Source organism: Agelaius phoeniceus, chromosome 3 (genome assembly GCF_051311805.1).
Source record: "Agelaius phoeniceus isolate bAgePho1 chromosome 3, bAgePho1.hap1, whole genome shotgun sequence".
NCBI lineage: Eukaryota > Metazoa > Chordata > Aves > Passeriformes > Icteridae > Agelaius > Agelaius phoeniceus.
This window is the reverse complement of record NC_135267.1, coordinates 58,718,837-58,863,015: the sequence shown is the minus strand read 5'-3', so window position 1 is coordinate 58,863,015 and position 144,179 is coordinate 58,718,837. Positions and strand designations below refer to the sequence as shown.

At 43.2% G+C, this 144,179-nt stretch overlaps 2 protein-coding genes across 3 annotated transcripts in view; one reads left to right on the top strand and one right to left on the bottom strand.

Moving 5' to 3' along the window:
• The window catches only part of GINM1 (glycosylated integral membrane protein 1), an 18,860-nt gene extending 9,169 nt beyond the window's left edge, over nucleotides 1-9,691 (bottom strand). The window contains exons 1-3 of the mRNA XM_054630733.2: nucleotides 9,505-9,691; nucleotides 834-893; nucleotides 561-657 (exon numbers count right to left, since the gene is read on the bottom strand). Coding sequence (XP_054486708.1) covers nucleotides 561-657; nucleotides 834-893; nucleotides 9,505-9,609 — 262 coding nt within the window. The 5' untranslated portion in view covers nucleotides 9,610-9,691. The remainder of the gene's footprint in view (nucleotides 1-560; nucleotides 658-833; nucleotides 894-9,504) is intronic.
• A 21,506-nt stretch (nucleotides 9,692-31,197) lies between these two features.
• FNDC1 (fibronectin type III domain containing 1) lies at nucleotides 31,198-94,456 on the top strand. 2 transcript variants are annotated; one of them, XM_054630728.2, is made up of 20 exons: nucleotides 31,198-31,304; nucleotides 54,443-54,652; nucleotides 55,010-55,108; nucleotides 56,924-57,038; nucleotides 58,159-58,346; nucleotides 59,003-59,110; nucleotides 61,292-61,480; nucleotides 62,256-64,628; nucleotides 66,358-66,479; nucleotides 68,233-68,344; nucleotides 69,336-69,725; nucleotides 74,435-74,500; nucleotides 76,385-76,549; nucleotides 78,511-78,741; nucleotides 79,127-79,235; nucleotides 86,893-86,972; nucleotides 88,657-88,686; nucleotides 90,367-90,528; nucleotides 91,217-91,339; nucleotides 92,758-94,456. In XM_054630728.2, the coding sequence occupies exons 2-20, from the start codon at nucleotides 54,451-54,453 to the stop codon at nucleotides 92,871-92,873; spliced, it is 4,980 nt and encodes a 1,659-aa protein (XP_054486703.2). In that variant the 5' UTR covers nucleotides 31,198-31,304; nucleotides 54,443-54,450; the 3' UTR covers nucleotides 92,874-94,456. The 2 variants fall into 2 exon arrangements, with proteins under 2 accessions (XP_054486703.2, XP_077031473.1); XM_077175358.1 differs by lacking the exon at nucleotides 31,198-31,304 and adding an exon at nucleotides 31,456-31,643.
• The last annotated feature ends 49,723 nt before the right edge of the window (nucleotides 94,457-144,179 follow it).

Genomic DNA, 144,179 nt, shown 5'->3' with positions numbered 1-144,179 from the left:
AATCTAGCATTGAATCAGTGGAAAAACAGCAGGTTCAAGACAATTTGAAGTCATTGACTACTGCAGTCATTAAAGTTCAGTATTTGTGCTATAATATCCTATCCAGCAGCAACTTGTTTGTCCAATAGACCAGAAGTGATATCCTTAAATGATCTTCCTAACAACAATTCATACTTTTGTTATTGAATCTCCTTCTGGATATATGCCAACCAACTTAGGGACACAGCCATTAGCAGGGTGGAGTTGCATCCTTCTGTTTACATTGTCTAGCTTGTAGTGCAAAACATGCTTTTGAAAAGATGGGCAGGGTCTGGATTTCAGATTAGACCATTTACACACAAGCCTGTTAATGTGACTTGAGATGAAGGCGGTAAGATTTTTTTGATCCATTTTAATACCAAAATTGTTCTACCTTGGGAAATGTTTTGTTTCCACAATGATCTGGTTTACAAAATACAGAACACATAGCCATTGTAAGCTTTGGTTACTAGACAACAGGGAAGTCAAATACCCCGGGGGGGAAGGAAAATTAAAAAAAAAAAAGAAAAGAGAATACTCACATATTATTGTTTGGCATGTTATGTGGGCAACCCCGCTTTTCATAGGAAAGTCATTTAGATATACCTGTCCATTAACATAGGTGATGTTAAAAAGAACCTGAAAGAAAGACAGCCAGAATGAGTGTATGTTTCCTGCCCCTGTGCTGCAATCCTGCTCTCAGAGGAACACACTCCATACTGACTGATGTCAGAATAAAGGACATAGTTGCAGCTGCTGCAGACTTTGTTTTGCTGCATATTAATTCACTGAATAAATAGAAAAACCGGACAAACCTGTACTTTGTGGAGTTCTCCACTGGTGTTCAGCATCATAACACCAACCCTAATTGCTTCCTGGAAAAAACCAAACAGAAGAGATGTAAGTTTGAGAAAACACATGAACCATTGCAACTTTCTTGTACTGTCCTGGCAGAATGACTTCTTACTAACGCCAGAGCGCATTCCCAGGCTTTCTATCCAGCAGGCAGAAGGAAAAGAAATATGCTTTCTTGTTTCATGTAAGGAACAGTCTGTTTTTTTCACACCTCTTTTTAGTAAAGAGTATTGATGAGAAAGAATGACATCTGCATTCCCCTATGTATAGTTTGTGGGTTTTTGTAATAAAGATAGTAATATTAATCACTTGTTTCACACGGATATAATGGGAGTCTCTCATATGAGCTGAAAAATAATAGACCACAAAAGGTAAAAATCAGATTCTCTGTAAATGTTTTTTAAGCACTTCAGTTAGTCTTCAAAGTGAAGTTAGTCTATACTAAAGAACGTTCAGTTTTGTCAGCAGAAATTCTTCTTTCTTTGGTTATGATTCCCAAATTATGACACATGGGACACCTCAAACTCACAGAAAAGGGAGATTTGCTTCTTTATTCAACCCCTAATTGCTGTAATTTATTGAATCACTCATTCTGTCTTATTTCTCCCTAGTAATTTCAGGGGCTGCTTTGCAAATGAGACCTTAAGTGTCCCAGGTCTGTCCCTGAAAAAAACTACATACAAAAATCAAATCTTGTACATAGCCAAAAGTAATGACTGCCATACTGCCTTCCTCAGACACCTCTTAAAAATAATGTTAAGCTCCATATTTGGCCTGTGGAAGCCTTAAATCATTACAACTTCATTTCATTAACACCTGGATATGGCACTTAGTGCTATGCTCTAGATAGCTGGGTGGTGGTCAGTCAAAGCCTGGACTTGATCTTAGAGGTCTTTTCCAATCCAAATGATTCGGTGATTCTGAGGAGCCATTTTCCTCTGGAAAACATCTCCACACCTTCAGCATCTTCTTTAGCTCTGTAGTTGAGTCATTACTTCACAACCAACAGTTAAAAAGTGAGTCATGTCTCAATAAAAAGTTGAACATGCTCAGAATTTAAAATAAATAAAAATGTAAATACACAATAAGACTTTTCATTTTGTATTTTTACACAACACTAGATTTTCAGCCAGAAAATATGTGAAATATACAATACCTAACATAATACAGCCCAGTTCAGGAACAGAAAACTCTGAAGTGTGACAAGAATGTCAAAAAGTCATTGAAACAATAGGTGTTAATTACCATATCCAAGGAGCCAGAACTGTCAAAAACTGAAAAACAACCTCCAAGTCTGATTCAGATGGAATCTGGCATCATGAGAAGAATGGTTTCAAACCTAGCACAGGTAACTTTTTGGTTCAAAGTGACTTGGAAGTACTTCAGACCCATTTGGCATATCAGTAGGAAAACTCTCTGGCCACTGAGACCAAAGTGAAATCTCTTCCTCAGTGCCCCTTCTATGAAACAGGTTTTTATATTGGCTTTTCTTCAAAACTTAAATCCTAGCTATTCAAAGGAAATTAAAATTACCAAATTAGTCAGACAAGTGAACTCTGTAACTGAAAATATAAACTGGATTAACAGTATAAACACAGGATATATTCTATCCTGTCTTCCTGTAATTTCCTCAAACCACTCATTTCCTTTTCATATTTTAAGAATTGTGTATATTAATAATAACATAAAAATCCACCAAACTTTTAGATCTTTTAGCTCTTAGCATTCAGAACTCTTTTACACTCTCAAACTGTTAAACAGATTACCAAAACTTTGTTCCTAGGTTTTTCTGTTTTCTGGGAATTCAAAGGGCACAGAAGATGGATTTTACTGGCAGTCTTAACAGTCCCTCATTTTTTAAGCCAGGAATTACATCTGAGGTTTTTTTACACAGAAAGTATTTCACAATCTTTTTTCAACATCTACAAAGAGACTCACTGAGATTACAAGAAAAAAGGAAATGACTGATGAAAAATAGGAAAATCCCCTCCTTTTTTTTTTCTTTTTAATCAAATGCTTTATTTGAAAGTGAAGGCATGAAGGAAGCTGATATGCTCAACAATTGACTGTTAAATGTACAAAGTTAGCTATACATACAATGATTAATTTCCTTCAAAACAGCTGTCAGCTCTGTTGACACAGTATCCACAAGCACTGTTATGAATCCTGGAACATACTTAAAACTTGCACTTGAAGAACACATTACATGTTTAAGAAATGAAATATTTCAGTGGATCACTTCTGTGCTGTCAAAGGTTCAAAAAACAGATTGCAAGGTCCAGACAAATAAGACAGTTTAACCACTTGCTGCCTCTGCCACTGAAAAAGAGTGCAGATCTCTCCTGCACTCCCTTCTCTCATCCATCCCAAGTCAGAGAGGTAATTTAGCTCATTAAATTGGCACAAAAACTTTCCCTTTTTTGTCAGACCGTTTTTCTGTCAGTTGAACAAGCAAGGAAGAGCTGGACAAGCACAAGAGATCCAAGAACACAGCTGGGAAGAATGAGCTGGGCTCCTTGTTCTGATGCAGACAGATTGTCAGACTGCCTCTGCTGTGTGATCTGTCTGTCCTTGCAGCATTTCCTTGGGAGACATCTGTCCTCACCACCATCTCAGGTGATGGTGATGCACCTCCTTAATGGTACAGATTCATAAAGCTCCTCAGTAACTCAGAGCAACGATCAGCATTCCCCTACAGCAGCTGCATCATGACCCTTGCAATTTTTTGTGTTCACACACAACAGAGAACTCATGCTGTTGCTATTACTGGGACTAGTCTGTTCACATCCAGATCCAACAAATTCTACTGAGATCTTCCCATATTCTGTACATGCATTCTACTCAGTTCTCATCTGCTCTCATTTTGCAATTTATGAACAGGTTGTTCATTACTCCTCTTGTCTTCCCACAGAAAACAGCAGTGTTCCAGCTCAGTCTCACCCTTCCTTAAGGGTGGGTTTCACACTGCTGTCTTCCCATGCCTTCCCACTGGGGTCTCCTGCAGCACCACACTCAAAACGCAATGGGTCCTGCTGTGGCAAATCTTCCTGACCCTACACATACCCCATAACAAAACCTACAGGATGGCAAAAACAACAAGATGCATGCCAACTGCAATGAAAAGCTGGGCAGGAGTGCTGGGGAAAGGAAGCAGCAGCTCACAGGAGAGCAGAGCACCATCCCAGCTAAGCCACTTTCACCCACAGCAGGGAAGAAGGGATGCACAGCACTGCCCCTGTGTTCACAGGCCTGATTGGTACCCCTTCAATATCTGCATGTTGATAAGTGCTCAAGAGCCATACATTCTTTATGCCTCCTAAAGGGGAGGGAAACAGATGTGGCCAACAGCTCTTGTACCAGTCTTTCAGGATGAAATGCCTGGTCTGACAAGCCACACTTGCTAGAAAGTGCTCCAGTGATAATTCAAATCCCCATCTTTCCAGTCCTAGGGCTGAAGACACACACACTTAGAGAACATCCTTTAAGTTCAACAGAGGAATTTTTTTTATGTTACCATAATAAAATTCACAGCCTGAGGGTGGAGGGGAAGAAAGTGTTTTATAGTGCTTTGTAGATATGTCTTGTGGTTATGTACTTCAGCAAATAACCCCACATCCCTTATTTTGTAAAAGCATAGTAAGCCAATCCTGCAGTAACAAAGCCACTGAAAGCAGAACACGGGAACTCTGCAGTAGTTCCATACTACTGCACAGTCAATTTCTGGAGAAGCCTCAACTGTGAGTGTAAAACTTGGCTGTATAACTTACAATACACTTTTCAGTATTAACATGCAAGTATCGTGCAAGTTTCAGACAGGCCTGTAATTTAAAAGGTTCTGAATTCACTGGAATATTTGAAAAAGCAGTGCTTTGACAGAGCCAGAATGAAATTATAACCCCAAGAAGCAATTCAAGTCCCTAAGAACTGGGATGTGCTTTCAGCTTACCACTGACCCCATTTCATACTTTGCAGCCCCTTGTCCCCTCCTGTGCTGGTAAATGCCTTCACACAAAACTCCAATGTGCACAAAAAATGGCCCTATCATTCTTAATGCTCTTTTAGGATGTAAATGTCTCTCCTGATTTTTCCTATGATTTCTCATCCCTGTTTTAGCACTCCAGCAGTGATATTTACAGTGGTAATGGCCACAGAACCTGCAAAGAGGACAGCAAATGTAAGTCATTCTGTTCTAGGACAGCTAAGCAGCAGCACTAAGTGTGATGGCACAGGTTACAGTGAACTAGTGAATTTCTCTGAACTTGGATCTGCAGAGGTAAGCAGATAGTGATCATTTTCTGTTCCTTTTCTCTTTCACTGTGTGCTACAACAGAATCCAGGACTGTTAACTGGGGCAGTATAATCGCAGTAGCAGCAGAAGAACAAAAAGGGGGAAAGATGTCAGCAAAGAATATAAAGCATCTGGCATAAGTTAAAAAGGAATATTCATTAATTCTCAAAGACTAACACCACACAAATCTACAGAAAACATTTCACCTAATATTGCTTTGTAAAAAAATGCCGCAAAAGAAAAAGCTGATGGGTCCAATCACGTAGGAACTTCAAACAGATCTGATTATCTGATTAAAGAATCGTGGAAAAAATTTATCCACAGGCAGTGAACACCTGATGGGGTGCACAGTACAGTTTCTCCCAGTACAGGGTAAGTGCTCAGTGCTACCCAGCTGCATCAGTCACACAAAGCCCATCAAGATTCTGCTGCTAGCAGCCGGCCCACTTGAAGCACAGCTGTTCTCCATTGAGGCTCTCCAAACAAGGCTCTTTCTGCTCCAAGGTCTGTGGGAAGCCAAGTGGGCAGCCCTGGGAACAGATGGCAAATGCCTTACAAGATGGCCAGCTGTACAGAGACTTGAAAGGCAGACAATCCCCTCACAGCCTTTACACAGGCACTGCTGATATCCTGTTTGCAACTGAAAAATGTCAGGTTGTCAAACAGGTAAAAAATAGACAAAACCAATAACCTGTTTCTAAATTTGAGAAGAGATTATGGGAAAAGAAGTGTCTGAATAGACAAACAAAACTACCATACAAGCTCATACCACTTGAGTCCTGGCACTCACATGGACAACTGGCTCCAAACAGAGTAACTATATATTGCAATCCAGGGCTCCACGATCCATGCTTCACATAATTCTTTTGCAAGAATCAAAACAGAACTAAGTTGTAGAGTCTTAACTGCAATCAGGCATAACTGAATTGAGAAGTAACCATGGTAAAAGCTTGACATGACAAGATAGAATTTCACAAGTTTGCAGGATGATAATTTGTCCCTCACATTTTAGAAAACTTTTGTACAAAATTTTCTCCATTAAGATTTGGCATTATTAAACTGCATGACAGTATTTAGGGTAAGATAACTACATTCAGTATTTTCTTAACTAGCTAAAGCTAAACTTTTTAAATATAATAATCTGACATGATGCTTTTGCTTTACTTTGCTTTTCTGAACAAGCACACTTACTTTAATTCCTTCCTTGTTTTACAATGACTCTCACTATAACATGGTTTATCCTTCCCTTTCCCCTATGTGTGTTACCAGAATTAATTGCCTTTGTATCTTCTCTATTAAACCAATTCATACTATGATATTTTATCATGAGTTTTAAAGGTGTATACTCAGTCTTACATCACGGAGACACAGTTGCAGCATACTGCTTTTATTTAATCAAATATACATTGGAAGATGATGTCAGCTCTTTCAGGCCCAAAATTCACATGTGCCAGACTGCTAATAGAGAAACTGACATGAAGTGATGGAAGAAACATTCCAGCACATTGCTATTAACAAGTTTCTTCTTTGATTAAAATACACTGTACTCACTGCATCAAATGGTTGATGCAGTGAAGATTATTTCCTGCTGTTCTGAAACGACCCATCCACACAGAGGTTTCTTGCAGGCAACAAATAATATAAAAACATTTTTTTTCCAGGCAACTGAACTAAACTAAAAAGAAAAAAAAATCTGGTAAGCAAATATGTTATTTAGAAAGAACTCTGCTAGCCTAAATTATCAAGAGGTAAACAGAATAAGCAAATAACATGGTGTTAGCACTGCTTTCAGCCAGTTCCTATCAGCACATTAAAAAAATACTCTAAAGCACAAACCTTATTCCTGACCTTGCACCAGAAGCATTACTTTAATGTGAAAGTCAGTTGTCTTATTGCATCATGCCCTTTTAATTTTTTTAAAGAAAAAAAACCCCACAAAACAACAACCCTCCAATTTTGTCTAAAATCAATTTTTAGTCCAGTTTTGCATATCCAAATTTTATGAGAACTAAAAACCAGAACAGACATGCTAATGTTAAAAAAAGAGTCCAGATTTCAAAACAGCTTTTTTAAGAAATTACAAGTATTGCACAACAGTTGAGGCGTTCACATTCCAAAAGAGCTGAACAAAAGCATTTCAGCCTTACAAAATGCTATTCCAGTGTCTCAAGGTTATTCCTCAGTCTTTCCACTATGGTTCTTGTAACACCACTGCCATCAGCACAGAGGTAAACTTTGACACCAGTTTTAATCTCCACATGGAAGAGTTAACAAAATGTGAAGCTGTTAGTAGAGTGCAGCCAGTGGGCTCACAGAGCTGTAAAGCACAGTTGTGGTGCCCAGCCAAAGCAAAGCTGACCATGTTGATGCTGCCTGCTCCCAACCAGTCTGCAGTTCCAGGCCATCCTGAGGAAACACCACAGTTAATCTGACCCTATAGCCCACTGTCACTGAGATCATAGCTTGTGAAGGTAACTTGACAGCATGGCATTCCCACTCCTCCTATTCCCACTGCCCAGGCACTTCTGTTCCTAACAGGCCACCAAAAAACAGCTCAGTGTAAAAAAACATTGATTCTTCTACTCAAAACTTCCTCCAGACACACTGTTCCTTCTGCATCAAAACTGGTCCTGTATGTACAAAACTAAATAGCACAGGAGAAAACACAGATTTTTATTTTGCTAAGTTAAACATTTAAAAAGAAAAAACCACTAAAGTAAAGATTTATGTGTCGCTTTTTGACTCTTAGAGAAATTTTCTGCATGTACTTGGGCCACCAGACCCATATAAAGCTAAGAGTGCAGACACTAGCAAATCATGAGCTCACAAGACCACTTGAGCAGTACGGCACAAATGGACAAACTGAACCCCACTAACAGCACAGCTGTGCCCATAAGGCACTACAGTTCCTAAGTCAAGCCCCACTCACACTCCAAAACATACCTGTTCTATCTCTGACCCCAAAACATCTCTGTTCTATCTCTGACCCCGAGCTGCCTCACGTGGCACTGCCCCAGCACCCCTGTGCCCTGCTCATGCTTTCACATCCAAAGACAGCAGACACAAATGTGCCTCCCTGTCCTTTAAAACTGCCAGCAGTGACAAAGAACTTTAATGCTACCAAGCTGTAGTTTCAGTGTGGAAGTGTAACAGTTTCTGGGTAGAAGGTGAGCAAGAGCACAAGTCTGCATTACATTGTCACTTCATGAGCCTTCTGGCAAATTCAAGCCAGCACTCCCTTTCTCAGAGGGACAGGCAAAGTACCCAAATACTGAGTTCCCTCTGCTCTCTTTAACACACTTCACTCCAGGCATTCAGGCACTTTTGTAGGAGTCTGAAGATCTAGATCCCCGTTTTGAAATCAGAGCTAAGGATGTCTCTCTTCAGAAGTTCATAAAGAGAAGCAGGAACCAGGAAGTAAGGCCAGGAATGAATCCTGCTTCGCAACACAGGATGTGCCAGCTCAGGGCCTCTGCCAGGCTTTTTGTAAATGTTTTACTTTAATTACACCAATAAATAAGTAACTCTGGAGGGGAAAAAGGCATAATAAATTTGGTCAGGTAACTGGTCAGTAACTGGTCAGGTAATTGATCAGTAACTTCACATTGGCTAGACAAGTTGACTACAAACCCCTCACAACTCTTCCCTCTGTGATCTTACACCTTGGGTTCACAATTATACCAATTTTAGAGGATGTATCTGACCATGATTCAAGCTCAGGCAGAAGTACCCAGCACTTCTGTAATTCTAGAGGTCAGATCTCACCTGGTGCTGTGGCAAATCTTTTTATCCCCACTGTAAAGTTCTCCTAAGTAGTACCCAACATATTCCTTCCACTCTTTAAAAAGCCACCAAATTAAAAACTGATGTCACGAAGATACAGCATAGATATTGGAATAGAAAAACAAACAACACAATGCCCTGTATGTTTACAGATATACACCAATACATCAAACAGATATCCACCCCTTCTCTTGGTTCGAATCACGAGTAGGCTAGGCTCAAGTGTGGACCTAATGCAGCGCGTACTTCTACGGCACTGAACCACGGAGATGTAGGCAGACAAGCCTGAAAACACAGTATAAACACATCTACATTGCACAGAAGTAACCACCTTCCCCTCAGACCTGTCAGGTACCGCACATCGAATCCTATACGGACGAACCAGCAAAGGGAGAGGGGAAGCCCTGTCTGCCCGTGGCAGGGTCCGGCTCACCCCGTGAGGGAGCGGGGCACGGGCCGGGGCAGGAGCAGGAACAGGAGCAGGGAGAGGGACAGTGGCAGGGGCAGGGAGAGGGACAGGGAAAGTGGCAGTGGCAGGGCAGGGCTGGCCCCGGCGGTACCTGTCCCAGCGGCGCGGCCGGGCCCAGCAGAGCGGCGGCCAGAGGCGGCAGCAGCAGCGACAGTGGCAGCAGCAGCAGCTCCCGACGTCCCAGTGCCGCCTCCATCTTGCGACCCGGGAATTAAAAGCAAGTGAAACATCAACAGGCGGGGCTGGGAGGAAGCGGGGGAGGCGGCGGGAGGGGGCCGGCCCTGCCCCGGCCCTGCCCCTGTCACTGCCCTGCCCCTGTCACTGTCCCTGCCCCTGTCCCTGGCCTGGCAGCGCCGCCGCCGGGAGATCCCAAGTTCGGCGTTGCGGAATAAGGCGCGAGTACGGAGCTGCGCCTGCAGGAGCCCGTCACTCTTAATAGGCGAACGCAGCCTTTGAAAGCACGAAGGGAGGTACCCGTGTAGACAGTGTTAAGAATTGCAGCTGTTTGTGAAATGTGGCGAGGCTCCCGTGAGGTGCCTGCTGTTGTCAGCTGCTCTGCGTGGGGAGGGTTGTGGGGCCGGAGCAATACCGGGCTGAGCCCGCAGCGCCACGCTGCAGGAAAGGGCTCTGGAAAGCAAAAGCAGGCAGAGTACTCCAGGAGGGGCAGAGTCATTGGAAAGGAAGAAAGCACAAGATAAAGTTCTCAAGAGCTAGAGATCATCGTCCTAAAGAAGAGGAAGCAGAGGGAAACTTAGTAGTGGCAGTCAAAACCATGGAAGTCTCTTCACCAAAGGTGAAGAAAAGCTGGACCACCAAGTTCTCAGTGGATTTGAAGATAACAAGTGTTTTATTTGCAACAAGAAGGATTGCCATTACCTATTAGCAAAAAATGGTAAGCGTGGCAAATATATGAACACCTTGTCTAGGGAGGTTTTAATACTGCCATAAATTAGCTGTCCTGTTGAAGCAATCTTTAGCCTGATTTTATATTGCTCTATGACTCCCTATTGGTTGATAATGAACATGAATCATAAAACCCACAGAAACTTCTTATTTTGTATGCAGTTTGCATTCATGAGACACTGATACAAACATCTGGCACAAGGAACAAGGTGTTGGGAAATGAGGCCTAAGAGACTCGTATATTGTGAAGTATGTTTCACACACTTCCACGAAACCCTCAAATATGTAATCCCTAAGCACATTTATCATCAGCAGTTCCTACTGTTTTAGAGATCACAAAAAACCAGAGCTGACTAATTGCCTTTGTAATATCCACAGACAGCAGTAACAGAAGAAGGGAAAAAACGGACATTTTAATTTCCACCACCTCTCTTCACCATCACCTGGTTTGCCTAATTTCTCGCTTACTTATCCTCAATATTTTTTTTTTAATCTGTTGTGTTTGTTAACCTGAAAGCAATAGGTAAAGGATCTGTTCACTGTGCAGCCTCATAAGGCAGAGAACTAAGAGGTAAGTGAGCTCCCCAGCAGGGCGGGCGTTCTGCTGCCTCTCCTGACAGCTGCAGGAGCATGTCAGAATGCAGCTCTTGTCAGTACTTGCAGTCATTTGCATGTGCTGGTGGGAGGAAGTTAAAATCACCGAAATTCCTAACTATGAGTTGCATTCTCTAGAACTCAGAGTGGGGGTTCCTCCCAGCAGGAGAATAGTACAGTGTTTTTAGTAATAGATTCAGTACCTCGAGTGTTTACAAAATGTACCAGAGGCATAATAATTAATGTTATCAGGGTATGTTAAAATGAAGAGAAGCAAAGATCCCTGATCTGCAGAGTTTATAGATTCAGCAAAATTCAAGCTGGGTTCTGAGCTGACCTTGAGGAGTTTAGCATCTCACTGAAATGGAATAGCAGATGAATGCCTGTTCATTTTTGACTATGTCTGCTTGCAAGTTTCCTGGTAAACTACCTATCAAGTAGTGCTTTCCTTCTGTTTCTGTTCCTATCATTCTTTCCTTTTTCTTTCCATCTTTTCCACCCTCTTTTCTTCAATCCCCTCTCTTCCTCTTTTTTTATTCTCCTGGAACTTAACTAAAAGTTCAAAAATTATGGACTAACAGTGCTTTCAAGTATTTCTGTTTTCTTCAAATTTCAAAGCTTTCATTAGTCTCACAGCATAACAGATGTCACAACAGTTTTATTTAATCTAAATCATTAAATTCCTTGCAATAACTGAATAACTTATGATCAGTTTCACAGGTGAACTGTCCTTGGTGAAGGTGGAGCTGCTCAGTGCTAGGAAAAGCTGGGAGCATAACAGGGCTTTCCCTTTGGGCTCAGCTTTGAGACTCTTAGGCTCCTCCAGTCTGCCAGTGAACAAGTCCTGCCATTTTATTAGAATATGAATTGTTATGAATTTATTATTAGAATATGTAACATTTTTGAGTATATGTTATTGAGAATGACTGCTTGAGCTGCTGTGTGCCAGAAGTGGTATATTTAATTGGGTTTTAAGTTGGAAGTGATGTCTTTGACCTTTCTAAGTAATTGTGGAAAGCCTTTTTTTCTTTGAACCTTCATTGCAGGCATGGGTTATTAGGAGAATAAGAAGCCAGAAGCCAGTGTAAAGAAGAAGGAAATTAGGATTTAGTTTCTTTTATGACTAAAAAGAGTGAGAGAAGCCTGCTCTTAGTTAGTAGTATGTTTTCTTACCGAAGTGCAAAGTAAGAGTACTTAGACTAGCAAGTAAATAGTTAAATTTCAGGCAGCACAGGCTTGCATGAGACTGATGTACCATTTACATCCCTCCTAAAGTTTCAGAATAATAAATGTAATGTGTGCTATAGTGCTTTCTTCTGTCAATAACTGCCATATGGATGGCTTAAAACCAGCCTTGAATCAATTCTGGATTGACATACAGTCTGGGAATAAGCTCACAAGAACAATACAACACTGCCAACCACTCGATGACAGCACAAACAGCTCTGAGAACTAGCACAATGTGGAGGCAGAACACAATGCCCTGCAGTGCAGATCTTGGCCCCAGGACCAGCCCACTATATCTCCAGGACCATCCTGCAGCAGAATAGCATGGAAAAATTAATTCCCTGCTTGGCAGTTTATAAAGGTGCTATTAGATCTGCTGTTACTTTTACTGCTACTTAAAGAGGAGATCCTGCTCTCACCAATCTACACGCAGCTATGCACTCTCAGCTCCTGCTCCCCCTTTCCCCTTTGCTGGTTCCATTTTACCATACAGTGGGTCAGTTCAGGTCACTGATCTGGCAGAAAACAAATTCAGCAATAAAAAAAAAGAGAAATAATTCTACAGCAGATTAGTGACTTGGACGAACTCATTATGTGATGAGTACCAGAGCATGATCTGGAAAGAAGTGAAGACAGTGGCCTGAAGCAGAAGTTCTCTGTGCTGGGGAGCAGGATCCCTTATTTTGAAGGCAACAAACCTGCTTAGATGAGTTCAGCTGTAACACATAAGCCCAAGAACACACTACAGCATATGCACTAGAAGAAGGGAATAAATTCTGTTTGCTTGTCTGTCCTTTCAGAGGTGCTCACACTACTACAGGTCATGTTGTGACCATGAACTCACAGTAAATATTGGGACTGTTATTAATTTTGAAACCCTCTAATTAATATCTGTGAGGTAGACTGGGTAAAATAAGCACAGAGCCCCTCAGTGTGCACCACGTTCAAAAGCTGAGTGATCCACATCAAAATGTGTACTCTCCCATAGGAGGTTGCTCCTGGGGTGGTGTGGGTGTGTGTGTTTCATTTTCCATATTCCCTTCAGGACAGGCTCCCTGGCAGCCTACTCCCAGCATTGTCCACCAAATCAGATTCATTACCTGATGTGCAACAAACCTATAGTTACACACTCAAAGGGGGTGCCCTATCTTAATTGATAAAAGGTATGTCCTGCCTTGGAGATGGAGAGCAACTCTGAAAAAGGTGTGTCCTATTAAAAACATTTTAGTATTGTAAGTAAGCATCATCTGTTTTACTTGAAGAGTGGCCAGTTTAGGACAAGGCAGTCTCATAAAAAGCAGTTATTCATTGTATTCTAGTGCATATGATCCTGAATGGAGAATGGGCTCATCCACATCACCATCATCACCATCTCCTTCCACAGGAGTACAAATCCTCTTGGATGCTATCAAAGGCAGGGAATAGGATAAAATCCTTTCCTTCTCTGTGAATCAGTCCAGTGGCAGTCTCCTGCACTGTAGCTGTGACACTGCAGCTGATTTCTTTTCAACTAGTGGGATTGAATTTTTTTTCTTTGTGTTCTCATGGAATGCATCTGAACATTTCCAGGCATATCTATGTAGAGAAGATGCATATTTGGAAAGGAGATTTAATATGAAAATAGATGTCAGCAACTAAATTTTATTTTTTTTGTATTTTACAAACTAACTGTTGTGATACAGAGCACAATAAGCAGTTAATGCTCATTGTCTGTAAACAGGACTAATACTTTGTTTTTGACTTCATATGATTATTGCGAAGCTGCAATCATATGAAGTCGAAACAATAAGTGAAATAGTGAAGCAATAAGTGAAAAGAATATTGAGTTCCTAAATGCAGACTTTTGTTAATTACTTAATTTTCTGTGACAATCAGCACAAAATAATAATAATCATGTAGAATAATTGTCTTGCAAAAAGCATATGAAATGTGAACTGAGGTGCTCTGGATGCTCCAAAGGAAAAAAAAATGGAGGACATAAGTAGTTTGGGAATTAAGGTCAAGTTTCTCTGCATGGGAATTGATTGTTTCTCCTTGTTCTGACCTCATCACTCCTGCTGCACCAAATCTGTTCAGAGTCACAGAGCAGCCAGGTATTGCTCACCTCGCTGTGACCTGTGCAATCAAAAGCTGCCTTTTTGGTGCAACAGAAAACAGCTCTTACAGTAGCACACACTACTGAGGCCAGAGCTTATGTTGGGAAATTCAGCTTTCTCTCACCTCCTGTCAGTCTTTACCTTTTTGTTTGAATATTGTCTGCTCCTGAGTGTTCTCATTTCCTAACTGCTGGGAGCATGAGTCTCCATAGAGCAAGGTACTTAGCAGTAGACATGGTTAGAAACTTTTTAGATGGAAGTCAGAGGGAGGTTTGTGTTTACTTATTTAGGACTCCTGTGGTCTTAGCAGAATGTGACAGCAGTCCTAGGAACAGAAAATCACTATGACTCTGGCAGTCTCCTGAGAAATGGGAAATGCAGGGTAGTGCCTGCTTTCCAGATTCCAACAAGAATCCTAATGGGAATCTACTAGGAAAAGAGATCATGTTGCAGAAGTCCCAGTGGTGTGGTAGCAGTGCCAGTGCTGCTCAGGCTCTGCAGAGCCCTGTTTGGAGGCACCAGGTGCGCTGTCAGTGTTGTCTGGTTGTGCCTTTGGGGTGTGTATGTGCAGAGCACTGGGAGCCTGAGTACTGGGAGATGGACACTAGGGACTAGTGTCTGGGGTTTGGTGCTCATAAAACAAACACTGACAGAGACAGACCAGAAAGAATAAGAAAAGCATTATGGACTAAAACAAGAGTCTTTATTTCAGTGCAGAACAGAGAAATGGAAGTTACTTTGCTTTGAATGAAAGTACCAAAACAAAAAAATGAAGCAGATAAAATACATTTGTGTAGTACTAGGAATCCTTGGATATCAAAGCAGTGAAAAATTATAGCTGTTATGCTGCAGCATTCAAATAAATATTTATATATCTTTAAACTAATGCACTACTACCTTGATTTATGTTATATCACTGGTAACTTAGTTTCCAGCAGTATAAGATACTACCACTGAAAATGCTGTCTTAGCCATCAGTCTTTTAGCCAGTGATTTCTTTGTGTTTAAAATGCATTGGTACAGAGGTAACATTCTGTACCAAGCCAGCTCTCCAATACCCCAGCAAAATCAGTCTCTCATTTTGTTTTTTTTTTTCCTTCCAAAAGAATGAGTTTGATCCATTTTGTTAATTACATTGACCTTTGGTTATGTATAGTAATACTATGAATAGTGGGCCCAGTTCACAATCAAGTAGCATGAATTCCTAGTAAGGTAATGAGAAGGTATTGTTTAAAGCAAAAAAAAAAAGATTGCTACACTGTCATCCTGCAGTACCAAACACAATGGCTGCTCAGGATTAGGCTTTTTCAATTACAGCACTGTTTTTTAGCTTGAATCAGGACAGGTAATTTGTTTTCCTATTAGATGTAGATGATTTACATCTTCAGAGGTACCAAAGCAGACTGACATAGTGGTTTGCAGCAGAGTCAATAGCCCCATTTACTGATTCAGGGATGCTTTTCTAATAAATAAGCATTAATTACACAGGTATTGCTGTGAACCAAGCCCATTATCCAAAGGAAGCACATTTCTTGCCTAATTAAAAGTCTTTACATAGGAATATGTTTTTATAATGGATTTGAATAGCTGCTGTGCAAGTTATTAAAATCATATGCCTTCCTGCTCGCACTTTGTACCAACACAAAAAAAATTAATAAACTTGCAGTAAAATGTAGCACCATTTAGAAAATAATGTGTAAAAAAAAGGTAGGTATTTCCTAGCACTGTGCTGGGACATCTTGCTTCCTTTGGTGGGAAGGAAGATAAAGGTGTAAGTAATGGAATGGCTTCCCTCTCTTGCAAGTGTTCAAAGAAAATAAACAGGTGCATTTGGTGGAAAATGTGGTCTTTTTTTGCATTCATAGTCTTCTCCCAAACTGTAGTGGATAAAAACTGTGTAAGACTTCTGTTCTGCTATAAGTTATGTGTTTGGCTGCTTTTTCAAGGCAAAGTGTCAATGAGTGTCTCCTTAGATCATGTTGAAAAGGAACATCTTTAATAAAGTGCTTGTGCAGTATGTATGCATGTGTCATGATTTTCAAGCAGCCTTTCCAGAGCAGCGTTTCCAGTGGCTGCAGCTGTTAATGCTGCTGAGCTGTCCTTTGCTCTTGATCTGGAAGTGGCAAGCTTTAGCCACAGCACAAGCTCCAAGCTCCCCCCTGTGGCACCACAAATTTTATTGTGCAAGGAACACACTTTGCTTTGAGGAATTTGTAAGCAAGAGCTCTGAACTTTGAGAAATACTTGAGCCTGTTCTGGAATGATTTGGATACAGCTCATCCTCCTGAGCAGACCTCTGCATCAGGGCAGGTGAGCCCAGGGGTTTGCTTGTGTAGCTGGGTCTAGCTTAAGTTCTTTTGAGTAGAGGTGAGATGACAGACTGGGGAAGCATGAGTGAAGGAGGATGTGTGCCACATCGTTATTTTATTGTATTTTCTTTTTAAACAGTGAAGTCTTGTAGACCTTCAAGCCTAAATTTGATTTTCTCTGCCATGATTGAATCCACTGGATTTGTGTTTAGTTTCCACACAAAAGTGATAACAAAACCAGGTCACTCGTCTTTCACAGCCTTTCTCCTGTTATAAATATTCTAAATAGTGCACTTTGTGCTCAGCTATATCTAAGAGAAAAGTAATTTACTAGCCCAAAATAGACACTCACCTGATCATCACTACGTGCTGCCTTCTCCCAGTAAAAGGGGAGCAGTTCTTGGGCTGAGAGATGGCAGTCATCCTGTGTGAAGAGAAGTGTGTTTCATTTGATGTTTTCTTTTGCTGGATGAGGGTAGCACAGGGTGCAATACATTTCATGTTCTGTTTCACAGCACCTTCTCTTGACAGCAGTGGATGTGGAACTTTGAAAGTCAGATTACGGACAGAAGTAAAATGTAATCATCCAATCTATGGTCTTCCTAAGCAAGATGTGGTGGCCATCTGTTTCCATTTGTACTGACAGATCTTTATGCCTCATTCCACATGGAAAGTAGACTTGACTATTATAGATCATTAGAGCATTTCCCTTAAAGAGAGGAATTTGCAGTTTCTCTTCAATAGGACTAATAGATGAAAGTATTACCATATTCTTATAATCCTTATTCTTGGTATTGGTGAGTGACTTTAAAATTTCTGAAACAATGATGTTAGGTGACTTTACAATAAGAGAACAGGATCTTGCTGTTTTTCCTTTCTGGCTCTTTCTTCCAACATCTCTCACTGGGGTTATTCAGGAACATTTCTCATCTCTAGTTCCATCAGGACTAGAATAGTGTCTTGTTAAGTTTGAGCTGCTAGGTATTGAAGACTTTGAAAAATTGTGCCAAAAGAAGCTGGAACTCTCTTCCATCTTTATTTATGGCCATACATAAATTACAGGTTGTGTTTTTGTAGCTTGCCTTATTTCAGAGACACTTCACTGTGGTTAACAGTAGTTGCTGTAGTTTAGATGGGAAAAAAATATTGATGTGATTTTGGCTTGATGTGGTATCTCTAGATGAGCTTTTAAAATCCGTGCCTGAGGTTCTTCAGTAACTTTAAGAGATTTCAGAAATAGATGCTTTGTCCTCTTGGTTAGCACAAGTTAGTGAGAAGCCTCTCTTCAGAGGGTGCTTTTAAACTGAAAAGCACCTTCTTGGGCCATCACCCTGTTTCTTCCTGTTCTCTCACACCTTCCTAGAGTCATCCCATGATTCAGCCTGTGGTTATGATCAGACTGGTTTTGATTTATGTGTGCTCACTGCCACTACTGAGAAGAGAGAAAACTGCTTAAAATATAAAGTCTATTTTATAGCATGACAGTTTATATCAAGTGAAGAAAATGGAATCCAACATGATAAAACTACTTGATGCCTTTTAAAACTATTTTTTTCGACACTTTGTTGAAGATCAGTGGATTCTCCTGAAGAATCAGGCATTTTTGTATTTTAGTAGTATTGTCTTGAAAACTCCTGTTTTTACTTGGAGCGCTGTCTCTCCCTGCACTTTAGGTATTCACCAGAAGGTGGGGCTTAAGGTATTGCCATTGAGCTAGAACTGAAGAATTTCACAAAATCCTTTGGATTGGAGAGTTTGGAATGTGTATTATCTCCTCCCTGTTTTGCAGAGGAAATCCTGGATCAGTATGACAGCTCCTCAAGCCATAGCACCTCACACTCAGGAATCTTAGTGGTCCCAGACTGTCTGGTACCAGCACAATCTAATTAAGCCAAAATATCATCACCTAAGACACATCAAAGAACAGAATCATTGTACAAAAAATGAGGACCATTGTGTCCCCACAGATGCTAGTGATGTTCTTTGGATTACTGGGAAACTAATGATTGGGAGAGAGAGGAATGTTTGCCTCGTGTTTCTGCCCTAGTCCCAGCAGGCACTGCTGTTACAGAGTGATAGAACAGTTTGGGTTCAAAGGGTCCTCAGAGATCACCCAGGTCCAGCTCCTGGGTCATAGGCATGGACACCTTCCACTAGACCAGGCTGCTCAAAGCCCTGTCCAACCTGGCCTTGACTTGTGTTCCCGTGGGCCAGAAGCTGCTCAGCTTGATTCCTGTGTGGGGGTTTGCCATGCTGGGCCCCACACATCTCTTGGCAATCTTAGGCTCGTGCAAGCTTCCAGGGAAGACTCTCTCTGGCACCCAAACCACTGCTGCCTTGATGTGGAGTTAACTTGTCAGCTGCAATCATTGCACTGCAGTAGCAGGAAGCCTTTTGGACAGCAGTGACCCAAACCCCACAGTACATCGGGGAGATGTGTCTCAGATGTTGAACCTGAATCAATTCTCTGTGAGGCTGTGACAGAGCAGCAGGGGTACATAAGGGTGTCTTCGGTGACATGTGTTACCAGGATGCTGCACACCAATGGGCTGCATGGAAAAGAGCAGTCTCATGGCTTTCTGCTTATATACACAAATTAAATCCAGTCTGGATCATGCTAGGTCATGTTTAGTAAATAACTGGAAGCTGGATAGATTTGTCTAGCTGCTTTATGCATGTACTCAAGATTAAGACTTCATAGTGAACAGTACTAAAAACATAGCATCTCCCTCAGCTCTAGTTTGGGAGAAAGGATAGCTGCCTTCTCTGTATGAGGCAGGGAGTGTTTGACTCAGAGCAACCCTTGGTCATGCTCTTTCTGGGTTAGAAAGATACAGTTGGGGTCCAGTTATCTTTGGTGGAAGTTCATGTAGATCATTTTCCTAGACGATGTGGATGGGATGAGATTTTAAGCCTTGCCCTTACGTGAGCTTTCTTCTGAAACTGTTTGACCTGAGTACCTGCTCTCTGTAGCAGCAACTCATGTCACAGTGCCAGAAATGTCTTTTTTGGGTGAAACCAAAGTTTCACCTAGATCCTGTCTTTAGGAATGGCTAAAGGCTGATGCCTAGGGAAGAGGAGAAGAATAGAGCAAATGCACAGCAATTGTTCCCTATAGTACTTCTCTGATCAGCAATGATTTCCAGCTGATGGACTCATTGAACTAGAGATGATGCCTTTATGTTCAATTGCCCCTTTTAGAGACTTGGAACAATTCTAGTGGGCAGTTTTCCCAGACCTTGTTAGTCCTAAGGCAAATTTTCCACCACCTCAGCTGAGAAGCTGTAATGGACCCATTGGAAATCACTTCAGTGTTGAATGTAACAGATTCCCTTGGTTAGTCATCTAGGTGCTGAGAACACTGATTAGTGAAGATTCAGTTCCTTCAATTTTACACCATTCCAATGAATGATGCAAAATCATTTGCTCAAGACAGCAAAACCCGTGAAGGGTGGCAAAAATTTTGACCTATTCAACTGCAATGAGTGGTTCAGTGTCCTCATGAAAATGAAAAATAATTTTCTCCCTATTTTATTTCAAAACAATAGACTTATCTCTGTTTCAATTACATGTCCTTTTTGAACAGTGAGGATAAGTTCTGCTGTGTATTCAAAACATCAGTCTCTTTCCTATCCTGAAAAACAATCAATAGGCTCAAAGCACATTGGCACCTAGCAGAAGCTAACCACAGCTAAGAGTGAGGTTAACAAGGCCAACCCACTTGCTCAGGAAGTTTTTGAGACAAATCTGAAACAGAGTGTTCCTGTCTAGAAACAAAGAATAAATTGAGTGTTTTTCTTAGCTCTTAAAATGCATTTAAATGCCAGCATTCCCATGGGGAAAATTGGTTTCTGAAAAGAATTTGCATCAAAATTATCTTTGTACCCACTTCTTTAGAAAAAGAGTTAATTGCCATTTATTTTCATAATCACTGTGCCAAGTATTCCAACTATGAGGGAATACTGAATTTTGCATCTGACTTGCAGCAGCAGATTTGCTCAGCCAGCCTTGTCTCCCAGAAAACTGATGGCTGTTCCCCTTGCAGGGCAGCTTGGATGGAGTGCTGCAGCTTTTACTCTGAGGCAGACCTGCTACAGACCTTGTTTGTTTTGGGGCTGCCAGAGTACAACAGGGGTGGTCTGGTTCTTCCAGGTTTCATGCATCAGGAGAAAAGAGATTAACCCTGCCAAGAAGTGCAGGCAGAAAAAGGACAGACATACAAGAGCAAGGCACCAAAGGCTGCTGAGAAATGACCGTGATGTGGTAGGGGTTTTTCAAAGGCCTGTGGAGGTAATCTAGATTACCTGGAAGTAAAAATGGCAAGGGAATTAGTTACATTTCATCTCTGTCTGCAAGAACAGGTGTTCTTGTTCGAAGTGAAGATGACCTGGTTGATACCATTAAGCAATTTTCATGAGTTCCACTGGATTTTTGAGTTTTCCATGGTAGACACATCATGATACTGTTCTCTTTTCCAAGCTGGGGCTGGAAGAAGGAAGGACAGAAGGAAGAGGAACCATTCTTCTAAGGGTCAGAAATGAGAGACTTGGGTACCTTTTTTAAGAGATTAGTCTTGAGCAGACTTCAGAGCAATTTGTGACTTGCAGAAAATCTACACAGGAGAAAGGCAACATCAAGGCTGAAGGATGACAGAGGCTGAGAATAGTCACCTAGGGAAGGTCTGAAAGGTAAAAAGAGAAGCCTTTGATGAGGTATAGCCAGTGAGTGCTAGGAAGCAAGAGGACAAAAATAGAATTAAGAAAATGATTGGGAGTAATGCTCTGAAGGGAGTAGGTGCAAGAGAGGACAAAACTGGAAAGGAGAAGGGCTGTGAAAGGATGTGAGAAGAAATGACAGATTTTAGGGAGGCTGAGGAAGGTAAGAAAGATGAGACATAGAAATAGTCATCCAGAGGTCAGCATAAGTGAAAGATGATATAGAAACAGTCATCCAGAGGTCAGCATAAGTGAAAGATGATATGCAAGAAAAAGGTGGAAGGGACTTAGAGGAATCTGGTATTGACCAGTCAAACACAGAGGGTAGTGCTAAAGCAGACCAGTGAGGGGGCAGTCCATGGCAAAGGTGAAATCCATTCCAGTGGATTAATTTCTGTATGAAACATAGACCATAGCTGCAGGGCAAATCAATGAAATAAAGAAGCCAGGTAATCATCAGATGGGCACCAGTGTGGAGGTGAGAGTTAGTGAGGCTGTGGTTAAAAGGTAATGACCTCCAAAAGTTATGGCACAGCAGCATCAGGATGAGACATGTAGAGAAGTTGGATGAATTGGTGATGATGGGAAGATGGTGAGAAAGTGTTGGAATTATGGATAATGAGAAGAAAAGCCCAGCAAACTTTGCGCTTTTTATTCCTGGAGTAGTTAATTGGTAAGAAAGATGTGAGAAAGAAAAGGAAGAAGTACAGTGGCCACAAGAATGAAAAAAAAATGGTGAGATGCTATTTGAGGATAAGGAGGGAAAAGTTAATAAAAAGGGAAGAAATATGGTTAGGGAAAGGAAAACTGAGGGAAAACAAAACAATAGTCCTGGAGAGGACAGGGCAGCACCTGCAGTTGGAAAAGACCTTTTGAAAATGCTACTTGGACTCCAGGGTTCTTAAAATTCTAAACAGAAAGGTGTTGTCATCTTATTGCAGGGGTTCCATGTTGTTGTCCCCTATCACAAAAGTTTCATACCTCCTTGGTGGTTTCTCATGGGCATCTCCTCCAAGCACTGATTGATTCTTTCTTCACAAAGCAGCCAACTGACCCCAAGTCCCATCTCAACCAGCCACCCCACTCTTTTATAGCACTCTTCTTCTCATTGGTTACAGCTGTGGCCTGGTAAAGTCAGGCCTATTCCTAATCTTTGATAATTGGCCCAGCTGCAACTCCTTAGGGGGTAAGATTACTTTCTACACTATCTTTATTTTCTTATATTCTATCCCCCCCCACAGAAGGGGAGGAAAATGCAGATCCCTTTGACTCAGAGGTGACTCTGGCAGCTGCACTGGGCTCAAACCACTACTAGTTTTTCCTGTGACAGGCTGAGTTCCTTCTCCCTTTGTGGTACCTGAATCCCAACAGTCCATAATCCACAGTCCCATGCCACATGTCTCAAATAAAAGTACCTTGTCCCTGAAGTAGAGAGAGAACTTAATCAATGCAAATCTTAATCATAGAACACCCTGAAGCACACAAATACCCCAGAAGAGTTTTGCCCTCTGCTGTGTTTCCAAACTGGTTCTTCAAATATGCAGAGCCTGCATGCATTGAAAAAACTTTCTTCTGAGACAACAGCAAGAGAGCTGAACCCCTCACACATGGTGGCGTCATGTTCAACAGAGCCTCCCCTGTACCTGGGGCACAGCTGCCTTGTGTTGGTAGTGCCTTCCAGCCCCATTGGGCAGCCCCAGGTGTGCCCAGGGGCAATTCTGCCCTCCGAGCTGCCCCTGTGAGATCAGCCAGGCAACACTGGGCCACTCTGGGGGCATCCATCTCAGGGAAACCTTCAGGTGACAAGTCCTAAGAGCCAAATGTCAACAGTGCCTGCCGCTGAGCTTCTCAGGAGCAGGAGCACCAGCTCTTGTAGGATGGCAGGGCAGCACATGGATCTGGCCTTCCTCATGGCTCTGGTGACAGGAAGACCATTCAGGAAGAAATCAGGCACAACCCTTCAATGTTTTGAGGATCTGCTTGTGCAATGGCAGCATTGTTTCCAGTTACCAGGCTGACATGAAGATTTAGGCATGGAGCTGCTCAGCAGGAGGGCCCTTTCTGAAAAAGAAGAGGAAGCACAAACATCTCAGTGCTGCTGGAGACTTGCTTGGAGCATGTGAGGAACCTGTGGGGCTTTGGCTAATTCCTGTATGCAAAATGAGCAGGAGGGAGGATGCCTTGGCCAGGATTCCCCTCTAAAGATAGCCTTAAATAGTCTGCTCTGTGCACGGGCCAGAGAATTTAATAGGTCTGAGTGATAGCTTAGGCTCATCAAGCAGCATTTTGTAAAGCTCTTTGAGAAACCCTGACTTGAAAATATATATAACATTGGGGGGATGGTGAATGATATTTTGGGGATGATTTCTTGACCTCAGTAAGTTAATTTATTCTTCTTTTCTCTTTAACTAATGAAAAATCAAGTCTGTTCCACACTTTTTCAATTATCTGTTTAAGATCTGCAACCACAAATATTTTGAGTCTACGCAAGTCACCCTAAAGGTTGAAAATCCTTTATCTTTCTTCCAAATATCAGTAGATACACCCACAGTTAATTTCAGGTCTTAAATACCACAGAAGCAAAGTCACCTCATTCTGCAGATCACTGTCTGCACTTTACCATATTGCCAGGGTACTGTTACTGAGGGATAATGTGACCTCAGCAATGTGACTGACAGTAAATTCATAGGGTCATGCTGTGTAGCAGCTGGAAGAATTAGTCTTGACTAGTGAGATGCCTCTCTGCCTTGTAGCTGTCAAAATCAAACACTAGTTTGAAATTCATTGCACTGGGTGCCTGCCAGAAAATGCAGTGCAATGCAGTTTATTTGAATTTCAAGTATCCTGAGTAGGGCTGAAGCTGGAGTAAACAATATCCCTAAAAAAACACTGTGAGAGCAAAGCAGTTTGTAGTCATTAAGGAAACAGTTGCTGTGATCAATCCTAATTCTTTTCTTGCCAAACAGAGCCATAACAATAGCCTTCTCTTTTAACAGAAGGATCTCAGAGAACAAATATCCTCTTCTGCTGTAAAATTACAGTTGTCTTCTCACTCTTAAGTTTCCAGGATCATGAGTTTCATGGAGGTGCCAATTAGGAATAGGCTGTCACTCGCTCCTAGTGGTGGGGAAAGGGGGGTGTTAGGGCAAACAAGCTTGGACAACTTTGTAAATCAGTGGAGTTTATAAGGGCCCAGCAGATATTTATTGGTTGGGAGATGAATCCTCTGAGGCTCTCAAATTCACAAAGAACATCCTCTCAGAATCCTGTGACTGCCAACCTTGGTGAGAGCTCTTTCCTCACAGGACCAGAGCTCCCCATCTATGTCTCTGTCTCCATTCCAGTCACCTTCCCTGGTCCAGCAGCACATGAGTGTCCCTGCAATCACTGCTCTGAGCTGCTGGCCATGGTCTCATCAGACAAAGAGGAGCAGTAAGGATAACCCCTCCTGGACTGTGTCCTTCAAGCTCCTAGTTTCTGTCAGAGTAGCTGACTGCTGTAGGAGTTAAGGAAAGGAAGGTGAAAACGGAGGTCTGGAAGTCCTAAACTCTTCATCACATAGACAGGCTGTGCTGCAGGGCCTGTCCATGCAGCTCAGATGGCCTCTACCCCTGGAGTTGTCACAAAAATCTGCTTATTTTAGCAAAATGGCAAAAGTCAGGGTTTTGTGTAGAGCCTCAGACTCATCAAGTCTCTACTAGAAGCTGTTTTTTTCCTTATGTCTCAAAGATAAGGAATCTGCAATGTGGGGGGTACAAGCACCATGCAGGGAGGGCAGTTTAGAATCCCTCCATGTGCCTTTCCAGTTCAGTGCTCTTCCTCTGTGGAGGGCTCAGTACAGAGGGATGAGGCATTTTTCCTGTTTTAGAAGCAGCCACAATCATGTTTTATTTGGAAGAACCCACAGTAAGAAAGGCCAAACTGACACACCTTTTATTAGACCGCTGCTTGCCATGATTAAGCTTTCAGGACTCAACACTTCATTGTGCTGACTGAGCTTTAGCAGCTGAGATGGCCTTGAACCTGGACAGACAGTGCTGCATCTCTGGTGGCACCCATCATCAAAGCCTGTGTCAATCAGTCTCTCTCCTGACAGTTCCCAGGGTGTGAACACTGATGTCCAGGCATCACACTGGCAGAGATCCTGTACCACTGGGGATTGCATGCTTCAGGCAGTCAACAGCACCCAGGTTTGACATGCTGCTGGACTTGGGTTTTGTGACACCAGGCAGGAACACAGGGAACTTGTTCATGAGGCTTTAAATACAAATTTTGCAAAGACTTTCATAAGTAGCACTTATATTCTGCTATTTTAATGCTGACTAGTTGCAGTGTTGAAAGGTGTTTGGCAAGGCGGCAATGGCTCAGTTATATCAACTCAGTCTCACCAAGAGATGAGGAATAGGGGATCATGACATGGCATTATTACATTCACTGTTCTGACAAAACCGGATGGTAGATTAACACAGCTCTCTCCATAGGCATAAACACTCAAAGGAAAATATTAATTTATTCCAGAAGCTGAAGCAGTTTAATGGAGAGGTGCAGCATTACTGCCACTCTTTATTGTGGTATGTGACAAGGGGTGGGAGAATTACAGGTGTGGCTTCTGAGAGAAGCTGCTAGAAGCTTCCCCATGTCTGATAGAGCCAATGCCAGCCAGCTTGGGAACAGATCTGCCAGTGGTCAAGGTTGAACCCATGAGTGACAGTGCCAGCACCTCTGGGATGACGTATTTAAGAAGGGGAAAAAATTGCACAACAGCAACTTCAGCCAGAGAGATGAGAATGTATGAGAGAAACAGCTCTGCAGGCACCCACCTCAGTGAAGGGGCAGAAGTACCTGAGCAGGGATTCCCCTGAAGGTCCTGGTGAAGACCCCTTGGGAAGTACACACTGGAGCAGGCTCCTGAAAGAAACTGTGGCCTCATGGGGAGAGAGAGAAGCCCACAGTGGAGCAGGTTTGCTGGCAGGACTTGTGACCCAGCCCCAGAACACTGGAGTAGTCTGTTCCTCAAGGACTGTATCCTGTGGAGGGGACCCACACTGGAGCAATTCATGCAGCCTGTGGGAAGAACTCACACTGGAGAAGTTAATGGAAGAATGTCTCCAGGGGGGAGACCCTACATTGGAGCAGAGGAGGAGTGTGAGGAGTCCTTTTAAAAAAGAAGGAGCAGCAGAAATAACATGCTAACTGACCACAGCCTCATTCCCTGTGTCCCTGGGCTGCAGTGGGAGAGGAGGTAGAGAAAATCTGAGTAAAGTAAGCTGGTGAAGGAGAGAGGGGTAGGGGGAAGGTGTTTTGGTTTTATTTCTCATTACCCTACTCTGATTTGATTTGTAATAAACGAATTAATTTTCCCAAGTCAAGCCCATTTGCCCATGACTGTTACTGTTGAGTGATGTCCCTGCTCTCACCTCAACCCATGAACCTTTTGCTATATTTTCTCTCCCCTGTTCAGCTGAGGAGGGGAGTGATAGAGTGCATCTAGTGGGCACCTGGCATCCAGGTGGAGCTGCTAAAATGGAGCTTAACAGAAGTAGTGTGGGGCACTTTGTCCATAGAAGTCATAACATCAGAGAATCATTTCATTTAGAAAAGACCCTTAAAACCATTGAGTTCCACCAGTGATGATCTTAACACTGAACACTGACATTGCTATAGAAGAACAGCATGGAAAATACATGTTTTCAGACATAACACAAGAAACAAGTCATGCCAGCTCTACAGCTGCCTAAAAAACTTTAGTTACTTCTTGTTTGTTTGCAGCATTCTTTAATGACATAATCTCCTCTTCTTTAGTTTTTGTTTCAATGAGTCTACCAGATGGGCATACAAGAATTCTGATTCCACTGACTCTCATCTGGCATTTTCATTTAACTTAAGCAGGTTTTCATTTTCTTCTGGCAGTTTTTTTTTTTTTTTTTTTTTTTGAATCTCTACCTAGAAGCTGGATTGGGTAAATACCCCACATATCTTCAAGAACACATGCCTAAACCATTTTGTTATTATAAAACCAGAAATCTGTATTTTGGTTTAACTGGGAGGGTTAACAAAACATATAAATGTAAACAATTAACAAATACATTAAAGAAACTATTTCCAGGCAAATAAACCAGTACAAAAAGCAAAATTCAGCAAATTATTGGCTACTTATGACTTGCCCATAACAAGTATATCTTCTATGCTGTCTTCTTTTTTAAAAATGAGCATTTTTTACATGATGCAGCTATTTGTGCTTCTACCAATCTATAGCTCACACTAAAATAGGCAACTTGCAAGGAAAAGGAGTGGTTACCAGGTGCACGTAGTTTTACATTGCTGGAAGGTATTTCCTGTCTCTCTTTCAGTCTCTTCTCTCCATTAGTGGCCTTCAACAGAATTGTACACTTAAATAATTGCATGATTAACATGCTTTAAACTGTTTCTGTTCATTTTGGAGTAAAATAGACACTTAGATTTATGCATGTCCATATTCCTAGCATTTTGTGCAGGTTTAGTGTTAAAGCAGATGCAAAACATTTACAAAAGAAGGGTCTCAGATCCTTTAAACAAAATTGTGTGGAATGGTGGTTGCAATTAGAGTAAGTGGTCAGAAACTTCTTGGCAGTGTTTAATGTGGCGTTCCTCCTTTCTCATGCATAAATAAAGCAAATGTCACTGGAATTTAGTAAAAGGCTGCTATATTTTCACTTGGATCTGAAACTGTGATTGCAGATGGAGTAGAAGACACTTCACAGCATATGTGGCTTTAGCTGCTGGGTGCTGAGCCATGCCTGTGTTGTAGCCCATGCTGCCATACCTGGGCTGATGCTGGGGCTGAATCCTGCTTGCTGGTATCCAAGTGAGCTGCAGCCAGTGCTGTAGAGAATTACAGAGGAGAGAAACTCTCTGTACAGAGCCCTTGAAATTGCTTATAAGTATCTGACAATTTGGCTCACTAAAATTCTTCCTTTCTATGTCTCTGCCTGCCTGTGTCTTCCATTTGTAAACCTGCCCCTACAAACCATCTGGAGTACCATTTTTATCTCACAGCCTGCAGCTATCTTTCCTTTGCATCACTGACAAACATTCTTGAAGTCAAGAATCAGTAAGTTTGTTCACGAAAGGCAAAAAGCTGTTCCATTAGCTGGAATAAATATAAAAGAGCTCCACAGAAAATGAAAGGAGGTGAGGCAAGAAGCTCTGCTGGACTGTGCCAGCTGAAGACCTGCTTCAATGGGTTTTCTAGAAATCCTGAAAACAAACTGCTGGTGCATTGCATCTTCTCTGCTCAGGATTTTCCAGCATATAGTGATTATTTGTCTGGCCTCATATGGCTTCAAGAGAAGCACTTGCATAAACAAGACAGAAAGAATCAGCAATCCCAAATATCCCTTGTCTTGGTTTAAACTATAATTTAATCTTAAATGTTACATTAATATCAGCTGGGCTAATTACAGAAAATTAATTTCCTGCAAAGAAACAAATTTTACATTGCCATAGGAACAAGTCCATACTCATTGCAGTATGGTATCTTGGTTGTTTCCTGAGTAATCCACATTCTCCATGGAATTCTGTCTTTTAAATGAAAAACCTCCAAGACTGCACAGCCTATACACGTGAGCATAGTGGATAGTTTCATCCAGACAGGTGGCTGCACCCTGAATATTCAGCCCTCTGTCTCTCCTGGATGCACTTGCATAGAGCAAGCAATGAAGAAACAACTGAGGAAAGTAAAACCCCTTCCAGATTTGTGTACTCTGCAAAGATTCACCCTTTTCAATGTACCTATATACCCTTTTTCCGCCAGTTAGTAAGTGCCATGGTTTTTCCCTTTTCAGAGCTGTGATTTAAAAAGCAGCAAGTGGGCTTGAGCCTACTGAGTAATATCATGCTTCCATGGGGATCCTTCTGCCCCCCATGACCAGCTGGGGTGAGAGGGGCTGTATGGGTGCTGGAGGGGCGTGCTGAGTCCGTTCCTCCTGCCTTGCCAGGTACCACTTTCTCTTAGGGCAAGCTCAGACATCCTTTTCAGGGAGTACTGGCAGAGTCACATTGTTCTGCTAACTACATCCACTGAAATTCCCAAATGCCCCCCATGTACAATGACACCTTCCTCACACAGAACAGCTCTTGCTGCAGATAGCAGGCAGGATTTGGATTTTTGTGATGCTGAGATCCCTGACTCTAATAGATACTCTTTACCCAGGTTTACTTCCTAAACATTTTGACCTTAATATCCAGATCTTTCAGTGTGGTTGTTTTTGCGTTTTTCCCTAGCTGTCATGCTTTGCTAGTGAAGTGTACTTTCTCTCAGACACAGCTGGTGTCCTATATGAGAATTGCATGTCTTTAACCAGCCAGTGTTCAAGTCAGTCTTTGATTCATAATCCAGAAAAGGCCTTTCAAAGCTGCACTTTGGGGTTCCATTCCTCATGATTTGATGGATACTATTGCACTGGGAACCGCATCCATGAGAATGCCACTTAGGAAGGAGAGAAGCAAAGCTGAAAGGGGATAGTGAAGCTGTGATGCTCAAGCAGGAGGGGTACAGTGTTCAGAGCAACGAGGGGTACAGTGACCAGTGATGTCTGGTGTGATGCAAAGCCAGGAGGCTGCAATGGACAGCAATCTACTAAAAATGTGGTATTACAGATGTGCCTTAACTCGAGCTTCCCGAAACCCTGCATCTAGAGACTCCTTCTGTTTGCTATGCTGTTTGGTTTTTAAAAGCCCCTCCCAGGGTGTAGCAGTCAAATTCTCGGAGGAAATATTCCAGGAGTGGTGAAAGACATCCTTCTGGAGATGCCCACAACTCAGGACCCAGTGTGGCTTCCTGCTTCAGTTCTGGACTACAGTCCCTACCTTGTGCAGGCTTCCTTACAGAGAGCAGTGATCACCTTGCAATGAAACAAAACCCAGGTGTGGTTCTGCAGGAGGCTGCCCCATACCCACTATTGGTTAAGCAGCTGCCAGGTTTGGCTCCCTATGTCCCAAAGAGCTCTCCAACACCATCCCACTGTAACATCACAGGGAATGTAGCTACATTGAATGTAGCTACACCTACAGTGTTCTGCTGTGAACACACATTCAGCTCATCAGTTAACACTGTCTGCACCTCACTTTGGATGCTTCAAACTATGAAAATGCACATATGTAACATTCAGGTCACGAAGGATACTGTGTTTTCACTGATACCACTGAAGATGTGGCCAGTATGTCCCTGTGGGCTGTGGGGGCAGCTTGGCCAGGAGGGCCAGAGTGGTGAGTAGGGCTAGAGTCCCAGAAGCAGGTGTGTCCAGCAACAGAGATGTAACCTGAGATTTTGGAGCCACTCTGTGCCAGTCCTCCATGCCATGGAGCTGTGTGGCAGCATGCCAAAGCCAGTGTCTGGGCAGAAGCAGGTGTGGAGCCAGACTCCTGTGCAAATCCTGCCCCTGTTATTTGCCTTCCTTTGATTTGTACTTTTGTTTGTTTAGTCTGTTTCTTTGTTGTTTTGTTGGTTTTTTTTTAAATAAAATATGGTGTTTATTTTTTCTAGTATCTTTCTCTTCATAGCAGGCAAGAACTTTTATGCTCATTTAGTTTTGCTTTGGTTTTATTTTTGCTTAGTTTCCACAGCAGGGGACCCATTATTAATTGTTACAGAAATATCCCTCAGCAATGCAGCAAAAAGTAGATGGGGGATGTGGGCTGGAGGATTGCAGGAAGAGCCAGACAAGTCGGACTGCAAAGTGCCTTGCAGATCTAACAGTGCATCCTCCAATGCAAGGCTACTGAAGCAAAAACCCCAGCCCCATACGGGGTGGAAGTTAAGAAAGAACAAAAGATGATGAGAAGAAGGAAAGACAATCCGATAAAGAAAGTTCTGTATAGGGATCCCTGTGCCCACGCAGGACTGAACACCCACCCCAGCTGGGAGGGCACAGTGCCACTAGGGGAGAAGACAGAAGGCAGCACGAGGGTGCGGGTAACACGCGTGGGCCAGCTGAAATTCCCCTGGGTGTCGAGGGGCAGGCACGGAGTTCGTCGTCTCCTTGGGGAGATGCTTCCCGAAGGAGCCAGGTGCGCTCTCGCCAAGGCAGGGGATGCTGCGGGCGCTGGCCGCCGGGGCAGGCGGGCCGGGCGCCGGGCGGGCCGGGGCCGGAGGGGCGGGGGGCAGTCTCCCGCCTCCGCGGGGCCGCCCCGCCGGCTGCAGTGTCCCGGCAGCCCGGGAGGAGGAGACGGCGGGGCGCGCAGGCAGCAGCGGGGCAGCCCCGCCGAGACGATCGCCGGGCGGGCGGCAGCTCCGCGCCCCGCCGCTCCCGCCGCCCGCGCCCCGCGCCCCCGGCCCCATGGCGGGGCCCGCCGCGCCCTGGGCCGCCCTGCTGCTCCTGGCCGCCCTGCTGCCCGCCGCCCTGCCAGGTACGCGGGAGCTGCCGCCCCACGCCCGTCGCTGCCCGGCGGGGAGGTGCCGCGGGGCGGGGGGCTCGGGGGCGACACGGTGCTGGGGGATGCCCCGCGGCGCCGCTCTCTGCCCCCGCCCGGCTCGGGGACAAGCGCCGCGGGCACACCCCGGCCGAGGCGGCCGCCTCCCTGTCCCGGCACAGGCACCTGCCGCTGCCCTCGGTGTGTGCGGGCCCCTCGGCCGGTGCCCCCGAGCGGGGAGGGGGAGATGCAGAGCCGGGCAAGCCTCGGCACCGAGGGTCACCCGGCGCTCGGAGAGCGGCCGGGACCCTCCGTGGGTTAGCCCGCTGCGGCTCTGCCGCGTTTCGGGCAGCTCCGGAGCGCCGGGCTGCAGCCCACAAGGACGCTCGTTCCAGACGGGAACAGATGGCACCGGAGGGTGACAGCCTCCCGCTTGCCTTCAGCCCGTGGATGCCTTTTTCCCTATGGAACCTCGTGCTGGTTCCACCGTCCCGTCTGGGCTCCGCTGAGGAGCCCCTCTCGCGCGGTTAGCGGCGCTGACACCGGCAGCCCAGCGCTGCATCTCCCCGGGAAGCCAGGAGAGATCTCTCTTCTCCTCTCTTCGTTCCCGCCGTCGGAGTCCCGTGGATCGAACCCCGTATCAGCCTGGGCAAGGCTGGCGCTGCTGTCAGAGCTCCCCGGGCCCGCAGGCTCAGGTTTAAGCTGCTCTGGAGGTGGCAGAGGTTGTGGGAGGCAGTGGCAGATGTGCCCTGTCCTTTCCCTTGTGGAAGCAGTGAGCGATCGCTGCAGCCCCCGCGGCGCTTTTTGCACCGCAGACAACGCTGAACCGAATCTCCTCAGCTTGTGGCCACAAGGTGTGCATCAGAGCACGGCTAAAGACAGGGTATAGACAGGCATGCAAAGGCATTTCAGCGCCAGAATGTATCGTTGGGGTTACAGTAGCCAGGGTGGCAGCACAGGGACACTTGCCCCCAGGCTCCGGATGTGGTGGCTGTCCCATCTCCAGCCCCGTGCTGTAGTCGCAGAGGAGCCAGCCGAGGACGATAGCATCCTCTCCAACTCTCCTGCAGCTCTGGGCTGTGCGGCAGAGCCTGGGACTTCATGTCACCCGTGGCTCCTGGTGAGTTTTAGTGTGCAGCTAAACATCCGGAAAGGAATGATCTGCTTAGCCTGGAGCTGTAGTCTCTCTGCAGCTTGCTGTGCCCGTCCGGGTTAAGCTTGGGATCACACTCCTGGAAGCGGTTTTATAATAGTGCTCCCTTGTGGCAGTGGTAAATGGAGGGGAACTGGATCGCTGGGGCTGCCTGCTGGAAAGAGAGAGGAGGAGGGAAGGGAGCAGGGGAGTTTTTGTTCTGCTAGTTAGGGAAACATCGTGAGAAATGTCATAGCCTCTGAGGAAAAGTGTTAGCTGTTGAGTGCATGCAGGGTCTTGCTTCCCTGACTGTGTAATGTCTAAAGCAATCCTTGGAGATTCTGATACTTCACTAAAAATTTTGCATGTAATATCCATCTAGTCTTTCCTTGTTTGCAGTCCCACACCAATGTGGTGTAAAAATTGGGCCAATTTCTGAACAAACCCAAATGTGTTGGCATAGTGCTGCACAGAGCTCTTCGTGCTTCCCAGCTATGGAACTCTGGAGCACACCAAAACCTGCTGGAGTGGGAATACTGAGCTGTTAACCCCAGTGTGGCTGGAGTGACTGGATGTGGGCTGCATGTGTACTCCCTGTCCGTGTTGATGTGCTGGCCACTTTGAGTGGACACCACTTTCCTTCTCTAGTCTAGAGAGTAGTTTATAAGGTACAAACACAGTTTGTAAGCTATAAACACAGGCTGTGTCATGAGCAAGTGCAGTCTTAGACAAGAGGGCTGGTGGGTTCTGGAGTTCTTTCTCAGGGGGTAAAAGCCATTGCTGAGCATTTTTGCTGCCCTTGGTCCTGCTTTCTCACATTCTAGCTGTGTTTGAAATTGTCCTGCTGACCACCTTTGCTGGATGTGCTTTGTCTAGGGGATCTGTCCCAAACCCATTCTGCACTTTGGAGCCTTTGTCCAAGTACCATGTCTGTGAGACAGGGAGGCTGCCTTGGCTCAGCAGACAGGCTCCAATGAAGTGAAAAAGCCCTTCAATTTCTGTCTGTGGAAAGAAAAAAGGGTTTTTCCCCAGTAAGGGTCTGGCATTGGGCTGGTGCTGTCATTGACTGTGTTCTGTTTATCAAAATAGAAAATCAGTGTGGGGCCTGTGCCCAGGATTGTTGTGGCAGACCCCGGGCCAAGAAAGCGTAAGAGAAGGGTGTTGTGCTGGAGCCAGCTCAGGGGGCAGATCCCATTTGTGTATTGCCAAGAGAGATCTGCTGCCAGATCCCATGTGTGGAAGAATGGATACTGACTACAGAAAACAGTAGTCACCCACCCACCTTATTAGCTTAGAAAAACAGTATTCAGGAACCACCTGCGGCCAGCGGGAGAAATTTGGGAGAGACATTAAGAGGAGGCCATGTTCAGAGCAAGAGCCTTTCTGACAGCAGCACTAACTCTCATTTTCCTCCCTTGTCTAGACTGTCTGACACAAACAGAGAAAGCAGAAGAGTCTCCAAGGGAATTTTCCACTTCATTTAGCTCTAAGGAATGTATCTTCTCAGTTATTTAGGACAGTGCTGTAATGGTCTTAACTGTATAGCTCTGTACCAGCCTCTGGGTGTGTCAGATGTATGAAAGCTCCTGTGCTGTCCAAGTCTGTGATTCCAGCTCTTCAGAGTGCACATGGACTGATTTTGGCTGGACATGTGGTTAAGATGCTTGCAGAAGCTGATCTATACAAAAAGAAATTAGAAGGGGGGGCTGAGTCAATGATGCAGCAAGACAAAGATACGCCAGCAGGGGGAATGGGATCTTGTGTCTATGATCCAGTGTCTTGAGTGAGCATTCAATTGCACAAAAATATAGCTCAGACACATTCAGTGATCATACTTCCTGTGCAGGACACTGAAAAGTGACTTCTAAGTTCTCAAGATAACTTAGGTTGGACTTTATATCTGCTTCACATTGTATGCAGCTGTCTGCAGGTGAGCTGTTGTCTTCACATGAAGGAAGCATAGCAGTATTTCCACCAGGTGCAGCTTCTGGTTCATGTCCAGGACCCATGGTTTCTCTAGCTGGGAGTTATGTAACATATCTCCGTCTGTCATTGAGGAAGTGCTCAGGAATGTGGCTAAGTTGGCATTGGGATGTGCTGGCACCAGGCATTAGGTCTCTTAAATTTATGCTGTTGCAGTTCAAGTATAATCAGGACTGGAACCTCTTCCTAACCAAAGACCTCTAGATTGAACCTGTGTTTAGTAGCTTGGGTGTGATCCCAAATAAGCAAAAAACTGCAGCCAAATCAACACTTTTTTTCCCCCCTTAGTTTTGAAGTGTCAGGATCTGATTATCGTGTTTAACTTGGGTTACCTGTCTTCATAAATTAGTATTCCTTTACTCCCTCTTCACTTGTCCAAGTGAACCATGGCTAGGTGCATGCATGTATCATGGGAACATTTACCTTTTGTTGTGCTTTCTGCTGGGAAGGAGGAGATGACATGGATGAAAGGCAAGTCACCCACAGACTGCTAATGCACTAAGCAGGAGAATTGGTCACTTCCCCAGAGGAAATGGAATGGGCATTGATGTGCCTTCCTCTTGGGAAGCCCATGCTGCTATTTTCTCCCCCAAGCTGTAGGCATACCACACTTTTGTGCAGCCTTGAGGAGGTTCTCCCAACCCTGCAGACTCTGTACTGATCCTTCAGGCAGGTGCCAGCACTCCCTGTTATCTTTTTCTACCCCTGAAATTGCCACGTGTCATTTCTCTTTTACAGCTCCCCAAAGCAGCAACAGTTTCACTGGTGTGCTGCACTGTGGGATTGTTTTTATTCCTTTGAATGCACATGAAATTTAATTCACTTGCAACTATGAGTGTTTTCATTATTCCCCAAGATGAGAAAGATGGCTTCATCTCTGCAGCCAGTGCCCCTGCCCAGCATGAGAGGGAGGGATGAACTGCTGGGTTGTGAGGCAGTGGAATTCAGAGGAGAGCAGCAGATTCTGAAACTGAGGATATCCTTTCCCTCTGTAAAAACCCAAGTGCTTTGCTTCCATGTGGGTTGAGAACTTGCATTTTGGCTATGTTTGCACTAACCTCATAGCCTCTGAGGAGTGGTATGTCTTACATTTCCAGTTCAGTAGAGGAGTGATGGGTGTCTTGAAGATATGTGAGGTTGCCTGAAAGATCCTTTGTTGTGCATGACCCAACAGAAAACCTTTGAAATAGTGTTAGCATTTTCTTATATGTGTTTGCTATACTGCTGCTTATTCTGCTGCACTGTTGGCTGCAAAACCTACAGTCTGTGCTGAATGTTCACAAACTGAAGTGCCAAAATAAGCACTGCCAAGATCAAGACAGTGGCTTGAATTGCACAAGATTTAAAGAAAACCAAGAACTGCTGAGATCTTCTGCTTTGCTGTCTGTTCTCTGGGTCTCGGGACACACGTTTCTTAATTTCCTCCACACCCTGGATGTCTAGGGATTTAGAGGATGGTGTGGATTAGTCCTGTGTCTCCACTGCTTGACTCTTACCAAAGAGGCATTTAGACCAGCAGGATTTTGCACTACCCTTGTACCTGGCTAGACTGACTATGCACACTCTGATCCCAACTCTCACATTTATTCTTACTTGAGGCACTTACTTTTGCCTGCAGCACCTCTGTAGTTGGATTCATTTCCTTTGGGGGTGTACAAGCACCTGGAAAGTGTCTGCTTTCCCTGGTTCCTCTTTAAACTTTAGACAAGCTTGTAATGAAAAATAACTTTTTCCACAGTGTACCACATGGTTGAGTGCTTAACTGCTGTACCAATAGCAGAGTTAACAAGAGCAACATCAAACAGTGTTTACACAGCATCCCCTTCATTGCCTGCTCTTGATTTGCTTGGGGAGATGAAAGCCTGTGCTGACAGCTCATGTGCTTCTGGTCCCCAGCAAGACCTGTGCAGGCTGCTGAGCTCCCTCTGCCTCCTCTCTGCTGGATGGGACCTGGTACCCACTTCTCTCCAGACCACTTTTCCTGTGTCCTGCCCTCCTAAGGCACATGGCTGCTGGGTCATGTAGCTCTGGAAATGGCAAATTCTCCTCCCCAGTTCCCCAGAGCTGCTGTCTGGGATGTCATATAAGGTCTTTTCTCCTACTCAGAGTTTCTGCAAATGACTGTTTAAACTTCAGCATGTTTTGTACTGTTCACAGCAATTTCAGGATGGTTAAAATCTCTCTGGGTTAAACTGTATATTTCTCAAGCAGCAGTCACTGTACCTCACTCTCATTGAACTTGTAACCTCTGGCCCACTGTTTGCTCTTCATAAATGACATCTGTGCAGTGGGACACAGAAGCTTTTCCCACGCGGCAGGTTGGGTTGTGTACCCTGGCTTTGCCACATCTCTGTGCTATGGTTAGAGCTGAGCACTCTTCAGTGCCTCTGAAATCAGCCTGCATGTGTCTCTATTTTGGTATAGGTGCTTGCATTTGGCAGGTCTGTATTTAAAGCAAATAGTCTTAAGGAGTAGAGAAGCAAGGAAAAGTGGAAGAAAGACCCAAGACATGTAGAAATTGTGTGCTCTAAACAGAGACCTTTTCCAAAACAAAGAGAAATTGTTAATTACATCAAATTTAATACTGAAATCCAGTGGTAAGGAAGGCAGTCCAAGCTTCTCCTCATCCTGGAAGAACACATAAAATGTACATCCAAATTTAACTATGTACACATTAAAAAGTGGTCTGGAGAAGTGTGCATTTTAAATCAACCCTCTTCAGTGAGTAACTCAGTCATCAAATCAGCTCTTCATTAAACAGAGTAAATTACTCTTTGAGGACTGTGGAGTGTGTTCATATTTCACAGTTCCAGTGCAGCTATTCCACTATTACATAGTTATTAAGTCCTCTTGGGCATCCTGCAATGATCCTGGTTCCAGCAAATCTTTCCGACTGTTGTATTCTTCCTGTGCTAAACTGATTATTTTTCCATTGGAGGAGTTGGTTGTTCTTAATATATACATTTGCTGTAAAATAAGAGGCCACTCTTCAAATGGTTATTTGTCATGTTTACTGTAGAGTTGACTGGAATATTTTGGCTGAAACTTTTTTTTGGGAAAAAGTTCAGGACTGCTGGAGCTGGAATGTTAGTGTTTCCTCATCTCTAAAAAAAAAAGACAGAAATAAGAGAAATTGAATGGTCAACATAATTTGTTTTGGTATTCTGTTATGAAATGCTTAATCCCTTCTTTCAGAGTGGTGTCCTTGGAAGGATGTACAGAAGGGCTTAGCTGGTATTGGGGAAAAACTACTGAGTGTGCTTTAAAAATCCCACAATGGAAAGCAGCAAATGTAACAGGCAAAACATGCTGCCATGCATGAACTGTGGTACCAGAGAACAGCCTAAGCCCTGCCACCTGCCTGGCCAGCCCTCTCAGAGCCCCTGGATGCTCCTGATGCTGAGGGAGGGGAGGGTGGGAGCAGCACCCCATTCCCAACCCTACCACCCATCCAGGTTTCATGTTTTCAGCCTCAGGAAGACAGTGTTTAATTTTGTCTTTGCTGCTGAGATCTTGGGGCAGGTCTGAGAGCACTGCAGGACACAGGCTGTAGCCAGATGGATGGAGAGTTGGATTTAGATGCTGTAACTCCTGCTGGGTAATGTCTTGCTTCATGTGGCAGCCCCATGGAAGCACCTAACAGCATCAGAATCTGCCCCTGCATGAGTAACTGAGCTGCACTTTTGCACAGTCTGCATGTCTTTCCCTTTGGTCACCTTTTGAAGCCATGCCAAGTTGGGTGACATAATTGTGTGGTCTTTAGCCCGGGATGTGTTACAGATGGCCTCAGCTCAGGCTCCAAGAGGCTGCAGCAGCCTGAGGCTCACAGCAATCCGGTGACTTTGGCCCAGGGCTCGCTGCACTCTGCAGGAGTGGCTGCTCTGGGTTATGTGTTTGCAGCCCTGCTGGCTGCATCAGCTGAGCTTTGTGTCCCAGCTGCGCATCGGTCTCATGTTTCTGGTCTCCCAAAGCAGAGGTGCTAAAAACAATTTAAAACCAAATGGCAGTGATGGAAATGCTCCATTTGGCTTTGCTGGTCTGAGACTTCAGGCTGATTTCAGGTTGCATGTATTTTTAATATATGTATTTGATAAGTGCCTAAGGTTGTGTTACTGGGGAGGTGGGTTGGGATCACAAGGCCTGGTTTCATTCGAAAGTCTGAGACAGACTTTGAAAGTGACATCTCACCTTTCCCGAGCTCCACTGGCCCTGTTTTAAAAACGAGTTGAATGCTTTTTCCATGCTGTGCTGTACTGTGCTGAAGAACTGCCCAAGCTAAGATGCTACTCTCTTCTACTTAAAATTTTCCAAACAAGAAGTAATGACTGATGTCTTGTGAATTGCCCAGTTGCCCCAAGCTGAATGTATGCAGAAGCAAAATTGCTGTCTGTACAAAGAAACAAAGTCAAAAGAAAATGAAATTAACCAGAGAAGCTCTTCTGTGATAGCAATAGTATTAAAAACCTAGAAAGTCTAAACCTTAAACAGCACTATTAGCAAGCCAAATTTCCATGCTAGATGTGTACAGTGATATATTATTTTGTTTGTAATGTGGTGATTGCTCTGCCAGGGCGCTGAGCTCCTTTTCTTCACTCGTAATGACTACTGTAAGTCAAGCCAGTCCTCCAAGAGCCTGAGTACATGCTTAAATGGCAGTCAGGGGACTCAATGCTCAGTGAGCATATACATGTTTTCATGAAAGCCCTTCCCAGTCAGGTCAGAGCTGCTGGGTTTCAGCTGCTGAGCACAAATTTATTACCACAAGATGTCTCAGACCATATGTGCTCCTCATCTGCCCTCCCAGCAAGTCAGCCCCCAGTGCAGGGTGTGCCATGCCACTAGGAAGTGCTGATTGCTGAGGGCCAGACACCTCTGCAAACACACTTCCTTTCCTCTGCAAAAACACCTGTTTAAATTACCCTCAGGGAGGGATGATGAGTGGTATGAGACATTGTGGGATTCTGGTTGTGTTTGGTATCACATGGGGCTGGAAACCTGCAGCTGATGATGTGACATGAGAATAGGAACGAGTGTGAAACCTTGGAGGGATGGAAACTGATTTCAAACTGCTACTTAAGTGAAATTAAAAGAGAAATGGCTTTGAACTCGCTAAAATCTTTCCTTGTGGTGGTGACATGCCATCTGTCCCATGTTATGCTAGCACAGGGTAGTCACAGGCAGCATGGTGTGGGCACAGTGGTAGTGTGTCTGGGAGAGGATGGTGTCCACATTCCCACTGGGAGTGGAGGGAAGGAACCATCCATGTATGTGTCAACAGAGGGAAGGGAGAAAGAAATACAAGAAAAAACAAGTTTGGTTTTTTTTTTTCCTAACACCAGCAGGGAGAGAGGAAGGATTCAGCCCAGTGGAGAGAGCTGAAGTGAGAGCTCAGATAACTGATGGTCCTCAGGGTCTGGTGGGTGTAAGCATCAGAGTATCTGATGAATTAGTGTGGATGTTTCTGAAAGAAGGTGGTATGTTTGAAGATGGGAGAGTGATTTTTAGCGTATTCCTACTGTTCAACCTGTTGCTTTCCTTTGGGAGAAGCAAGATTTTTCTTAGGACTGGACACTTACAGAACAAGCTGCTAGTAATTGTAGTGAGGGTGGCAGAAGCAGACCCTATGAATCCAAACATAAGAGCCTCATAAAATTAGACATAGAGTTTGCAAGATTTTTGGCAATATGAAATGAACCATTTGACTTTTTCAGCAGTTGGACCTTTTGCAAATATATTTTTTTCTCTGCTTGTGCTGTATAAATATTTTTTAAAACCCACAAACTTTTGTTATGCTTGCAAGTAGTCCCCATAAAAACCAAGAAGGCAAATAGTGAAACTTCAAAATGCTTGTAGGAGCTTTTGAGTAATTTGGGGCTTCTTTGTATGGAAGGTAATCACTGTGTTTCAGGAAGCTTTGCAGCTTCAGCAAAATGTTTGTGCTACTGAATGGTAGCAGATGGCCAACCCACAAAAGGTTAGCAAGTTGCTTAAGTTACTTGTAAAATAGTGCAAATTTCCTTGCCTTGCTCTTAGCAGCCAGCCTTGGTTTGAGGGATCCAAGCTTGGACCTTGTGTCTGCTGTTGCTGCAGGGCTGCTTCCCCAGCAGTGGCCACACAGAACACCCAGGTTCAGGCTGCCCATAACCCTGTTGGGTAACCTGTCCTTGCCATGCAGATCCAGTCAAAGCCCTGTGACAGCAGAGATTACCACTGCCACAGAAGTAAGAGCTGCCTTTCATCAGAAGCTCAGGTTTGAAGAGAGAGGGAATTATTGTTCATCACCACATCATTATAGGTCACCAGCATTGGTGGTGGGTGGGTCAGAGCTCACAGGCAAAGCAGGCAGTGCTGGGCAGGTGTTTTGGTGTTAGAAAGCTTCATTCCTCTGAACTGCACTAGTGCCAGCTTGGTGTCACAGGTCACCTCGCAGCAGTCACAGTGGGCTGATCAATACACCCTTCCACTGCATCCTTCCTTCCAAATCTCCTACTTTGGGTGCTCAAACACCAAGCATGAATAGCATAAAATAGGGGTCCATGTACATTGGGACATAGCTCTAGCAGCCTGCTAGCTATGTCATGTTAAAGACTTCCTGAGACTTACTCTCCTATTTTTGCAGAGGCTTTGTTAACAGGAAGGATTGATTTTCTTCTTACCCAGAGGCTCCTCTTGCTGTACATCCTACTGGTCAGGGATATTCTGTGCCATGGGAGGAGAAGCTGCAAATCTTGAACCTCAACATTGGAGACCAAATCAATGTAGATACGTGAATTTTCAGTTCTAAATATCCCCGGGCTAACCCAAGAAAGATGGCATAGATTCTCTTTTACAAACCTGCAGAGCTGTCAGTGTATCTTTCTTATATGTTCAGATGCTTTTCAAGGTTATTAATTGGGTAAAATCTTTGCCAGCTGTCCCTGTACTTAACAAATTTGTTAAGCTGTACTTAACAAATCATGATGAGGTGAATCCAAGGGGCTGCTGCCGTGTGTCTCAGTTGTGTCTGCTCAGCTATGATAGAACTGCTTAGAACTTGTGAAACAGCCCAGGGCTTTGCATGAAGACATTGTTTTGAATATGACTGCAGAAAGTTGCTCTTTGGAAAAGAAATCAAATAAGGAAGTAATTTATCAGTAATGAAGATCTGTGCCTATCTGAGCCCAACCTAATACAGAGCTCCAAAGAATAGCAATCATACTATTCTGTGCATTTCCCTGGCATGCACTTTATCTGGGATCTATGAGTTTTGCACTTTGGGAGCCTTGGGGGTGTGCCACCAGCTTCCCTTTTAGGGTAGAAAACTATATGTGTACTTGTTGAAAGAACTTCTGCAATAAATAATGTGGAATAAAGTTAGTTAGGAGAATCAGAGCAGCTAATACTTCAAGATGTGAACCGTGAACCATTTCATATTAGAGATTGATAAATAATATTTTAGTGGTTTTTATTTACATTTTCAATTAAGAGGAAGCAGCAAAGGCCACTTTATTTTAAGATTTATGTTTTCCAGTCTCTGTAAAGAACCTTAAATTCTGACTGCTGCTAATGAAAGAGCAGGCACTAATGTTGAGCCTGAGTTTTATTCTTAGCAAACCTGCACCATGGGAAACTAACTTTTCTGATTTATAAAAGGCTTTGAAATGTGAAATAAAAATGAAGAGTTTTAAATTTTATTTTCCTTCAATGCATGATGAAGCTCGAATTCCTACTCTGACTTTGTGAGTCTGAGGCATTTTTGGCAGTTTCGAATGGAAAGTTGAACATGCACTTCAACTAGAGATGGAATGGAAAGACTTTACATAAACATATGAATCTCCAGTAGATTAAAAAATCTGTGCTATTTCACTGGGTAAGGGAACAAATTTATCTATATTTGAAGTGGTTTTGGAGAGAAGTGTAAAACTTCAACTGTCCCAAATGTAAGTAGGATGCTTGAGGATGATTTGGTGACATCTCTGGTATGCATAAAGGAATGAACTAAATGCAGAGCCACAGCATCCAGGCTGCCAACGCTTTGGATTCAAAACCAATCTTCATTTCAGAGGTATCCTACTGATCATCTTTTTCCTTTTTTTTTTTTTTTTTTGTATAAGTGAAAATCAGTTAAATCAGTTTTCTGAAATTTTCACAATCCTAGATTTCTGAATAACAGTTGAAGCCATGAGGTTTTTTACTAGCTGTGGCTTGGTTAACACTTGTTGCTGTGTCCACAAATGACTGATGTAATCCATTTGCTGAGTGTTAAAGTGGCTAAAATTAACAGGTTTTTCAGGGGACGTGAAGGTGACTAAGAGTTGTCACTTTCCTCCCACAGCCTGTCACAAACCAATACAGAGTAGGCTGTAGGCTACCATATGTCTCCTGCTTTGAGGATGGGCCATGAAACATCCCAGCAACCAATAGTTGGGAGAAATTTGGAAGGAAATTGGGTGTTTGGGTAGAAGTATTTAATTGAAAATAAAATTCACAGATAAAGTGAATAATATGAACAAAGCATGTGAAGCTTTGTGCTTTATGGATGTTGGTAACCACTGCCTGATGAGGTTGGAATGAAAGCTGGTGCAGAAAGAGAGCTGTGCTTCCTCCTGTGACTTCCCCTAAGCCTAGTCCATATCCTCCATCAGGATAATTACATACAATGTTTTCTTCAGCCTTTGAGCAAGCAGGGCCTCATTCCTCACTTGAGTGCTTCTATACATGCCACTGGTTTTAATGAGATTGCATGGATGTGAAAGGAGAGCAGATTTAGGTTCATAAGAAATGATCCAGGTGCACAGCACAAAGATGCTGCCATGGTTTAGTTAGCCTCCTAATGAGCAGTGCAATTTTAATAGGTGTGTTTTCCTTTCTGGAGATCTATGACCATAGCTGTGGGGAGCAGGACAGAGCCTGGCTCACAGAAGCGCATGCTCTGGCTCTGACTTGTGTCCCCTGCCAACCCACTTCAAAGCTGCCTGCCTCAGGCTGCGGGCACAGGGGGAGGGAACAGTGGTGGAGGGGATGCCTGACAGCCTAGAAACAATACTCTCTTTTTTTACTACCTCACCTGTGGGCATCCTTTGAAATCCAGCTAGAGGGAAATAAGAGGGAAATTGTCTCATCTGCAAGCCTGTGTGGGGGTGACGATAAATGTCCTGGGGAAGCTGCAGTGCAGTAACTCACACACTCAGGGCCCATGTCCAGTCTGGGCAGAGCAGCATCGTGCAAGCTCCATGCTGGTGTCAGTGCTGGAGAGAAGGGCATTTGTGGGCTTGTAATCCTGTCATCCTTCCCATCTAGCCATACCTGTGTGGCCATCAGTTGTGGTTGGAGTTTCACCTTCAACTTAAAGAAAGCTCTGCATATATTTCCTCATGTGGAAATGAAACATCTCCTTGGTGGCAGCTTCACAGAATGTGAGAAATCCACTGAGACTAAGTCAGTCTGAGCAAATATTCTGTCTTATTCCAGGTTTTCATGAATGAATGAGAGTGTTGCTGCTCATCATGGGTGATGCAGCTGAAATCCTGCCTGGGTTCCAAGTGGCACTTGAAGTATCCCCACGCCTCTGACAGCCTTTGAAATGTTTGAGGGACAAGCAGTGGACTGGGGTAGTGGTGAGCAAAAGGAAGCCCTGCACTCCAGGAACTTGCATGGAAGATGCTGTTAAACTCATGAGTTTGCCCCTGGCACCAGTGACAGATGGATGCATGAGTGCCCTTGCAGTGCCCCCAGGAGCCATGGAGCTGCTCAGGGGGATCCTGCTGCCTTGGAATCTCTCAGGGATTTCTTCTCCTACCTTCTCCTGCAGTCAGAGAGAGCAATATGAGCTGTGCTTAAAACCCACTTCTCCCCACTAAGGAGAGTGTTGCCACTCGTGGTACCAATGGGCTTCTTTAACACTGATTAAGCTGTTTCCAGGGCCAGTGCTGTTGATGGCCCTAGCCTTTGTAGAGGTGGCTGTGAGGACAGTGTGAGGATGGTGCATGTGTGCAGTTGGAAGTCAGGGATGTCCCAGGGAAGATGTGGCTTCCAAGTATTCAGGACCATGTTGTGGGTTTCTCTTCTGTGCTGTCCACTTCTCTTCAATGAACAGCGTGTTTTCAATACCTTCTTCAACAACATAAATACACATTAAAACATAGTATGAGTCAAGTGTCCCTAATTTTAAAGAGGAAACTCACCAAAATTATAGGTCTTGTTAGCATTGTGGCAATGTTTTGTTTGCTCTTAACTTTCTTGACATGGTTTTGATGTATTGTGTGCTTCATCTTAGACTGTTAGAAACAAAGAAGTTACCACAGTTTATAGTAAATGAAGAACATGAATATGAAAACAACAACAAAGTGTAGGTAAAAGCAATGTGGTGACTACAGTCATAAACATGGTGTGGAAAGACACAGACTTTAAGGGGGGTGTTTTATTCTAACAATGTCTTGCCATGGCATGAGTTGCTTGGTGTAGGTTAATGTTCTAATTTTCTCAGGCAGGTTTCCTTCCTGAACTTCTGATAGAGCTAGAGGACAGCCTGTACAAGGATTATCTGTGGGAAAACAAGCTCTGTTCTAACTTTATCCTGTGCTTTTGTCATGTTTGTGATTGCAGTCAGATTAAATTCAGACTGTACCATTTGAAGCAGCCTCAGGCTCTGATTTATCTCAGAAACAGGGCTTAAGATGTTGTAAGTTGATATTTGTGCTATTTATACAACTAAACGTCCAATGAAGCCAAGAGATGAGAGTTTCTTGCACACTAGGAAGAATCTGAGTGTCACAGGAGCTGCTATTGGAGACAGCCAGGAGTCTCGTGAGGCAGTGTGGTGTCAGCACTGGGAAACCTCAGGTGCATTTCACTGGAGAAGCATTAATATTCCCTTTATCCTGCAGATGAGGAGTTGAAGGAGTGCATATGGAATCATTTGGGATCAGTGGCTTTATCAGATCCATTGACACCTCAAGTTTTTCCTCTTTGTTGATTTAAAAGAAATAGGTGAGATTTGCTATAAATTTCTTTTTCTGTAAATCAGTGAGTCTCCCTTCTTGCAAATCAAATTTGACAGGCTTGATGAAGCAGAGGTTTCCACTGAAGCCAGGGAGCTTCGGGTCAAACTGGAGTACCACAGGCATCCAGTCCCTCCTTACAGTCTTCCATTTTTAAGTTTAGGAAAGGTTAGACTTGAAATCAACAAACAAAGATTGAAAGGATACCTGTATTAACATTTGAAACTTAGTCAAATAGTATAGATCTGATTTTTATTTGTTATTAAAAACTAAAAGGCCGTAAGCCTAATTCTGCTGATGGTACCACCTAATCCTCAGACTGTTTTCTGGACTCTCAAGGAATAGCTGGAGTCAGAATTATGACTCTGTCCTGCATAGGAAGAAAAGTCCTTATGTTGTCAGTCATTTTGGCAGTACCTCTGGGTGATATGGTTAAGCCATGTAAAAGAAAACAATCCACCAGAAACAAAATTATTTTCACCAGATGAAGAACTTCAAAGACTTCAAATGTAAGCAAGCTAATATTATCAGGACCTTGAAAGATGCACTGATGAGAATCCAAAAGAAAAATAGACTAATATCACTGTGAATTGGTATTAGACAGCCAGGTGGAGGAAATGTATCTAGACAAAGGGATAGTTTGAGTGATAGGTTTATAAGCCACCTTTCAGTGCTGGTTTTGAAATAGTTGGTTTTAAAAACTCTTCCAAAATGGGTCTGCCAAATGTTCAACTTTTTCCGTATTTTACTTATTAGGGAATTGGGAATAATTATAGTTTTTATGACATACAAAGTACATTCTTCATAAATGCTGCTCCCTTTTCTGTTAGCGATTGAGGATTTTATTTTAGAAGGGTCACACCCCTACATGCTGTTCCTGATTTACAGGGTATGCTATATCCATCCATATCCATCTCACTGCCTGATGTTTGGAAGCTTTCAGGAGGCCTGCTGCTGGGGTAGCTTTCATGTTTTGCACTCCCAGAAGTGGCTGCTGAGCTGAGCAGTGGGCTGTATTTCTCCAAGAGCTGAAACAGTGGCCTGATGTAAACCATGTGTTTTGGAGCCCAGGCCATGCACATTAGTGTGGGTGGCAACAAGGATCCCCAGGGCCAGAGCTGTGCAGCCAGGAGAGCTTGAAAACCACCTGCTCAGTTCTTCTGGACTGTCAGGGGTTTCTGTCCTCTCATTGGACCTAAAGGAGCAATGACTTGGTGCCTCTACCTCTGGAGCAGGGGTAGATTTCAAAATAAGTTGGAGACAAAGTGTGCTACCAAGGCTTCATCTGGGAGCTAGGAAGGTTTAAGCTGTGAGAGCAGTGAAGAGCTTTGAATGCAGTCTTGAGTTGAAGAACTCAAATGCATGTGGTGAGGAATATATTTAAGTGCTCATGAGACTGATATCATTCTCCAGGTGACAATTACAAGTGAAAAATGTATGCTATAGTGGCACAGATATGTAAAATAAAGCAAGGGGGCTGTTTTTAAGGCATAGCTGTCCACAGCATCTCTTGAGAAGAATGTTGAAAGAGAAAGAGGGAAAATGCAAGTTTTAGAATTATAACAGTGGGGTTCTGGGAGCTGTATGGCTCAGAATGGATGGCTTTTGCTGTTGCAGCTCCGGGCCCAGTTGGAGGAACTGTTTCCATACGTTTTTGTTGCTTGATTAGTGCATGCAGCAAAGCACAGCTAACTGAGTCTCAGTTCTCCCTTGCCAAGTGCCATGATTTTACCCCCTTGTCATGCTGGCTGAAGATACTATCCATGCCTTTGTAGTTGTCATTTTAGAGGGAACCTCGGTGGGCCCTAATCCATCCCTGCATTTCTCTATGGCAAACCCTTGCCCAGCTATATGCTGTGGATGGTTGCACTGATACAAATGATGCTTTTCTGTCACCTGTGATGCCTGTTCAAGCCAACCAGTCACACCTGCAAGGCAGCAGGGTTAGAAGGCAGCTCTGTCCTCATGGTGACTGGCAAGAGGAGGAGGTCCTGCCAAGGAATGTGCACAACCACATACCTGTTGTCCATACCTCACATGTGGTTGCAGTGACTCTGCACTTCATCTTTCTGGTGCTGGAGTTCTTTATAGTGCCCATACCTGCCAGGTGAGCAGCATGGTCACTGATAATGTGCATTTTAAAGGTTTTGGCTGTATAAATAGGCTAGCAGATGTAGATGAGCGACTTCATGCTTAGGGCAAGATACCAAGGGTGCAGTCTTCAGGGAGAGCAGACAATTATAGCCCAATAAGTTAATGGAAAGAATCCCTCAACTCAGCCTGTGGATGAAGCCAGGAATGATGAGGGCAACCCTCTACCTTTGCCAGCTGGTTTCACCTGCTCTGTCCTCTCAAGGAACCCCCTAAGCTGTTGTCACTCCAGTACTGCCTTTCCTCCAACTCAGTGAACAGGCAGGTGTTAGACAACACGCTGAATGGGTACTGCAGACCAGGGCCATGGCTGTAGTGTGCTCTGACAGCCTTTGTGAAGTTCCTGGGGGTCTTTGCACAGTGGTTTGATCACTGGAGAAGCCCAGATGTGAGGTATCCAAAACTAGTGGGTGTGAGAGACAGACATGGCCCAGCCTCAGAGGCTTCCCATCAAAGGTCACTGATGCAGAAGGAAGCCTGTGCATTGATGTCAGTGGGAGAACGTGAAGCCTTTGATAACTCCCTGTTGGTTTTTCCTAAGTCGCAATACACGTGTTAATCGTGTAGGATTACATTCCTGAGTTTGAAAGGTGCCCTGGTCCACTGTGCTTAGCATTCAGAGGGCTCTTCAAAGGGAGCGCTGGAAACTTCTGTTGATGCTGTCAATTTAAAGAATGTCCTCTGGATGCCAGGTAACTCCTCTACAGATGTATAATGAATCGCTTTCCTTAAATCGGACATTACCGCTGGATACTGGTCCTCTGCCCGAAACTCCTGACCGGAGCCCAGTGAATTATGGCACAGATTCCATTGTGCTTTGCAGGAACTAAAGCGTTCCAGTCCCTGCTTTCTGCGCCAAGCAGAAGTGTGTGGAAATGTGCTAAACTATTTTTTCTTTTTTTTTTCTTCAAGAAACAAAGGACTTTTATGTCACCTCTACTGCTTTAACTGAGTAACTTATTTCCAGGAGGAGATCTGAGGTTGAGTGTATAAATTAATGGCATTACAAGAGTTGATCAGCCCACACAGGGAAAATTTAACAGTGCATTTTAAAATGCTAGGGGACCCACCGACCCAGTAAGCCTCAGGGTGGATTTGTTTTTCCGTTGCAGTCCTACTTTCTCTTAGGTCATATACTTAGGCTTTTACACGTGTTAACTGCTGCAGTACTCTGAAGATCCCCACTAGAGCTCGTATTCTGCTCTGTGCCAGGGCAGATCTGAGGGAAATCACTGATCCCAGAGTCTTGTGCATTTAGAGCAGTCAGCACATCGCAGTTCGGAGGGCCACATCAGCACTGTTTGAGCTGGCTCACCCACTGCAGGAAATATCTTTGCAGAGTGAACTCTTCTTGGGATGGCCCCAGTCCAGCCCTCATTGAAGCTGGTGAATTGCTCACATTTTCTTAACTGAGCTTGGGTCAACTTAAAAAAAAAACCCATCAACTTTAAAAAAATCCAGTAACACTTAGACAAAGTGACATAGGACATTAATTTTTGGGTGGAAAACAACTATCTTCCTGTGGTATTGTGTTTGTCCTCTTTCTTCTTTTCTGCTGATGTGGCTTGGGGGTAGCTGTATGGTGACAGGTAACAGTCAGACTATGTGAGGGTGAGGAGGAGAGCAGCCACCCCTGTGTGGATTGCTGGATGAGAAAAGTGAGATGTTTTCTTTCCCCTTTGCTTTTCAGTCATGGTGAAAGGACGTTTTTCTTTTCCTGGTTATGAATAATCAGCAGAGGTTGAAAGCCTTAAGTTGCACAAAGGACTCCAAAGCTTAGATGCCTGGCTTTGCTGGTGAAGCTCTGCTTTCACCTTGTCAAATACACTCTGTTTCATAATCTATTTCAAATTGGGTGAAAAAACAAGATGGTGTATCTGAATTGCCCCAACCCTTAAAGCCAATACACAAAGTGGTTTACCTATTGGAAGATAGGATGTGGAAATCAGCACCTGCTGGTGGCATGAAGAAGAAAGAAGTGATCATGTTGCAAAGTATTTTTGAAAACAATAAATTTTTTCCTGGTGAAGGTCTGGCCATGATGCAGCCAGTACATGAACACTGCCACATGGATGTGGGGGTTTGCTCTCTGACTTCCCAGGTGCTTTCTGCAGAGCTGGCATTCCTCAGTCTTTCTGCACCCCTGGGCAGGATCCTGTCTTGGTTCCATGAGCTGACCAAGAAGGGCACCTGTAGAGTTGCCTTAGGATGTGTTTGCCATGTGTGCCCTGAACTTGAGTGTCACGGCTCAAGCAGTTGCATTTAGGAGTGTCCAATACAATAGGTTTTATGAATATGAATGTTTTACACCTCAAAAATGGAATTAAATTTAGAATTGCCAGCTAAGGAATTGAAATATAATGTGTCTTTTCCCCCCTGTTCTTTAATTAACTATAATTTTTTGCTACAAGTACAGCTGACATCTTGGAGGTAGGGCTTGGATGCTTATGGAAATGTATATTATACAGAGTGTTGTTTTCCACAGAAATGGCCACAGAGATCTAGGAACTGCATCTAGCTGAAGTACTTTTCTAGTCCTGATGGTGGTTTTGAGTGGAAAAGCACAGGGTGTCTGTAAACTGAGTTGCTCAGCTCTGAAATTGGGTTGCAGATTGCCAGTGGTGCAAGGTTCTTACCTCAAAGGACAATTAGTTGAGCTTAGGGAGCAGTTAAAGACTTCTTAAGACAGGAATCTGCTTTTTGAGAAGGATAAATGAACTGAGCAGTTCTTTTCTTCTGAACTGCTCTTCTGAGCAGTACTTTTTCTTTAACTTTTCATACTGTTTTGTCTGGTAAAGCAGTAGTAGTCTCAAGTACAGGGTTCAGAATCAGTAAGTCTCATTTTATGCTTAGAACTTAATTTAAAATAATAATAAAAACTAAAACACCACATTTCCCCTAAAAGAACTGCAAAAATCCTGCCGGTTTGCTGTTGCAATGCAGATTCTGATGATTTTTGGTCAAGTTGTCCATTGCAAAATTTCATTTACCAGCTACCATTTTTGGTCTTTTCTGATGACTTTGTTATCTCTTAGCAGATACAATTTCTGCCTTTCTGTTGCTTTGGCCATGGCTGGGCCACTGTACTCAGTCTCCCAGACTTCTGCCTGAAGTGAAAAGAGAGATTCATAGTTCCTTATAAACTATATGTATGTTGTCTACTGGCTGTGCCAAGTGTTATCTCTGCAGCAGAACACATTTTATAGGTCCAGTTTTCCAGTCCTGAAGTTATGGTGCACAAAGTGTAGAAAAGTTTTTGTTGACTGTGGAAGGCAAAAGGAAAAATCTGTACCTAGACTTGTGGTGGTAAATTGAAGTGCCTGATTTTTTGTGACCTCAAATTTCAATGACTTTTTGTACCTTAATAGGTTTGAGTTGTCTGGTATGTTTTCCCCTGCAGTTATAGATTGGTTGCTAGGGGTCAGTACTTCCCTTTTCTTCTGGAACTATTTTGTGTTTTCCTTTGCTAGATAATTGATGAGACCCTCTGAAGAATCTGTATGATTTGGCAAGTGCAAGCTGCCTCCTTGTGTGGTTGCTCAGAGGATGTTTTACCCTCAGCTTAGACCTTGTGCTTTGGGCTTACATAATTTGTAAAATGCTTTCCTACAGTACAGAGACATTTTGGCAATACTAGTGGACATTTCATTGTGAGAAGTCAGTCTCAAGGCTTTAATCAGCCCCGAATTTTTTAGGGCCAAGATACTGTACACAGATTCCTGCAGTTCTAAGTAATGTTGGATTTCTAGACTGAAGAGAGTGAAAGGGAGTGACACTTTCTCCTTTTCAAGACTATAAGAAAGCATTTTATTTTAATGTAATTGCAGGTTGATCTTTAGATGAGTTCTGAAGGTGATTACCAGTTGATTTAGTTTGACTAGAGTGGAAGTTCAGAGAGCTGTTAAATCAGTTTTGGAACAAAAGAGAAAATGCTTGCAGGGGTAAATAATGGGCAGATGAGGAAGACTCAACCTTAAGTTCAGTCAAGTACTTGGTAGCTAATTCTTTTAAGGCTGTTTAAGACTATTGTTCCTGGGGAGTTCAGTATCCCCACAGGAAGGGGCATCATTGGGAGATGAATGACTTAAATTATGCATGGGATTTATTACTTCCTCTTCCCATCCCTTCTCTTGTGAGTTTAGCTTGTTTAGGACAGTTCTGATTTTTTTGGTGGGATTTTTGTTGTTGGTGGTGGTGATTCTGAGGGATTTTTTTGAACAAGAATAAGCCTGGCCAGGAGGATAAAACCCTGGTTTTTAGGATACAATGAGTTTCTCTTGTTGCTTACTGTCTACAGTCCCAGGGTTATCCTTCTTGTGGAAATTCAGATTTTTTTTCCCAGAGCTAAGATGAGATCAGGAGACCAGGACAAGGGGATGCTGAGGTTCAGGGGCTGTGACTGCAGAAGACAGTGACTCTGTTGGGGAATTAAGGAGTGTGAAATGTCCTCCTGACTGGGAAGTGCCAACCCTTTGGCATGGCTAAACCTTGTGGGACAGCAACTTGGTGGGTACTTCTGTGGGGAGGTGTAAACTCAGCTTCATCTTCCCCTGTGTGGCTGAGGTCAGGGCCTTCAGCCTTATCCCAGACCAGGGATGGCTCCTGGGCTGTGGTAAGCTCCTGCTGTTACTCTTCATTTTTAATGAGAAGTCCCTTTCTTGTAAATCCTGGAACAGACTTCACACAAAAACACTGTGAAATTTTGATGGATCAGCAGTTATCAGCATTGACAATTTAACCATTGCTGATAACTCTATCTTGGGTGCCTTCAGACTCCTGCTGGTCAAACTGTGATGAGAAATGATAAAAAGAAACTGGAACTAACTAGTGAAATGGGAACAATGGTAGTAGAGTGTGGTACTACCATGAGGAAAGTAATTGAATCCTTGGAAAGCCACGGTTTTAAAATCTCAGCTGATCCCCTGCATTCAGCCTTAGGGTCGGTACAATTCTCTTTGCCTAAAACCACATTTGTTTCAGATTGAATACTTTCCATATGTCTTTCTGGCTGGGCTAGTTCCTTTTGTATCCTTCATCCCTTGCAACTCTCTATTTTAATTGCAGATGAAAGCTGCAGCTTTGACTGGGGAAGCAGAGCTGTTGGGCTGCAGTGTTCTTCCCAGAACATACAGGGCTGCTGAGAGAAAACCAGCACAGTGTGCTTCCACTGCAGCCTGTAAAAACTTCAGGCACCTGGGAGAGTGTGGCTGGTTGAGGGGAGATGTTATTTCCCTCAGCCAGGGCTGGGATGCTCAGGAGAAATGTTGAGATCTGGGGATGTGGTGGCTACCAATGGCACATGGGCTCCAGTGAGAGCCTAAGGGAATGGGGCTGGCTCAATCTGACAAACAGGAGGATAGGGAAACATATCTCAGCAGCCCGCTGCTCCTTGATGGGAGCCTGCAAAAAGTCACTTCTTGGTGGGAGCAAGGCACATGTAGCCCTGTAATGCTGGGCAGCAGCTGCAGGTAGCTGTTTGGGAGGTTTGGGTTGGACATGAGGAAAATGTATGAGAAATAGCAAGGCAGCAGGACCAGAAAAGGGATCATACCCCTGCACTTGGACTGGTGATACTCAGCTACTTTGAGTTCTGTGTCCAGTTTTGGGCCACTCACTACAAAAAAGTCATTGAGGTGCTGGGGGAAGTCCAGAGAATGGCAGTAAGGCTGGGAAAGCTCTGGAGCACAGGTCTTATAAAGGAATGTTGTGGGAGCTGGAGTTGTTAAGAATAGGTGAGAAAAGGTCTCAGGGGAGACCTTGTTAATCTCTACAATTGCTTGAAAGGAAGTTGTAACATGGTGGGAGTCAATCTCTTCTCCCAAGTTGCAAGTGACAGAACAAGAGGAAATGGTCTCAAGTTGCCCAAAAGGAGGTTTAGATTGGATACTAGGAAATTTTTTTTCACTAGAAGAGCTGTTAAGCCTTGAACCTGTGTGACTTCTTAAAAGACTTGTCAGCAAATGTTAAAAAATACCCAACTTGCATGAGATACCTTTTACAGTGCTCAAGGGATCATATAATGAGAGTTTGGGAAGTGAGGAATGAAGGCATGTGCAGAACAGATATTTTAGAGAACAGAACAATTAGAGGTGGGTTTAGGAGAAAAGAACCTGCTTTTAATAGTAAAACTGCTCTGTGCTTCATTTTACACTGAACTTTAGCTCTTCCCAAAAAATAATGTACCAGTGTGCCTGAAGTGGGGAAAGGGGGTTTAAAAAAGAAAAAAGGAAAAGATTTAAAAGGAAAGCTACAAGACATCCCCAGTTTCTGGCAGGAGTCCTTGTATTACGATATGTTTTCACTTTCAAGGTCTTGCACCAGTCTGTCTGAAGGGCCTGGGAAAAGGCACTGTTGAGTATTGTACATCCCACTTGGAAAGCTTGTTGTGACTCCAATTTGGTTTTATAGAAACAATTAAAAAGCTGTAAAATTATGCCCTTTGTTCTGATCTTCATAGATGTGCTTCCAACAAACATATGTGGAGTGCCAATATCATGTGCTCCATAGTAACTATCATGGGGTTTGTGTGTGTGTTTGCTTATTTTGTGAAGAGAGAGGCATGCCAAGCAGACCTCTGAGAGTGCGAGCCCAGTCTCCAGACAGCAAGTTACCTTTTCGGTGGAGACCCCCTTATGGAGCAGGCTTCAGGGGTCCACACAGCAGATCCCAAGGCTATCCCCGTGGATATGGAGAGAGCAACCGAAGGATGAGCTATGCTCCGATGCTGCAAGAGCGACAAAACCAGGAAGCAAGAAAACTGGGTGAGTGAAATTTCCCTGAGAGCACCTGGCTTAGCTAGCACACTGCTGTAGTCCCCTGCAGCTGCTAGGTGAGCACATATCATGTGCTGTCCTAGGTATCAAAAACCCTTCTTCCTCTGTGTCTTTGCAGAGTGAGGGTATTATGTAGAGAATTGTGTAGAAATTGTAGGAGAACTCAATGCTATGTTAAAGAGACACCATATGCAAGTTTGTCATATTAACACCTGAAGGAAAGGGTGGAGAGAAGAGCCATAGCTCAGATTCTGCTTGCATGTGGTGAGACCACTCTGAAATCCATTCTTTCTTATAAATGAAAAAGGTTACAGGAAACCTTCTGTTTTTTCCCTGCATGCACAGCCTCTGAATCAGTTCATGTGGTTTCACTACCATCAAGGAGCTCACAAGGAAGGAGCCAACCTGTCTATAGGTCATCTTTAACTAAAAGAAAAGTCACAGGTATGTTTCTTTCACATCCACTGTCAATGAGTGGAGACAATTGGATGCAAAGAGATAGGTTTGAGATTTTTACACGGAAAGTCTTTTGATGCTAGAGCTACTATGTTTTTCTCTTTGTGGTAAAGAGCTTGATGGATATCTCTAATTCTCTAATTCAAGCAGGATTAATAAAATAATACAATTTTGTAACACAGTGGGTTGAGTTTCTGAGGTCCTGTTTTTTTTTTTTTCTTTAATCTTCTCCTCTCTATCTACCGACAAATGTTATGCGTTGCAGTAACTGCATGAGAAGACTTGATTAAATCAAAGCCAGGCCCCCCAAAATGATATGCCTTCTTTCTCTCAGATCTATAACCCCTTTTTTGAAGGGTTGATTACCAGAACCATCAACCCAGCAAAAGTTTTCACTTACCTTGGAAAGAAGTGATTGCATGCTGCTGCCACGGTTAAAAAGGATGACTGAGATTCTGAGTCATCTCCATGCCAGTGTGCTTTTTCACCCCCTCACACTGTGATGTGAATGGCATGGGAATGGCAAAGTGTTTAGGAGGTTTTGATGGTGATAAACACCTATGCCAGAACTGAGAATTGTGGTTGAACTGTATTGAAATCCCATCTCACACCTTTTCCTTTCTCATGCTCACTTTCTTTCTTCAGGTGCTCCCATTGCAAAACTTTGTCAATAGGCCCCCTAAGCTATTTGTGGGTAGTAGATGGGTCCTCTTGGCCATTTTGTATGGTAGCTGTTTGGCATGGAAAACCTGGAACTGTCTGAAAACCCTGTGCATTAAAACCTGTTTGGAAGAGGGGGAATGTGCCTCCCTGCTGCCTGCCATTTCTGCAGGCAGTGCTGGGTTTTGGGCTAATGCCCTTCTCTTGCTGAAGAGAAGAGCAATCTCTCCCTGAATTTCAGTCATATATGAGTAAGATCCCTAGAGACTGAGATCATCCTCCAGAGTTTACTGGCTCCTTTCCTTTCCTGAGACATTGATATTTTTTCCGATGTTTCTTGTCTATAAAACTCTGTCTGGAAGGTCATGCCTTGTACATTCTGTGCCTTTGGGAGACTTGGAAATAGTTGTCATTACACTAGTAAGGAAAAGTAATAAATCTCTCATTAGCCAGTAGATAGACTAGACTAAAACAACTTTGATGGACAGATAGAAAAGGGAACCTCATCAAAATTAAATACCTCAAAATATCAAATTAGTTTCACTTAATTTTAAAATTTTGTAAATTATTTGCAAAAGGTACTCTGATATGTCAAAACAGCCCACTTCAACGATTTTTTTCTTTTTTTTCTTGTATACCATAAAAAAATTAAAGCTGAATTCAAACAATCTGTTTGAAGCACTCAAAACCATAAAATATACATTAATTCTCCCTTGTGAAAAAATTTTTGAGGAATGTTTTATTTTATTGCCCTTCAAAATGAAACCTGATTTTAAAATCTTAGAATTTTCTTTAAGACAAAATTTCTGCTCTCCAGGTACCTCTCGCAGTGCATTTGCCAGAGATAGTGAATATCAGTGTGTTAATAAAACATTAGCTGTGAGTAACAGTTTGGAGACGAGTAGAATATTGAAGGACTGTCAAATGTATTAGTACTGTGGCCTTGCAGGCACACAGCTAACAAAAGAAATTATCTTTCCATGAAATACCATCAGTAATCAATGTAATTAGTTTTCTACTCCCACCTGTATCTCTAAATCAACTGTGCTGAGTGAATATTATGGTGTCAGTTGAAGACATTTGCTGTTTTTAAAGAGAACTCCAGTGTTGTTAATGATATGCTGTTCTGTTTTGCCTTTTCAGAGGAGGAAGAGGTGGAGGTGGCACAAGACATAACTGTTCGAGTTATGTCCTCTCAGTCTGTGCTTGTTACTTGGACAGACCCACTGTATGAAAAGAGGAAGGCTGCAGCAAATAGGTACTTAGCCCTGGGTTTTTAAATGGGTACTGAAGGGGAACTGCTGCCAAAGCTCTACTGAATGCTTTTGCATTCATTTAATTGCTGTTGGTTATGAGAAAAATTTAGCTTGCCTCCTAGTGCCCTGCTCATTAGCATTTAGAGACCTGTGTGAGTGTTGTACTACAGGGGTTTACATCTCTTCTGAAATGTTGCCAGCACCAGCTCTGGTATTTATTTGGCTGTTCCAGTCTTGGTGTATCACCACAGCCAGCAAATCCCCAAAGATGCATGGGCAAAGGAGTGGGGGACAGGGCACAGCCCACAGAGGTGAGGTGTTGGGTTGAGTTGTCAAAACAGACTACAGCTTTGAGATGACCATGCTGTGGGTGGAGTGGGAAAGACACATTCTGCAGTGGGAAAGACACCCATCATTGCACCCTGCATCCTCTGACCCTCCAGAAACCCCTTGCAGCTGATGCTGAGCAGGCTGGGGCTCCTGTGAGTGAGACCTTGGCTTGTGGCAGCATGCTGTAGCAGTTGGAGACCAAAACAAACAAGGAAATGGGCTGGAAACTGCCAAAGATCTGAAAGCACTAGATTGTGTTGCTCGGCCTGGGAACACTGAAGAACTGTGCAAACTGGGGCTGAAGTGCCCTGAGAGTCACAGCAGGAAAACTAGCAATTTTAGATGTTCTCTATTTCTTTGTGGAAGCAGTTATCAAGGCAGACAGGTGGGAACTGAGCTACTGGTGCTGCTCTGGGAGCAAGGGCCTGCCAGCAATCCAGCCATGCTCATAGCCATGGGGCAGTGAAATAGTGGTGTGGAACCACCCAGCATGCCTGGCTCAGTTCAGGAAATCCTGCAGCTTTCCCCCAGGGAAAAGGATGTTTTGAATAAGTATCTTGAAAGAGCCATCTTGGAGAATCCATCCTTTGGGGTGAAAGCAATCACACTCCATTAGAGAAAGGAAAAAAACATGCAGGGCTTTGTGGTTGGTACTTTGTTGTTTGCACTTTGGTAGGTTCCTCCCTAAGCCCCAGCAGGCTCTTGAGGGCAAAGCATCCCTGTCCCACTCTGGTTCTGCTATTGCTGGGCTCCCACATGCTCACTTTCCTTTTCCTGTGTTTCTGGTGCCAGGCAGTACAATGTTCGCTATCGGGAAAAGGGGGAATCGGCGAGGTGGGATTACAAACAGGTGCCCAACCGGCGGGCACTGGTGGAGAACCTGCTGCCAGACACTATGTACGAGTTTGCCATCCAGATCTTGGAGGGAGAAAAGGAAGGCAAATGGAGCGTGTCCGTTTACCAGCGGACCCCAGAGGCAGGTATGCATTCAGAGGGTCCTTGGGCTAACACAAGGCATAGGGTTTGAGCTGTGGAACAGGGCTGACTTGAGGGAAAGCCAGAACGAGACAAGCGATTGCTTGGGGCAGCAGAGGGTTGAGAGTGTGGGAAAGGCCTCAGTGCTGCTGCCTGCATCCCTGTGGTAGTGAAGCACACCAGGAGAGCATACTCAGCTGCTCTTGTGGTACAAGGAGAACAAGGGGAGGCAGCGCAGGTATTTTTGTGGGATGGTTCACCACCTTGGATCCCTGCAGCTAGATGTGCCCCTTCCTTTTAAGAAGAGCAACCTGGCTTCCATTCCTCTTTGTGGACCGCAAATTTAAATCCTCCCTTCACCATGGAGAAGCTGTCATGCCCCTTTGGTACAGGGAAATGCTCCATAGCAAACAAATTACTGTGTCATTCCGGCTAAGCCACAAAAGCAGTCTTGTGCAGACCTCCTGTTTTTAAAATTATGAAATAAAATTTCACTATGGCAGTCTGAGAGAGAGATGTGACAGAGACAAGCATGGACCTGAGCCATGTGTACTCTTCACGTTTATCTTTGAAGTAGCTGTATAGGAATCTCTGCTATGGAGCAAAAGGTGTACGCTGTGTTGATTCTTACTTGCCTCTTCTGTGTATGGCTGTTTCCCAGCTCCTGCCAGCGCACCTGAAAATTTGGATGTTTGGCCATTAAAAGGGAAGCCAACCTCTGTAGCAGCATCCTGGGATGCTCTTCCAGAGAGTGAAGGAAAAGTCAAAGGTGAGTCTTCACTGTTGGTTTCTAACTCCCTCAAGGACCTGTTGTTCTCAAAGGCAGAGTGCTGCCCTGCAGTAAGCTGGAACCTTGGCTGTGCCAGGATTCTTTCACTTGATTAAACCCAAGCAAGAATTTCATGTTTCCAGCCCAGTGTCTCCACAGTGCCACTGAGAAGCCACTGTCACTCTCTGCCTGCAATCCCACAGAGGTTCCTGGGGTATCGTGCATGCACATTTTATCTCTTCTTCCATTAACAGGCAGGTCAAAATGAGGCTCAAGAAGGAAGTTTCCAGAAATATTTTAAAGAATTAGTTGTAGAGGAAAAGGTTGGGTAGTTGCCAAGAAAGTGAGTGGGTTTATGTTGTGTTTTATTTCTCGTTTGTCATGGAAGGAAATCCCCAGCTTAAGAAGCAAACACAAATCTGATTTCAGAAGATCTCATGCATAAATCTTGTGTACTATAGTGTTATTGGACATAGCAATAAAGATAGTTTGCCAGTTGGCTAAGATTTGCATAGAATTAAAGAAAAAGCAAAAGCTCCTTCTAGGATTTTTTCCCTGTTTCCCTCCAAAAATTAAGCTGATTTTTCAGCCTCCCGTTCTTCAATGGTTAACAAGATTGTGTTCTCAAATTACCCAAGTTTTTGAAGGTCCCTTATCAGCCTACAGCATCTCAGGATTTGAAAAATCATTGGCGTGGAGGGAGGTACACCGTGTCTGCAAGACCTGCTTTATGTGTTCTTCGGGACAGTGGTGGAATTCCTTCCTTTTTTGAAGTCAGTAGAAGTCTTGCCAATTACTTCAATGGAGCTGCAGTTGTGTCCAAGAATCATTATTTCTGTTAGAAAGGTCATGCAGGGACATTATCTGATATTTCAAGTCTCCTCCTAATTTTGACCAATCTGTAGCCCAGTTTTGTCTGCATTGTTATTAGATCACTCATCCAAGGCAATCATTTTAAAGATACCTAATATTTAAGGGCTGAATGCTTATACACATCTAATATATCATTGTTTGAGTATGAAGTGTTACAGGAGATGTCGTATTTTTTAACTAAATAAATGGCAAGATATTTTTACTGGCTAAATAAAATCACTGAATTAGCGTTTCATGGTCATTTTGATACCATGTGGTAATCAGGAATTCTTGTCTTTTGATCCTTTTGTTTTTCAATCCTGTCCTTTATGTATTTATACCACATATTAAAATAATGGGAAAAAATGTTCTCCAGTAGTCATTTAAGAGTTATCAGAAGCTACACCAGTGTCTCTGCCATGGAAGCAATGCCTGTGTAAAAAGAAGGAAAAGAAAAAAGAATCAAAGAAAAAGGATTCATGCCTTCCAATACCTTGATTTGTTTTCCAGTGGAGCATTAAATTTATTTGCATATAAAATATCAATGATTTTTAACTTGATTTTGATGAACTGTGCATGACTTTTTTCCTAACACAATAAACATGGGGACACTTTCAGAAAAAAAAAAAGATGTCATTATATTCTAGATTTTTCTCATTGTGGCACTGTGGCTCCTTAGGTATTATTGTGGGTTTTTGTGTAGAGTAGGCAGACCGTGAAATTTCTTATCAAAACCCTGGTTTTGTCTGATACCTGTGCCTCTTACAGAGGATTTGAAAAGAAAACAGAGCTTGCACATATCTGACATCTCACCTGCACTTCTTGGGAGTATAATGGGAAGATTCCTCTTCATGCCCAGAATTGTTCTTATAGGGGTGAAATTTCTCTCAACACAGAAAGCTAAGACAGAGCACAGGTATCACAGTAATTCAAAACTCGAAGATGAGAGCAGGATGAGTTTCAAAGTGGCAGCCAGACCTTGCTTTGCTCTCTCTGCCATGGTTTTTGACCCTAGCTCTGGCTAAGCACAGTGTCATATTTAGAATTTGTTGGACAGATGTGATGTTGCTACGATTTGGCAAATCTGCAGTGCTGATATTTTCTGGTAGAATTATCTCTTCTGAATAAGAACAAATATTCAACTTAACCTACATATATACATGTATCTCTCTCTCATGTCTTTATACTCCAGCTGTTGACTCGGCGTGCATTGCCAGTGTATTAATTTTAGTAATGCACGTTCTAATTCATCCTACCCATACAGTCTGTCCGCTGGAAACAGGACTGTTTTCAGTTTCCTCCTTCCAACCGTCTGCCAAATCATTTCAGAATACATTCTTTCATACGCCCCGGCTCTCAAGCCATTTGGAGCAAAGTCCATCACCTACTCTGGAGCTACAACATCAGCCATAATAGATGGTCTGCAGGCTGGGGAGCGCTATATTTTCAAAATTCGTGCAGCAAACAGGAGGGGACCGGGTCCTCAGTCAAAAGCCTTCAGTGTCGCCATCCCAGCAGGTGAGCACCAAGCCATGAACAATGCTGTAGTTCACCCACTCTTGTCTTGGTCCCAGTTGTGTTAATTCTTACTGACTCAACTCCTCTGCACTCTGTCTGACCTGTGGGATTTGACTTCCTTGACATTGTTTCTGGTTGTTGTTTTCATCATTATATTGCCCCAATAAGTCTTTGTCACTCTGCAGCATGCAAAAGGTCATTTTTATGGACATTTTAGCCTCTTCAATAAATGCATGCCATAATCTATGACAACACTATGTGTTCTTGTTATCCAAAGGCCAAAGAATGCAATGCTCTGGGTTTTTCTCTGCTCTGTTCCTGACAGCTCCCACTCTTAAAAGTCACTTAGTGTCTTAGATACTACTCCCGGTGTTTGGCTCTTGCCAAAAAGTTACTGTTGTAGGGACAGAATATTTGGTGGGTTAGCTAAAAAGGTGGGCCACAGCCTTACATGGGATAATGCAGCACCATGCCATCAACATGACTAAATTCTGCTGAAGATTTGGTTCCCCTGAAATGGTGTTGCAGTCCCTGATTTTAAATGTTTGATTTTAACTGGTCTAAGTTTTACCCAAGCTACAGTAATTCCACATAGGTACCTTCCTACAACCCAAAACTTATCTTGGCTGGACTCCACAGCCTGGTTATTACAGAAATAAATATTGTCCCATACTCTCATAAGTTTTGTTCTTGCTAGCTGGGTCTTTTCTGCTTTTGTTCAGTTTTTGTGAATCTTTTATTGTTGTGAATAAACACTTTTTTTTTTTGCCTCTAGCTGCTCATGAGGATTCAGTTACTCAGCAAAAGACAAATATCCAAGATAATTCAGAGGTTAAAAAGACTGGGAATGCTGGCTCATCTCCTTCTCAAAGTTCTTCTGTTTCTTCAAAAGCCCAGCCGTCACCTTCTTCTAAGCAGCTGTCTGTTCATTCACCTAGTGTTAGTGATAAAAAGAGTCTTCTTTCTGAATATAAGAACAAAATCTTGACTCGAGGGGTCCTAAGTAAATCTCAGTTACCTTCTAGAAAGACAGGAGATCTGGAACCTGACCTCCAATCCACTGAGGTGACAGATGATCACGATTCCTCCCAGGAAGCTACAACATCACCGCCAAAAGCCCAGGACCAGAGGAGGAATGTTAAACCCTTGTCCCCTAGTCAGCCAATCCACCCTGTCCTTGCCTCAGGAAGGATGTCTGTTCGAACCCACACATCTGAGGTGTCAAGCCAGATGAGCACAGAGGAACGTGAGCCACCAGCACTGTTACCTTCATCAGTACAACACTCTTCTGCCTCATCCGTTCCCGGATACACAGATAATGAAACAAAGCAGTTGAGGCAAAGCAGCAACAATGTGCCTTCTAAGACCTCTTCACAGCCTGTGCCTGCCAAAAGTAACAGTCTTGTGAGTAATGGGGAAGGGAAGCCTGACCCTGTGCTGGTGAAAGTATCTTCTAAAGCTTCAGAGCCTGGTCGCCAGGCCTTGCCATTGAGTCGGCAGTCTGCTGTCTCTCACGAGGGTGTCTCAGGCCATCGCAGCAGGTCTGGCTCTCTAGGCCGTTCACACCAACCTGCTTCCAAATCAGCAGATTCCCACACTCATAATAGCCAAAATGAGTTTGACAGTGAAGAAGCAGTGGACAGAGCAGGACAGCCAAGTTTTAGGTCACAGCAAACAAGGCTATCCTCAGGCTCCAGTTCCCGCACATGGAAGGATTCAAAATCAGCTGCAGCAGCAGTCTCATCAAGGTCTGCTGTTCCTGGTTACACTTCACCTCACTCTCGCTCCTCCACCAGTGCCAAATCCAAGGGAAAGGATGTTGATAAGAATTATAAGGAGGACTCACAAGATGAAAACCCCATATTTCCTTCTTTGCCCTCTTCCAGGCAGTCTTCTTCAGCAATCTATTCCAAGAGAAGAAATCCTCAGGTCGGTCCTGATTCTCGCTCCAGAGAGACACATGGTGAAAAATCACCCCACTCTGACTCAGAAGAACAGCAAAGCCAAACAGCTGCTCCAGAAAAACATTCTCATTTGCAGTCTTCTCTTTCCAAATCCAAACCTGAAGAGCAGGGCAATCGAGAGGTAAAAGAAAAGCTTGCTCGATCAAAACCAAGTGATTCTTTGCCTAGAAAAACACTCTCTTCTCGTCTTCCAGTGGAGAAGACCTCCCACTCAGAGCCTCCACAGAGGGCACAAACCAGTCCTTCCATCCTGCATTCAAGGGGCCGGCGCCTCCCATCCCACCGCGCCATCTCATCCCAAAGTAATGAAGAGTTGCAGGAAGAGGATGATGAGGATGAAACAGAGGGCAGTGACAGAGCAAGCAGGCACTCTGTGTTTCTTAAAGAGGTGTCCTCTTCTAGGGGATTATCTGCTTCTTTCTCTCAGGGCAGCTCAAGTTCGTCTCAATCAAAGCAACAGCAGACAGGTTCTCAGGTACCTTCCTACAAGCCAAAACACACTCAGCCAGACTCCAGTTCTGCCAGTGATACAGCAAAAGACAACCAGTATAATCAAAGGCTGTCACACACTTCAAGACAAACTCGTCCTTCCTTGCCTACTCGCTCAGGAGTTGCTACAAGGACAGCATCCCAAACAGAGAAAAAAAAGGGCCTGTTGCCCTCAAAAATGTCTAACACTGAACTTCCTCAAAAAGTTTCTTCCCCTTCTTCATCTAAATCTCATCAGTCAGTTTCTAATGAAGAGGATGATTATTACAGTGAATATGATCAGAAAGAAATGGAAGAGAAACCCACATCTTTGGCTGCAAAACGGTCCCCTTCTGTTTCTAGAGGTAACAAAAATGTATATGAAGACACTGCTAGCAATAAAAGAAAGTCTATGGACACTCTTCTACCTCACAAAGTAAGTTCTGAAGAAGAAGAGATGGAAAAACCTTCAATATTAAAAATGTCTCCTCCTGAATCACCAAGAAGCTCTGCCACAGCATCACAGATTACTCAGTCCTCTAACAAACATAACCCATCTAAACCAAGCTTTGTCTGGCCACGTTCTTCTGCATCTACCACCACACATACCATTTCTCCACCAGTTTCTTCCACTTCGTCTCCTCGTCAGCGACTACTGAACTCCAGGCTAGGGAGCCCTTCTCAGCGCCAATTTGTTAGACCTCCTTACAGACCAGGTATACTGCCTTTGTTGTACTAATGTCACTAATTGTGTTTTTCCTAGAATCAGCAGCTAGATGAAAAGTCCTCCAGCAGGATACAGGTTCAGTTATTTAGTATAATGTGTTGCTTTTTATTTTGGTGGTTGCTGGGAAGCCTAGTTCTTGAGGACATTGCCTATTTGGTGTAATGTGGTGCCCCAGACCCTTTCTCCTGTGGTCTGATCTGCACAGGATCCCATCATCCACGAAGAGGGTGACAGAGTTAGGTGCTAAATTGGAAAAGTTTCTTATTGAGCCATGACTTCACCAAATGCTCATTGAAAGCTCATTTGTACTCAGAATATGCCAGCCTCTCAGGTACACAGCTCTTCATCATGGATTGCTAAAAGACCTTTGTAGGTTCCATAGTACCACAGTGCCCATGCCTAGACAGTGAAGTGTTTCCTCATGTTTTCTGTGATGAATTTTTAAGCCACTTTTCTCGTTCTCCTAAGTAACAGCTCAGGGTTGCCCATACCTGTTGCCCATGCCCATCACAGCCAGATGATCTAATACCTTTATGGCTGTGATTTACCCCAAAAGTTAGAGACTTGTTTCTGACAGAATATCTGTGGACCTAGTAGAATAGAGGGTCCACTACAGATCAAGGTATTTATTTCTCATGTCATCTATGGAAAATCCCTGACAGCCTCAATGACCTTGCTAGGTAGAAATACCTTTTGTCCCTCCAATGCATGGACATCCAAAATAGTATTTAGTGACTTGTTTTAGTAAATACCTTCTGTGTTATCTGTAGGTAGTAATGTTTGGTTTGAAATGGCTTTCCTGTTACACAATGAGGGGTGTGCAGCTGGACTGTTGCATCTGATATGCTTTAGTCAGACTCAGTGTTGTGTAGAGGTTCACCAGATTAAAGAGCTTTAAGATGGGAGTAGACCCTGAATAATACCATGGGAGATGAGATGTATGGCATGAAAAAAATAACAGATTTCTCTATAGAGGTTATTTAAAGTTACTACTAGCAATGCAATTGTGAAGTTATAGCCAACAAGTGTTCAGTTAAATTTTTTCCTAGTCTATATTTTTTTCCCATTATATTTTTTTGGAGGCAAGTCTATGAGATAAGATGTGAAAGTTGCTGCCCTTTCAGAGCTGGGATGCCTACAGCTCAGTGCTACTTCTCCACTTCTGACATGACTGTACTTCTGTTTAGCAGTGGTTTTTCAGCTAGAGAAGGAGATTCCTTCATTTTCCAGGTTAAAAATATAGGAGTAGAGATAATTCCTACGCCCTCTCCTTTCAGTTTGTCACTACAGCTTTGTATAAGGATAGGATTGAACAAGTGGCTGTGTTTAATAATGGTTTCTTCCTTCATCCCACGTCTGAAAGATCATTTACAAAGATCACAAACATTTTAATGACTGTAGTGCCGTGAAGAAACGTTGCTCTGCTTTCTTAAAAAAAAAATAGACAGACCAGATAAACAAGATAGAGATGAACAGTGAGTGTTTAACCTCTTCAGAAAAATAATTTCAGATTCTTGTGTCAGTTGCAAAAATCTGACAGTGTCACAACAGTTACTTCAAGAAGAAGTGGAGTGCCTGGTTTGTGAAGTGTGGTGAGGCCTCTTTCTGTTCTTGTTTATACTCAGATCAACCAGAAAATGCATTTACCTGCAATTTAAAATATGGCTTGTAGGTTGCACAGCTTTCTTCAGAATAGTGTGTTTTCTTCCCTGTTTCAGGTTACAATGGAAGACCAAATCTTACAACAAAAAATGGAAATGGAAATGGAAAAGTTATCCCTGGTAATAATGGAAAACCAAGTGGACAGAAAGTAATCAATGGCCCTCAAGGAGCAAAGTGGGTAGGGTGACCTTCTCTTTAAATTCAAGATGTTTTGGCCTTTTATTGTATTTGTATTTTCATTAAGAAAAGACAGGCAAGCAGTGCCCTCAGTCATGCAGCTTTAAAGTGAAGCTATACTTTGTTTCCACTGTTCCACTGAAATCTAATGACAAATTCTGGGTTTTGTTATTTTAACATTTTAAATTTACAGCCTGATGGGTTGAATTTTAAACTATAACATTACTCCTATTAAATTTAGAGAAACATTTCTTCGTCAAAGTCAATGAGATTTGTGCTCCCCATTGACTCAGGGACTCTTGACACAGTGGGCTCTTTGCTGTGCACTGTGAGTGAAGATTGCCTGGAATAGCTGCTGTGAAAGATGTGCTCAGCAATGCTTCTCCCAGACTCTCACTCCAGGTAGAAGCTCCTGAGCAAGACTTCTGAAATAAAAAGTGCCTCCATAACTGTCATGATGCTTTAAATGCACTTATGTAGGTTTTTGCTTCCTCGTGTTTCCAGAGGTATATGCAGAAGAGCTCAGGTACCATTGATAGGAAAGCCCCACAAGCTGCATTCATGCCCACACATTGTCTTTTAACATCCTTTACAATGAGTTTTTAACCAAGGAGAGAAAGGGAAGGAACTGGTGCTTCCTGCATGTTTTCCCAAGTGCTGAGCAGTAGGATTCTGTCATCAGCCTCCCTGGCATCAGCAGAGCTGCTTGCACATGGCACGACACATAAAGACATTTATTTCATGGCCACTTCAATCTTACCATTTTCATTAGAGGAACATTAAAAAGTGCATCAGGCGTGTCACATTCAAGGGAAGCATTTTGACAAGGATGCCCAAAGTCCTTCAAATGGATTGTAGAAAGTGGGCTAGGAAGGTCCTTGGAGTGCCATGGGGCATTTCTCTGCCTCTTGAGGGGAAGGCATTGCTGCTAGCAGGATGAACACCTTGCAAAGCAAGAGGATCTATGCCAAATCTGGTGCTTGGACGGCTTCAGAGACTGATCTCATAATCTGCTGTCCTTCCTGCTGCAGTCTTTTTCTCAGCACCAGATGTAAGTCTGTCTTGCCAACCTGGAATTGCTGTTTCTGTCTCCTTCCCAGTTTCCTCACAGTACTTAACACCTTTTGCATTTTTGTGTTCTGTGGCTGAGTGTCTGTTACCTCAGGTTAAAACAGCATAAAGTTCAGCTATTTTGGGTTGAAATAGCAAAAAGGACTGAATTTTAACTGCAGTTAGCTCTGGAATTCAGTCCAAGCTCTCAGACATATTTGCTTTACAAGACAGAGGCTTTTCTTCAGTCTCCTACCCCAATTAAAATCTTAGCTACTTTGTTTTCACTGCCATTTCAAAATAAAGTATCTAGTCTAATATTTAATTTTTTTTTAGCTAGACATAATTCTAAATCCCATCTTCAAAATGGTTCAGCATCATACTGAAATCAGTATTACAGGAATTCACCTGAGGAGTCATGCAACCCAAGAAAATCAAGGGATTTGCTTATTTGCACACGAGAGCTACAGTAGGTGATATGAATATGGCTGTGCAGCTCTGGACCCCAGTTCCTGGGAATCTGCTTTCTTCAGCAATGATATTTCAGTGATTACTATACACTTAGTTTTAAAAGTTCCAGTGTGTTGTAGCTATTCCTGAACATCATACTTAGTGTCTGAATTTCCCCAGGATTTCTGTTGCTGTGAAATTTCATTTCACCTCCTCTTGGGTTAGCTAAACTTGAGTCCATCTATTGCTTTTAGATTGTAGATCTTGACCGAGGGCTAGTGTTAAATGCTGAAGGAAAATACCTCCAAGACTCCCAAGGCAACCCTCTCCGAGTGAAATTAGGAGGGGATGGACGTACAATTGTTGGTAAGTTACAACTTCCTTCTTACAGAAAAAAGCTCTATAGTAGTTGTACACATGGTACAAATCTTTGAGCTGTTGAATGCTTCAGGCATTCCCAGGTCCCCTGCAAGCCATTTAGAGTGGCTTGTACCTCAATTCTCCACCAGACAGTCAGCACACTGCAGGACCTGGGGAGGCTTTGAGTCACCCTGTGAGACTCCAGAGTATGAGGCAGCATGAATCACTCAAGTCCCTCTCACTTGTATCAGTGTTAGAAAGGACTGCAGAACTGAGCCAGAATAAGGGCTGATGAGTAGAATAAGGGTTGATGATTGTTTATATCTTTGTATACATAGGAGTAATTATTCCCCGCTGCTAGCACTGTACCAGCCATATGGATGTGTTTATTTCATTTTTTCTTCTAAAGCTGACCACAAATACTAAGAAACCCTGTTTGTGTTCTCTGAAGACTGCTGTTTGCATGTCAGTCCATCTGTACAGATCTCTTGAATACAAATTCAGTGCCTATTGTTAACCTGGCTACCATGAATATTCACAGTACCCAGAATTTGGCACACAAGCTTATCTGCAGTGACAGCATTTTCCAGCTCATCCCAGATTTTCCTTGCACGTGTTTGACATTAAGGAACAGAATATGGATTCATCATACATTTCATCACAGTTAGTTGATGAGAGTGACTTAGATGAAATGCCATCATTGTCTGCACATTGTGATTCTGAAATGAAACCTCCCTGGAGTGTTTATCAAACAGCTGAAAAATGTGAACACCACTGTGGTTTTTTTGAGGTTCTTCTGAACCATTTTCCAGCTTTCTTAGCCATGGCTCTTTCCTAAGTAACACTCTCCTTCTCTGTCAGTTTACTTACAGAAGGCTCTATTCACTCTATTCAGTGTTTTTGTGGCATCTACTGTGATAAAACACAGTAATGCTTAATGCTATAAGCCTGAAGTGGAATAATGGTGAGATTATTTGGTTTTGTTCTTCTCTCTTAGATGAAAAGGGTGCTCCAGTGGTGAGTCCTGATGGATTGCCTTTGTTTGGACATAGCAGATTTAGTAAACCTGTAGCAAGTGCACAAGATAAACCAATAATAAGCCTTGGAGGAAAGCCTCTCATTGGTCTTGAAATGATTAAGAAAACAACCACTCCCTCAACTACTACTACAACAATACCTACAACAACTACCACAACAACCACCACGACCACTACAACAACTGTTGCTACAACCACCACCAGCACCACCACCACTCCAGAACCAACCACCACTGAGCCACCCACTGAGAAACCTGCACCAACCTGTCCTCCAGGCACCTATGGGGAGTATGATGATGAAGGCAACTTGCTCCTGGGGTTGGATGGCCTGCCAGAGTGCAATGCAGAAGGTAATTTCCTTTTGTGCTGTTTGAATTCCCGTGGCTGTGCTGTTTGTACAGCACAGTTACACAGAAGTGAAATGGTGGAGAATCTGCCTCTGAAGATTTTGGTCCATTTGATAAGGTAGGAGCTGAGATTAGAGCATATGAAGAAGAGTTTGGGTGTTAAATGGATTTTGACCGGCAAATGCCAACTTTCACCAAAGCTGAGGTTTTTTGTGAAATTGTGTTTTCGGCAAATTTCTTACATTGTGTTGGATCCACTTTTATATGTTCACTCACATGAGGTACAAGTCTAAGCAGTAGCTTTGTGGTCAAAGCAGTTACATATAAGTTTTTCTCATTCCATTTCAGGCCAGGGAAGGAGCTGGAGGAGCTATACATTTTGTCTGTTTTGTGTTCACTTATCACAATGAATTCTGAAAAGTCTCTCTTTTGAGCCATGGTGGAAACAGCATTTGCAAAGTGAGATTCTTGTTCTCTTGCCAGCCCTTGGAGATAGATTGTCTAGCAGGAATGCAGCACAGCACAGATGAAGCTGGTGAAAGGCAACCCAGGCTCTGCACAGATAAGGCAGAGAGTTGTACACTGATTTCTTTAATATCTGAAGATATGAACCAGTGTCAGTGCATGTCATTTTTCCCTGTTGCTGTTATACAAGCTTAGGTTGTGATGCCAAACTGAAATCCAAAGTAAACACATATAAATACACTAGAGTCTTTTGGTGTTGATCCTGTTCCCTATCATGTTTTATGCTTTCAGCACCTGGATTGCAAGTGAGTTAGCTACTTATTTTGCCAAACCAGATCAGGGTGCACCATGGTAGCCCCTTACCCTTCCCATTTGTAGATAATCCTCAACTCATTCTACCAGTGGGCAATAGCAGCAGAGCCATAACTTTACCAGCAGGTTGGCAGTCAGACATCTGACAACTGCAGCAGCCAGTTTTAATGGCTAGTGAAGTCCCTTTACCTTTCTCCTATACACCTGTGTTTCTTAAGTCAAAGCAGATTTACAGGAAAGTCACGAAACCATGGCCTAGGAAGCTGAACTATCACTTTGAGAAGGGCAGTGATAGAGAAAGGTGTGGCTCCAGCAACTCACAGTGAGTCGAAGGATGGAGAGACTTGGGAGAAGGTCTCAGAAGCAGAAAACAAAATTCCCTTACCAGCAGTCCATGACAGTTAATGGGTGAGATGTCAGCTCTTTGTGCAGGTGAAATTACAATGAGTTATAGTGTTAGTATTTATTAAAATTTGCCACCTCTGACACTGTGCAGTTACAGAAGCATGCTTGCTTGTGTAGATATGCACAGATGTGTACACACACACACATACACTGACATGCATGTAAAAATCAAATCAGCATTCAATATTAATATGAACAGTTTTGCTTTTCCCTATGGAAAGTTCATAGTTCTTAATTGTACTTACAAAAGTGTTACAAATATTGTTATATATGGTCACTCTCATACTTTCAAAGTTGCCTAAAGGGAGCCATGATTTTTGGTAGTTAGAATCCCTCCCACACCCCCCAGCTCCTTTTGCTTATCTTAGATGTTGATTACATCCTGTAATGTTTCCTCTTTTTTGCCCTGTGCTATTTGGTACCTGGAGGACCTCTTCTGAGAATACACATTGTAAGAACAGTAGAAGTTCATGACATACATCTGGGGTTAAATCTGAAGGTAGGCTCCAGAAGATGAGTAACAAAATCCTTTGCAGTGTTACGTTTAGCAGAGTTGTGGGCTGGGGAATTTTCATGTGATTTTCTGAACACATAAAAAATTCTGCTTGGGCTTTTTGCCTTCTACCAGATGGGCTTGCTGAATCTTTGAACTTGATAGAAGCACGAATGAAAATTAAGTTTTTATTCAGGCTGTGTGTTCAATGAGAATGGCCTTGAAGTAACTCATAAACTGCCTGGCATTTTGACAGTATGTCTGCCAATGCCTCACAGTGGAAGGCTGAAAGGATGGTGCTGGATTTCTGCTTCTTACCTGGTTCTTAAGGCTAATTACCTTATGGCTTTTGCAATACTTGTCCCTACCTGGGAATTTGGAAAGCTTCTCTGAAGAGACTTTTTCAGTTTTTTAAAGTCTTAGTGACCTGCTTCAGGATTAGATAAACACAGGAAAACAGTCTGCCTGTTCCACAAAGAACTTGCTAGAAAAGTAAAGATCTTTGTGGTATTTATTTAATGATGTCTGTTATTGTTTAACAACAGAAGTGTATATTTCAAGAGTGGTAAACTACTACTCAATTATCAAAACAATGCAATTTTCACTTGACCATTTCCAAATTACTTTAAATTATATTTTTATCTTGTCTTTCCCTTTAATCTGAGTCTAGAAATTACTCCACATTGTTTAGTGAAATACTTTTTCTGCCAAAGCTTGATATTTGTTGCTAAGTGCTTTATTCACAAACAGGGTCTGCAAGTGCCAAAACCCAGCTCCAAATGTTCTACTTAAGCTTTGGCAAATTCTTTTATCTCTGTCAGGATTTCTTCTTGATCCAGCAGAATTTATTACCAGCTTTTCACTATATTCATCAGTCTTTAACTCTCAAGGAGGAGTTTGGCCACATAAGCATGATTTGTCAGTGAAATCAACTAAATTTTATTCATGAGCTCACAAAGGAAAAAAACAGGTGGAGACTTAACCATGCATTACATGTGATAAAATCAAGTGATAGAATTTGTAAAACAAGTAAGACAGCAAGACTATCCTTACTGATGCCAAAAGTCTGTGGCAAGTGGTCATAGGAAGATTTGCCCCATTTATTACAGGCAGGGTTTACTCAAGAGATTCAGCAAAGGGTGATGGTGCAAGGTGAAGAACTGCAGCTGGAGTGTGTACAGAAAATAACAAAATGAGAGGTCTGTTGGGGAGTACTCTTATTTGTCACCATGACACAGCTAATGCTAAACAAGCACAGTAACTGAAATTGAGTACAAAAATAGAAAATTAAATTTGGCTTTGCTGGACTGTACATAGGCCAAGGACTTACTAGCTAATACGCATGAATGAGTTGAAATCTGCTCATGGAAGATTTCAAATTTCTGCATATCTGATCCTCTTTATTCCTTGGATATAGGCAGTCAAAGGTAAGTGCATACATTATAGATGTTGGTTGATGTTGGCCAATTGTGGGTAGATGGGCAGAATTCAGCAAAGACTCTACTTTGGGACTGACTACCCTCAGAGAAGCCAAGTGACTTCCAAGGGGATCATCTCCTGAAGAGTGCTGCAGAAGTCTACCATGAGGAAATATCAGATTCTCATATATGAAAGTCTGACAAGAATAAACCCATTTCCTGTGTTTTAAAGCATATTTTGGCATTAAAATCACACAGTGTATTTAAAATAAAATTACTTTAGGAGAAAAAATGCAGTTATACAGTAATTGTTGGTTCCAAAAAAAAATCAGCAAAATTTAAATGTATCATTCAGATTATATTTGTGAGGTATTTAACATTGGCAGTTGAAACTTTGCACTGTTTGCAGTTCTGGTTTAGTGAAAATAACACTATTGCTTCCATACTGAGTGTTACAGGAGTGTGACCAATGTGTGTGAAGTGTCTGGAGGTCAAAGCTGTCTTTCTCTTGTCTTTGCTCACATGCTGGACACTCCCCAGCCCCAGCATTTCATTGGAGACTTCTGATGGTGCCTGCAGTGGGTTACAGCACAGTGCTTTTGTTTTGTTTGCATGGCTTTTTATGACTGTGCTGAGCTTTGGATACTCTTTGGCTTCCCTGAATAATGTGGAGAAACACTTTCCTCAGAGTGTGCAGGAAAGCCTTTGGGATTCAACAGATGAGGTACTTGATGGTTGATGTATCTGGTGCTGGATTCATGTCCTGCAGAGATAATGAGATAATATCAAGGAATAGTCATCGGGGAAGTCTGTTGGTGCATCTGCATTGGATTTTGGGATGCATCAGTAGAGAGTTTTTGATGAGCACCTCATAATCATCTGTCATTGCTATGCTTTCATTTGCATCCTGAGCAATCTCAGAGCAATCTCACTCTGATTTCCTGAACTGAATTCATGCTGGATGAAACTAATGCAGAGCAGTGCTTCAGGAGTACAGCTATGTGGCCCAACCTGTAACGGGCAGCCATTCCATAGGATCAGAGTAGAGCTAGTGCAGAGTAAAACCCCAGAAAATCCAGCACTAATTACTTCATTCTACAAAGCCATTCCTTTTGGACTGCATTCCTTGCAAGACCATTGACATGGTCTATAAATGGCATGGCTCTGTGGGCTGTTTGTTTTTATACCTCCACAAAAATATTTGGGTAGAAATATTTAATTCCTTGGTTGGTTTTTTTGGCATATAATGTTTTCACATTTGCTGCTTCTGAGACTATAAAATATTGTTAAATCCAGATGTGGTCTTTATATGGTTGCTGGCAGCCTACCCTTGCTCCAGAGCAGCTGGGGCCTGGGGCAGAGCTTCTGGAAGGTGATTACTCTTAATTTTATGTAGTAGCCCTGAGCCCATTTTTCCCCAGCAAAACTCCTGACTACTGCACTTAGCTTTTCATCTGTTGTTCTCAATGTGCAGGGCAGACTGTCACTGCGTTATTTGGAAACCAGGAAGTTATCTTTTTCTTTACAATTCCACTGGCTAAATATTTTTATATTAAACTTTATTCCAGAATTATTTTATTGAATTCTTACAGCATTTTTTTTTCTTTCTCTGTCAATAGATACATTCTCAGGACTGGATTCAGATGTGACAGCAACTCCAGAAGCTTATGTGATATATGATGATGGTATGGGTTAACTGTAGGAGTCTATTGCAAGTGACATGTTGCCTTTTTCTCTGTCTTCTTTCTTCAGAACTGGGTTCAAGGAGGCAGATTGGTAAATGGGAGCTTAAGCAAGTGATGGTGAGCTGGAAAATGGTTCTGCATTACATGTGAAGAGAAAGGATCTAAAACCATCTGTTTCTGGACATAAAAGTCCCTTTCTATCAGTCCTGCAATCTAACAGGAACCTATTGAGGAAATAAATTACTTTTCAGAGCTGTGTCATACTGACACTGCTTCAATCCTAGATTTACTTTCTCTGGTACAACTTCTATTCCAGCCCCGTCAAAGTCAATTGCCTCCTCTAAAATACAAAATCCAGATAACATTCCAGCCCTGAACAATCAAAATACCTTAGTGAGTTGTTTCTTTAATGTGTCGTCTGCATTTGGACAATTAAGCATGCTCATACTGAATAAGATCACCTACATATAAAGTAAATAATTTGCTTAATTCATGTGGAATTTATATCAAAGAGATTTGAAATCAGATGAAAGGAAAAGAGGGAAATATTTATTTAGAGTTAGATTCATGCCATCTTGATATTATAATCAAGGACATAAAAACCTTAGCTAAAGAGGAAGCATCAAGTCACAGCATTTAATTGTAAGTTTTCATGGGGAATGCAAATTCTCAGTTATTGGAACTGAAATTCACTTTCTGCCATCCGTGACATCGAATGTTCTATCCCTCTTAGTCCTCAAATTCCTGCTCCTGCCCCCACATATGGAAGTGGATTAGTACAAACCTCAGTTAAACAAAAAGTTTTTTAGTAGAATTTATGGTTCTAGAACAATGAAAGTTTTTTTTATTTGTGGTTGTAGTGCTGGACCTTAAGTCTAATCAACAACAGAAAATATTTAAAAAGAGAGTGCAGCAGCTGAGTGGAAGATATTATAGACATTTGTACTTTTAATGCTGATCACTTCATACTGAAACTGACATTTAGAATGTGGAGAAGAGGGGATGAATTAGAAACTGCACAAGACATACATCCCATTTCCCTTACATCTCCATGGATGCAGAATATCCTCAGTGCACAGGTCTTTTGCCAGGCCTCCCCTTAGGTACAGGTCACCTGCAGAAAACACACACTTTAGCAGTTTAAGCACAAAACACTCAAAGACATGAGCTGAGTTCCCCAGCCTGCATGAGGTCATGGCAGAGATGCCAAATGCTACTTTCCCTTCATTTTGTGTGCCAGTCAGGTAGCACAGCAGCTTTTCAAAGAGCCCTGAGTTAAATAGGACTGAAAATAATGAGGCTCATGTGGGACAGTTTGCCTTCCTTCATGGCCCTGCAGGGACCACAACTGGAAAGTTCCGGACTCCGCATCTTCCGTCACAGGAGGGTTTGAGAGCAGTATTGGACCACCTCTAGGGCTTTAGAATTGCAACACTGAGTTTTCCTAGAAAGTATTTTTTTTCTTTCCCTTCTCTACTTCCTTTGGCATCTGAGGGCTTAGGCCAGGGATTCAATTACTGTGCCATCTTTTCTTGGAGTTTGTGAGAGGAGGTGGCAGATACACATTCAGGATACTGCTTCACAAATACATTTGTTAATTTTTGTCCTGTTTAACTGTGTGAGTGAGGTCTAAATCAGCAATGACATGAGTATTCTGGGGCAAAGACTGTTCTCTCTGTCCATGACTTTGGTAGAAACCGTTGCAAGGCTGAAGTTTGACCAACTTTGACAAAGAGTTCTGTAAGGAGTGTGCAGTGGCCCCACTGGGTGGGGTGTGTAGCACTTCTTTGAGACTGTGGCCATGACAGAATTGTTTCCCTTCTCATAGTTAAGCCAAAATTAGATGAAGCATGCTAATACTTTCATCTTGTGTTTTTTCTGAAGACTACGAGTTTTTTGAGAGCACTTTGCCACCAACCACCACCACTGCCACCACTACCACTGCTCCTACCACAACAGAAGAATTGGAGGCTGTCTATGCGGAGACCGGTGTTGGTGGCACTGGCCCTGTGTCAGAATATGACATTGCTGGGAAGAAACGCTTCACTGGTAAGGATGCCCTTTGGCTTATCTAGCTTACTACTTGTGCTGCAAAGGATTCTTGTTCCAGCTAGGCCAGCCCTTCAGCTGAGACCATTGCACAAACACATCCAGTAGACGTGTGTGTGTGGTCCTTTTAAGGATTTCCACCTTGGAAACCCAAACAGCAGTAGTTATTTCCTTGCTTCAATGCTTGCATGTTTATGCGTGGGCCCACAATGATTTTGTTGAACCGGCAAAAACCTCTTTGTACTCTTTCAGTGTAAGTGCTCTGTTCTGTGTTCTGCATTGTGTTTGGTCTAGCTGAAATTAGTGAGAGAGCAAGAGTGTCTACACCAGTTCAGCTTAACTGCATCCAACTTCACACCAGCAGTTCCAGCAGGGCAAGTCTCCACGTAGGTGTGAGTTTTCCTCTGGGGGACCTGATTCTTTTCCCCTGATCTGTTCAACCTCAGTGATTTCATCCACCCTGCACAAGCATGTGTGCTTCAAAAGGTGTGCTTCAAAGTCAAGGAATGAATGGTACTTTGAATATGAACTTTCAAAAAAATAAATCCATAGAGATAAATATGATTTTGGTATTTGAACATTTTCTCAGTAGAAGACATTTGGTGCAGGAACCCCCATTACATGAGCCACGTCTCCTGTGTACATGAGCCATTCAAGTGTGTAGGTTGGTGTTGCAGCACTGACTTCAGAGCTGCTCTGCTTCTCTGTCAGCTGGGGGCCAGAGGAGAGGGATTTGGAGATTGTAGGGAACATTCCAGCCTCCACCCCAGGCTGGTGACACCCCCTGCAGCCCTTTACATATTTCTGGCACTTGAACTGAGGTCAAGTCAGCTGCTGACTCACCTGGCATTTCAGAAAAGAGTTCAGGGAATGGAGAATCATCTTTGACATGTCTTGGCTTCCCTTCCAATATCCACAAGCTTAGAGTGAAACTCTGCTGCTGGAGAAAAATATTTGTTTTTATATATGCCAAAACTTTTTCCAGTGCATCTTCAGTTTCCCTGTCCAAACAATTTCATGATGTTTCTATTCAGCTCTCTCACTGACAGTGCTTCTTGATTCATTTAGCTGGAGAGGCTAAAATTAACTTTATTGCAAGATCTGGAAAAAATTCCTTTAGGGCATGAAATCCAATAAGATAAACCAAGAAACGTTGGTTTATGAACATTTCAAGGCACTAGGGAAATAATATTACCATTTCAATGAATTGTATTACTGCAACTGAATAAACATTTCCAAAGCAAGTTTTATAGTCCTTCCTTTGAATGTTACGGTGACTTTTAAGGCAATAAAAAGATGGTTTAATCTTTTCCTGAACTGAAGTGCAATTCCAGTCAGTATAAAGCTTTTAAAAATAGAAGTTACAGGTTGGGAGCACATGCCTGGAAGGTAGGGACTCATGGCTCCTGGTCCCTTAGTACCCAGGGGACCACAACAATCCCTTTAAACTGGTTGGACGTCACCTTGGAATTACTCTTCACGTTTCTTTTGTTGTTTTGCTCCAGCTTCAGAATGTTTGTGTAAGAACCAACCACTTAGACCTGTAAAGTCTTAGATGATTGAAGGCCCTGGCAGGGATCTGTTCCCATGTTGGAAAGGCAGAATTTGGGTGACATTTTCATCCCACCTTCCGGAGCAGCTGGAGGTAGCGAGCAGAGGGTGCTGCAGTCAGACTGCTCTCTTCTGCCTCTTGTAGCAAAGACAGTCCTTCCATCTTTGCATAATTTGTTACAGTTGTGGGTGTGGGGTAGGTAAACCTGAATGTTGGCCTCCATTCCCCCTGCTCATCAATTAATTTGGCTGTAAGCCAGGCTTTGTTGGCAGCGGTCTCTGGGCTGCAAGGTGAGGAATTTTAAAATGCGCCACAAAATGTGACTCTCTTTAGGAAATTGCCAGCCTGTGTGCTACTCTGGGATACCTCAAACTCCTTACTAAATGCTGCCCTTCCCTGTCTTTTCTAGCTCCTTATGTGACCTATCTCAATAAGGATCCAGCAGCTCCCTGCTCCTTGACAGAGGCCCTGGAACATTTCCAAGTGGAGAGCCTTGATGAAATCATTCCTAATGACTTCAGAGAGAAAGATCAGCGTCCCCTGAAAGCCCCTCAAAACATCACAGTTGTGGCAGTCGAAGGCTGTCACTCCTTTGTCATTGTGGACTGGGCCAAACCTGCTCAAGGAGACATGGTAACAGGTACTCCCCTGAGGGCTTCTCTCCCAGTGGGAGAGTGGAGAAGGGGAAGGTTTTCCTGAATGACCATTTGTACTGGTGTCTGCACTGTCAATGTGTCACTTAAAACAGTGAATGCGTTACCTCTCATCTTTATGCCTTCACTGTTTTTAAAATCAGAATTCACAACTGGGTGCTGTCCTCTGATGTAATGCTCCATCATTATTAGCTAATTATAAGAAATTCTTACAGGCCAGGATTTTCCAGGAGAGTTAGGCATGGAATCACTTTCATATTCAAAGATTTTTCAGTTCCTTTTAATCCTTAAAATTTACCGTGACACCTAGGGATATAATTTATTTAAAATTTAATTAGAATCCTCGTGACTATTTCTCTTTCCTGTTTAAAGGCTATCTGGTTTACAGCGCATCCTATGATGACTTTTTAAAGAACAAGTGGTCAACCAGGACTGCAGGGTCTACTCACTTGCCCATTGAGAACCTGAAGCCCAACACACGGTAAGGATTTGATCCACTCCTTTTCAGTTCTGTTAAGGAAATAAAACAAATTTTGAGAGTTGTCAGTTGTTTTTCTTGGTCTTAGTATAAATGTTTACATCTGGTTTAGATTTTACTCATTCTGTTGGACAGCAAATTGTTCTATAAACTGCACAACAACCTGATATCTTTACGGTATTAACCCTGGAGCAGATAGCAGTGTTTACATATGTTTGTGTGTATGAAAACACATATCAGTAACAAAGAAAATATTGTTTTAAAATGCATTTTCTAATCTTTTAGATAATCAAATGTTGGGAGAAAATATACTAAAATATACTAAAATATGCTAAAATAGATCCATGGTTTGACTTGATGTGATGTGGGCCATTCGAACATATGTGTGGCAAAGATTTGATGCCTAAAGGCTGCTGGGGAAGTGCTGCCCACTGGTCTGTTTTTACTTTCTGTTCACATAAATGTGCTGGAAGTGAAGACTTGGTGGTATAAGGTGAGCTTCTGGCAATTGCTCAGAAGTCAATTTAGCAGGAGTTTTAGGTCTTTATCTTACAAAAAATCTGACAGAAATGGTGGAGCACGAATGCATGCTTCACATGATTTGTGAAGATTTGTGGAATAATTTGTGGTGACTGGGGGCAAATTAAACAGCTACAGAGGGACTGCATTCAAATTTCTCCTTCAGAGAGATGCTCAGTGTCTCACATACTTGTCTCTCAAATTCTGAGCCTGAAATTCTTTTGGTGCTCCCTTGGGCTTGGCCCTTCACATGCTGCTGTCTACAGTCTCTCAGGCACTGGTGGAAGGTTTTGCTCACACAGTGGAGAGATGCACTGGGATTGTGGGCTGCAATTAGTATGCCTTACTTGGTGGTGATCTGCAGATCTGAGCATTGACTGCTTGGACAGACACGTAGGGTTTGTGCTAGGACAGCACAGAAGAAAGAAACGGTGTCAGCCAAAGTATCTTTTCTTTCCAAGACAATTCATAGGCAAAGGGAAGGTTCTGAGCATTAAAAGTAGCTGATTGAGAACCTCAACCTAGAAAACAGAATTGTTTGAGCATGGCCTTCATCTAAAACCTTAATAGACAAAATGATAAAATAAGATAAATAAATTTTGAAAAGACAGTGCAGTGTAGCCAATTGGGAGGCATATGATGAGGCATATTTTTCTGACCACATCATGACACTTCTCCAGACTCCAGCATAGTCTCACACAGGTTTGCCCCTACAGCTGCTCTTGCTGTCTGGGAAACATCCAACCACCAAGAAATCACAGAATGTTTAAAGAAGTCTTCTCCACAGAGACTTCCCTTCAGCCAAAGAGTTCTGAGGACATGACATCTTTGGAGGGCCAGAACCTGAGCAACTTCTGCAGCAGCTCCTTATGCAGCTGCACAAGGGCCATGTTCAGCAGAGGACACCTGCAATGTCAAAGACCTGGAAAATTAGCAGGGGAATTCTAATTATGGAGAAGCAGGATAAGCACATTCAGAGCACCTACAAAGTTAAAAGTACAGAGATAAGATGTTACAGGAAAGCATGGTCCATCTCATCCCCTCCTGTTCTGTCTACAGTACTGTCAATCACACGCTTTGTGAGGCATTTTCTTACATATCCAAGAGCTAAAAAAAGGCCACTTATTCAGAAGATTGGTAATCTAGACCTTAGTGACAATCTTTGAGTCTGGTTCATGGTGTGTTAAAACAAAGTTACTTCATAGTGGAGAGCTTCAGTGGTGTACTCTGTGTCTGATAGTGCTCTCCTTACAAAACATTGTTGTTACAAATGTACACAGGGTGGTATGTGGCACAGCTCTCTGTGCGTTTCACCTGTTACAGCAAGATGGAAGAGGTTTGAGATCTCCTGTTCCTAGATAGTGATGGAAGCACTATGAAATGCAGACCCTTCTGCCTTTGTACATCTACATCCTTATGACTTGAGGACTCCCTTTCCCTAAACAACTCTCCTCTTCCTGCTAGAACCTGTTCCTGCCTCCACATCCCAGATTCCTCTGTATTCCCACCCCTTTTCCCCTTCACCAGTATTCATTCCTCCACTCTTACTTTGTCTCCCATGCAGGCCAGGGAGGCATTGCCTTTACACCCCTGCTTCTCCTGGCCGCAGCCCAGCATTTCTGTGCCATTTCTACCTTCCAGCTGAAGCTCCTCACCTCTTCAGTCTTTTGGTCACATCTCCCTCCCTCTCCTGATGCCCAAAGGACAGGGTTGAAGGCCAGGGATAACTCTCTGCTTCTCATACCCAACACCTAAAGGGCTCCAGCGCGCCAGAAGGAGTGGTTGCAGTGAAAGCTCACAGGAGTTCTGCCGCTGCTGTCCATGCTACACTCAGTGCAGGGGGATTGGTGGGAGTTGAGCTGCCAGCATGTCTGAGATGGACATTAACTCCACGCTTCAGGTCACAATTTGTCTGTATTTGAATGGAGTTTTATAGGAACAGCAAGGTTACGGATTCATGCTTCTCCATGAGCCTAGTGACTGTCTTGTCGAATTAAGGTTTCATGATAGGGAGGTTCAAGCAGGTGCTATTTATTTAAGCAGATTGTTTCTCCAGCATCTTCCTGAAGATGATATAATCCACTGGCCCCTATTGTATCCTCTGTGAAGGCAATGAAGGCTTCATGTGGGGTCTGTGGTGGAGAACGAAGGATCTTTATAACAGAGAAATTTTATGTATCAGCCATTCTCATTTACATTCTCCAAACCCACAGACTGAATTGATTGCATACTTTTTGTCTTAAAAATAACTCCCTAACCACTAGGAAAAGATACCATGCCTAAGAAAATATGGGATAAAAGTTGAAGTTAATCTAAAGATTTTGTGTCTGCATTGTTAATGAATTTTGTGAGAAAAGTCTGATTAAGTAATTTACTGTAAGCAGATGCTGTTGGCTACTGGGCATCCCACAAGGGGCTATGGGTGGTGCAATTTTGCAGCATGCATAGAGTATGAGAAGTAAGTTGGCATCCTGGCTAAAGTCAGCACCAGAGTAGATTTCAAGCTGTCAACATATCCTGGAAAACATCTGCCTGTTATTTAGGTTTTACAAACAAAACAGAAATCTATGTTTAATCCATGTCATAAATTTTCTCCCGAGGCCTGGTCTGACCTCCATTTGAGAAGTGGAAGTTTTTCCATTAGTGAAACTCTGGTCAGCTTCAGTGGGTACAGGAGCTGCTTCCTTGTGATTTGTGATTGTAAACACTAATATGACTTTAAACTTTATTAAATCTTTAAACCAGTAGTTTTGACAAGGTCCCTTCCCTAACTTTAATTCTCAGCTGTAACAGAAGATGATGCAAAGGGCTGGACAGCATCTGCTCCACCACTAAATCAGTCTTATGCAGTCAGAAACATTATAATCCTTGTCATAAACATTTCAGTCCTCTTCCTGAGCATGGTTAGACTTTTTCCTGCCTTTTTCAGGAATGCTGTGTCAGTGCCTGATGGGAGCAGCTAGATAGTCTCATTATTTGAAACACGGTTCTTCACCCCCATATCTCCATGTCTTCTGAAATCTTTAACTCTGTTCACTTAGGTTTTGTTCCATCTGGGGATACTTTGATCCCACAATGCCTGCTACCAATCCAGTGTTGTACAGAGTACTTTGTAGGAGGTTCTTAAACATTTACTCAGGGCTTACCACTGCAAACAGAGCCTGGCTCTTCTGTTTCAGGGGGTCAGATGTACCAAAAATTTATATCTCCTTTCTATAGCTCCATTGAAACAAAGCCACGGTATGTCCAACAAGCAGCAGCATCAACCACAGGTGACTGCTTTGTGCCACCAGGGCCACACAAAAGAGCTAAGATGTCCATGAAACCATTGCCCTGTACAAGTGCTAGACCTATGTGGCACATACCTACCTCATACCAGCTCTGGAGGAAGCTCCACTGCCAGCTTGGCTCTGATGTCTTTTTATAAAATTAGTTGTAAATATTGATGAGGGATGTAATGGTGGGCCATTTCAGATGGAGGGAGACACTTTGCATTAGCCTGTGAACCTGTAGGCTCTCATTTACACTTTTTTCTTATGGAGGAATGGTGTAGTTGTAGGCAGAGGACTTTAGCCCTTGCTGTGGGAGTGCATCCTGCCATCTCAGCCTGCCACTGAGCAGAGGGCAGGGCTGAGGATCCATGCAGGCAGGGCTGAAGATCCATGCAGGCATGCCTTTGGCATGTCTGGAAAAAGGAATTTGCAGCTAACTAATTTTTTTTTAAGAAGCTGCTTCCCTAATTATCATGCTGAGTGATTATCTCACTTTGTGCTGTGAGTGCCAGCTATTTAATTCCAACACCTTGAATTAAGTCAAAGAATAATTTTGCTCTAAATGACAGGTGTTTTGAATGATTAGTCATGTAGCCTGAATGAAAAAACATGCTATATATTCAATGCCCTGTTAGAGTCCACTATGTCCTTTATTGACGTATCACTAGAATTGGTATATAAAATCTCAAAGGAAGTTTATTCATAGGAGGAAAAGACTTTTTGTTGCCTGTATTGAAAATGAACAACAAATGGTACTGCATCTGTTGTGATTCTTCTGTGCCTAATGGTAGCAATTCATACAGTTCTGGCTAAGCAAAGTGTAAATCAAATTATATATTGCAAATTTTGTTCATGTTTCTATGTGATGAAAACCAGTCAAGTTATACTGATTTGAGATTTCCTGGCAAATTCATCAGCTGAAGGATTTTCTGACTAATGAAAATGTCAGATTCCTGGACCCAGAATGGCTTTGGCAATTTGTTTTTTTATTTGTCATGTCTGAGAAAGAAATATATCCCAACTGCATTATTTTATTGACCTTCTTAATACAGCAGTTCATAACATTGTCTATGTTTAAATCACAGTCAGCAAATTATGAGATCTGGCTCGCTTTCTGGTAGAACTAGAGCTTCCTTCTGTATATAAAGGCTTAGAAATCAATTTTGCAATTTAGTGAAGAAAAATGTACTCATGACTTCATAACTCTTTTTTTTTTATCACATCTTGTTTTTTTTTAGACAGTCAGGCAGGCAACATGAACCATCATATGCCCTAGGTGGGCTTCTATGTGTGTAAGAGGACAGCTGAATGCACAGTTGTCCTGATTGCATAGGTAATCAGTTCCTAAATTATGCATTGGCTACAAATCCGTGTGGTTTTCCCCACTTAAAGAGGTGCACAAGGTTCTTGGGCTGCTCTCTCTCTGTTTCGAGGGGGATTATGGCACTCCTATGTCTGATGGGAATGCTTTGAGACTACCATTAATACATGTGTATTAAGGCTATTTAAAGTTACCCAGACAGTGTTGAAAGGTGGTATCTGATTATACTTCTTTGGAGGCACTGGGAAATCAGGCATCCATACTTTCCACTATGCTTTGAAGTGTTATGGGAAAGGTGTGGTCTGGAAGACATTTTTCTCCTGCTCTTCTGAAGCAGTTACAGCAAACACTGAGCTAGGTCAGGTAAGCTTGGTGCTGTGTTGCAGCTCTTTTGAGAACCACAGTGAGGAACTACTTGTGTCCCATCCCTATGGACAGGCCTGTGCTGCTCACCCCTGTCCCGATCCAGGTGACAAGAGTGCTAGTGAAGGAGGTGTGGATGAACACAGGTGCCCCAAGAGAGCATTGGCAACTTGGGATTAAAGCAGTGCTCAGGCTGCCATGCTCTGCTTGGGTGGCCAGAAGTGGAGAAGCACTAGGGAGGCTTTTTGCCTTCCCTCTCCTCTTTCCCCAAACACGCTAAACACTCTTTTATACAAAAAATCTAGTTCAGTAGTTAAAAACAGGGGCAAATTTTTCTGCCAGCAAAAGGATTGTGCTGGGCATGAGCAAAAGGCACAGCCTTGCTGAATTCTGCTATTTATCATGTTTTCTTTTTGCCACAGCATATGTGTCTTTTAAAAAAGAACTCCCGAGTTGTTTGTGAGCATCATATACTCATTAATTGAAGGCAGAACTGGCTGCAGAAAGCAATAGAGGAGTAGTTTTCTGGTATCAGCTGCAGGAAACGGCAGGGACAGGGGACATGTCCCTCATGCAGATGTGGGAACGTGTCCCACAGAGGGTCTGACCATGCATGTGCTCCAGGTCCAATGAATATACAAGGTAAAGCTGTTGCCATGGATGAAGTCCAGAATATTTCAATTCTGGTAGCTTCCACATTGATTTCACCTAGGTAACGTACCTGCAATATTTAAGGAATAAATGAGATGCCCTGGCCCAGAGCCTGGAGATAACCACCTTGCTTCTTGGCAAAACCCACCACCCTTTGGCCAAAGAAGGATTTGCACATCTCTCCTACCTTTTCATAAAGATCAGTTTGATTTTAAGGCAAAACAGTTCACCTTACTTGACAAAAGACATTCCTTTCAATGAAAAAATAAATCCATTTTTCCAAAGGGCTGGTTCAACCATGTCCCCTCTGGTTTGTCACTGTGAATGGTTTCAAATGTGCTGAGCTGTGCTTGGGTCAGAGAGGGGCCTTTCAGGAGGGACCTTCAGGCCCTGCTCTGTGGTTAAGTCTGAGAGAGCTTCACCAGGAAGAGCAGCCTGATGTTTTTGATGGAGTAGACTCCCTTTCACCAGCTGTGATACATCAGGCCTGCCATTCACGTGGGACACTGTCATGTGAGGTAATCCAGTGCTTGGTGGCAACCATCCATGAAAGTAATTACTTGCCTGTTATGTGTGTAGAACTTTTGGACATGTCTGCTTTTGGATGAGAGGCTAAATCGAGATCCAAATGCTATGTGGATATTACAGAGGCACAGTAATTTTAATTTTTTTTATTAATTTCTTTACAAGATTGAAATGGAGCAAGCAGGCAAGAAAGGAAAACTTAAACTCAGGAATTTAAAAAATGCTGTGCTGGAAATTTTTAAGTAATCTTCCATTCTAGTTGGTTTCTGTTGAACTGATACAAATATAAAAGGAAAAGAAGAAAACATTAATCTGGGGGAAAATGTCAGGGTTGGTATCAACTAAAAGTCACTGTATTTGGAAATGAACTAAAAATGTACTTACATGTATTCTTCTCTAAGGGTGAGGATAAATTTGCTTCTATTGAGCAAAGAATGGAGTTCTACTGGTGATTCATGTGCTTTGAGTTAAGCATGTGATTTAAATACTTTGGAGGAATCAATAATACATCATGTGATGCTTTCTTCTTTTGCTCAAGTATTGTGATCTTAATGCTGCTGGAGTTTTTACAGAAAAAGTTTAGCTTCTGATTTCATGTAAGTCTGATGCAGTTTCTGTTTGCAGTGGTGTTTACGTCACTGCTTCCCTAGGAGTTAATCTGGTTTAAAACTGTTCCTGAGATCAGAATTTTATGTCCTTGCAAATTTTTCTTTTAGTCTTTTGCTATTAGTTTCTTCATAGAAAGTGGATGTCGTTGTATGTGGTTTTTGGAAGGGAGATGATACATAAATAAGTGTTCCAAAAATATGCATGGGAGCAATTGCAAAAAGGAGACATTTGTCTGTAACAGCCAGCTCATACTCTGGCTCAGTGTCCAACTCCATTTAATGCAAAGGATACTCAGTGGAATTCTTCTGCGTTGATTCTTACCCTGTTTTAGTATTATTTATAATTTAGCAATTGCAATGGACTCTATTTCAATATTATTTCCCCTCTCTTCTTGTTTCAGGTATTATTTTAAAGTCCAAGCAAAGAATCCCTTTGGTTATGGACCTGTTAGCTCTTCAGTGTCATTTATCACAGAATCTGGTATGGATTGCTTTTTATTTTCATCTCAAAAGTCATAATAACAGATGTGGCCGGACAATGACTGAAACCAGCATGCCAATAACAGCGATTATTCTGGACTAGCTGCTTTCATATTATTTTGGGGTTTTTAAAACTTTAATTATTTGCTTTCAGTTAAGCTGGGAAAATAATACGCACTCCTAATGCCACTATGAAAATGTAAGTGATGTTAAAGTCAGCTCCAGGGGAACAGGAAGTTGAATTTCAAAGGCAAAGGGCTACTAATGTTCAGCAATACAGAAACAATGGGAAGTTTAAGGTCTTTGATAGATTGTCCAAACATTTAGTAAATTAGTTTCCTAATTGTGAACAGCTAAACAGTTGGAAGCAGTTGTCTCTGGAAGAAATACAGAAAGCAATAGTTCCATCAGACAGGCAAAGTTCTCTGGTTTTTTGGTTGTTTTTTTTTTTTTTTGACAAGGAATGCTGCTCTTTCACAGGGTTAATAGTACATTCAAGAGCAACACCCCCTTCTAAAAATAGCAGGTTAAATGAGCTAGTTTTTGCCTGTTTCTTCTTCTACTTCCATTGAGACAGAGGCCAGTGACTCCACTGAATAATAAACAACAAATTTTTCAGTCTTTACTTGAGTGAAAGGTCTTGTTGTTTCTTGCAAATTTTGCCCTTTTGGTGGCATAGGGTTTACACAGTCTGCCCTTGCTCATTTGACTTCCCTTTGTAGTGCTCATTTCAGAAGCTCCACTAAGAACTGTGGAAGAAAATCATCACAGAAGGGAGACAGAAATGTGAGATAATTCAATGGTCCTGGATAACATATTCAGATTTTCATTAAATGAATAGGAGGCTGAAGTATTAATCCAAGGAAAATATTTGATATTGCCCCAGATGGCCAGGAGTTCAATGGCATCTTGGCCTGTATCAGCAGTAGTGTGGCCAGCAGGACCAGGACAGTGATTGTGCCCTGCACTTGGCACTGGTGAGGTCCCACCTCATGTCCTGTGTTCAGTTTGGACCCCTCACTACAAGGAAGACTTTGAGGTGCTGGAACACGTCCATAAAAGGACTGTCAAGCTTTGGAACAGGCTGCCCAGGGAAGTGGTGGAATCGCCATCCCTGAAGGTATTTTAAAAAATGTGTAGATGTGGCACTGAGGGACATGGTTTAGTGGAGGACTTGGCAATGCTGGGCTGGCAGTGGACTCACTGATCTTTTTCCAGCCTGAACAATTTCATGACTCTGTGCTGTATCTTGCAGATCATTTTTCTTCTGCCAGCATATGGGCTTGAATGCCTAGTTTTCCCATCCAGAATCGGCTCCCTTGTGAGCTTTATTTAACACATTACATACACCAAATTTTAAGTTCTGTTTGCAGCACTAGTCTTTCATTTGTCATGGCCAAAGGTGGCTTTGCAGCTGGCACAAGGACAAAAACCAGTTGCTAAATGCAAGGCCACGTGGTATAGTTACAGTGATGGAATATGTCATAAGAGAAAGAAATTGCTAATTCAGAGTGCTCTTCTAATGCAAGTGGAAGGCTTGAGCTGATGGGAATATTCAATAAACAATGCCATCACAGGATGAAGCACCTTATTGAAAATGTTCAATCAGTGACTCCATATGTTTCATGTAATAAGACAAGGTTTGGAACAAACTACTAAATTTTTGATGTGTTTTTTTCTTCTAGACAATCCTCTCCTCATTGTTAGGCCACCTGGTAAGTTTTACTCTGTAGTTTCATTCATGAAGCGCATAAAGCCTGTGCAAAACAGTTCTAATATAGGAATTAGAAACATTTAAACATGCAGTTTTAGGTACAGTTTTAAGTGGGTGGTAACAAATGGGACTAATTCATAAAATATTTTTTGTCTTAGGATCCCTTATTCTATTTTCTGAAAAGAAACCTTGTAAAGATGTATTCAAAGAAGCACTTGATTTTGGCCCATCTTTTTCCCTGGTATAATGGCTTTAATTGCTTGTTAAATAGCAGCAAACTATGTTGCTTCAGTATCTATGTCCTTCAGTTGCCTAAACATAGCTTGAGTAGCAGGATCAGGTTTCTTTCTCTCTAGTTCTGGTGCTCATCTGTACAAATCATCATGCCCTTATAAATGCTAAAAAATTCAAAGATTTGTTACTGACCTGAATAATATGCCACAAAGCAGTTTAGATTGCTTTGTATTTCCAAATTTGCAATAAGATAGTTCAGCCCATAATCAGAAGATCTGATTTTCTGGTCTTGGGACTAACCTTGCTGACATGAACATTGGCAGTGTAACCCCAGCCAGAACGTGCCCTTAGAAGAGATGCAGGAAAAAAGACCTCATGGTTACTATGCTCTGTCAGCTTTCCCAAGGAGTTTAAATGGTTGGTTCTGGATTTTTTGCCACACTTTTCATGAAAACAGAGTCTAGTATATCCCTTCCTTTTCTGTTTTATTGTACTTGCTAGTCTGGCTTCTTTGTGTCCTCAGAAGTCTCTGAGGATTGCTGATCAGTGATTGCTCCTCACAAGCAAGGGTTTGCAGGATTTGGTCCATGTGCCCAGTGAGAGGAAGAATGACTAACAGAAGAAACTTCCAATCTCATTTGTAAACCACCTAGAAACAGCAGAGTGAAAACAGAGCTTTGGGCTGTAGCTAGAGAGAAAAATACCAATTACCACATTGGAAGCTTTTTATATCATTCTGTGTACATTAATACAACAGCAATTTCAAAATAAATTCTATTGTCTTGGCAGTACAAAGCAAATATTTAGGTAAGCCAGTAGAAATATTTATTCTTTTGCAGTACAATTAAGCAGTCTTATCTGCAGCAATGCTCTGAACAGAGTTCCACGGGAAAGGTCTCACTTGTCTATTATTGGAAACTAACCTGTTTTGATGTAATCTGGGAAAACAAAACAGAAAAGTACATTTTTTATACGATCTTTTAAACCAAAGAGCAAGAAGAGACTTCACAAGCTATTGCTCACCACAGAGTTCTTAACATCTGCTCTTCTGTAAAAGGGTTATGTTTTGCCATCTTAAAAGGCAAGTCTTTGTCAGACCTAAAATCAGGCTGTGTTAAGAAGAGAAACTGTGTAATACTAGGTAGAGAAGAAGTCTTACTGAAACAATTAAGATTGTTTACTTAAAGCTGTGGTTCAGTACATGAAATCATATTTTAATAATTTTAACAGTTATTTTTGTCTACTGCCTAGGAGGGATTTAATAAAGTCTCTAACTTTATTTTCAATAATATTTTTTCTTGAAGTACTATTTTAAAATATAAAAAAGTCACGCGTTAATCTGTTGCAGCATGTCTTCTGAAACATATTATTAGATGTTAAACTCTGCAAAACTTGGACTGAAGTGTTAAAGTCTGTCCCTAATGTGGAATTTCTTTTTTTCTCCGAGGGGGTGAGCCTATCTGGATCCCATTCACTTTTAAATATGACCCCACCTACTCAGACTGCACTGGCAAGCAGTACGTGAAACGAACTTGGTACCGCAAGTTTGTAGGAGTGGTTCTTTGCAACTCCTTAAGGTACAAAATTTACCTCAGTGATGACCTGAAAGGTAGGCACCAAGATTAATTTCCAGCTACTTGATTCATTGTCTCTTCATCTTCTGGTTTTCCTTATTTCATATGTGTCAGAATTGTGTGACCACTATGTGAGAGTCCTTCTCTCAAGAAGAATTAGCAGTAGCTCTTATACAGGTGCATTGCCTGAGAGATAATGAAAAAACCTTTCCATACTATTGAGCTGGGGTAATGGGATCATCTCAATGGCCTTCCAGACTATACTAATGACTATTGTAGTGCCTTGGTAAAGTTTCAATACAGTGTTTGAATAATAAGAGATAATGGGCCCTATCTGTTTGAGAAAGAGAGCTCCACAGTTTTTAATTTTCATTTGAGACTGAAGTCAAACTAATGGTATTGACATATTGATAGTTTTTTACTTTCACATGATATATTTCAACTAATCCAGTTGAAATTCTCTCCACCTGTCACCTGTAGTGCACTGCCCATGGACTTACAAAATGGGGACTACTCCTTACTGAGCTGTAACCCATTTATTTTCCATAATTTCTGCTTCCATATTGTAAAGGTAGCGTTCTCCCTCTTTCTGGTCACTGTTTGTTCATCAGTAATACTGTGTGTGTCACTGCAACATTCTTCCTGCTTTCTTCCATATCTACTTTCCTGGTGGTAAAGAGTATCCCAGACATTGCTAAGTAATCTGCCCATATCTCTCTTCAGATACCTTCTACAGCATTGGGGATAGCTGGGGAAGGGGTGAGGACCACTGCCAGTTTGTGGATTCACACCTGGATGGAAGAACGGGACCTCAGTCGTACATTGAAGCCCTGCCCACGATCCGAGGTACAGCAGTGGGGGGGTGGGATGCTGGCCAGGAGCCTGTTAGCCCATCTGTAGGATTAGGGGGTAAGGAGCAGAGCAGGGAGTGGAGCTCTGTCCACAGCTGCCGGCAGCTCTCCCAGGAGTCCAGCTGAGAACAGATTATGCAAGTCCCAGAGGACTTGTGGGTGCAGAGAGAGAGACAGAGACAGAAAAGAGCATATGATGCAAATACTATGCAACGATAAAATGCAAAAATGAAACAAAAAATAATTGTATAGGTCTGTGAAACCTTTCTCTTGTTGATAAGACCTGCTTCACTGAATCAAGATGCAAAACCTCTTCCATGTGCCTAAAGGGACCAGCTACATCTTTGCAAATAGAGCTTTTGTGAATGATTTCTATTAGTTCATTCAATGCAAAACACAAAGGAGTATGTCTAGTGACTTGAGGTCAGTACTTTTATTCTGGCCTGGTAGACTCCTGTCTCAGAGGGAAAATTCTTACCTTGAAGGAGTTCCTCTGAGCAAATTGCTCACCTCACATCAACAGGTAGAAGACAAGGTTGCTTCCCAAAATGAAACCAATCATAGAAGTCAGCCAATCTTTTCAGTAAGCCTGTTGGTTTAAATTATTCAGTTAGCTTTAGTGGTTTCTATGTTAAACGATGTGTTGATATTCTTTGCATGGTGCTGTTACCAGGAACAAAACTAAAATAGTGATTGTAATTTATATATCACGGTGAAGTACTGCACTTCTTAGCTCAGAAGACAGATGATTAATCCAGATGTGTATATACTAGGTCTAAGAGATAGAGAGCACAGAGAAGTTTTATTATTGGCACAAGCCATGGGTGTTTCAGATGTTCCAATGCACGAGCTATGCGGACAAGAATGCTGCACCTCTTCTAATGCTTTAAGCAGTCACATTCTTTCTACAGATGAGTTAAAAGGGGAAAGGAGGGCTTAACTCAGTATTTACTGCATGAAATGATACCTTTTTGTTTTGTGAAAAGCTGACTTTTGCTGATAGTCTCTTAAGCCCTGTGAGATAATGTGATTTGATGGTATTTTTTGCCTCAGCATCCTTCATATATTTAAACTGACTTAGAAACTTCATAAACACAGCTGAAATATGCCCACCTTTTTGGAGTGAAATGCAGAAGCTCTTTGGCAGACCATAACATTACACAATAGTTAAAGAGATTTTCAGCAGTAAAACCAATCAAGGCTACAAGAAATATGAAGGACCAGAGTTAGATCATTCAAGAAAGATCTTGGCCTAATACCAGGGCTAGCCAGTACCCTTTTGATACAACTCCCTGACAGACAGTTTATAAATTTTCGTTTGTGCTGTGGGATTGACTCTCACTGCATCTGCTACTTTTGTTGAATTGCTGTGCCTGTGTCCTGGAATACACATGGGTGTTTTTCTCCCGACAGGGTATTACCGGCAGTACCGCCAGGAGCCTGTGTCCTTTGGACGCATTGGATACACAACGCCCTACTACTACGTGGGCTGGTATGAGTGTGGTGTGCCCATCCCTGGGAAATGGTAGCAGTCTGCTGGCCTGTCTTAGGTAGACCATGCTTTTCAAATGAATTCTACCAGAGGACTGCGAGCAACTGATCTGGAAAAGGAAAAATAAAAAGATAAATGGGGCAAACCAGTGAAGACCAGCTGCTCAAGAAACCACCGTGAAGACAAACATGGACACCCTTTACCAGCCTAAATCTGTGGTGCTACTTGATTTCTGCTTGGAAGCAGGGATAGGATATAAGTTTCCTTCTTTCCTTCCTCTTCTATGTCTTTAAGGCACAGAGAGAAGGTTGCAATGTGTGCAACCTGTGAAAATTAGAACTGTATTAGCCATGAAAATTTGGAAGTTTATTATATCTTACAGGAACGACCTAAGCATGCTGTGCTTGCTTAATGGGATGCTAAACTGTCTTTTGCTGCCCGATGGGGCTCCCCTATGCAATCATGCCATGTAACTGGCCACCCACCAAAGGCAGTATATTCTCCTGAAGACTTACCCTGTGGGTTCATCCACTGCTGGACTAATCACCAGGTCACAGTGTAAATTCACTTTGAGATATATCTGTATCTATATCTATATAAATACTTCTTAGAGATGCTGAGATCTTCTTGTTCACTAGATAAATATGTTTGGAAATTTTATGTAAAAGGTGCTGTTAATTCTTTTAAATATCACTATGCACAATATATTAACTGAGGAAAGAGCTGTATTCTTCTTGTGAGTACTGTTAATGTCACATTTGAATTATTGATCAAGACCTGTGTCCCACTTCCTTGGCAGCCTTTGGACTGGATATTCATTGGGTTTCTACTCCTCTATCTGTGTTAGAGTGGCACTGTATAGTCCAGTAAAAACACATACACAGCAGTTCATCAGCATCAGTTAAGCTTTCTATACTTTACTGTTTAAAAGTTTTAGTGCAACTTTCCTTCAATTAATTCTCATCTTATTTTGTACATTATTTATTCCTTGTCAGAATCTTTCATGTTACTGTGCAGAGGCATAGGATGAGTAATTTGGAAGTTAGAAACTGCTTTTAACTTATTTGCTCTCCAAAAAGAAGCCCAAGCCGCCTATACAGGAGTCAACTAGCTGGAAGCTCATTTGACCACAGGGACAAATTGGGATACACTTCTTTTTAAATACTACCAACATCTCTTCCAAGCAGACCAGAAAGCAGAAAGTGACATAAATGAAAGGTGTAATGATTTTTTTTGGAAGGCATTTGGAAGCTTACAATAATGTTTCATGGTAACATCTCAAGAACCTTTGCTCATGTTAGTAAGACTCACCTGTTCTGGCATCCTGGGAGAATAGCAGTAACCTGGGGGACAGATCCAGTCTCTGGTCCATCTTTCACTCTTGTTCCAGCTTACATGTAGTGTAGGTCTAACACCTCTAGAGTTGCTTCCTGTAGTTATTTTAAATTGTATGGGGGCAAAAAAGGGAATTAAAGTGGTTAAAAAAGCATTTTCTTTTTCAGGGTGATTTGGGTTTTAACATTTTACTTTTGCTTACATATTTTTTCTTCAGTACAGTGCCAAATATATGGTCTTGAAGTATAACTTTTTTCCCTAATAAACCTATGATACATGGTTCAATTTCTATTTCATCCTTTCTGGTCATCTGTGTCAAGTAATCTATGTGACAAATTGTTAGCTTTCAAAAAGTCCTCCTTGGGACAGGACTAAGTGTCAGCTTTGTGTAAGGGACTGGGAGCATGAGAATGTGTTGTTCTCTTTAGAAGATGGTTTGCAGCTAGTGTGGAGTTACCAAGGGCAAATCATGCCTGACCAGGCTGATTGCTGTCTTTGTTGAAATTACTGCTGCCGTGCAGAAAAAAGGGAATGTCATTAGCTTCCATAAAACACTTGGCATGGTGTCCCACTGTCTGCTTGTAGTGAAACTGGTGGAATATGGTTTGGAGAGTTGGTCTTTAAGATGGATATGAAGTTAACTATGTTGTGAGGCTAAAAAGGTTGTGCTCAAAAATAGCACAAAGTCCAAATGACAGCTGGTTGCAGGCGCCACCCCCAGGGGCCAGTACTGGGTCCAGTATGGTCTAATGACCTGGACAGAGGGATGGAGTGCATGGATGGAGTGCTTGCCACCAGCAAGCTTGCCACTGATACTAAACTGGAGCTGGAGAGTTGTTTATGTGCACAGAGCTGCTCAAAAGAGGGGCTTCTATGGGCTGGAGAAATGAGATGTCAGGAAACTCCTGAAGTTCAGCAAAGGGAAGTGAAAAGTCCCAGATGTTGGTCCTTGTGGCAATACAGCTGGGATGACTGTCCAGAGACCAGCTTTGCAGAAGAGCTGCATTATATATTCAGAGAATACAGGTAAATTCTGATTTGTTCATCTGAAGAGACACAGTTCCTTCATTCCCTGCTGGAAGTAACTCTGAGGTGGGACAATCCCATTCAGAGATGTCACTAGGGGTAAAGATCTGAGACTGTGGTTTTTTCTGCAGTCTCAGCTGAGGAGAAACTGGGCGTTGCTGAGGTTGGTACTCTTCTCCTCCAATATAAATCTTCTCTGAGGCTAAACCAGCCAGGACAGAGTCAGCAGTAGGGCACAGCAGGGAAACACATGAAGTACAATGGTATACAGTCTGCTGCCTTCACTTTGAGGTCTGGATAAGTCCTCTGTGCTGTACGAGGTGATCTGATTGACACATTTGCATCCTTTGCCCCGTGCATAGGGTAAACATATTATCATTTTACTAGGTAGTTTCTTGAAGAGATTATACTGATCTTGCTCTTTGCTCATCTAAGAGGTGGGAGGAGTACAGAGGTGACTAAAAGCCATGGGTCAGGAAAGCCATGTCCCAATCCAGATCCTCTCTCCAAGGCCCTGTCAGTGTCCTGAACAATGGGCAACCCTCCCCTTTCCTTCCCTACTTCCCTGCTGTCCCCATGGTGTGCTGGTCCTGCCGTGCCAGCACAGAAGAAGCAGCATACCCCCTTGGGAGGTAAACTGCCTCTCAACTGAAGCAGCTGTACAGCTTTGTGGCTGCCCTGCATATCAGGGAGTGTCAAACAACTTTGGGTACTGCTAATGGGACAGAAATGCGTCTTTTCCTTTCTCAGCTCTCCTCCCATGCCCTTCTTACTGGCAACACCACATCTGCATCTGGTTTTCGAGCTCTTGGCGCCAGCTCAGAGAATGCCATGTCCCTTCAGAGGCTCTGAGGGGTGTTGCACACCCCTGCTTTCTTGTCTAAGTGACCTTGAGGGAACAGGATGGAGGAGGAGGATCCCCACAGAGAGAAAATTCACACAGCTTGGGCCTGCATCGCCTCCAGTCCAAGTCTCTCAGGGGTGGAGGGATGCCAGGGCCCTGCCTAGTGGGGAATTGTACAGAGCTGAAAAAGAAAGGGATAAAAACACAACAGAGGAATGGGTGGGGAGGAAAAGACAAGCAAGCTGCTCAAAGCATTGTCTGCCCTGGTCAGTTCCAGATGAAAATCTCTGATCACTGTACCATATTTTTGTGAGAATTGGGATTTCTGCCTCAAAGGCAGCAGAAACAATTGCCAACATGTGACAAATGCCAAGGGTTCTCAGGGGCAGCCAAGGCCCTGCATGTGGACCCAGCATGTGAACAGAAGAACTCTTTGGTGATGAAGGAAGCACTGAGTGTCACTTGGAAAGATAATAGAAGGGCTTTGTGGGAGGTAACCCAACCCTCTGAGCAATGTGAAGTGATCCTTGCAGTTCCTCTCTATGAGGAACTATACAGTTTTCTGTCTGCAGAACCCATGTCCTCTTTTCTTACTAGGCAGATAGATGCTATTTAAGTGAAGAGCTGTCTTCCTCTGGCAGAAGAGAAAGAGGAAAATGCAGAAGGGAGTGAGGTCAATGTGGCAGTAACCCAGCTCTGCTTCCTAAGGCAAAACTGGCATCCATGGATGTTTAAAGTCCCACCCAAAGAGCCCTGCCAGCCTGCCTGAGGGCCCTTAGCTGCTAACATTTGAAAACAAAGCCTTGCCTTGTACTGCTGCTCTCTTTCTCATCATGCTTGTGTGACCCATAAAGCAGGGAGCACTCCCACAGGACTCCTGCCCCATCGCTCTGCCAACTGCATCACAACAGTGAGTGAAATGCATGAGCCTGGTGAAAATGAGCACTCGGAGAGAATAACACCGGAATTGTAGCTGAGTGCAAAAATCCTGATGTCAACACCAGAGAGTCAAGTGGGAAAGGCAACAGCCTGAGGGCCAGGTCCTCAGGTCCCATCAGTTGCCATAAATCCTCAGGGCCAGTTGTGTCACAGTAGCAGTGTCACCCAGCTCCAAACATGGCCTGATCAGCAGAAGAGCTGGAGAACCTCCACATGTCCCATGCCAAGGAAGCACATATTTGTGTTAGTGAAGCTGAGCCACAGACCGAGCTGCATGAGCAAGGACACAGCCAGTGGGCTCAGGGATGTACTTCTCTCTTCAGCAGAGGAGAGCCTGCACATGGAGTATCTTCTGCCCTCCTGAACAAGGCCAGCTGGAGGACATCAATGAGAGGATGACCATGATGGTTAGGGCACAGTACATACAGGGAAAGGCTGAGCACTGGGTTTGTTCAGATTTGGGAAGGGAAGGCTTGGCTGGCAGTGATTTGATATCTCAAATGGCCTAATGGAATAATAAAGAAGATGGACCCACAAATTTGTGAGTCATACACAGAACTGAAAGGCTGAAGGGCAATGGACACAGACTACAACATGAGAAATCCAAGAAATATTAGGAAAATGTGTGTATCATCAAACTTATCAAGTACAGGGACAGCAGCCCAGAGAGGCAGGGAAAACTCCATCCCTGAAGGTGCTCATGACAGGCCTGGACAGGGCCATGAGTCACCTGATCTAACTTTGATGCCGGCCTTGCTTTGAGGTTCAAGTGTGTTGGATCTGATTTTCAAAGCTTCCTCCAACCTGGAGAATACAAGTCTATGAATGATACCAACTATTCTATTTTGCAGCCAGACAAAACAAGAACAAAAATTTCACAAAAAACAAAGTTCCATCTCCACACATTTTCCACAGTGGATTTATTTATTGGAAAAAAATAATCATAAATTCACAGAAAGGCTGAGGTGGGAAGGGACCATTGAGAAACATCCAGTCCAATCCTGCTGAAAGCCAGATTAGCTATAGCAAGACCATGTCCTCTTGCATTTTAAAGATCTTTGATGATGTAAACTCCACAGTTTTTCTGCAGCCCGGGTCACTGTTTAACCACCATCCCACAATAAAAAGTATTTTTCTTTTGCTTAAATGGATTTTCCTGTATTTGAGTTTGTTGCCCATTGATTTTTATCTGTGACTGGATGCCACTGAGAAGAACCTGGCTCCATCACATCAGGGATATGATTCCACTGTGCTTTCTCTTCTCCAGACTGAAAAGTCACAGGTCTCCCAGGCTTTAGTTATATCAGAAGTGTTCCTGCTCCTAAATGGAAGTTGCAAGATTATTTTGTGAGGAAGTGAGGGGGGCCCTGAGGGCAAAAGCAGGGAAGGGGTGTGGTCTCCTCGACTCCCATGAAGAATTTCTGACCTTGGCTTCTTTTTGTAAGTAGTTCCTGCACATGCATTCCAGATGTGACTTCTGGAAGCTCCCAACTGAGCCTGAGGATCAGGTCACCCATGACTGAGGGCAATACCCTCATGGTTTGCAGAAGGCCTCTGGGTGGCAGGAGACACTGTTTGGCCTGGACTTACAGCAGGTCTGTGCTGCGGGGGATGAGTGGAGGGGCAGAGGAGTGGAGGTTTAGTTTGGAGATCAGGGAAAATATTTTTTACCCAGAGGGAGGTTGGGCAGTGGAACAGGCTCCCCAGGGAAGTGGTGACAGCACCAGCCTGACAGAGTTCAAGAAGCATTTGGACACTGCTCTCAGGCACAGGGTGTGACTCTTGGGGTGTCATGCACAGGGCCAGGAGCTGGACTCAGTGATCCTGATGGCTCCCTTCCAACTCAGCATATTCTGTGATTCTATTCTGTGTTCATTCATAATCTCACACACATTGTGAGAAAATTCTTTTAATGAAGGCACAGTTTTGGTTCAGGAGCAGTGAAGTCTATTCTCAGGTCTTAGAGAGAATCGTCAGGAAGAAGTCCATCCCTCACAAGACAAAACTTGCAGCCTGCTCTGTCTGAAGCTTTGGAAGGTTCTAAGTTGAAACAAATACAAAAACACTGTGATCCTGCTGGGCTTTCACTGGTGATAATTTTCCTAAGGTTGTTGCATGCAGTGTGATTTTCTCAGGAATACTGTGGGCAACAAGAACCAGTTTATCTTGCAGTAGGAATGAAAGCATTACTGACTGTTTCCAGGAGGCTTTCAAAGTCTTCTTGAATGTAATAGCAATAGTGTTTCTGCTCACCTAATTGCTTTCCACGCTTCCATCCTTCTGAAGGTCTTTGTTATGTGAAGGTCTTCTTCATCATTAAAAATATGGGCTGAGTTTGTTTAAACTGCTGATAAAATCCCAGAAGCTTTTGTTGATTCTCCAACATTTCCCTCTATTTTTCTTCTTCCTTTACTTTCTTCCTTTGGTAATTGGAGATTCTTTCTTGGAGCTGAGTGTCTTTCTTGAAGCACTATGTCTTGAAAGTATGAGCTAAGCTATATCCAAAAATATTTCACAAATTCACTCAGAGGTTATTGGTCCTCCCTGGCACCCCTGGGCATGATCTGTATTGTCCCACTCAATGCCTGCTAGCAGATGTTTAACCTGCCTTGCCCACACATTTCTCTCCTGCATAAACACAGCAGATGTTAATGCCATGAACTCCAAAACAAATGTAGCAGCATTTCCCCCTTCCCTCTGGTCAGTAGTATCATGAGGGAATAAAACAGAGGCAATAAAACACAGGAGAGTGCCTGGGGTCAGATCTTCTCTGCTCCTCCACCTCACCCAGCATCTTTGCCTTCATGCTGGCCTCTGTCTTGCTTGGTCCAGGCTGCAGAACTTCTCCTCCTTGTGCTGCCCATGGATGTCCCTGCTGAGCAGGAGTGCCTGACTTGCAAGTCTTGCTTGGGGCAAGCCCATGAGCTGGAGCCAGCCACCAGTGAGTCACCTTCTCCCAGACTACATGTGCCACTACACTGGGTGGTGAGGATCATTTTGGGTTTCCTTGGAAGGTCAGTATTCATAAATCAGCTTTGGAGGGGAGGGAAGGAGCTGCTCGAAATGGCTCCTCAGAGTGTTGCAGCTGCCCTGCTCTTTGGCTGGGACAACCTTGAGAAAGGCAGAGGGACAGTCTGAGAAAGGCAGAGGCCATCTGCACAGCTGCACCTGGCAGCCCCACAGACATCTGTGGGCAGATACTGGGAGTCCCTTCCCCCAAGGAAGGGCAGGGTGAGAGCCCAAACCTGTGCCATGGTGACCCATACAGACAGAGCTGCCTAAAGGCAAGAGCATACACAGGAAAGGCTGCCCAGAGCAGATACACTCTCTATTTTTTATGTTCTCTACTGAATCAGCAGAGTATGTAAATACAAGTCAGCTGAGGTCTATTTAGTTTATGCTGCTAATCAGCAGTGCATAAACAAGAGAAAATTGTTCCAAGCCCTGAGTATATTACAATTTCCTCTCCCTAAATGTGAGAAAAAACAAAACCTACAAAATGAATAGTATTGTCAACAACAGCTTTAGGCGGTGCAACCTAAACAAAACAGAGAAGTAACAAACCAGAATGAGGATTTGTCCATTCATTTCAAGCAGCATTATGGCTTATTGTTACATCTACTCTTCATTTTTTGGTACTCTTCTGCTCTGAAACTTTACCTTGCAAAACTGCACACTGATGGTTTTGTCTAGTGTACTGCAGTGATCGGCCTGGCTCCCGCACAGATCATCTGTGGTGACACTGCAGCCCTTTGCTCTCCTACCAGGTACTCTGCTGGTCCTCCGTCTGCAGAGGCTCAAAACTGATCTTGCCAACAAACATGGAATGACTTTCAAGATGACAGGGAATCTTCCTCTGAGGGGAAGACTGGTGATTCCTAGTTTTACTGCTTGCTTTTTGCACAGAAATGGTCTAGATTAGGTCAGGGCGGACCATTTCCCAGTTACCTTCACTGTTGCTGCAGTTCTTATTTTACATTTTACGGTTATATTATTTTTCTGGATTTTCAGCTCCTCTACTAGAAATATGCTTTAAGATCTTTTATTACAAAGAAAACTCTTCTTTGGTTTCTTCCTTTTGAAATTTTCTTCTGAAAATTATTCTGAAATGGTGCTGAGAAATCTGCTTGGACTGTTTTTCCTTAAAACACCAAAGGTTCAGAAACCAGAAAAAATCCCATGTTGCTCAGAGTAACTGACATGCCATTTTTTCATACAGTTAGGGAATTCTTATATTTATTATGTAGTATATTATAATATTTTATACATCAATCAATGAGACATTTGAGTAACCTGTACTGAAAACAAAATTGCTTCAAAGAGACAGCATATAAGATAGAGGGACAAAATGTTTTATGACAGTTGTTTGAGTTGCATCTGAGGAGAAAAATGTATGACACTGAAGGATATAATATGAACAACACACGGTATAAAGCAAATTCTTAGTGAGTTCTAGAGATATGCTGATGTTTCGATTAAGTGGATTAAGTGGATATTAGAAGAATTATGATGCTTACAACTTGGAAAATTCTGAAGACTTTTGGAAGTCTTCCACTGTTTTACCTTTTACAACACTCTCAGGAGACTGAATGGCCCTTGGTACTGCCAGTTACTCCAAACAGCTCGAGGTTAATTAAGCTGAGTGATCAAAATGTGATTCACTTTTTGTGATCCCTCAAACTTCTGAGATTCCCAGGCCTTGGCTTCCTTTGCAGAAAGAGACAGACCACAGTCAGCCAGTGGAAACGTTCTTGGTTCAGGAATCTTTGCTATGTAGCTTAAAGCAAGCTGCTGAAGATAAGTGTCTAGTTTTGCTGTGCTGGGCGATGTTCCTGTCATCTTGGTGTATAACTGCAGATTTCCTTTCTCATCATCCAAATTTTCATTTATACAAACATTTTGTTCACCTGAGAGGTCACAGCTCCAAAGAAGAGCTTCAGGCTCGTGAAAAATTTTTTCTTGAAATAATCCTGTAATGTGTCACTTTGCAGATAAAAATGTTGTGGTGTGGGTTAATATCTGCACCGCTTAGAATGTTGAGATTTTTATAGCTGCTGGTAAAACAAGTGAGATTGCCTAATTTGCCTCTCTCCCTTCACGGCTTTGGTTGTTGGCTCCATTATTCTAGAGGTGAGCATGCTTCTACATGGTGGGGATTCACTTTTCTATAGCTGCTATCTTCCACCAGCCACATCAAAACCAGCACATTTGTTATCCAAACAGAAAAAGAAGCAAGAATCAGCACGATGACCCGGTGCCCTCTGGGGTTTTGCTGACTTTGCCAAGTCTCCCTTGTTCATCCTTTGCATGCAACTGAACCTGAGGTCTCCTTTTGTTAAACACTTTGCATTTCATCCAGTAGCAGTGCACCAAACCAATGCCGAGTTGATCCTCTTGGTTCTCACTCTGCCAAAGAACAACAGGAAAGGAGATTGCAAGAATGTCAATGGAACAATGTCTGACGGTTTTCCTCTACAAGAAAACCCCCTGATAAATATTATCCTTGTCTTAACGTTGCTTCATGCAATTACAGAAGTATAAAAGGGACTCTTTGGAATCCTCGCTGACTCCTGATGCTTCACAGGACTGGACCTCAGATATCTTGGGGATCTCGCAGCATGGAACAAAATCTGGTCATGGGTTTCTGAGTTTCACTGCTCCGTAGAGACTTGTGCATTGTTTGGGGAGCCCAGTTATAGGAAAAGACCCTCAGTATGGGGTCTTGTTTTCAATCTTGCATCTTTTCTGCAAGCTTTTGTTTCTGTTGTTGTCACTGAGCCTGAAAAAACTTTGTAAAAAGGCTCTTTGGTACAGACTCCACACATTTCACACACACGGGTCTGTAGTCCTTTCCAGGGTCTCAACTAACAGCTGTAATTGCAACTTCCTCCTTCATTTGGGCCATCAGCGTGTGGGTTAGCCAGCTGCCAACAGCTGCAAGGAGACAGTCTGGAGCTGGAGGCTTCAGACCAGATGATTAATCCCTTTCCTATAAACCCCCTAAACCTCCTTTCCTATATTGCAGTAAAAGACCTTTTCACTTGCAAAATGCAAAATCTGCCTTCTAAAAAGCTGAGGTTTCCCATTCAAGAAAGGGGCATTAATTAGTAGTTCATTGACTCATTACTGAGCTGGGGACAAGTTATAGTTACATTTCTGTTGTCAGCCTCCACAGAACAACATTTAGAGATCTTGAATTTAAAATGGTATATAAAATTGGACAACTAACTGTTTACAGATGAAATAAATTGAATGTTTTTGTTCAGTCTCACATTGTAGTTTCTGCCCCCATGTGCTGGCAGGAGGGCAGGGCAGCTCTGACCACAAACTCCCATTGTGGATCAGCAGAGATGCCTCTGTCGAGCTTCACCTGAGAGGGTCATTACTTTGAGGCCAGAAGTGATTAAAGAGAAATTAATATTTTAAAAAGAATGTACAGTGCCACATAAAGGTCTGTTTGCCATTTCCCCCCTTCCTGACTGATTCTAGGCATCTGTTTTAGTCACACAGCTAATGTGGCTTTCTCTTCATGCATACTATTGCTGGGTGTCCCTATTTTGTGAGAAATGTTTATTTGGCTACTGTTATGTTGCTTTGTGTTTTATGATCTTGAACTGGGAAGTGATTGTCCTCCAAGATCTGAATAGATCTAATGGGAAATAATGCATGCCAGAATATACAGGCATGGTTTGACAGAAACAGTCACCCCTCAGATAAATTGCAGTTCTTGCACTTAGGTAGGAAATGGACCCACAGAGAAGCCAACAGAGCAATGCCAGGTTTACATTTGGCTTCCCTTTGATGTGTGGATGGTCTAGTTGATGTCTGTGTTGACGTGTGTGATGGTGGTCACAGGGGTCTTAGGATGAGGGAAGAGATGTAGATCTGACTCCATATTACACAAGGCCTATGTTATTATTTTATGATATATATAACATTAAAACTATACTAAAAAGAATAGAAGGAAAAGTTTCATCTCAGAAGGCTAGCTAAGCTAAGAATAGAAAGGAAAAGAATGATAACAAAGGCAACTGCCTCAGACTGTCCGAGTCAGCTCTGCTTTGATTGGCCATTAATTACAAACAAGCACATGAGACCAATCACAGATGGACCTGTTGCATTCCACAGCAGCAGATAACCATTGTTTAAATTTTGTTCCTGAAGCCTCTCAGCTTCTCAGGAGGAAAAAATCTTAAGGAAAGGATTTTCATAAAAAGATGTCTGCAACAGACACGGACAGCTTAAACCACTCTTGAATTCCAGGAAGAACTCAAGGAATGGTGCATCTTCATCTGAATATGTCCTGCTTGCTTAGACTTGTATTCCAGAGCTGTCAGCTTTTTGTACAAAGCTTGAGTAGCCACATTCAGACACATGAATTTGCTTATCCAGTTTGTCCCTATGAAGCCAGCAGAAGCTAGCCAGCTGTCGAGGGGCTGGGAGCCAGCTACAGAACAGACTCTACTGTTCCTGAGAACAGCCAGTCAATCAATCACATGCTTTTTTCAATGCTCTATGATGAATACTTCATAGGAACCAGCTACAGGGGAAACTCCATATAATAAATGTTGGCACCACTACCAACATTTGATATTTTCCACTTGCAAATGGTCTTTGAAACAAACTGCACTGTGCTTCCAGAGTTTCTGAGCAAACATGCTCAGACAGTAAGTAACTATAATCTAGAGCTGCAGGAAAAGGAAATGGAGGGTAAAAATGTTTTCTCATCCTCCAGAAAATAAAAGGGGCACAAAAAAAAATTAAGAAGGTGAATGTGGGTGTTAAAAGAGACCTTTTGGAGGTCTTCCATTAACAGAGAAGGAGAGATGTGAGCTAGGGCAGTGCTGGGGTTGTGTGTCAGGGAGATGTGGGAGTTACCTGAGACCAATGGACTTTGTTTTACTGTAACCTCTCTATGTTCCTGACATAAGGCAAAAGAGCTGCCAAATGCCAAGACCTTTACTAGAACTTTGCTTCCAGTGGCCAGAGAGTTTCTCTCTGAGCTGGTAGCACAGATGGTAGTAAGCAAGAAGAAGATATTTAGGTATGGTTAAGACATATTCCCACAGGAGAAATAGTTGAAAGCAAGGAGATTTGAGTGTCCTTCAATGGCCAATAAAATTGGGACAGGCCCATAGCAGACTGCAGCTCTCCCAGGAAAGATTTGGAGATGAGAAGACAGTCCAAGGACCTGATGGTTAAAAATCCATTGTCTTTCCCTTGAGGTTGGTGTGAAAGAGAAGTAGCAGGAAACTTGGCATCCAGTGTGTGGAAAGCCAACTTCTATGAAAGTGGGAGGAAGAAGAGTTAATTGCTGAGGGAGAGAGGCAGAACTTCATGCTGGGAGGTTTTACTTATTTTATGGAGCTTTTTCTGGGCTGTAGAAGTTTTATGGGTCTCTGAGGAAACATCTGAGCTAGCTAAAAGTCCTGCTGAGCTGGAAAAAGCTCAAAAGTGCAGTGAGCTAGAGATAAGAAAAAATATTTAACCCAATTTATATTTCCCCTTTTTGTAATCCACACGTTATTCACATGCCGATATTTGCTCTTTCCACCCCATCCTCCACCAATAAACCTTTCAAAACACTGAAGCATCAGAATTTTTTTTCCCTAAAGAACATTGCAAAGGTCCTTAATATCTTACACTGAAAAATAATTTTGCATTCCTAAGCCTTGCCATTTCCAAGATGTTGGGGACAGGGATAAAAATCCATCAAGAAATGAAAAATCTTCAGCATGGTTTGGGGTTTCAGTGGTTTCACTGTTTAGCCTGCGCTGAGAAGGCATTCCAAAGTACACAGCTCCTGCTAATGCCACTGCCAGAACACTACTCCCTCATCCATGTTTTAAATAGTCCTCCCAAATATATGAAGTAGGAGAAAGGGCCAAGAGTGGAAAGTGCAAACCCTAACAGAGCCAGAACATTCTGAGGTGGGTATCTACGTTACAGCCAGACCATGGCTGGCCAGGATGAGTTCGTGTCTGCCCTGTACTGCCAGTACAGCACATAGTGGTGGTATGGAGCAGCTCTAAGGCTGTGCTTTTCAAGCCAAATCACTTTCCTCTGTGACTGAGACATCCTTTTCTGGGTCCAGGCCTCCCTTGCCTCCTGCAAGTCACAGGTAAGTTTGCTGTAATAAGTAGTTTCTACGAGTGTAGTTCTTTTTCCATTTTATAAATACAATGCTGAAACTAGAAGGCTATTGAAATGCAGACCCATGTTAAACACCCCGTTTGGCACTTTGAGGTATTATAACAAGCCCTTTAGAAATCTATGGAGTGCAGCAATCACTAAAAGAGCCCCAGCACCCCCATCTCTATTAAGTATCACTATGAATCCAGTGTTTACAAAGACTTGTTCTGAATTTAGCATCTTCTGTCAAGGAAATGCTGAGTTATATGAACACTTTTAAAATGTGATGTTTTCTTCAGGGCAGGGGTGAGGAACATGTTCCTTGCTGAGAGCCAAGTAGGCCCAAGCACTCTGGCAGGCCAGGTTCCTTGATGATGTCCAGTAATGGAATGGCATGAGCATGGAGGGAAGTCAGATGGCTGGGGACTGTAAGACTGATGTCACAGACCACAGCTGTCCCCTAGCCAACCTGGTCACCCATACCTTCCTCCACAAATTAGACCAGAAGGTATGGGAGGCTGCTCTCAGGTCTCACTGAAACTCTCTTCTGCAGGCTGACAAATCCAGCTCACTCAACTTCTACTCACATGACAAGTGCTCTAGTCCTGACCATGCTAGTGGCTTTCCACTGAAATTTCTTCAGCTTACTGATGTGTTCCTGGTATTGGAAACGTCAAAATTCCACGTGGTATTCTGCATGTGGTCTGTTCAGTGCTGAGTGGAAAAAGCAGACTCTTCCCTGAATCTGCAGGCTGTGCTTCTGCTCACACAGCCCAGGGAGCTGCTGGCCTTCTCTGCTGCCCTTGGACAGAAAGGACAAGAGAACAGTCCTGATTTTGCTCATTGTTTGTGGAGGGATAGAATGTAAGAAAATAAAGATAGAGCATAGGTAGTCTCACACCTGCAGAGTTGCAGCTGTACTAATCACCAAAGATTAGGAACAGGCCTGCCCTTAATAGGCCACAGCTGTGTCCAATAAGAAGACGAGTCCTACAAAAGCGTGGGTAGCTGCTTGAGGAGAGATGATGGAGTTTGTTGGTTGTGCTGTGAGGAGCTGTGCATGAGAAATCACCAAGAAGGCATAGGACTTTTGCAATAAGATGACAACAATGCTTAAATTAGTCATTAATTTTATCCTGACAGGCCTGAGAGCACAATTTGGATCAGAGTAAACAGCTTTCAGCCTTGGTACTTGGGTTTTGTCTCCCATCATGAGCTAAGGAGAAGAGCAACAGGGGGATGCAAAAACAAATTAAAAAAAATAGCTAAAATACTTGAACCAAAACCCGCTGAATCTGTAAACTGCTAACTACTAAAACTTCAAGGGATGAATGTAGAGGAAACTTCTGTTTATCTGATTCACACAGCTAAATTCACCTCCTGGCCCTACACCTTTCTGGGCAGGCACCTCCTCCGTGTGGAGGTGCAAGACCAAGGTCCACGGTGCTGTCAGCCTGAATCTTCAACTGCTCATCCATTTTCCTACACATCCATGTGACTGGTGCACAAAACACTAGCCATGAGTTTTCTGGAACTTAAGGGACCTGCACCACCCCTCTATGGTTCCCCTTAAAGCTCTGCCCTGTCAGGCCCCCATGGTCCCTTGCAAGTGTGTCATATACTGAGCTGCATGACTGTACAGAGTCCCTGCTTATAGTGGAGCTGTATCCAGCATTGCAAGACACAAAAATGATGCAGAAATTCAGAGAGGTGGTGAAATGCTGGCTTTAAGAAGTCAGTGACAGCCAAAGGAAAATGTTTGTATTCCTTCATCAAGCTGAGCTGACTGTTAACATCTGTCATTCCTTCCTCACATACTTTGCGCTTATGGTCATGGTGCTGCTTGGGAAACACTTGCATGGGCTTGAAGTCAGCTGTCTACAGGATCCTGGAGGCCTGGGGGGACTGTTGCCACCAGCAGGACAATGGCATTACTCTGACCAGAAGCCTTGGAGCAGTGTCATGCTGCATTTCAGGAAACAAGAAGACTGAAGTTACAAATCCGCTGAAGGGTTGACTGCAATGAACCTGGAAAGGTTGGCTATTTCTGGTAATGTATCATATTCTTTCCATCTGCAACTACAGATTGCATTTTCAGCAAAGTTTGGTTAATTTAATTTCCAATGCTTTTTTCTTCTTTGTGATGCTCTTTGCTGTTCAGGGGTCTGACTAATAGCAGAAATATTACAATTCTTTCCATTGTCTTACTGCTTCTATTTGCAGCCAAGTGTTGTCCATCCACAAGGTTTATGTAAGTATAACCAGCATTTTGCTGGCCATTGTCAAAAATATCCTTATAGGTAAACCATCTGAAACACTTTCACACAAGAGCAATTTCCACAGGTGATTTCTGTGTGGTCCTGGAATCCATAGAGGTTCCGGCTGACTGGAAGCTGGTGAACACTGTCCCAGTTTTCAAGAAGGGAAAGGAGGAGTGGCTGAGGTCACTTGGTTTGTTCAGCTTGGAGAAGAGGAGACTGAAGAGAGACCTCATTGTGGTCTTCAGCATCCTCACGAGGGGAAGCAGAAGGGCAGGTACCGATCTCTTCACTCTCGTGGCCAGTGAGAGGACTTGAGGAAACAGCGTGAAGCTGAGTCAGAGGAGCTTTAGGACAGGTATCAGGAAAAAGCTTTTCACCCAGAGGGTGAAAACAGGCTCCCCAGGGAAGTAGTGACAGCACCAGCCTGACAGAGTTCAAGAAGCATTTGGACACTGCTCTCAGGCACAGGGTGTGACTCTTGGGGTGTCATGCACAGGGCCAGGAGTTGGACTCGGTGATCCTGATGGCTCCCTTCCAACTCAGCATATCCCATGATTGTATGATTTATTTACTTATGGGCATTTGCAGGATCAGTACATGAAATGTTTGTATTTAAGAACTTTCCGACTTAAATGGAGGAGCTATGTCTTTATGCATCCTGGAAAATGTTTCAGGTCATTCCAGATCAAGATTCTGAACTCTTTTCAGGAGTGAGAATCTATTCCTGGACATGGAGACTGCAAGCACAAATGAAGTACTGACTTAATTTAGAAGAGAGATTGGAAAGAGAGAAGAGCTTAGATAGACCTTAGCCTTAGAGTGTGCTATTTAAATATTGCAACTCGCACAAAATCACCAAGTATTGGTCTTCTCACCCCAAAGATAGTTGTGTAAATTAAACATTTTTAAACAACAAATTCACACTTCTCTTCATTTACATTCTTGAATTGGAGCATTTTGCTCTCACAATGTTTCCCATAAGATTGCAACAGCTGAGCTAAAGAAATTGAATGCCTCTGATACACTTCTGCTACTTTGATTTCAGAAGTTAGAGAGCAAGCAGAACACCAAGCACTGCAAGAATTGTCCTCAAAGATAGCAAACTTGTCCCTAAGAGCTGACAGTGCTTCATTTGGGCAGCACTGTACTCTTGCATGACAGCTCCATCTTCCACTGAACTAACTGCATCTGTCATCCCTGTAGGGGTAGAGATGGCTCAGTGATCACAGAGAGGACAGGGCTGCAGTGTCTTCCCTCTTTGGTGCCTGCTCCTCCAGGCAGAAATAGTCGTATAAATTACAATTAAAATGAGCCTGAACTACTGACTCCCTTCTAGCTCAGTCCAGAGATTAGGTGATTTATGCTTTTACAGGCTGGATGAACTGTGAGCATCCTGACAGGTGTTACTCACATCCCAGCAGGTAGCTCTCAGCACCTGAGTGCAAGCTGAGCTGTTGCCTTTTTAGCTAGGCTTGTTAGCACTGATTTGGGAGAGGTTGCTGGAAAGGAGCTTTCTCCCTCTCCCTTTCTTAACAATGACAGCTTAATATTTAACTAATTGTTAATCACTTCCTACACACTAGTTTCTGCATTCACAGATGTTTTGGATGGGTGAGATCAGCATGGTTTGCTGTGGCTTGTGGAAAAAATTCAGCTTATGGAGCTGAGTATAGTTAACATCCTAATAGCGGCCACATCCAGCCCTGCAGGCTCATTTCACTTGTGGTGCCACTGACGTTTCCTGGGCAGCGTGGCTGTGCCTGGGAGAGCTGTGGTCCTGTCTGCTGTAATGGCAGCAAAGGGGGAAGTTACTCTGCTGTCCCTGCATTACAGAAACCTGGGGCTGTGCTGACACCAGCATTCAGCTGCAGCAGGAGTGTGGTTTTGAGGTGTGTTTTTGTGTGCCTTCCCTGTGCCCAAGCTGCAAAGATTTGTGCTGTAGACTGGCCTCAGGGAGCTCAGACTGGCAGGTGAAATGAGGCTGAGAAGGGTCCCTGGGAGTCCTTGGAGCATGTGCCACATCTCCATGGGCATCTGAACCAGGCTGGAGGAGAGCTGAGTGATGTGGGGTGGGTCCTCATCACTGACCCACTCCCAGACCTATTCCAACTGTGCTGCACTGCATGTTGATGCAGACAAAGTCATGGCCTCCTCAAAAATCCACCTTGCTTATTAAGCACAGAGTTTTGAAAATAGCTGAGCATTCCTTGGAATGATTACATACAGCAACAGGAAAGCTAGGAAATAATAACTAAAAACTAATCCTGCACACAGAGAGTGAATCTGAGAAATCTGTTTTGGATAAAGGCAGCACAGCCCCAAACTTTCACCGAGTTTCAAGCTGCAGTCTCACGCAGTTCAGAGAAATATGTTCACCTTGCCCCTCCTCTGACCTCCTCCAGAACCTCTTCTACTCCTGAGAGCCTCCTGCTGCTTTTTACTGCTTTACTGCTTTAAAGTCCCCTTGTAGCATCCCTGTGCAAGCGTGTGATCTTTGTGGGTACTTCTGCCCCACTTTAGGATCTCAGAGCAACTTGTCTGAATTTATGCTAAGGTGCCTGATCTAGTCCAGCTAACAATCATGTGCTGGAGAACTAGAGTATGTGGAAATATTTTGAACACAAGAATTAGGGGTAAAGTGTTGCCCTTACTGATGTTCATAGGAGACTTTCCATAATTTTTGGCTGGGTGAGGTTTCAGCCTGCAGCAGTGCTTGCCTTTAACATCACTGTGAGGAATGAATGTGGAGTCACAAGGTTTTTAGCAGACTTCAAAACTAAAATGGCAAAGAAATGCATGCTAGTTAGTGTTAAAGGAATTTGTCAACCTGATATTTATTTTAGAACAAACAAAATTATTTCCCTCTGTTCTCCCCCCTTAAATGGCTAAAACATTTCCTTGCAAAGAAGTCAATATTTCTAAATAATTTTGCCACACAACCATGAAGAACCCCAATGTTCATCTGTGTGATAGTCACCTAGACAGGGGGTCTCCAGCACCTGCAGCACAGCTGGGTGGATTTCCTGTGCAAAGAAAAGAAATGGACAGGTTTTGTGAAAAGACTCATCCCATCCTGCAGTGGGGGAGGGATGTAGCTCTAGGCGAGCATCTGAGTGCTGGTGCCTGCTGCTTCCTAGAGGTAGGACTCAGATGCCTAAACACAGGCCTCTCCCTAAGGTGCAGAAGTGTATCTTGTGTGGTCCCTAGAGATGAGCATGGGAAGCTGTGGGTCACCTGTAGGTCTGGTGTTTTACCCCTCAGCCCCACAGTGTGCCTGTCCTTAGGCACCCGTATTTAGGCAACAGAGTGAAGGTGAATGCATGGGGTCTGCAAAGCCAAAATTCTTCCCAGCAGCACCCCTGACACTCAGGGAGCATCACTGTGAACCCTGCACTGTGGTAGGACCAAAATATTTCTGTCCATTAGTTTTGGTGTATCAGATGCACAGTGAGAATAATGGCAGGGTAATTAGGCCTGTATTTGCCAATAGCCTGGTCAGTGAAACCAAGAGATATCCCAGACTGTTGCCTCCACAGGGTCAGAGAGAGGGCACCACCAATACCTCAGAAATCCCCACTTGTCTAAGGATCACTTTTGAAATGGAGATGTCTTAAAATTAATGCCAAGGACAACAAACATATTTAGGCTAAAGGACAAATTGCTGGATGATTGAAGACACAGGCTTTCTCTTTTATTTCAGAATCCAAATGCCATAAGGTTTGTTACCAGTTTCAGACTTCAGTGATCTTTTTTTTTTTTCTTGACTGGAGAGGAATGATGAAAACCAAGAAATTGGTAATAATGCTCTGCATCTGTTTGACAATCAATTTCTCTTTGCTATAAATGTGTTCAGCAGCTCTACATATCTACTGAGTCAAGGATATTTAGTGAGCAGCAACGGTGAAATATATTAGCTTCTAAATAATTCCATTAAAATTACGATGAGAAAAACAGAGAGAGAAAACTTCAAAGTTCTAACTCTTGTATGAGTTGGCATGTTCCCCTTTGTTTATTATCTGTACTGGTACAGTGCCTGCATCAGGGAGCAGTAGCCTGCTGTGCTTTGGAAAGGGGCTAACAAATGTGTCCCTGCTCTGTGGCCCTGACAAGCAAAGTCAGAGAGGAAGTGTAAAATTGATGGAATTCAGGTGACACATAACTGAGAGAAAGATAAGCTTTAGGTCAAGCTTGTGGAAGAGAAAGAGAAGGTAGAGTCATTGTTTTCAAATGACAAAGCTGTAGGAAATGGAACACAGTGGAATCCATTTTCAGCGCTGATTTTCTTTAAGACATTAAACAATAACTTTTGTTCTCAGCATCTTTTTCTATTCTGGTGGTGGTTTCCTTTTGGGAGCAAATTGCTCAACTTGTGTATGGTCCAAGGGCCCGTTCCTGATATGAATGATGTGTGCACACAAGGGCTGGGTGGGAGAGGTTCCTCCAGCCCTATAAGGACTGTCAGGATCTGACATTATTTTCTGACTAGGAAAGAAGAAATGTTGAAGTCCTGGAAGAAAAGAAAAATTATATATAACCATTTCAAAGGAAATGAACACTTCACACTGAGTGACTGGATTCTCTATTTTCCAAATCTTTATTTTGATTTTGACCTTTCAAAAATGTTTCCAAATGTTTTTTATTTTTTCTCAAATAACAAATCTTTCAAAAGGGAATGCCATTTCAAATGCTAGAAAGGAAATCCTTGGGATGCCAGAGAGTCCAAATGTTCCAGCTATTCCCCAACTTCTCTTTTTGCGCTGAGCCGTACAGGGGCGTGGGGACTCTGTGCAGTGACAGCTCCCTGTCAAGATGTGGGGAAGGCTAGAGACAGGGGTTTGCCCATGGCATGGCTCTGGTCAGCTTCAGAAGAACCCTCACCCACCACCCGTGTTGCCTCCCACTCCATGCAGAAGGTGAGGTTTTGTGTGCGTGAGGTTTTGCCCTAAAGCCATAAGGACTTTTCTTCCTTCCAGCAGCTGTGTCAGCAGTGACAGCTGGAGGTATTTATGGTCTTCAACAGCCCCGTTTTGTTCCACTTTGCTTCTGACAACCTTAAGCTCTCTTAAAAGGCAGGTGTTGCATCCTGTTCTTTTCAGACAGGACCCACATGTTCACTCACTGTAGAGATGGGGGTTTCTCTGCTCACACTGGCTGCCAGTGTATAATTTCAGAGAAAATTGGTGTGGAATGGTCTGGCAGCCAGCAGAACCATGGTAAAGCTGCCAGGGAAACATCCTTGGTTCTTAGGGAAAAGTAGCCACCTGGAGGGTTTTAATGATATCAAAGACTTTCTGAACTGATCCTCAAATGGGATTTCTTAGCTTTAGGATTGCACCTCAGAATGATATGTAAAACAATTCCATTGTTTTTATCCACCTGCCTGCCAGAATCAATGATGCTCCAGCTTGCCTCCTCTGAAGTACAATTCATGACATCTTGAAAACCCTGAACTGAGCTGGATCTCATTCCCTGCATCTTCCAGGCATCCCAAATCTGAATTCCCAGAACCACTCTCCCCTAAATCCTTCCAAGCTGGGCTCCCTTACTCAGTGGTTTTGGCTGCCACAGGGAATTTGTGGCTTGAACATTGATGGAGTCTGAGTTCTGCTATCAATCAAAGCAACATTTTACTGACGCTGTGAAAAAAAAAAAAAGAAAGAAAAAGGATAAATGGAAAAAGGAAAGAAAAAAAGAAGATTAAAAAAATATGGGATAGCATGTAAAATTTGGAAAGTATTGTGACTTGGGAAGCAAGTATAGATTGGAGATTTAAGGAAAATCTCACAGTGTTTATGTCACAAGACTTTACCCTTCTGAACTGGAAAGGACAATAATGACAGAATGAATCTTGGAAAGAGTTACTGGCTGTGAGGTGTTTATTTCCACTCCATCAAACAAATGAAATACTGGACTGCAGTCATTTCCATTCCAGAAAGCTTATCTCTTCAAGTAAGTGGGAGAAACTCAAGTCCATCAGAGGAGGATGAGTCCTTATGGCCATCAGCAGTTTTGTAGCTCATTATCTCTTTCTTTCAGCTCATAAGATTGTTTTCCCCATAAATATTTCAACATCCAGGAGAATGTGGTGGGAAGCCAGACACCCAGCATGCATTCAAACCTTCTGTCATAAACTCGGTCTCACACTGAAGTTGTCCTGAAGCCTGACCCAACCGTGAGTATCATCTTACACAAGCTTGAAGACAGGAGGACAGCTGGACACCTTCAGATGCCCAGTGTAGCTGTCTGCCTCAGCCAGATAGTCTGATGCACAGAGGTGGAGGGTGAACCTGGCTCCCACCCCTCCATCTGGACAGCAGAAGTGAAAGCAGGCATCTGCCTGCTGCTGCTGGTGGTGGCAAGTGGAAATAATGTCACACGCTTTCACATTTTATCCATGTGGCCACTGAAAAGAAACATTCCCAAACAGACTGCTTCAGATGCTTAGAAACAAGCTCTACAGGGGAAGCACCAGCATATTTTTGAATAAAAATTAGCTGAGCTTTCTCCCTTTCCTTGCAGTGGATGCCCTGCTCCTGCTCACCACCTCACTCTCCTTCCATTCCTTTCCAAACTTTCATTTTTGACAAAACTACACAAGCAGTGTTATTCCTTACATGGAACAACAGTGCAACAAGCAAGAGAACCTCAGTTATGACCAGGCATCCTTCCAAGGAATAAGAAAATTAACAACTGTGGCTCCAAAACTCTTGGAAGAGCTGTGTTGAACATATGTCTGTGGTAAACAGAAATTTCCAAACCTTAATAAAACACCTTCCTTCTTATAACACAGATGGAATTACTGGAAACTTACTGTGTATGGTAATTGATCAAGCTGTTTAAAATAGTAAGAGAAAACATCAGTTGCAATGTCAGTGAAAAATATTTGCAAAAGTGCTGATGAATATGATTTTAATCCCATATAAAATTGTGGTGAGAAAAAGGAAATTTCTATTGGATACTCTCCACAGTAAACCTAAATTTTTTCTTGGTATTAATCCATCCTGAATGGCTTCTGATCTGATTATATTTTACAATAATGTGGGAAGGCATACCAGGCAAATCATTCACTGTACTTTGTTCAGGTAACTTTTCCCATGAAAAGAGAACAGGAAATTAATGCTGGGGGAAAAAATGTATATATTGATGGACTTCCCTGATCATTTTAAACCCTCCACAGTCCTAGAGGAGAAGGTGGTAACAAATGAGTGGTCCCACACTGGGAGACTGGTACATTTCACAAGCAAGACCCAGCCCTGCCAAACCCTTGAAGGAGGCAGAAATTTCAAAGGCTAGTTTAAGATTCTGGTTTGGTTTCTTGTCCTTGGAGGGGCTGAGGGGTGTAATTGCAGATTCAGCTGAGTTTTTGCAAAGCTAATGCATAACTAAATATAATGACAGAGTAAATTTCAGAAAAGTTTAAGTCTGGCTTCCATTTTTGTACTCCTAAGTCAGGAAATTAGATTTCCATGGGAACATCTACATAGACCTTGGTTTATTCAGCCTAGAGGAGACTGAAGGGAAAACTCATACCAGTCTACAGCTTCCCCACAAGGGGAAGGGGGGGAATGTCTCCTTCTCTCTGGCCACCAGCTGTAAGACCTGAGGGAATGATATGAAACTCTGTCACAGGAGGTTAGGAAAAGTTTCTTCACCCAGAAGGTGGCTGGGCACTGGAATAGGCTCCCCAGGGACATGGTTACAGCACCAAGCCTGACAGAGTTCAAGAAGCTTTTCAAGAAGCTCTCAGGAGCACAGTGTGATTCTTGGGGTTGTCTTATGCACGGCTGTCGCAGACATCTTTTCATTAAAAATCCTTTCTTAGGGTTTTTCCTTCTGGGAAGCTGAGAGGCTTCAGGAACAAGGTGTGGGCAGTGCTTGTCTGCTGCTGTGGAGTGCAACAGGTGCATCTGTGACTGGTCCCATGTGCTTGTCTGTAATTAATGGCCAGTCACAGCGGAGCTGACTGGGACAGAGGGTCTGAGGCAGCTGCCTTTGTTATCATTCTTTCCTTTCTTTTCTTAGCTTAGCTAGCCTTCTGAGATGAAACTTTTCCTTCTATTCTTTTTAGTATAGTTTTAGTGTAATGTATTTCATAAAATAATAAATCAAGCCTTCTGAACATGGAGTCAACATTCTCGTCTCTTCCCTCACCTGAAAACCCCTGTGAACACCATCACACAGGGCCAGGAGTTGGACTCAATAAATGACCATTGTGGGTCCCTTCCAACTTATTGTGTGCTATGATGGAATGATGATTCTATAGCAGAGCACTGTGAGTACAGACAGACATAAGATTACCTGGGCAAGGTCACCTGAGGACCAGAAATAGGGCAGCCATTGCAGCGTGAAGGTTGCCATCAATCGCTTCGGAGATGCCTGGCTCAGCTGAGGTGAAGGTGGCTGTCTCTCCTTCACTATAAGCTCTGGGACAAATATACTCCAGTCCCATCAGCTCCTTCCCCAAAAGCAGAGGCTGGGGTGTGGACACCAGACTTTTCCATGGAAAGGTCCCTGGGAAGGGTTGTAATTACAGGATGCTAAGGCAAAGTGGTCATGTTCTTTGCTGCTAGGACTGTTGTTTGCCTGGCTCATCTGAACCTTAAAATATTGAGCATCACCTCTCATTTTTTGTGGCATTCCCACTAGAAGCAGCATTGTTTAGCTCATTACATTATGGGTCCCACTTATTTTAATGATGTAAAAAGCTCCATTTGCAAAGTAATTATGATTTGGGTATCTAAAGCAAGATGAGAAAGTGCACACAAAAAAAAAGACCCTCAGCTCTCCCAGATTTAAATACTTCTCATTTTATGCTCTGGATAGGAAAAGGAAACTTGGAGGAGATCAGATTGGAAATGACAGTGTTCTTTTGAATTACAAATTGCAATTTGTGACAGGGGCACTGGAGAGACATTATCAGCAGGGTGTCTATAATTTGTTGACATGTACAACAATGTGGAATTAGGTACACTTTAAGATAGATGCTTACTTTAATCACAGTGTGCTATCAAGGAATTTCGTGCTGGGATTTGACCTCCTCTCTGTGTGAGTTCTGTGTTCCCTAGTACCAAAATGGCTTATAAACACTTTTAGCTGCCCTCAGGGGTGGAGCTGATGGTTCTGCACAATGATGGAGGAAAGATCTATGAAGAGCCATGCAGCCCTGCAGCTCTTTGACTCCAGGCACCCCTTTCCCTCCCATTAATTTTTTCACCTACTTGTGCAGTTTCATTTTTCCTTTATTACCTATTTGCAACAGCTTTTCTGCAAGGAAACCGCAGAGTAGGAAAAAAATCTCTTTCATAATCTCTTCTACCATGCAAGCTGAGACCATTTTAAATCACCAGGACAAAGGATGAAGTTTATCAGGTGAAATCACAGGTGTTTCTCCCATTATTTAAAATATTGTTCTTGTAACAGAAGCTGAGAGAGAAGGGTGTTCAAAGTTGCATCTCAGATTTGGCCTTTTGACTAGCATACATCTGCAGGGAGTTTTGGTTTCTGTTCTCTGTGGTTGTTTCATATTTTCACACACTACATTCAGCATTAGAACTAGTATTGGAAAGAGTACACATTGAGCCATTTGATAATATGATGTGGTTTATCTTCTGCATTTGTGTGACATCCATTAACATGTGCATTTGGCCCAGACTGCCCAAGAAGTGGGCACTGCAAGAGTTCCAAATCTGCTTCAGGAAGAGAAAAAGATTCAGAAAGTTAGTTATGGGACTAGCTCCTGAGTAGTGTGCTCCTGAGGTGGCAATTCATACTAAATGAAGATGGTGAAACACACTACCAATCCACATATCTGATCACAAAATCACCAGGAAAATGTTAAGTACAAAAATTGTCTCAAGATCATGCCTCATAGGGAAGAAATTCTTTATTCATTCTTGGAAATATGTCAGTCAGCATGGGGAAATAGGGAAATTGCCATGGGGAAATTGGGGATGGGGAAATCTATTGGAAGCATCAAAAATCCCTGCCTCAGTTGTCTGAGTTTGGCTCATTGCAAACCAACCCTCACCATATTCCCTCAGTGTGGCGGAAGAGTCTGAAAACAGAGATGAAATCTAAGCATTCCTAAATTACTTGAAATGTGAAATTGCTTTAGAGGACATTTCTAAAGAAAGAGGTGGGAGAAAAAGAGTGCCCTTTATAAAATTGTCTTCTTTTTCCCAAACTGGGATGGCAGTAGTCAACTTGATTTGCCTTGCTAAATCTCTGAGGGTCTCTGAAACAGTGAAATGCACCTCTGGCGTTGTCTGGCAATGTTGGGTCAGGAAAAACCTGGGCCTCTGGGTCCTGTCTTTGGGACTGGCTGGTGACCAGGGCTGGGCTGTGTGGGCTGGGATAGGTAACAGACCCCACATACTGAATGCTGGTAGCCACAACACCTTACAGCAAATTTCAGACCTTCAGCAGGTAAAGCCAGGAGCCAGAAATTCATCATATGACTCAGGAAAGCAGAAGCCAAGGTCAGGCACTGTCAATGTCCTCAGCCCATGTAACAGCAGAGGATTAATTAAGTTAAAATGAAGATGGGCATTTCACCTTTCTCCAGAGTTGCAATGAAACAGTCTGTAGAACAGCAGGAGTTACCCTTCTGCCACATCCAAATTTCAAACCTGGAGAAAGCAAGGCTGTGATACTGATGCTCACTGAGCTGGCCCCACAGTGATCTGTTCAGATTGGGGCTTGTTTCCCTCTCTTTGCCTCAAACATCAGAAATAGTTGATGGGGCTGTCCTGCAGAGACCAGGAGCAAGACTTAACTCCACGTTAAGGTTCCCCGGGGCAGGGTGTGACACACCTGTGAATGTACACATGTGCCACACTGTGGCTGGCCAGGTATGGTGCAAATTCAGCCACATGTATCTGAGCCTGCTCAGTCTCTCCAGATGCATGAACTGGAGGGTGGAGACACACACAGGCACAGTCCATCCCCAGCCTGCTGCCTGTGGTTTTTCTCTTGCCAGAGGTGTGCTGCCTCTGTATCCCTTGCTGCATTTCATCTCTTCAGGTGCCAGTGAACTGGGAACAGCCATTCCTGCATGCTGCTGGGCACTGCTGGCTGGCAGCCCCTTGGCCTTCTGCTGCTGTGTGACCAGTGGGTGAAGTCATGCAATTGTCTGCAGCAGGGAGAAATTTGAGACACCAGCCCAGCTCTAGGCTGTAAACACATCCATCTTAGCGCTGTTGTCACTCGCATGATTAAAAGGGGGAAAATGGAAAGAGACAAAATGTCTTTGGAAGACCAACTTGATGAAATGGGAAAAAAAGATCAAAAAGGAGCTTGATTAATGGACTTGCATCCAGGCCAAGAGATACATACACTGAGAAGTGCTTTGACTTATGCCTGTCCACTTCCCCTTTTGAGGCACATTGAGGTAGGGCTTGAGTGGCTTGTGCCACGTGCACACTGACACTGCCCCAGCAGGGACGAGGAGATTTACACACACTCATGTTCCCTTGCCATCTCTCTTTCCTTGACTGCCTCAGGAGGGGTCTGGACAGGGATGGGAAGCAGACTGATAAACTTTGGCTTTATGTCTCCATTCCTGTCACAAAGTTTCCAGTTTCTTGTACCCCTGAAGTGACTATGGCCCAGTATGAACAGTCAAAACTGCTACAGCAAGTAATGAAGTGAAAACTTTGCAGTCACTGAAAGCTGCTTCTCACATTTAGGCATCATACTGTCTCTTTCCCAGACTTGGCAGTAGCATGAAAAATTACATGTCCAACAACACCTCAGCGGTGATGAAAGTGCAGAGCTCTGTGCATTGCTTAGTAAAACCTGCAATTCTGCTGTCCAGGAGAAATTCTGAGCCTTCATTTGGAGAAGATTAGCAAAAGATAATCTCTCAGCATGGACTCTCCTGCCTGCCTGGATATTAACAGCAATGAATAAGGTGGGCTCTTTCTGTGTGAGGCTTGCTAAAGACTAAAAGCAATACTGTCAAGGTGCTCTGTGGGTAAAGCTTAGCTGGGCAGTGAAGGAGTGACAATCTTTGTCACAAAGCTTTGGCTTCATTGCCATAAAGCTGCTGAATACTTTCTTTTCCAGCTGTAAAATGTAAGGTTCTAGTTTTACTAGCTGGAAAATGCCATCAGGATTTTATGCAGAGAATTTGCTTGCAGTTTTGCCTTGTTAAAAGTTTGATTTGTTTTCCAAGTCAGAAGACCTTGTTCTAATGCAGGTCTAAAGAGTATCTAGGCTGTCAGCAGTACCCAGAATTATTTTTTCCCCTTGTCATGTACTCGAAAGACTAACTTTTCCAACCCCTTCTCCAGGGAAATTCTGCTGGTGGAGTTAGAACAGAAGAAGAGAGAGTAGCCTTAGAGTGAATGACAAGCTGTTGACCTATTCTTCTTGCAACATCATATCAGAAATACATCAAAGGCTGGTTTCACTAATTGACTTCCACCCTGGAAGACATCCAGTCATTTCTAAAAAGAGTATGTCATGGCTTTTGCTTTTAAGAATCTGCAAATGGTCTGGATGCCCAGAAGAACAGATGCTGAAGCTCATCAGTAGCTTGAAAGCAAGGAGCTACCACTGGCAGGCAGAGCTGTGAGAAGTAACATAATGGAAAAAACAACACATTTTCCATGTAAAACTTCTCTGTTAAATAGAACACGGCTGCATGAATTTTTTAAGCATTAAATAGTCTTCAAATCTCATTCCATCTCCCAGAAAAGAGGAAATATAAACAGGCCAAATGCTGGGAAGATGGAGGAGATGGAGCTGGTGACTTGCAATCTGTTTGCAAGGAGACCTTTGCACCATGGGTGATCAGAAGTATTGTGTTGAGTACACACTGTTGAATTTCTTATCTGGCAGGCACAAGCCATGGGGCTGAGTTCTGGCTGATGTGAGGCTGGCTGAAGCAACCGTGTTTGTGCCAACATGCAGAGCCATGTATTTGTACATGGCAGCTAACCTTGGCATAGCACATGTGGTCAGTCCTGCCTTCCTCTCCACACCCCAAGGGACATAAAATCTACATTCCTGTAGGCTGAAACACATCTGAATGAACGAATGAATGACAGAATGCATCTGAAGGGCATTGCATTGCATGGCCAGCGACACTGCCCAGTTGATGTGACTGAAGGAAGTCACTTGGAGGACGGTTTCCCTTAGGGCAAGAGCCAGTTGTAGAAATGGAGGATCTCTGCCATGACCCCTAGGGAAGGATGGCAGCCCCATTTACCAAAGAGGAAGGAGCAGTAGAAGTGCCTTCCAACTCAGCTGTTCCCAAACTTGCTAGCACAGCAGCTTGTCAAACTCAAGCTGCCACCCACATTGGGCACAAATCCCCCCGGCTTTGCCTTTCCAATACACACTCCAAGCCTGTTTCCAGAGAAAGTCTCTGCCTGTTGGCTGAGGCTGCCTGCGGTATGGCTTGCACCAGCCTGGGCCCCTGATTCTTTTCCTTAGACGAAAGGGCTTGACAGCTCTTCAGTCTGGCAGCTCATTCTTCCATGGCTTTAATGAGGCCTGTAATTGTTATGGACTACAGTAGTTAATTTTGGATTGCAGAAGCAGCCAGTAATTGGATAGGAAAAGAAGGGGTATTTATACTGCCTGTCAAATCAGACCTCCCTCTTTCTCTCCCTCTCTCTTCTCCCACAGCGTCTCATTTGTGACTTTCCTCTACCTCTCTCCTCATTGGGTCCAGGCACCACCTCATCCTCCTGCTGAGGTCCATATGGCTTTTCCTTTCCCTGCCTCCCCATAATGCCAAATTGCCCCTACACTCTTTCTTTAGTGGTGCCAGATGCCATCTCCCTGCCTGCCTGGTGCACTGCCCTCCCAGCCCAGCCCCTGCCCAGGGCATGCAGTGGTGGCTGGACACTGCTCCTACCATGGCCAGTGGCCCTGCCTGCAGAGCCAGGTCAGCCAAACTGGAAATGTCAGTCTGAGTGGATTTTTTAAATTGCTTTCATTTTTCAGTCTGACTGAATAACACAGGCACAGTTCCACAGCAGAGGAGACTTGTGCTGTTAAGCAAGCAACAGCCCAAGGAAGGCCAGGAGCCTTCCCAAGTGCAGAAAACAGTTTCAGCTCAGCAAAGCCATTACAAATGTACTTCAAGTCAGGGAAGTGATTAAGTGGTCTGCTGTGTCAGAGCTTCAAATTCTGCCATTTCAGGACAGAAAAGAAAGACATTTCAGCAAAATGGAGCCAACTTTCTTTCACAAAACCTGTGACATTCTGGATACAGTCTCAGAGAACAGCTGCCAAGTACGAAGGTACATATGACTGCGTGTTGATATCAATGTGGTTATACTTCAAGCCCATTGCTTCATGGGGTTTGCTTGCCCTGAGACGATTTTTAAAAGTGAGAATTCCTCACAGAAAGGAAAAATTTTAATTCTGCTTGAAGTAAGTTATCAGGGCAGAAAAGGTAATTTCACATGCAGAGTCAGCTGCCAAGCTATGCTTTGCTCTGCTCTGGGTTGGCAAAATGAGAAGAAGGTCTGTGTCAAGTTTGGGGCTGCCTTGCATCAAAAACACTCAGGAAGGCAGCTGGGGCAGTGCTGAGGCATGGCATGGTAGGCAGATCTGAGCACAGAGGTCTCCTCTGCCATCAGAGGCCACAAAGCACCCACAGCTTTCATGGTGGGCTGGTGTGCTACTGGTCATGGTGCTGGTTTTAGTCTGGGAAATGCTGGTTTCTGCTCCTGTCCCAAAGGCCTAGTGCTGTATTTTGCTGGACAAGACAACATTTTAAGGCACTCTGCAAATTTCTTCCTTTAATCAGGCCCTGGCAATCTCAGTGCTGAGGCCTGCTGATGGTTTGCTCAGGTACACTGAACTCAACCATAATGATTGCAAATGCATTGAGAGGTTATTGCTTGACACAGATCTTCAGAGACCTCCAGTATGTCTACCAGGATAAATTAGGTTTGTGCAGGTTGCCTAATTTTTATTTTTCCTTCTGGGCCTTTTGTATAATAACAGCGCAATGGAAATATCCCTGTAGGGTCCGAGGCTAAGGCAAGATGTTTGCATTTTAAGGTCCCAAGTTTCAGAGCAGGGAGGTTGCTCTGGAGGCCTTGAGATGAAAGGTGCTGGCTGAGCTGACAGGTGCATGCTGACACTCAGCACTGTTCAAGCCCCAGGACTTCAAAGGACAGAGACAAACCAGGAGTTGAGGAGAAGAGGGAGTGTGGAAAGCAGCTTAACCAGCTGTGTCACTTGGCAAGGCATTTTATGGACAGCATCACACATGAGCCTGGCAGCACAAGGCAGACAGGATTCTGCTCCTGCCCCATGCAGAACTTGTGCAGTTGACAGGGTGACTGTTTCTGGTGTGTCATGTTGATGCCCTTTAGGCTTGTGTGGCTGGATCCCTGGGCTGGTGCCTCATTTTGAAGGTGCCAGCCATCCCACAGGCCAGGAACAGAACACACTTCTGGTAACAAGGCTTTTCCATGCCTGCCCTGTTCCACTTTGGTGAGTAAAGTACCCTCTGTCCTCATGTTAAAACCATGAGTTGGTTCTTTGCTTGCACAGCAGTGGCACTGCAGGCTGGAGCTGCCCCTGCAAGGCAGAGTTGGACCAAACTCCTGGGCCCTGGTTTTGCCAGCTCCAACAAGCCAAGCAGGCTTTCTAGTAGTTCTGCATCTGAGCAGCTGTCTTGTTATCACTCCCAGTGAAACAGAGATGGAGAACACACTCCGAGGGGCAGCAGTGGGTTGGCTGCAGTTTAAATCTGCTGGCAGCTGAGGTGCTCTGGCACAGGGGGGTGCAGGGGGGAGAAGCCAGTCCCAGCAATCTGCCACATGGGGCTGAGCTGCAGTCAGTGCTGAAGCCCAGCTCAGTGAGAGGCTCTGCACTCCCCCCACCATGGCCAGGGAACAGCTCAGCTCTGAAGGCTGTACTGGTCCTTGGGAATTATTGCATGGGTGTTTTGGATTTTTTCCCGTTTTTAATTAGCTGACAGGTTTTTTCCTAAAGCCTTTGAGTGACTAGCTTTGCCTGCTGGTGTCATCATTTATCACAAAGCACTCTTGTCTAAGGGGCCCGTTGCAGAACTCACAGTCTCTCAGTGCTGCAAGACCACATGGCCTTGGTGGCAGTACTGGAGTCAGATCTCTGCTTTCCAGGAAAAATCCATGCATGGGTATGTCTGCTGAACCTGTTTTCTCCTCAGCCTAGCTGGTACATAGCAAGCATTTTCTGCCTTCATCATGTCCTGTCAGCAGATTCATTGATCTCAGTTCTGGAGAGCGCAATCGGATTTGATCTGTTAGTTTTTCATGGTTGTTTTCCAAATGGTTGTTTCCACAGAGAGAAACATTACTTCTTCCAGTTCTCCTCACAAGTATTTTTTGTAGGACACATTCAATTATGGGCCAATAGTTATCACAGCAAGAAACCCCTGGATCAGAGATATAAGGCTTGGGTTCCTCACTAACAAAGGATGCTGGTTTTTGCAGAGGTATTTCAGCATTTCGAGACAAGCAATATCCAGCCTTAACATTGAGGAATAGCTTGTTTCTGGATGAGCATCAATTTTTCCTGTATGCTACAGTCTCATAGCTCCCAAGCAGACAGGAAAGTTTGGACTCTGGGAGTGGAATATTTTGCTGTGAGGAAAGAAGTGGATTACTAGAGACACATGACATTGGATATCAACATGTGAAGGATAAAACATTAATTTCTGTTTTAAAAATGTGCTGTTAGAAATTGCTCTCCTAGCAACAAACCACCTTAGTTTGCCAAATGCTGAACCTTAACAACAGCATATTTGTGCTAATTCCATCTGTTTCAGTTCAAGACAAGAGTTACTAAGTGAATCAACAGCAAGCAGTACCAGTGTAATAAAAAGTATAATATCATTTTCATGTAACCTGTCATTTCTTTGAAAAACTGAAATGCAGTGATTGTCCCAAAGCTTCTGGATCACAGGGAAGAAGCAGAAGAACCCTGGTATGAAGTGTTACTGACTTTATGCTGCTCAGTGATACACTGTTGTACTTAATGCAGCCATAAATCCCCATTTTTATGTATTTTCCCAAAGTCCTGGTTAATGTAAACAGAAGAGGCTGAATGGTCAGATGCAGAGCATAAATGTTTTCCTCATCTTTTTACAGTGTTTCTTTAAATAGCTTTGCATCTCTGCTGGTTTCACATTCTTTCCTTGAGGAGAAGAGTCTGGGCTGGTGGTTCTAAAGCCTGCAGCTGTGAATATCACTGCAGTACCTTCAGCTGTGGCAAGGCTACATTGCCTTCTTCATCAGGAACCCTCTGCAGCTGAGGGGCATTTGATCTCACCAGAGACAATTCCTGTTCCTTCCTTCCATCTTCTCACAATTTCAATTGCTAATTTCATCTACCAACAAGAAACTTCCTTTTCTTGACCTGTAGTGGCTGGTGTCCCTTAACTGCAACACATATTGTTCTGAAAAGAAATGGGGATGGAGTAGGAAGTTGCTTTGTTGCATAAATTTTAATACTGACCTGGCTTTCCTCTAAGGCCTTGGGTACACTTTTTAATGATTCTCTTCATATTTCCTGTCTGCTGGATGGTTTCTGACGCACAAAGGCCTAATGAGTAACATGGTGGAAAAAGTTTTGAAGAGAAGTGTCAAGCCTCTGGATAGATCCACTGAGGACAACAAGGGTCTTCTTCTAGGCCTGCTCTACCCAGATGCAGATTTTTCTCCTTGGGGTAAACTCATGGAACCAGTGGCACAATGGTTGAGGAAGATCTTTGGAATTCTTCACTGTGAGGGTGGTGAGGCACTGGAGCAGGTTGCCCAGAGAGGTTTTGGATGCCCCATCCCTGGAAGTGCTCAAGGTCAAGCTGGATGGGGCTCTGAGCAACCTGGTCTAGTGGAAGGTGCCCCTAACCATGGCAGGGGGGTTGAAATGAGCTGATCACTAAGGTTTCTTCCAACCCAAACCATTGTATGATTCTATGAATTTAGTTAGAGATGCAACAGAGAGCACCTCCAGCTGTAACACACCTTATGCCTGAGCAGCCCTTGTCAGCATCATGTGATCAGATGAGAGAGGCAGAAAGTGTCTGAGTACTTGCAGAGCTGAGGAAGGGAGTGCATGCCTGTGGCATCTCCAGAGGAGCAGATTTCACTGATGGTGTCAACTATAAACTTATGTTGTTATTGTTGTTTGTTTCCTTTTAAAGCATAGTTTACAGGGAGATATTTAGAAGCAGCAGGAAATTATTATAAGCTTAAAAGCTTTGCTTGACATTGTCAGTGTCCACAAGCAGGTTCAAATATTCCTCCTTCCCTCTTTCCTGTCATTGTCCTTCAATAAGATTTGGATGTTTTTACACAGAGCTAAATGTGTGTTTCCATTTGGTGTGACTGTCTTCATATAAGCAGTAAAAGAAGGTGCTAAGATCAACTTTAAACCCTATTCACTTGTGCTCACCAAAATTTACTTAAGAAATATTTGTAAAGTACACAAAATCATAGGTCAGGGAATGATTTTCAAGTGTTCACACATTACATAAAGTGAAGGTACTTAAAAATGCAATCTTTAAAAAGTATCATTTTCCATAGGAAAACACGGTTTGGGCTTATTTATTTATTTAGAACAGACATTTAGAAATATACACAGCTGAAAATGTCAAGAGTTTTTTAGTGAAGTAATGTTGCTCATGTCAGAAGCAGTAAACACATCTCACCCAAAAGAAACAGACTGCGGCTGGCACAATAAAATAACCACAGTTGTTCTTGTTCCAGATGAAGCCCAGTTTAATCATAATGTTAGCTCTGCCTTCCATCATATGGGCACTAATGTCTCCAAAAGAATATTTGCAGAGAAATAAAGCAAGAAGTGGATTACAAGGGAACTGATTCATACGTTTTCCAGACAGCTGAACTTCTGAGCTTGCAGTGAGCACTGACTGCAGGTCACTTGGGTTTATATTGGTCTGATTACACTGATTTCCACAAGGAGAACTGCATTTTGTTCCTGCTCTGATATCCAAAAGCTCTTCAGTAGTTAGCTGAAATGCAAAAGACTGTAATGTAAGCATTTTCACTCTCACGTTTCAAATAGCTGAGAGAAAATTTGTCAGGAGAGCTGGTTCAAATTACCGTAATTATTTCTGCCACAGCTTATTACACAAATAGGGTATTTAGCATATGATAGGAATAGAGATAAAATTAGTTAAAGGAACCTAATCTAAATTTATTCTCTGATCTAAAGTGTTTAGTTATATTCGTCTCAAAATGGAGATGTAGAAATGGGCTGCAGTCATTTTCAGTGGGGACAGCTTGTCGTGACATACCCTGAGAAGCATTGCCCAGCTGTCAATGTGTGACAGCCACAACAGCCAGCATTGCACAGGTGGGATGTAGAATGCTTCCAAAAAGGCATTCCAGCTCTCTGAGCTGGAAAACAACTCTTCCGGATACCAGAAGGCCCTCAAGGCTAGATCCAAAAGGGATTTAAACAAAGTTGCACATGGGCTAAAAACCAGCACAGGATCACATGCTCTTATTGAGGAGAATTTCAGTTTTGTAAGTCATAGGAGCTCTTCTGAGTACCAGCCTGCACTACTGATATGACAACTGTCTTTTTTCCCCAGAACTTCTCAGATTTTAGGCCCTTGAAATAAATTTTCAGGTCTTTCCCAAACCTATTTCACACTTTTTCTTGGCATTTTCCTTTGAATTTTAAAGCTGTTTCTAAGGAGTAATTCTTTCCCATTTTCTCTCACTTTGTGTCATCACATAGTGATTAATAACAGTGTCCATAAACTCCCCTTTCTAGGTCACTTTATAGCCTACATGCTAAACTTCATACCAGCTGAGTTAATAGAGTGCATGTTTTTTTCTCTCTTGAGGCAGCTCCCAGTAGGTTGTAGGCAACTATTTGTGTTTCACAGAATGAAGACTTCATAAGCATCCTTTTAATTGAACACTGGTATTCAGCAGAGATCACTCAAGACTGCTCATTTTAGGCGTTGTGGCATTGCAAGAATAAATTTTTCATTTATTCCCATCTGTTTCCAAAATTGTTTTTTCTGGAAAAGTGATAGGGGCTTTAATGAAACCCGTGAAAGGTCAAAAAACAACATCTCTAATTGAAAGCACTCTTGGGAATCCACTTGGAAATAATCCTCTTCATTTTTTTGTCTCCCTTTCTGGCTGCCAGTGTTGAACCACAGAGTTAATAGCAGCCCTCTAAAATAATCTGGCTTGTGACTGTGGGTCAGCCACAGTCATCTCTCTAAACCTTTCCATTTGCTGATAGCAGAAGAACCATGGAGGAGAAGCATGCAGCTGGGGTGGATGTGAGAAGTGCCTTCCTTTTGGCAATAAGCCCCTGTAGTCCACAGGACCACAGAGTGAAAGGGCAGATGATGGTTGTTTCAGAAGAAAGCTCTTCAATTTGCTCCCCTACCTAGGGCTCCCAGCTTTTCCTCCAGGTGTCCCTGCTAGTCTCAGCTTAGAAAAATCTCAGACTGAGGGACACAAGCTCCAAAACCCAAAGCAGTGCATGACGAGCAGTGCACAGCAGTCACCACCCAGCCAGGCAGGAGCAGAGGCACCAACGTGGTCTCAAAGGGAGGGAATGCAGCAGTGCTGTGGCTGACTCAGGCTGGCCTTACCCTGCCTCTCTCAGGAGCAGTCAGCTTGCAGGCCTGGCTCACAGCACGCTGCCAACTCTGCCAAGAGGCTGCATAAACAGTAATTAGCACCTTCCCCATAGCTTAGCTTCCAGTGAATGGGAAAGATGGCCAAATCCCACATGATTTCCTGCAAACCCTCATTTCAACATCTTTGGTGCTCCTCCAGCTAGTGACGGCTACTGAATGGTCCTCCCATAACTCCAGCTTCAGTGATGAGCTGAGTTCCAGACATGAGGACTTTGTGTCATCTGCTGGCAAGTCACTGGAGAGACCCAGTCACCCGTAGGCACAGCCATGGAGACGCCATCCTCTTTAAATTTCAAGCTGGCAGACCAGGAATGAAATGCCAAAAAATTAGAGTATTTTAGTGTGCTGCCAAGTTTTCTACAAACTTGAAAAACTTAGCTCTGGATTAATGAACAAGCATCTTCAGATATCAAAATGGATTGCATAGTATTTGAGACATTAAAATTCTAATTTTTATTACTTTTAACAGCTGAGATTGGCCCGATGTGCTTTCCTTCCGCCAGTTTGCTGTCATTTTTTAAAATATTTTTGAATATTTTGCTGGCAAACAGGGGAAGTCTAATACTAAAGGAGTATAAAGACCAGATCCATAAAAGCCCACAAAATAAATGAAACTTTTGTTAATTGTAAGAACACAGGGATTTATATATGTAAAGTCTGGTTTCTTGTGCTACAAACTTAATGGAATAGATGAAAGATGGTCTTCACAGCCTTATTTGTGTTGCTGTAATGATTCAGTTCTGTGGGGTTTTCTACTCCACCAGTCCTAGCAGCATGGGAGTAGTTTACCATTAAAAACAGTAAAATGAGAGTGAGTTGTATTAATCTCTTCTGAGCCACTGCAAGCATTTGGACAAGGAGACTTTTTCTCATCAGGAAACAAAAGGAATTCTTCATTTCTACAGTGAGGTAAAAGCTGTGGTGTCTGTCCTGCGTGGCAGAGCTCTTGCCACTCCCCTGGACATGAGATGCCAAAACCTGCTGTTCCAGAATTTCCTATTTGAGGATGCTGACAGCCCAACGGAGAAACACCATTCCTTCAGAGTGTGATACAGCACTTGGAAGCTACTCTGACAGGCATCACACACATGCTATTTGCAGAATTTGGTTTTGGTGTCCCATTGGGAGCTTTCAGAGAGCCATCACTTGGCATTGTAGCCCGCAGTTGGGCTCTGATCATACAAATGTTCTAGTAGGATTTAACTGCCATAATTCATAATTCACCAAAAAAGAAAGTGGGACATGTCAGACTCTGGATACAAGTAATGGAGAGCAGCAGCCAAGTGAAGATGGCAGCCAAGTGGTCAAGGCTCCATTGTGCATCTTTTTCAGTGCTGGGTCTGCCACCTCTGAAGGGATGAGACAGGAGGCATGGGAATGTAACAAACATGGGGATAATTGCTTGCCATCCCTTCTCCTTCCCTTTTTCTCTCATGTAACAGGCATGATAAGGTCTCATGGCTCCAGACCTGTGCCTCCTTCTTGTGGCAACCACTTTGAATTTTCCTCCACTGCTAGGAAGCCCAGCACAAGCTTTGGCAAGAATAGTTCAGCCAGTGAAAATGCTGTCTAAGCTGATTTGCTCCATCTCTACAGCTACCCTGAGAAGGTCGTGGGATGTGCAAAATGTCCACTTTTATTAATTTCTCTTGAAATGTCAACTAGAAATATACCAAGAGCCATGCATACACATGAACATACCTGTGAAGAATTTTTAAATTAATACAATCATACTTTATTGGCAGAAGCGTTTCTCTTTGACCAAAGCACAGATGAAGCATGATTTGTTTGCCTCTGTGCAGGGAGAGATGGGAAATACTGTCTTTTTCAATAAAATCCAGCTGTTGATTTTATAATACAGTCAATAGCTCTGCAACTTCAAGAGACACATGTCCTTACTGCTGGATCCACAGCTGTTCTCTTAATGTTAACCATTGGAATGTGGGACTGATTTAGCCCTGGGAGATCAAGCCTGACAGATGTTCATCACATCTGCTCTTTGGAGCTTCCAGTAGACAAGATCCCACCATCTCTCCATCACAATCTTCACTCATATTGATCCAAAACCTCCTTTGCCACAAATCAAGTGGATTTCTTTTTGTTGTCTGCTATAAGTTATGTAGGGAACTTGTGAAAGAGAAAGTGTTATGAGGCAGAAGTGAAAGGCACAGAGACAAAGAGGAAAGCATTCAGGCAGGCAAGAATGTAACAGAGAAAGGTCAAATAGCTACACACAATCAAAAATAAAAACGAGTCTAATGCAATTTTGGTACTGGCTCTCTTTATTATACAAATAATTTAAGATTTGTTGCCTGCTTTTGTCTGTCTTGTGAATAAATTTCACAGGAGTTCTCTCTATGCCAAGATCCAAATAGAAAATAGAAAAAAATCTAGATCAGACCTTAGGATTTCCTTTTTGAAGATATCTGCTTTGTTGGACAGCATGATACACAGGTGACTGCTCCTTGCACATAGTTCTAAAACTGGTTGTGCATGGTGGTTCAACAGAGATTATTTCACTTTTTTTCACAAAAAGAAATCAGGGTGGAGAGTGCAAAACACTCAAAACAAGAAAATTTTGCTTTTTTCCCCTTTATTCTCCAGATGGCTTATCCCTTCAGAGGAAGAAATTAGATTTGTCTGAGGCAGCCAGTTCTTGACAAGGTCATGCCGATGCTTTTATATCCCATCACTCTCTTTCAACCCTTGTTAATTGTTTTGTTAGCAACCGTGGTGGGAAGGACATCATGCTGATATCTGAGTCATGAAAAGAGTATTAGATTGTCTGCTTCCCACTGCTGTCCTTTGATGAAGGGCTCTGGGTCCTCTGGGTCTAAGACAACAGATGGTTGTGAAGCACCTGCCAGAAGAGCAGGAGGGGATAGAATGATGCATGTGGTCGTATCCTGCACCAGAAAATTAATAAAACCCAGAGCTTGACTGTTCATTACTTCAATGGAAAGCCACAGCTTAAACGAACATCAGAGAGGATCTTCATACATTCTTGTGCGGCATCCCAAGCACACTGCCCAGAGTGTCCTTCCAAACTGGTGAGTTCTCTCCAGAAGGATGCTGGCTTGGGCAGTGTCTCTCAGTAAACACAATTTTTCATGCCACAGATGACATGTCCTCTGAGTCACCCCAGTACAGTGCACTCATCCAGCTCACCACAAATCCACTGCACTGTACATCCTGATCTGTGGGGAGGGCTCAGCATGCTCCTGGCCCCCATGCTAAGAAGGAAGGTGAGGAGCAGCAAGGCCAGGGCTGGGCCTCTGCCCTCTCTTTCCAAGCAGTAAGGTTGTCCCTCAGGTGACTTCTCCTTCCCTGGGGGGAATGCCCCTGGGGTTCCTGGAGGAGCTGGGAGGGCAGTGCAGGGATGAATCCTGTAACGGGAACTACTGAATGCATGTGGATGGGGCTGTGAGAGCATGTCCTTCTGCCCAAGAAGAACCACACCTTCTATCAGACCAAAGGGAACAGAATAACTATCAAATTTGTAGATGGCCCTTGGCTTCACCACCTGGGGACACTCCAGACCGGAAGGCGCTGCTTTCCCATTCACCACAGAACAAAACATAAGCAATCTGCAACCCCTTTTTATGCCATGCAACAAAAATCTCTCTTGGTCCTCACGATTTCCCTACTTTTGTGCCCTTCTTAAACTCGGTGGGCTCCCTGCTACGAGAGGTTTGGACTCCCAAAGGTTTACTGCTGGCAAATACTCTCTGTCACTTGTTGTTGGCTGAGGCTGAACAGTGAAGTTGAATGACTGGCTTTCAGACTGCCAGCACTCTGGCAAAGCTCTCAGAGGATAACAACCAGAAACGTTTAATAACTGAAATCCAGACTTTTCAACATGACTCAGAAGCAAATGCCCTCATGGGTGTCGAGAGAATGGGAAGGGGACCTAGAGAAAACAAAAACAAAACAAAAAAGATATCTCTAGGGAAGGTCAAATTCTGCTGCTAGGGCTTCTGGAAACATGTCTCTGCAGAGTTCTCTAAGATTTTCTCAATTTATACAGTCTCTGATGCAGATGCAACTGACCCAGTGTCTTTCGGAGAGGAATACCAAAACGAGGAGCACTTCCAAAATAAAATTTCTAATCTTCCAAACAGTAGTTTTATTAATGTTCACTAATAATTACTTAGTCATGAAGAAGCTGGAGGTCCAATTTATGCTAGGAGATTTTTAAAACCACTGTCCTGAAAGTGTCGCAATACCTTGGCCCTCAGGTGCTAACATCATCATATAATAATAAGACTGCTGTCATCAAGGTTCCCAGCTCCCTGAGCTGCAAGACAGAGACAGGGAGCAGAATGAAGCCTCCCCAATCCAGGAGGGAATGGTCAGTGAACTGTTATGCAACTTAGACCAGCACAAGTCCATGGGGCTGGGGGATGAGTGGCTGGAAACCTGCCTGGGGCAGAAGGTCCTGCAAGTGCTGGTTGACAAATGGCCAACCACAAGCCAGTGTGTGCCCAGCTGGTCAAAAGGCCAATAGTGTCCTGGCCTGTGACAGCAATAGTGCCACCAGCAGGACCAGGGCCCTGATTGTGCCCTTGTATTTGGCACTGCTGAGAGCACACCTCAACTCCTGTGTCCACTTCTGGGCCCCTCACTGAGGCACTGCAGCAAGTGCAGAGCAAGACAACAGAGCTGGGGAGGGGTCTGGAGCACAAACCTCATGAGGAGTGGCTGAGGGAGCTGGGGCTGTTCAGCCTGGAGGAAAGGAGGCTCAGGGAAGACCCTGTTGCTCTGCACAATTACCTGAAAGGTGTGTGTTAGTCTCTTCACTGAGGCAACCAGTGATAGGACAAGAGGAAATGCCTCAAGTTGCATCAGGGGAGGATATTAGGAAAAAAAAATTGCAAAAAGGGTTGGAAGTGGTGGAGCCACCATCCCTGGAAGTATTCAAAAACGAATGGGTATAGCACTTAAGGACGTGGTTTAATGGTGAATATAGTTAGTGGTGGTGCTAGATTGATGGTTGGACTTGCATGTCTTAAAGGTCTTCTCCAGTCTTAATGATTCTATGATTCTACCTTCTTGAAACAGTTTGTTGGCCAGATTCTTCTCTACTTACATCATTACCTGTTCTATTAACTTTAATGGGTTGGAATGGGCACAGTTCTGCCCCCTGCAAACCAAATTCAACCCCTGTTTTCAGAACATAGACTTTGAAGAACAGAGAAATGCCAGTCTGTCATATTGGCAGTTCCAGCAGTTCAAGAAAACTACCCAAGGGTCCTGTCTGAATAACTGTACACCTTATTATCTCAATAAGCATGGTAAAACCATGGTAATATTTAGAGAAGCCTGGGAAACTTGGAAAGCAGATTCCAACACGAAGTTTTAAAAAAATCTTTAAAGGCAATATTTAACAACAAAGGAGGTTCAATAGTTCATTTGATAGGTCATGATGTCCTGAAACTTGTGTAATCACCAAAAAAGTTGTTTTAAGTTTTTAGGCAAACTGGGGTAATATAAACTAACACTATAAAAATGTGGGTGAGGTTTTCAAAAATACTTGAACAGGGTTTAACAGAGTTCCTTCCTGTATTGCATTGCATTTTGATGCACGACAAGTCAGAGCCAGACAAGGATTTTGAAAGTCCTTCATCTTTTCTCCAGCCTTTAGTTTCAGTGCTCCTGTGTAGGAAAATAATACGCTTTCTCATCTACAGACTGTAAAATCATGTATTTCAGTCTTACTGATTGAAAACAAGCCTATTTTGGCTGAAAATAAAGGCTATCTTGCACTTCCTACCACTAAAGCAGATGCTGGATGGAAAAGATGCTCAGATGATAATTACTCAGCATTTTATTTCAAACTTCAACAGTTTCTGAAACATAGATTTATCTTGCCCATACTGCGAGTCCACAGATGTTTCATACCTCTGCTCCTTCAGCTTCTGCTTGTGGCTCTTGAAAGGACAAGAAAGACAAGTATCCATTCTTCATAAAGGCTTTTATTACAAGGTTGTTCAAGGTGCATTGCTGAAAGCCCATAAATGAGAGGATGAATGTGATATTGCAAAGGAGGTAGAAAAAGAATATGCAAACACTGGGACATCATAAAAAAAAAATCTGAAACAGAATATATTTTCCTTTCCTAAATTAATTCCAAGTTTGCACCTAGTTTGTATGCTGCAAATTAAGATAATCCATGAGTTGGTGGGTAATAGAGCCAGTGAAATTTGATTTGCTTTAAATTGCTGAGGCTCAAAATTAGTTTCTGGGCTCTTTCTAGTAAGGGAAGAGTTGTACTGAAGTCTTGTCTTTTTTGGTGGCACTAATAAATACAGCAGCTCTGGTACAGTCATGTCTTTCCCTGAAAAATGAAATTTATATCTGCATCTCTCCTCTGTCAAATCTGAGAAAAACTGGCTAGGTGATTCGAGACTTATCAGGGATACATATGCAAAGGTACACACCTACATTGCTATGACTGCAGAAGCCTTAATTCTTCATGAACACAGGTTAAAAGTGTGGAAAACTAGGCTGAAACCAAAGTTGAGTGAAGAATCTTCTAAGATATTGGTCAATGCTAAATCTATTATGATTTTATTATGTTTCCTATATATTACAATCACTGGTGGGGTGGGCTTTTGTTTTCGACAGCATTTGCAGCGAGCCAGTGCTGATTTATCATGTAAATACAATATTTTCAATAAGCTTGGCTGAAGAGACACACAGTGCCACGTGACTTTGGCTAACTAATTGGTAGCTCAGATATTGGAGCTCAGATACATGAACAAATAGCTGTGGTGAACAGCTTGTGAGCCAGTCACAGACAGATGTTTACTTGTGGAAAACTTTCAGCTAATAATACATATTGCTGGAGAAGTCATAGTCTGTTTTATAGGCAATTTTTGGCATGAAGGAACTATATTCATCAATTAAAATGTTTAGTCTGAATTGGTTTCCAACTCTAAATTGAAACTAAATGAAGAACTGTCTAATCTGGGTTGCAGCACTTTTCTTTTAAAATGCTCCAACACATGTGCCTCTTCTTGATGTATTGGTAACTATGCATGAGTTTGTCCAATTTTGTCTTTTCTCAAGGGTGTGGTAAGCATGCTGCTTTTCTTGACCTTCTGTGCTGGTTGACAGGTTCTTGGTGAAGTCTCTCAAAACTTGAGAAGGAAATCAGTTAGAGCAGGAAACTGAAGCTTGTCCAAATCATGCTAATGATATTGCTCAGGTTTGCCAAAGCGTGGCAACTCACAGCTGATCACAGAGTGGGTGTTCAGCTTAAGTAGGGACATCCTTACCTTGTGCTTTCCATGGAAGCTTCTCTCTAACAGGAGCCTGGCTGGCTGGGACTCCTTGGCAGGCTGCACCACTTGCTCTGCCAGCAGTAGCTGTTACCCAGCCAGGGAGACCCTACTTTCCGTGGTACATTCCTCCAGTTTCTGTTGATGCTTTGTGTTGTGAAGGACAAAACTCATGTAGCCATGTAATAAAAATAATCCACTGGATTGCTGGTTGGCTGCAAAATCGCTGTAAATAAAAAAACGTTGCTGGCAACAAGAGCCTTGAGGTAGGGGGCAGAAGACTCCGTAGTTCATGGATGTTGCCAAAATTCTTGGCCATCCATGAAATAAGAAACCCTTTGAAAGTTCTGCCCTGAAGGAGAAAAGGCATTTGGGCTATGGAACAGAGGTGAGAACACCACCAGAACGCTTAGCCCACCACATGGCATTCTTCACTGGAAAAGTCCAAAAGCACTCCCCAGGTCAGGCCAGGCTGTGGCAATATCAGTGGGTGCCCCTCCTTCCTGCTCTTGCTCTCATGCAAGGCCCGGGTCAGGTGGGAGAAAAACTGTGCACTCTCGAGATAGTTTAGGCTCTTGTCACTTCATTGCCTGTAAAACAGAGCTATCAAAGGTTCATATAGGCTGGTTCAAATTAGTAGCATTGATGAAACTAACTATTGTGGTTGCTCACTCTTGTGATTTTCCAGGCTTTTGAGAATGCTGGATCAGTCTATAAGGGAAATGTGACACACTGTCTCTTAGTTTTGCTGTTGTTTTTGGCAACATGGAAGTATCTTCAGCATGCTCCATTACCCAGTACCAGAAGCCTTCTCACAGATGATATGGTTTCAGCTTGTATCTTACTGTGCAATGAGCAAGACAGACTTGAAAAATATTATATTTAATGGCAGTTTTTTGATGCTTTGGAAAACATCAACAGCCAAACTAAAAACAAATATTGGTACTCAAATGTCTCTAAAATCATGTAGCTTGTGACTGGAGCCAAGAAATAAAGCCAGTATTCCCACTCTGTGTGGATTTAAATGAGAACCATTTGGGATCCATGGGTGTTGATTGGGGTGTTGCAATGATAGAGGGTGCTGGACTAGTCACAGAGAAGTTAATATCTCATAAAACAAAAACTAGTTGGTGCTCTTTGGATAAACTTGTTACTGAAATGTTGGAAACCTCTTTGTCTTCTTTGTCTTTTGTTTTAGCAGGAAAGCCAGTTGCAGTAAATTAGGCAGGTTTGCTGGGTGCAGATCTCAGAACAAAGGTTTTCCTTTTGGCCAACTTTATTCATGCCAATGATGACAAATACCAGAGGTCTCAGCTGACTAGAAGAATGTGACTAACCTTCCACAAGTGTGTCCCTCAACTCCACAGTGAAAAATTAATAAAGAAGCAAGAGCAGTGACTACTTTGGTGCAATATACAATGTTATTTTTCTCAAGACACTGTTCCAGGAGAGTGAGGGAATTCTGGCCTAGAACTTCATTAAAAGGTGATTCCAGATCAATGCAGGCTTGTAAAATACAGTTTTGAAGACTCAAAAACCTTGAGGCAAGGAAACAAAAGCAAACCACCACATATATTTTATTATTATTATTATTTCTGAATTCCCATCATCTCCTAAACTGATCTGACCTCAGACTCTTGGGCATTGGGGCTTGGCTGCAGATTACAGAAAGAAACAGAAGAGGTGGCAGAAGGTGGTTCAGTTCTCTTGCTGAAGTTCCAGCAGAGGTGGCTTGGTTGCTAACACAAACAGAAAGCAAACAACACTCTGAGCCCCTGCTGGAAAATGGTGTTGACTTATGCCAGTGGAAAGAGCAGACCTGAGCTCAGTGTACACTTGTGGGTAAAGACAAAAGGCAAAAACCTTCCAGGCAGAACTAGTAAACTAAGGAAAGTCAAAGAGGAAATTCTTGTGGGAGTGGTGTCAGCATTACTGTGATGGATGGTGATTGTGGTCCCGGGCATGGGCCCCATGCAGCTCAGACACAAACACGCTTCAGCCAACACTGTCCAAGGGGTGGTGCCCTGTGCCCCTAGAGAGCCCCAGTGCCTGTCCATGCATTGGTTTGCCTCTGCTGATGTCCCAGTCCAGCATCTGCATAACTACTGGTTTGTGTAGCCACCAAAACACTGCTGTAAGCCAGAACTGGCCAGGGCTATGGCTGATTGGGAAGCAGGCTGGGGTGGGAGGGGGGCTAGAACAGTATCAGTGAAACATCAGCTCTTGGAAACCTGATCAAGATTTCTCAGTATGCTGGCAGCTCTCTGAGATAAACACAAACTACTGAGCCTCAAAAACTTCTAAATGATATAAAATTATTGTGAGATTGGAGAGTCCAGCCAAAACTAGCTGCACAGAGCTTTTTCCCAGAAAGCTGGAAGTGTGTGTGTACACACATTAGAGACTTTTCTCTCCTTTGGAGCCCCAACACCTTATTCGTCCTCAGGCTCGGCAGGGGAGATGTGAGGCTGAATTCAGTTCAGGTACAGCCTGTCCTTTGAAGATATCTGAAGACAGGGCATGCCAGGGGAGTGCTGCAGAGCCTGTGCTCCCATGTACTTTCCTGTCTGGCACCAAACATCCTCGTTAGTTTGAGCGACAGAGGCAGTGCTGCCAAAAGGAGATAGTTTAATTACTGTTTTCCTCCCTCCTCTCTTATGAAGTGGCTGTAAAACTACTCACTGCTGAACCTGAGCCATCCCAAGGAACTGACTGAGTGAAATATTTAAGAGGGCTATTTATTTAGGCGTCAGCTTCACAGGCTCCCTTCATAACTGTCTGTACAACTCTGAAGCTACTGGGTACTTCCACAGCAAATAAAACGATTTATGAGCACTGTCTTGGTTCTGGGCACCAACTCTCTCAGTAATGTACAACCATGCACTCTCTCAACCATTTCACAACCATGGATGGTGTGAAATGGAATCAAATACCAGATGAGCTGGTTCAAATCAAGGGACTTCCATATGGAGCCACTCCCAACTGGAAGGCACTCAGACCTGGGTTTCTGAACTCCCCTCCTCTAGAACACTGCAGCTTGCATGGAGTCTTCAAGGGTGGGACAAAATGGGATTAGTTTATTGGGAGATAGGAAGTCAGCTTGCATGTACTTGCTCTGAGTGCTAGCTTGCTCTTAGCATCTATGGATGTTTTTCCTTTTGGTAAAAAGCCACTTCAGCTGTTGCAAGATTGAAGTTCCCTTGTGTTCCCTGCCAGCACACAGTATATGGAGTATGCTGTTAGCCCTTCAGCTGGGGAGCCCCACAGCAAGGAAGTGGGTGTGATTAACAGACAAATAAAGCAGCAGATGGGAATAGCATGGAATCCACAGACCACCAAGAGAGCTGGTTGTCCAGATAAAAAAATTCTGAAGCATTACCACAATGACTTGGGTCAAGTTATTGAACTTTGAAGGGGTCTGGTAAAGAAAAAAGAAGGAAAGCACTTTTCTCTCTCCTATATGGGGTACATGAGCAATTAAGACAATTTCAAACCACTCCTCATCCTTTCAAGGACCGAATGACAGGTCTTGAGAAGGAGGTGAAGCACAGATGCAATACATCATGGCTTTGTGGTGTTTTCTCCTAGGGAAGATATTCTTATAAGACAGCTTGGGAAATGGCAACCAAGTGGTTGCAGAACTGGTTTGGAAGCCATGTACAAGGAGTAGCTGCCAGTGGTGCAACACTGCATTAGAAGCTGGGCACAGAAATAAACCCCTCCTGTGGACAGCAGTATTCAATGACCAGAAAGATGAAAGAAAGAGCATACTTATTGAATTTAAATCTGGTGCCAACTTCTCAAAATCCTGGAAGACTGGGTGAGAGTTCACAATGATCTTGACAACTTGGAGCAGAGGGACGAACTGATAGAAAAGGGGAACAACTTGGGAAGCAAAATGTAAACTGTAGGGAGGGACACAAGTCTGCTGTTGTTTCAGGTCTAGCTACAATTAACCAGCACCTTTCTAAATTCCAGGATTCCTGCAGCTCCTAAAAATATTGACAAGGATTAGCACACATCACAGACGGCTTGCTGTCCCACATAGCTGTATCATCTGCTCCTTCTCCAACCAACTGCTGCATATAGCAAAAAAGTGCCTTCTGGTAGAGCAATTGCTGCAGGAAAGGAATTGAGGTGATTTAGGTCTTCAGTACTTTGTTTTGTAAAAGGTGCAATTTCTTCAGTTTTCCTTGAGGACGTCCAGAAAACTTTCCCATTTGTGTTGTAAAATTTTCTTTTCATGGGGATCAGATGTTCTTATCAATGTCCCTCCACTCAGGATGTTTCTTGTGAAAACTGAACAAGAAGTTTCCTGCTTCAGAAACCAAGAGTGAGTGGGAAGTCCTCTCCATACAACAGCATTGAAGGACCAGTGGAGACAAGGGCATCCAGGTGACCCTGCCAGGGCCCTGTGCCATGGGGACTGACAGCAGGTGGTCCATGGTGGTGCAATGCCCTGGGCTCTGCATGCATCCAAAACATCCCTGAGAGAAGGAAGCAGGAACAGTGCAAATAGCCACAGAAGTCTGAAGGCTGCATGTGATCCTTGTGATGGGAGATCAGTGTATTCAGCCTTTCTGGTGGGGTCTAACAAAGACCTATGGCAGGAAGTTGGAAGCAGGCCAATTCATACTTGAAATAAAGAGGTCCCTGCTTTTTGAAGCAGAAAGGTAACTATAGTGCAGATATTTTACTGCCCAACTTCTTGAAGGAGAGGTTGGGTAATTTTCTGAAGGACGTGCTTTGATGCAGGATAAATGTCTTGCCATCTGTGTGTGCAGCTGGTTCAAGCCCAGCAGCCAGCAGTGTCACTGAGCTGGTACAGACCCTTCTTGGGAGCAGTGGCCTTCCTTCACCAATGCCTGCCACACTGGCCACCTCTCACCCCATGGACATTTTTCCAGGGCTACTTCAGCTGTGGGATGGGTGTGTAGAGTTGTGAGGTGGCGTGCCATGGCTGGCAGCTCCGGATACACAGGCAGATGGTTGTCCCAGCCTCCCTGCAGCCCGTGCCACAGCCACCAAGGGACATTTCTCTCCAGCAGTTCCTCACCTTTCTAGTTTCCCTTGGAGTATGGACCCTGCTGAAATCATAGCCCTTGCTATGAGATAAATGAGTGAAAGGTGACAAACTGCCTATGACACACAAAGGAGGACAGCGAGTGTCCCACCTTTGCTCACTGCGCTCTGGAAAGCGCACCTGGGCTGGGGACAGCCGTACATATAATGAGTGCCACACATATAATGACAGCCACACATATAATGAGTGCCATCTGCCGGCAGATGGGAATAGGGTATTGGGGATAACGGGATAAACAGCAGCGAGGGCTCTTTGCACCCTGCACGCCTTCTCTGCTCTTCCCTGCTGCAAGGCTGTGCTGGCAAACCCTGCCTCCTACTGTGCCACGGCCACGGGTGCCAGTGACTGGCAGACGGACAGAGGGACAGCACGATTCTCGTGCCATCTTCTGTGCTTATGAGCTGGTGCTCCCCGTGGCTGTGTCCTGACAGAGACAGACAGACAGCCATGGGAGCGGGAGCCTTGGTGTGCAGGTCTGGCCATGCATCCCATGCATCCCTGTGCATGGGATGGTGCACAGGAAGGTGGTGGGTGGAAGGTGCCCAACACCCTACAACACAGGATCCCTACAGCCTGTAATGTGTGGGCAGTGGTTCACATCTCCTAACCTGGCCTGAGAACTTCTTTACATTGCTCACTGCTTTGTTTTAGCCCAAAACAAAAGGGATTTTCAGGTTGTGAATGGAGATGTCTGTATGGTTTCTATTTATTATATAAAAGTCAAATTATGCACAATCTAAATAAATCTGTTGTGTATCTCTGTTGGTGAAAACCTCAAAAGATAAGAAAATACTGGTCACCAAGTATCAATTTTCTGTGCAAATTCAGAGCTATAATAATGCAGTACACCCCAACCCTTTGACAGGCAGAAGTATTTCTGTGCAGGCACTTCCAAAACAAATGCCATTGGAATAGCATTCTGTAGGAGGTGTTTGCTAACAGATGTAAGGACTGAGCAGCACTTGGAGGGCTCATTTCTGTTCATTGACAGGATGGTGCTAATCCCACTAGAAAATAAGACAGCCATGTACTATCTATAAGATAATTATACTCAGTGATGGGAGACAAAGCCTAATTATATATAACTTATCAGCTAAAAGAGCTGAAGGGTGGTGTTGACTTAGAGGGGACTAAACTGCAAAATATTTTTTTTCTGTTAATTATAACATGCACTTATTACCCTTTTTATTTGGCAAAATACTTGTTTCCTTCTTGCCAGTTTTTCAGGGAGTGCTGTTGCTGTGTTTTCTGCCTGAGGATGCTGGAAACTTCTCAGAGAATAAAGATGTGTGCAATGCATATGAAAATTCCCGTTCATAGTTTTCAAGTGAGCTAGCCATGTGTCTAACTTAGGCATGGCTTCCTTTTCCAGAGCAAGTAATCACTATTGGTGGTATGTGACTCCACCAGCACTAAGGATTTTTAGATTTTTCTTGCTTAGCTGTGCAATGGGATATAAGATTTATGATTTATGTTAAAGGAGGTTGTCAGCCTCAAGAACCTCAGTTCATCTTGCAACACCCTTTGGGTGTGAATGTGAAAGCTCTGAAAAATGAAAACCATGAGCAGTATTTCTACTGTTTGGCTTGAATTCTCACTGGAATGTTTGTTCCACATATTTCAAAACAGAACAAATGGAGCAAACACTTCCTGAATACAGATCTGCAATGAACCTGTGAAGATGTAATGCAGACAAAATGTGGAAAGGAGGTTTTTGACCACATCCTTCAAAGGCCAGTTTAGTCCTCTGCCATGTTAACATGTTATGGGCAGTACTTATAAAAACATTGCTGTCACAAACATGTTTAGATACTTGCCTTTTGTAAGATGCAACAATAAATTAAAACTACAAAAATTTGGAGAGGGGAAAGTGAAGAAGTTATGTATCACCATACCCAGCAGAACGTAGAGCTCTGACCTGAGCTGAGGTCAGTGGAAGATTTTTTTGGGTGGGTATCCCATGCAAGTCCATTGAGAAAAGGGATGTGATATAGAACATGCACGTTATGCCCCAGTACAGACCTTGGCTTTGCTCAGGGGGCTAAACAAGCTCTGTAAATAAAATATGCTTTACACAGGGGTTATATCCACAGGTGCACCTTTGCACATGAGATCCCAGCTGAGAGGAAAGGCTGTTAGTGCCCTGTGTCTGTCCTTGCTCTATGAGATCTCTAGTTATGGAAGCATGAGGGATAAAGAAAACAGCTTGCCAGTTGTTAATGTCATTGCCTCTCTCAACCCAGTTTATTTATACTTGAAAAAATAAGAATGTAAACTTCTTCCACAAGACAAATATTTACTGTTTATTTTTACGATGTGTGTATTTATGAAAAGTGATCAATCTCCAAGTGAATTTCATGATTACTGTTTTTGTTCATGTGGTACATACACGTGCAGCAAAGGCAGATGCCTTGTGAAGGGGACTTCATTCTTAGAGATGAGTTTTGATGCAGCTCAAAGAGAGCAACTCACTGCTTCTAACTGAGAATGACAGAGAGATCCTAGCTACATAGAATCAATTAAATATAACATAAATAGATTTATAATAATTTTTTAGAGATTGTATGTAAACAGAAATGCTTGTTTATAGACAAACCTGTTAATTTCAGAGAAACGTGCATCTAGTTTCAGACACCAGTAAAGTTTCCAGAGGATTTTGCTGCTGCTCTTGTGATCTCATGTGCTTGAAGTGAAACTCAGGTTCCTGCTCCTCCATGCTTAGAATTTTAAATAATAGTATAAAAAACTGAAGTGGTTGAGAAAAGAATGAGCAAAGTATGTTGGACTGTG

Coding starts and splice junctions, on each gene's coding strand:
- FNDC1 (XM_077175358.1), top strand. CDS start 31,574: ATGGCGGGGCCCGCCGCGCCCTGGGCCGCCCTGCTGCTCCTGGCCGCC. Junction 59,111..61,291: donor GAGTGAAGGAAAAGTCAAAG/GTGAGTCTTCAC, acceptor AAATCATTTCAG/AATACATTCTTTCATACGCC. Junction 78,742..79,126: donor TCAAGGAGACATGGTAACAG/GTACTCCCCTGA, acceptor TCCTGTTTAAAG/GCTATCTGGTTTACAGCGCA.